Genomic DNA, 144179 nt, shown 5'->3' on the forward strand with positions numbered 1-144179 from the left:
ACTCTTTTTTAATGATGGACCGCGCAAATGAACTGTGATGAGTCAAGTCAAGTGATGTGTCAATGATGAGTCAGTTCTACAACCTAAGTGAGCTTAGGTGACAACACTTAGCTGGTCCTCCACCTGGGCTATATTACCTCACACATGGTTAAATAGAGGGAGAGACATCTACTCTCACAGACCCAGAAGCAAGAAGGAAAGTTAAATAAATAAACACATTTTTTCAACTTGACTTACAAACATTTAAATTTGAAACAAACATTAACCATGGGTAGGTATAATTCATGTATATACCTATCTGAACATACTAGCAACAAGAGCTACCACCAACACACAGGATAAATTAGACACAGGGCCAGCTTTCAAATTTGGAGCTTCATTTAGAGCTATGCATACTACTACTACTACTACTACTACTAATAATAATAATAATAATAATAATAATAATAATGCACGGCAGCCATTTTGCAGCAGAATGCATCAGAATATCAGCATGTGTGTATTAGCCAGTGATCTCATTTGTATTTTCTCCCTTTCTGTCTTTGCCCAAGTCCCTATCTTTCTGTCTCCCTCTCTTAAATTGCTGGCATAACCACTGTAGGGGAAAGCTTGAAAGGCAGCTCTGGAAATCCAAGAAAAGTAATTTAATGACAATCTAAAAACAAGCAGTACAGTCAGAGTCAAACATGCAGGACTTGACTGACGAGATGTCAGAACAGCACCACGTTTTATAGGATCTTTCAAATGCATGGAAAAATATGTCATCCAACATAATACTTTCTCATAATTGGGCCACCTTCACTTCTGTATCAGACCAGAAAACCACCAGACTTCCTCACTGGTCAATGAGAGCCATGGATCAAATACAGTGAAAATGCAGACACTAGTGTATGCAAATATTATATGAAAAACATCATACTTAAGGTTCTTAATCATTTTGCATGATACAGTAAATGGAACACCTCGTTCTTTTGTGATAAAAGTAACATTAGCGATTAGAGATGTGTCCATCCCAGAAATGCTCATTCCAGGTCACACCACCCCTCCCAGACACAATGTCTTTGTAGCATCTGCTCTCTCTTTCTCTGTGTGTATAGATTTCTTCTTGTTTACAGTTTACATCACAGGCCCATTCATCTTCAGAGCATACAAACTCACAAAAACACAGTATTGACATGGCCACTTTACAAAGGATTAATGAAGAAATAACCAGAGAACTACAACACAAAAAATATTTTTGTCAAATTTATTGGTATCTATACAAAACAAAAACCAAAAAAACAGTCCATTAATTTTCATTCTCCATGTCTCCATTGCTCTCCCCCTCCCCTTTCTCTCTCTCTCTCTCTCTCTCTCCCTCTCCCTCTCTCTCCCTCTCAGAGGAGAGTGTACCATGCAGCCCAGCATGCCTTGGGCTAGCCCTTTGTTCAGGGAAATTGCTGTCGTTTTCCATTTGCACTCTGTTTGCAGTGGTTTGATGTTACTACCTGCAGAGCATGACTGGGTTATTATGCTGAGGAGTGTCACATGCTTGCAGTGCAATAGGTTTTATTAGCATGAAAACCAGTTGTTTCTAAGAAAAAAACAATTAGTTGTTAAAATATAAAGCACATTTACTGTAATACGTACAGTACAATGTCCTATAATTTATGCATACATTTACATACATTAAGCCAGCTGTAACATGTATAAGTTATGTTTTGACATGCATACATTATATTTGTTACACTGTATGTCTATTGCATATTTTATTTTATCATACTTCATGAGAGGCATTTCACAAGACATTATGCATAAAATTGACTGATAAGCCAGTTACGACTGTATGTCCTCAAAATATGAAACACTGTCATGAAAAGTTCATTAAATTGATCTAACCTTGATAAAATGCGAATTTGAGTTTGATCACACTTGAGCATTCGTCATTAATGTCACCTCTTTCTTTGGAAAGAGAGGGGAAAATACACTTGAATAGAGTGACAGATCAAGAATATCTTTTGGAGAGGTCTGAGGTGAGGGGGGGGGGGGTGGGGCGGGGTGGATTACTGTGGCTAAACTGTGTGGTCGAACACGCTAGTATCTCAAAGCGGAGTTGCTATCACACACTCATGGTATCAAAGCGCTGATGCACAGCTGTTACGCTCAGCTGTGCAGCTGAAGGAAACCTGCAGAGCTAGGAGGAGACAGCGCAGCCCATGGGCAATGTGCTGGCATAGGTAAACAGATTATCAAGATGGATTCATTGAAATTCCTCCCGTGCAGTAGGGGGTGCCGAACCCTGGTCCTGGACGCCCAGACGGGGGGGAATATCCTGCTCCGTTTCACTGTCTGAGATTAAAGCATTTACAAATCAAATCACCAACTCAGTGCATAATTAAAAGAAAAAAAAACACTTTGCCACGGCTTTGCCATACTGTTATGTATAAACCCCCCTCCCCCACCCCCCCAAGCTCAGGAAATAAACCTCAGGCAAATGACTTACCAGCTAGATTTAGTACGAATAAAGGAGATGTGTTGACCTCTGAATCCTCTCTGCCCTAATGCTTCTGATACAGATGTAGACACTGCATGCGTGTCCAGAGAAGGTATGTCTACCCAGTACCCAGTGTGATGTATCTCTAATACTGGCAGCAGGTTGTTCCACATCTGTTTAATGTGTTTAATGTTCTTTTGAGTGGCGCCAGGGCGCACGGACAGCTCACTGAAAGGGTCTCATGTGAGGGGGGGGGGAAGACTGCTCGGAGGAAGGGCTTGCCTCGAAACGACGCTTTTGCAGTCCGTGCGGCACGATCCGCCGTGGTTGACTTATGTGCTGTAAAAAGCCCAATGACTTTCATTAGTTCATAGAGTGAAGATTACGGCTCGGTGGAGTAGCATGAATAATACATGGGTGTGTGCTGCAGTGTCGTGTGGCCTCTATGTTCGGCTGCGCTTCCTGATGTGAAAAATAGTTATTTCAACACGGTCTCGCAAGTCACTGACACACACACACACACACATACACACACACACACACGCTCACACAAAAAGTGCAGCCATGCTTTTCATATTGGCAAATAACTTTGTGAAACCCGAAAAGGACATCATTATGTGACAAATGTCGATGCGCTCAAAATGGCACACGTGGCTATTTTAGGAAGAATTTACATCATGGGTGTCCTCTGCCGGGAGCATAAAAAGACGTTTTATGGATTCAATGTGTGCTCATGTCCTGTCATGGGCATATGCAATGTATGCAAATGTCTATCTTTTTCATAAACAAACACTATCCCTTTCTCTCCCCCCCCCCCGGCTTCATCCTCCCTCTGTCTGTTCCCCTTCTATCTGCCTCTCTCTGTTCCTCTCATCCTTTCTCTCTTCCCCTTCTCTGTCACCAACTCTTCTCCCCTGTGGTCTCTTTCCCGTGTTCTTTCTCAACTTCAAATTAAATTCAAATGTGTTTCCTTTGCATGACAATAATAATTACAGTAACACTAAAGCAAGTTTTTTTAAATGAATTTTGTATTAACTCATTGTAGTGTTGTTTATAAACAATCCTACAATTCCTAAAAAGATAGCATTCATAAACATAAGGGGTGAAAAAAAAATCCCATTAATTCTCCCTCTCTGCTAAACCGCTTCCCTACTGCAGGGCCTACCCTCTCAGGCTGTCGTAGTCCAACTCATACTTAGCTGCTAGGCTAGCAGTTTTGGTTGTTTATGGTTATGTGGTAGAGATGTTTAGCAAGAGGAAAAACTGTCTCGTTATAAGGACCCAGCACTTTTGAAGGGTATGTAGTGTGAACTTTAGGAGGTGAGGAGCATTTAGGCAATCCCTGCACATCTACGTCTGCGATTGTGGTTCTGTCTGGATATTTCCTCTTCTCCAAACTCGCTAGCTCTCTCTCTCTCACCCCCCCACCCCCCAGTGTTCAGTGACTTCAAACAATCTGGAAGGGTAATGTTCAGGTGTTGAGCACCCAGCTAAACAGAATCAATCAATTCTGGTAATGCCAGGCAAGAACAACTCAGAGTGTAAACAAAGTGCTCACTTCCTGTTTGCCCCCCTAATCATGTTAAACCGACCTCCACCCTCCTCCTGTGGGCCCTAGCTCAGATATTAAAGCATATTGACTGGTACACACTAGTCCTGCTAAGGGTGATGCACCACACCACCATTTGCACTGTACATCACATGGACAGGGACAGCTACTGTATACTTTCACATACTGGGCATGTGCTCAGAATAGAATGTTAAGCACAAAGGTGTCTTATAAGAAATATTCTGGAGCTTTAACCAAAAATGGTACAAAATATTGTTTTTGCTCGGAATTGTTCCTGTAGTAGTTTATGTATTGTTGCATGTTAGTCCTTACTTTTCACAAGTAAAAGTATCAGTCAATAACTGATCTTACTCCAAATGCTTGTCTCTCTGATGACTACATGTCTTTAAGAACCTATGAGGTTGTCTTATTTCTGTGTAATCCTAATAAACTAGAATTTTAAACACAAGAACTGAAAGTTGGATTATTTCCTTCCTCTGTTTATTTCCTTATAAAGGAGGAGTGTGGTCCCTGTGTCATTGTAGCATTGTTAATATTGTCTCTGAAAAATATAGCATTTATAAATACAAGGGAAGAAAAGAATGCTAAATTATCCCTGCAGTTTCTTTCTCTGTTTAAACAGTAGCCCTGCGGCAGGATCTCTCTGCTGTCAGACTGAAGCAGGCCAACTGTGGATAGCTGCTAGGCTAGCACTTTTCTCCTCCTCTCCCACTGGGCTTTTTATGGCAGTTTTTTGGAGGGCGTTGTATTGGGATGTCCGGACCACTTTTCATTGTATTTCTTATACAGTACCAGTCAAAACTTTGCACACACCTACTCATAGAAAGGTTTTTCTTTATTTTTACTATTTCCCACATTTTAGAATAATAGCAAAGACACCAAAGTAGCCAAAAAGACTTTTTAAAATAATTTTTTTTGAAAGCAATTCATACATAGGCTCAGCTTCACTATTTGTATTTGTCTAAGAACAAATTTCACAGTGTCTTTGAATGTTTCCCATCATCTTTCCCACCATCTCAGGTGTTTTGACTGGTACTGTATTTCTCTGTATTTTGGGCAAGAAACAAAAAAGTGCACCTTTGTTTCAGTCACCTGCAGCTTACAGTTCTTTCTCTGAGCCTGAATACTGAGCTTCCTGTGTGCTTCCCACCCACACCCAACCCCCCCCCCCCCATCTGAATGATCCAGTAATGGAGAGGTATCCATGGCGGGGGTCCCGTCTCCAGCCCAACTCTTGTGAACCAAAAGCAACCAAGCTCACAGAAGGACATTTTTAAATTTGATTTCCATGGGTTATCATCTGACAGTCCATTCAGCTCTGATTCATCTGTTGTCAGTGGATCTAATGGGATTTGCCTTCTCAGCTTCACCTCTTGGGTATAAGGCAGGTTCGGCATTCATGCCCACACTCACACATGCACACATGCATACACATGCACATGCTCGCACACACACAAACACACACACACACACCTTCATCGAGAACAGACTCATTACTGTACCTGAATAGAATCCTTCAGGCCCTGCAGTGTATCACTCGGTGTGGCTGTCATAAACATTCCTACCTCACATATCATCTAGATTTCCAGATAGCTTGACAATATGGCATGATTTATCATTCTCTCTGTTTACATTGCATTTTTCTTAGAACATAACCCCTTGAAGCCTTATGTTTATGGTGATGTGGTGGAGATTTTTTTTTTTTTTTTTTCCACAAAGAAAGGAGTGCTTTATGGCAGCAAAGAAAGGGTTTTTGTTTCTTCTCTGTCCTCTTGACCCTGGGCTTTTGGCATCTTATTGTGTTGATTTTGCTCTGCAATCAATTTTTGTAATCACAACATGCAGGTGTGGGAGAGAGCGAGAGGAACAACTCGCTAATTGATTGGCAGGTATTTGCATATACAGTAGAGGAAAAATGTCAAGCCGAGCTTTTCGCTGACCTACAAGGGCTGTTGGAAAAACAAACCGATGAGGGTAATTTATCATGCGGAGGTCTTTAGTGCGGCCGCTCCGTCCGGTCCCCCGCTATTGTTAGTGTCGTCAGTCAGCTGTCACCGCGCGCCGCGTTAGCAGGTGGAGGGGAAAGGATCCGGCAGGCTGGACACAAAACGGGAGCGGGAGAGAGGAAATGTCACGGGCACGAGATGATGATTAATGGACAGAAACTGCGGCGAGTTCAACAGATTAAAAATCAAATCATACACGCCTCCGGTTGACTGAAATGCGCGATGAATCATGCTTGTTTGTATTGGCGGCGGTGGTGGCGGTGGCGGTGGCGCTGTCCTTAGCGCGCAGACGTGGATCTCCCGAACGGGGAGAAATGGGGACAGGTAGCTCTGCCCACCTGAGCTGTGACATTCTGAAGGAAGTGTAATTGCATGCAAACTGGACGTTTGTGGAAAGTAGTGTAATTAAGGGGGAGTGTGGCAATCAACAATGCTAACTGTATTCTGATAGGAGCTATTTGCAGATTCACATAGACCAAACTGAGATTTTATTTTTCTCACATCGTATTCGGTCATGGTCCTGCCTCTGCCCTTATATTTAAGTAACTGTAACAGTACATAACACAATGGAGCCAAAGAACACCTCAGGCTACATGCCGTTGCAGTGAAAACTGGTTATATATTTGACCAGCATTTAGGGTCAAACTGTGTCTGTTTTTCAGAGGTAATTGAATGGGTTTGATGGCTAATCTACAAGGCAAGGCTGGAGTTTCCAGCATGGCCTTATCTTTCCATCCCACACTTGGTTCATAGGGCCTGGGAAAGCAGCTTAGCAATACTCTGTGGGCTGTGTTTGCTCTCTGAGTAAGAGCCTTCATGGCCAGATACAGCCAAGCGTGTACATGTCCTTGTCTTACTGGACAGTGGTCAGCAGCTGGGGAGAAAACTTGCCATCATTTTTCCAGAATGGTTATTTCATAATTCTACCAACAGATGAAAAACTGGATACTGCTTACAAACAAAATATGGTGTATTGACAACAGTTATTTGACTTTATGTGTTGTGAGGCAAGTAATATAATTACCATCAAATAAGTAATGCATCACATCTGTCTCTGTTTCTCTTCCTCTCCTTATTTCAGCATTACCCTTCTGGCTTTCATTTGCCATCTTTAATGCTTGCACTTAGCAATAATCCATTCTGTGTTCTGTTCACATTACTAAATGTCAGCTGAACATGTACACAGTATGGCTGATACAGCAAAAGCATAGCACATCTGGAGTCCTTGCTAGGGTACTTGTACTGGCCTCAATGAATCTCCCATTCATTTATCCAGCAAGTTAAACACCTCCATACAATGACTCTCGGGACCACGATGCGATGTTGAGAGTGTTTTATCATATGAACGGTGTGAAACTGAAAATACAGATACATACACTGATAAGTATTGTGTACATAAATTATATTCACATACATAAATGCCAGGTAAGTATTTAGAAACTAACTGTTATTCTGTAGAAACTACTATAAAATACTGTTAAGGCATAAGGCAATATACATGCGCTCAACAGAACCCGACAGTGCTATCAAATATAACAACTCAACTAACATTACACTTATTTAGATGTACTCAAACTAAAGATGGGTGATAACAAACAAATTTACTTACAGGGAATGCCTTCTTAAGGGATAACAAGTGAGAATGGCAAAGGATTTTCCCTGGATACAAACCACATGTTCTAGCAATGCTTCTACTGCACTCACTTCCTGGGTGCTCTCACTTCCTGTCACATAGACATTTTTTAGAAAGAACCAGCGGGGGTCACCAAAACGACCAAAACAACAATTGGCAGGGCCAGAACACTCCCCGCCTGGTATCACTAAGATACCACTACTACATGTGAACTACACAGTTTAGTCAGGGGACAGAAGGAAAACCAGTTCTGAGATGGGCCGGTAGTAGATCTTTGCTGCCCCTTGTTGAACAACCTTTACCTCAGCTTTCCTTATCAGTCCATCTTTGCTGGGGACAGCTTTCACTATGACCCCGATAGGCCACTCATTCCTCCTGACTTGCTTCTCTTTAAGAAGGACAACATCACCCTCTTTGATGTTGGGGCTTTTATGTTGCCACTTCTGACGCGATTGCAGAGTGCTGAGGTATTCCTTTCGCCACCTGTTCCAGAATTCGTCAGCCAGACATTGAACACGCTTCCACTGATGTTTCAGTATCTCCCTTAGGCTGAAGTTACTATGAGGGGGAAGAGGTGCACCTGTTTTTTGGGTCAACAACATAGAGGGTGTTAGGATATGAGGATGCTCAGGGTCAGATGAGACAGGCACCAGGGGACGCGCGTTAATTATGGCTGTGATCTCTGCCATGAATGTTGTCAGGACTTCGTGTGTAAGCTGTGCTCGACCAGCCTGCAACAGCATACAATCCAATATGCGCCTCACCACCCCAATCATGCGCTCCCACACTCCGCCCATGTGGGATGAATGGGGTGGGTTGAAGACCCATGTGCATCTTTGGTCTTGCAAGTACTCCTGTACATTTTTCTGCTCTGGGGTATCCATCCCCATCTCCCTGCTTGCACCAATGAAATTGGTGCCGCAGTCTGAGTGCAGTTGTTTGGCCGAGCCTCGCAGTGCGAAAAAACGCCTTAGTGCGTTAATGAAGCTGGAGGAGCTCATTTCTTCCACAACTTCAATATGGACTGCCCTCGTACATAAGCAAGTAAACAGTGCCGCCCACCTTTTACTGTTTGCCTGCCCTCCTCTCGTGCGCCTTGTGGACACTTCCCATGGACCGAACATGTCCATACCAACATATGAGAAGGGAGGATCCATTTGGAGCCGCTCTGCTGGCAGGTCACACATCTGCTGCTCCTGTACCTTGCCTCTGAGTTTTCTGCAAGTAATACATCTATTGAGTATTTTATTTATGCACCGTTTAGCTCCGACTAGCCACAGACCACCTGCTCTGACTGCACCCTCTGTAAAGTGCCTTCCCTGATGCTGGACTTTCTCATGGTGATGCCTTACAAGCAGAGTTGCAACATTGTGACTGCCAGGGATAATGACAGGATTTGTTTCGTTCAGCTCAAGGCCTGAATGACTGATGCGTCCACCAACTCGGAGCAGGCCGCTGCTATCAATGGTGGGGTTCAGCTTCATGAGTGGACTCCGAGAGGGAAGATCATGTTTTTCCCTGATGTACCTGAATTCCTCTGAATATACTTCATGCTGTACATTGCTGATGATTAATTTCTCTGCCTTTTCTAATGAGTCATCTGAGAAGCCTTTCTTACAAATGTGCCATCCAACACAGTCTCCAGCCTCTGTTGGATGAGCAAAGCAATGAGCAATGTGGCGGAGATGAGCCACAGCTTTGACTACAGATTTCCATTTGGAAAAGCGTTCCCACCGTTTTGAACCCAAGTGATTCTCAGAGATGCGAGTGGATAAAGATTTCACCTCAGGGCGGATTTCCATGTCACTTTCTGGGTCAACAAGTTCGAATCTGTTTTGTTCTTCTGGTGTCTGCTTTTGTGGGTAATGGAGGGAGGGAGGTCCTGTAATCCATGTGGTGCTGCTGAGCTTGGAAGCACAGATGGGGCGTGAGCCGTAGTCAGCAGGGTTCTCTTCTGTTGACACATAATGCCATTGTTCAGGTGTAGTAGACTGCCTAATGCGTTGCACTCGATTATTTACATAGACATAAAAGCGTCTTGACTGGTTATGAATATAACCCAAAACCACTTTGCTGTCTGTATAGAAACTGACTGAGTCAAGTCTGAGGTCTATCTCCTCTGTAATGACTTCCGCAATCTCCACAGCCATCACTGCCGCGCACAGCTCCAGTCTGGGGACTGTGAGTTCAGGCTGAGGGGCAAGTCTTGCCTTGCCAAGGACGAAGCCTGCTTCTGTTTGCCCATCATGACCAGTGACTCTGAGGTAAGCAACAGCAGAAATGGCCTTAACAGAAGCGTCTGAAAAGACACTTAGCTCCGTGTGCAGGGCCTTTGAGGGGGGAATGGTTGTATATGTACGGGGAACATGGATATCTTTGAGATATTGCAGTGAATTTTGCCATTCTCTCCACTTCTCCCACATATTCTCAGGGAGGGTGGAGTCCCAGTCACTGGCATGTGTGGAGAGCTCTCTGAGCAATAATCGCCCCTGAAGGGTTACTGGTGCTAAGAACCCCAGTGGGTCAAAAAGACTGTTGACCATTGAGAGCACTCCCCTTCGTGTGTAGGGTCTTTCAATTTCAGGGACATGAAATGTAAAGAGGTCTGACATGATACTCCATCTTACCCCAAGGCTTCGCTGATCAGGTAGGTTGTCGACAAACAGGTCAAGATTTTGGAGATCCTTGGCTCGCTCCTCTACTGGAAATGCATCCATCACCTCTACTTTGTTGGAGGCCACTTTGTGGAGCTTGAGATTTGAGGCTGCCAACATTTTCTGCGTTCTCCTGAGAAGGTCAACTGCTTCCTCCACAGTAGAGACAGACTTTAGGGCATCATCCATGTAGAAATCCCTTTCAATGAAGTGGCGCACATCACTGCCATACTCCTTTTCTCCCTCTTGTGCGGCTCTCCTTAACCCATAGATGGCCACTGCTGGTGAGGGGCTGTTCCCAAAAACGTGCACCCTCATTCTGTAGTCAGTGACCCCTTTGCTCAGGTCATTGTTACGATGCCAAAGGAAACGTAGAACATCCCTGCAGTCTTCCCGCACCAGAAAGCAGTGAAACATCTGTTGGATGTCAGCTATGATGGCAACAGGGTTCTTCCTGAATCTTATAAGGACGCCCAACAGGCTGTTGTTCATGTCTGGCCCAGAGAGCAGCACGTCATTGAGGGAAACCCCCTCAAATTGAGCACTGGAATCAAAAACCACACGTATTTGGTTGGGCTTTTGTGGATGATACACCCCAAAAAAGGGCAAATACCAGCACTCCTTGCCTTCCTGTATTGGAGGTGCAAGCTCTGCATGGCCGCTGTCCAGTATCTTCTGCATAAATTCCATAAAATGAGCTTTCATCTCTGGACGTTTTTCAAGAGTGCGGTGTAAAGACTTAAAGCGACTCATTGCATATTCTCTGTTATTGGGCAGATGCTTCCGTGGCTTTCGAAAGGGTAGTGGAGCTACCCAGCTATTTGTGGAATCTTGGAAGAATTCATTCTCCATAGTCCTGAGGAATAAAAGGTCTTCCATTGAAGGTGCCAATTTGTTGTCATTCTTAGTTTGGCAGAAAACTGACTGGCCGAAATTATCATTGTTAACACCAGTTGAGTGGTTTTCATTGAAGGTGTGGCTTAAAGGCTGGTGCTGCTTAAAGAAGCTAAACTTCTCTTTGACAGTCAGCTGGTTCTCACATGGAGGAAAGTGACTCGGTCTGCCATTCTCAAGGACGTATGTCTTCATACTAGTGACCTCTGTGGGCCTGTGTGTGCTGCCCAGGCACACGTCACCAATTATTACCCAGCCCAGGTCCAGTTTTTGGGCGTATGCCGCATCATGGGGCCCGTTGATTTGTCTGCGGACTTTGTGCACCCTTAATATGTCTCTCCCCAACAACAGCAGTATTTCAGCATCTGTGTCTAGAGGTGGTATCTCATGAGCTATGGCTTTGAGGTGGCGGTGGCCACGTGCAGCTGCTAGAGTAGGAATTTCGTCTCTATTGTCAGGGATTGTATTGCACTCCAAAAGTGTGGGTAGAGGAAGACTCACTTCACCATCTGCAGACTCTACGATGTAGCCAATCGCTCGTCTACCAGCTGCTTTAGCTACTCCAGAGCAGGTTTTCAATGTGTATAGGTCTGTGGGACCATTTATGTCAAATATGTTAAAAAACTCTGACCGTGCTAGTGACCTATTGCTTTGGTCATCTAACATGGCGTACATCCTTCTGACTTTGCTGCGGTTGCCAGCTGGGTAAACTTTCACAAGGCATATTTTCGAGCACGATTTCCCACTAAAGCCTTCCCCACAGACCTCAGTGCATTTAGATGTAACAGCAGCATCTGATGCTTCTTCCTTCTCCCCGCCATGCTGTGTAAGGGGAGGAGAAAACTTGGTAATCCGTGGAGCTGGGCCTGGATGGAGGGCGGTTGGATGCCTGTCACTGTTGCATTCAGAACATTTGACAGTTGCTTCACAGCACCTAGCTATGTGTTTGTTTGATGCACAGCATTTAAAACAGATGTTGTGTGCCTTCAATATTCTTTTCCGCTCATCAAGGGGCATTTCTCTGAAGCCTCTGCACTTCATTAGTGAGTGTGGTTTGCGATGCACTGGGCATTGTTTATCTGGGTCATCTGCGTTGTTAGGAGAACTGGAAGAGGGGCAGATGTCCGTTTTATGTACAGAAACTGGTTTGCGGGCATTGCTGTGACTCTCAGAGAACCTGTCTCTCTTGTTTGGAGCAGCGGAGAATGAAGGGAGATTAAAGCTGGGGTCATTGCGTGCCTTGGCTTCACTACGCACAAACTCCGAAAAGAAAGAGAATGGTGGAAAGGCAACCCTATGTTCCTGCTTATAGCAGGAGCCCTGCATCATCCATTTTTCCTGAAGCCCATATGGAAGCTTCTCAACTAGTGGGTTGACACCCCTCGCAGTGTCAAGGTACGAAAGCCCTGGTAGGTATCCTTCTCGTTTTGCGGCCTCAATCTCAGTTAATAAGTCACTTAATTCTCTAAGCTTTTGGCGTTCTTTGGGCATTATTTTAGGGAAGTTCTCCAGTTTTGTGAACAGAGCACTTTCTATGGCTTCTGGTGACCCATAAATTTCCTCCAACCTCTCCCAGATGAGGTCTAACCCTACAGATGGATTTCGTACATTTACTGATCTAATGCGACGTGCATGTTCTGCAGAGTCTGTTCCTAGCCATTTGATTAACAGGTCTGTCTCTTCTCCTGCAGTAAGACCTAAACTCCCAATCACATTAAGAAATGATGATTTCCAGGATAAATAATTCTCAGGCCGGTCATCGAACCTAGTAAGCCCTGTTGACACGAGCTGGCTTCGTGCCAAATATCTTGCAAACTCAGATGAGGCTGGATCGCTGGAGTGATGGCTAGCAGCGGTCAGGTAACGGTTATGGTGACCAAAGTAGGGTGTGGAAACAGGTGGGTTCATAGCACGACGCGACTGACTGTTTAAGGGGGTACGATGGCTTTGATGCTCTGCAAGATCCTTGTTTGTAAAAACGGTAGTATCTGCAGGATGGCTAGATGGTAGTTGGCCCCCTGGTGCTGGGGGATTATCGTCCAACTCTTCAACTGCTGGTAAGTTGGGGGTTTCGGGGTGTGGCATGCAGCCAGTGTTACAATATCTGACCCTAGGTGACTGCCTGCTGTTGATGTGACTATGCTCATTCACATACTCTTCAGTACGTTGTTGCGGGCTTTGTATGGGCAGTGATTGTGCCCTGTGTTCAACCTCTGCTGCCTCTAAGTTAGCAGCTGCAGCCTCCATCACGGCTGCCTCAGCCAGAGCAGCCTCTGCCTCTCTCTCTCTCTGCAAGGCATCTAATGTGGCTTCTAGGCGGGCCTTTTCTATTTTTATTTCAATCTCCTTCTTTGAGAATGCAGCTCTCGCTTGGGCGGCTTCAGCCTTAGCGCGTGCTTTTGTTGCTGCTATACTGACGCTTGAAACAGTGGAAGACTTAGCTGAACCAGAAGACTTAGTCGAGCGGGAGGCGACAGATCTGATTTCCAACTCTGCATGTTCCATGTTTACACTTAAAGCTGTAATGGACGTGTTGCACCTGTATCAATCCTTGCGTAACTCACTGTGGTTATTGTATTGGCCTGGACACCATGCATGACAATACAGCCCGAACCTCTGGGGAATCTTGCTTGTAGGTCTCCCTTTTCACTGTACTGGCCTCAATGAATCTCCCATTCATTTATCCAGCAAGTTAAACACCTCCATACAATGACTCTCGGGACCACGATGCGATGTTGAGAGTGTTTTATCATATGAACGGTGTGAAACTGAAAATACAGATACATACACTGATAAGTATTGTGTACATAAATTATATTCACATACATAAATGCCAGGTAAGTATTTAGAAACTAACTGTTATTCTGTAGAAACTACTATAAAATACTGTTAAGGCATAAGGCAATATACATGCGCTCAACAGAACCCGACAGTGCTATCAAATATAACAACTCAACTAACATTACACTTATTTAGATGTACTCAAACTAAAGATGGGTGATAACAAACAAATTTACTTACAGGGAATGCCTTCTTAAGGGATAACAAGTGAGAATGGCAAAGGATTTTCCCTGGATACAAACCACATGTTCTAGCAATGCTTCTACTGCACTCACTTCCTGGGTGCTCTCACTTCCTGTCACATAGACATTTTTTAGAAAGAACCAGCGGGGGTCACCAAAACGACCAAAACAACAATTGGCAGGGCCAGAACAGTACTACTGGACAAAATTTTCAAAGGGGAGAAAATGTTTCCTCATATGAAGAGAGAGTAGTTTTGAAGTGTTGCTTTTAGGAGTTTAGGTGATTTTCAGCCTTCCCTCGACATCTGAGTCCACAGTTGTGATTCCCATCTAAATTTCTTGTCCATCTCCACCAGCACTCTGACTGTATCTCCGACATCTCTCTCTCTCTCTCTCTCTCTCTCTCTCTCTCTCTCTCTCTCTCTCTCTCTCTCTCTCTCTTTCCCTCCTCCTCTCAGTGTTGAGTGACTTCTTAACAATCTGGAAGGGTGACATTCAGGCGTCTGTGGTGAGCACCCGGTGTTAATCGATCAGTTTTTGCAATGCCAGGCAAGAACAACTCAGAGTAAACAAAGTGCTCACTTCCTGTTTGCCCCCCTAATCTTGTTAAACCGCCTGACTTCCCACCCTCCTCCTATGGGCTTTGCTCAGACACTAGAACATATTGACTGGCACATGCTGGCCCCGCTGAGAGTGATGCACCAGACCACCAGAACACATACCTCTGTGGCATACATCACATGGTTAGGGACAGATACACTTTCACACGCTGGACACATGCTCAGAGGAGAATGTCACACACAGAGATGTCTTATATGGAAGAAAATTCTGGAGCTTTAACCAACAATGACATAGGAAGTTGTCTCTGCTGGGAATTGTTCTTGGTTTGGTTGTCATGGAGCTGAGCCAAAAAAAGAAAACTGATATAAAGAAAACTGGTGCAAAAGATGGCACACTTTGTTTTACAAAAGATTCATAATTTGTGGGAAAAATCACTCTGAAAATTGGTACCTTTGTCATTTGTGAATCAGTTTTACCAAATGCTGGCACCTTCTCTAGTACTCAACTCTTCTCTGATCATAAGTGTCTGTGTAAGAAGTGTCTTCTCACTTTTTATGAGTAGAACTGTGTTTCAATAACTGATGCTACTCCAAACACTTGTCATTACAATGGGAAAGTGTAACCTATGAGGTTGTTTTCATTCTGTGTAATCCTGAAGACAAGCTAAAATCTAAAAGAAAAGAACTGAAAATTGGAAATAGAAAAGATTTTTTTCTTCCTTCTTCCTTTTATTCCTTTATAAAGGAGTAGTGTGGTCCTTGTGTCTGTTTAAACTTTGTGTAACTTTGTGAAGTTGACAGAAAAGACTTCTCTGGTCCCCTGAGAAGCTCATCCTTGAAGTTTGGCCAGATAGGGTTTTTTTCTGCCTTCTCCCAATTAATTTTAGTGGACCAAGCATCCTTTGGTCCTAGGCACATTATAATTATTGGTCTGATTTTTTTCCTTTTTTTCTTTCTTTTGAAAAACAGCTGTAATATCCAAACAGTTTATCAAAAATTCATTCCCATAATATTATTCCCATAATATTATTATTAATATTATTATTAATATTATTAATATTATTACCAGTGGGTATTTATTCCCATAAATACCCACTGGTAACAAGATCTTGTAGCAAAATCCAATATGATAACCAAATTTACATATCACACAACAATGTGTCCAGTGTAGCATCCTGGAACTTAAAAACACACATGCCTGTTGCACAACTCATACAACACAGAAGTTTTTCTTATTTACATGAATCCAACATATTATATACAGTACAGGCATACCTGGAATGCCATACCTACCTCTGAGAATGAAGCTCCTTTGAAGCATTGTAAGACAGGATAATATAAAACAGTATATTTGTTTGAAAAGTTTAAATCACCATAAGTAGTGAAAAGTACACGAAAACTGCGAGAAAACTCCAACCAGTAAAGAGTTTAGAAAGTTTGACTTTAAAGTCAGCAGTCCCCGCCTCACTTCTACTTTTATAACGTTTCATGAATGTTAAGGAACTTTAGCATCCAAACAGCCATCTAATGCGACTGCGAATAGCCATTCTGAGCGAAAGGATGAAATCAAATTTGGTAGCCATTTAAGCAGACATTAAAAAGCATACAATCGAGGTAAGTGAAAAGTGAAGTGGTGCATTTGTTTGAGTTAACAAATGACTTTTGAAATGATTTTCAATCAAATAGAATAGTAAAGTGTATAGTGCAGCATGTTATTGACATTAGCAGTTGGACCGGCTACTGTATTACCTCAGCAAGGTATGTGAGTGTTAATGCACTGTCAATCCTAAATTATCATAGGTAATCAATATTCAATACAAATGTATTAAACATGTGCATTTCGTGTTTGATAAATCTGAATTGCAGTGCTGTCAAACTTTACATTTAATAAGAAATATTTCCACTTCCACATATCCACGTTTTTTTTTTCTTCTTTTTTTTGGTGCTCTGTTTCCCTAATTGATTGATTTCCGGACTGACTGTGTGTGTGTGTGTGTGTGTGTGTGTTTTTATATATATACTATTTATTCATTTATAAAAGATAATTATTAAAACAAATTTTGGCTGAATTAAAAGGAATAAGACAAGTTGATTATATATGACAAACCCCTACCTCTTACAAACTTAAAAATTTCTATCAGCTAGAAATTAACAGTGGCAATATTGTTTCTGGGTCATGAAATTCAACGTGGACCATGAAAAATTTTATGGTGTTTACCCTTTGGTTGGCTGTGCGTACAGATGACAAAATAAAGTGTGATGTTTTTTGCTTTTTATCGCAGAGAGGCCTATCCTGCTGACTTGATATGCGTTGTTGTTGCATCTGTGAGGAGAATATGACTGGGCTAAAACACTGTTGAGTGTTTCATTCAGTTTTTTGTTTTGACAGAGTGTGAGAGAGTCTAAAAAAGCAAGATGTGATCAGTATCACGTTTTCCCAATCTTGATCCTGGGGACCTCCTGTGTTGGCTGGCTTTTATCCCCACTGAGTTTCTTATTAATTAGGCCAATAAAGACTATTGGAGAACCCATTTGTTTCATGGAATCCTGGTTTTCGAATGGGTTTTCAATAAACACCCTGCATTAACTCTGCGCTGGGTTCCAGAACTTTCAGGAACTCACTCCCTCATCCGGGGTTATTGCTCCTGTGAGGCCAATGCACGGAGCTAAAGCCCGTGGATCACTTTGTGTTTCTTATTAAAGTTTGTGCTAAGCATTTGCCATGTGCATCAGACACTCTTTGAGTTCACTTGCAGAGATGGAGCTGAAAGGAGCCTTCTCTGCAGTCCTCTGACTGTCAGTATGAGTAGTGCTCGGAGATTACAAATGTACAACGCATCCTCTTTTTATATCTTTTTTGTTTTACCACAGGCATCCTTTTTATTTGCTCATTCATTCATCTTCTACAATTTTTAAAAAATTCAGCACTAGGACAAGATATACACAACCGCATAGTTTTATGGTGGTGGAAAGCACCAAAATAGTCTAAAACACATAAAAAATACGTAAGGCAACATAAGAAAGGTCCTGTCAGTTGTGAAAGTGAGCGTCTTGCCTTTAACTTTGTTACAGCTCATAGCAAATATGATGGTCAAAGGGCTTTGGCAACTATATTAATATGAAATTGCACATATATACAATGTATGCGTGTCTACACTGGATGCTGACCACCACACTTTAACATCTCTATCAGACACAGAGTGAGCAGACATGCCTTCTGGATTTTCCTTGTTGATTGGAGTCAGAAATGGCTGACCTTTTCTTGTCCTCTCGCTAGCAGCAGCATGTGTGTCTACACATTCACAGCACAGTTTGAGGACATTAACCATTAACTCCACCGTAATGAAATGTGAAATTCATTCCATCATGGATGCTTGCCTGTCTTATTAGTTATTCAATTTTCATCGATGCTTTAAAGACCCATCCATTGGAGATCGATAATGACAGATTTATCAAGCTTACGTAACGGACACACATGCCAAGAAGATGGATGCAATTTCAGCTGTCATATAAAAAGATGTTTTGAACTTTCTCTCCCTGCACTCTCCTCTCTCTCTCCAAGGTCAAAGCTGTTTTTATTTCAGTTAGTCATTGTATGCCCGCACTGTCTCTCTCTTGTCAGCAACCAACTGATCATCATAATCCAAACAATTTGTTCTCTGTCAGGAAAATAAAAGAAACAAGTCACCCCTGATCCCTCAATAACAAATGAGAACTGTCACTCAGGACCATAAAAGATTACCTTGGCAAAGGTAGGTAGCACTGACCAAAACGGACATCACATTGGATAAACCAGTGGGCTTTGTTTTACATTAAAAACAAACAAAAACCATTGTAAGTCTTGTGTTGCTGCAAATGGCAGACAGTAAACACTAATATTTGCCATCATCACTGTGTTTGCATAAATTTGTTAATTTTGATGCCATACCAATTAACTCAAGCTAAATACCTGTCATATCAATTAACATAGGTTTTCTGAAACCCTGTTTGGAATTGTATGTGATTAGTAGGGAATACTCATCTTTAAGAATTTGAACCCTCCCTCCCTTTGAGGCTCATTATGAAACAGTGAAACAAGTCTAGAATGTTCTTTTTGTAAAGCTGGATTCACTAGGCAATTGATTACTTACACACAAGCAAAGATTGAAGAGGGAAAGTTGGTTTTTGAGAGTGGTCTGATATGCCTTGAGTATCAGATTTTGACAGGGTTGGCTAATGTTTCAGAACACCAATGTCAGATTGGAATTCAACACACAATGTTACAAAAATACAACATTAAAGGTCATTGAAATAGATTAACACAATCATTAAATAGTTTTGTCTATCTTGGTAGCTCCATTATTACAATGGGAATAATTTATGCGACACAAAAGGTGCACCCCGGTCCCTATCGGTTATAAAAGACTCCTTTGATTCTCTTGTGTCGTGCGGGCTTCAGAATGAATTAATCACACTGTGATATCTCCCTTGTCAATAGCGCACGTCAATTTCCACGCGCTGCAGAAAGATTAAACACGACAGCTGGTTAACACCTCGACCCTCGGAATCACAGGGGGATCCTCTGTGATCAAAGGTTACGAGTCTTTTGTGTTCAAGGTTTGTGTGGTGTTTCCTGTCCTGGGGGATAGTGGAACGTGTTTGATGAAAGCCTCCTCTTCCATCAATCCCTTAGTTCATTTCTTCCACGAACACATTTTGTGTTATTCTCTTTACCAGGGCTGGGACATTGTTTGCAGGCCTCTCCAAATTTCTCTGCGTTTTTGAGAACCAGTTCTGAAATATAGTGAAAATGTTTAGCTCTCTTTCATTTTGTATCATGTTGCTTTCTATGTGGTAAGGTGTGTGAATGCGTGCGTACATTCATGCAATTAAATATGCATGTTAAAAGATAGCCGGACAAAAGGGCATAGCAGGGCAATTACTGTGAATGACAGAAGTGCTCCTTGTTGGTCCTCCTTGGGACCGTTACTGTCATGTACTGAGTCTGCATCCAAAGCTCATTAAAAGTGCTTACACAGTCAAGCAATTATCACATGCAATCGATGATCCTTCCCACCCACATAAGGTACGGCCCTAGAAGTTCTCTCAAGAAGAAAACATTCGCCCATTCGGACAAGGACCCTGTAAAGAATGCCCAGTCGGTCGACCACATGACCCGTCTTCAGAGCCCAGGTAATTTCGGCGGCGTGAGCAACCCTGGTGAGCGCCTGTCGTTATCAGCCGAGCTCCCGTTACACGCGCTAAGGCATTTTCTCCTTCTTCAAAACGCATGCGGTGCTGTCAGGACAGACCCCCCAGGAGGACAGACTTCCTGAGAGGGCGTTCTGCCCTTCAGGAGAGCCGGAGCGTCACGCGGTGCGAATTGCATCGGTGGGACGTGTCTCGGCCGTTTTTTCCCCCCGTGCGCCCGTCTCCCCGCTCCTCCAGGAATTACGCCTATTTGTGAGAAGCTGTTAGCGCGATAATCGTTTCAGCCATCCTCCATTATCAATGTGCAAGGTGTCAGGGGATGCGGGGAGTCCTCACTTTACACCTGTTTCACAAAGCTTAATAAACCAGGGATGAACACCCCCCCGCCGTCCTCGTGCCAGGGAGAAATGGGAGGTGCTGGGTCCTTATCACTGTCAGATACATCCAGGGTGTCATTGATCAAACGTTCCTAGAAATGACACCCCTTTTGTACATCAGAGTCAAAATTTAAAGTTCTCTTGTGCAAATGTGTAGTGTGACATTTAAGATCGGTTAAAATGATAAATTTGTCACATCCAGCAGGGAATTGAACCAGCAACTTTTCAGTTACAAGCCCTGCTCTTTACCTCAACAGTGCTGTTATAGAACTAAAGTTTGCATTCATTCTGGCCACAAAAGTCGTGAAGTCTTTCAAACACTGCTGCATTTTAATGTGTTGTTGAAATCAATGATCTACTCTGATCATTATATATATATATATATATACATATAACATCTGCCTAATTTGATTTATCTTCTTTGCTTTTATTGTATAAAATTTTCATTTGCAATTGCAAAACTATTTAAATTGGGTTCATATTTAGTGTCTAACAGGCACAGTATGTTCTGCAGGATTGTATTTTTCCTTGTAAGAAAAATGCCAAGACAAGCCATCTCCATATACCAGGTAAAAATACCTTGGATGGACTTTCATCAGCTGATAAAGTGTCAGGTTATGTTTTATTTACAGCACATTCACAGACACAGCTGGGCGATGGACTGTGAGGCTCTGTAAGCAGAGCCGTGCAGATCCCGTCCCTGACTGTCACCATACATTTCAAATTTCAAAGTCAACATATTTAGCACTTTTGGGTTTGCATCGTCCCTCTGAAATGTAAAATGTCCAATACACCTAAGGGTGTGTGCGCTTCTGTATTGAATGGAAGGTGCACCAGGGCTCTTTCAGGTCAGCTAGAGCTTGTCTGAGTTGAGTGGAATGGTTTGTTCTGGAGGGTGTGGATGGGGCTTCTCTGTGTCCCTAAAGGAGTATGACTTTGGAGATGTTTGGGGTCACTCCGCAGACGAAGTGATTTTTTTTTTCTTTTTTTGAGGGTGGGACCCCTGGGGCCTAGGTGGACAGGTGCGGTGATGTTGAGGGCCTCTGCGGACACTGTGATATGGGGGGGCGGGGGTGGGGGAAGGGGGGGGGTGTGTTTCCTGTGTTTCCCCAGAGGCCCGAAGACGCCACCTGCAGATGATTAATGACCAGGCCGGCGCACTACCTGAAGGGCAGGTTATAATTCCGCTCGCCTTCCTGGACACACTCCGCAACGCCTCAGAGCAAAAGACCGAGGCGTCACGTTTGCCCTCAGAGCGCTGCTAGGGGGGGTGCGGCTCGAAATCGGACCACAATGCCGTATCGTTATCTTCGCATTCATCACGTCTTTGCCACACGTGCGCCCGCTCTCCGCAGAGTCGCTCATCGTCAACCTTGCTTCAGATTGGCACGTGAATGTGATGGATGTTGCTTCTCTGTGCAGGCTTCACTATTCCCTCAGTCTTAACAACCACAATTAAATTGGAAATGGCTTTTTGATTTTCTTAATTGCTTTTCGCAGCCACACTCACAGATCTGTGGGATGTTATTTGTATCCCGGCGCGTGTATGTGAGAAATGAGGATTGAGTCTTGCCATGAAAAAGAGATTTGTTTTACTTTTATTATTCCACATTTAGAATAAGTATGGTTACTTAATGGAATGTGAAAGAATGTAATGTTGTCAAATACAAGGTTACTGAAGCTGTTGAAACACAAATGTATTAGACATTCTCTTTTATTTGGGCCATAAATATTTAAATCGGTAACTTCAAATGTATCGTTACACTGTATCATGATGTTAGTCTTTACCATTTCAACAATATAACTTACATTTTTGTAGAACATCTAGTAGCATTCATATTTTCACTTTTATGTGTACCAAGGTGGGACATAAGTCAATATAACAGATACAACTAAAAGTGTTGCTGCTGCTTACTGTACCACATTATACACCACATGAGTTTGAAGTTTAAGGTATTTTCAGCAATATTAAATGCAATGAGTGTAGTTGCACTGGGGAGAGGTTAAAATATACAGAGCAGAACACTCTCCTGATATATTCCCCTAATGTAACAGGCAAAAAGGTTGTACAAGCATTGATTATAAATTATGTATTTGCACATATATATTCCTGTCTTTTCAGAACGGCAACATGATTACTAAAGAAAACAAAGGGGTATGGACAGCAGAGATGTAAGCTCTCAGATAATTACCGCAAGCCCATTGTTGTCACAAAAAATGTACAAAATGTAACTGAAAGTGTGAACTCCTGACACAAAGCTTTGTCAGAAATGCCAGTCACTCGGTAAAATTGAGAATTACAACAGTCAGTGACAGACAGAAAGAAACTAGCTGGCAATAAATTTGTGGGTGTGTTTAGCCCCAGCTACATGAATAACTGCTTTTCTTCTTGATTTACTGTACAAACAAAGCTTTAATTTTAAACCAATATAGTCACTACTGTGCCTAATGCCTGAAACGTGTGTCATATTTCAGCAAGAGCTCTACATCCCTTTCCCACAAGAAAAGGAGGTCCATTACACCCATGGATGCCCTCACTAAAATATATAATATTCAAATCTAACCATATGATAACGGTCTTCTACATAAACTAATTATTCCTTTATTGAGGTGTGCATGCCTGTTAATTTTCAATTGTGCCATAATGCATTTGGATCCACACTATAACACTCCAAGGTTTACTGCTTTTCCCCCATTACAGATGGATGCCCTGCACTGCAGCCAGCTCGCACAGCACCCGGTGATTCCAAAAGCCTTGTTTTCCTTGGGTTGTTTAACATGTAGATCAGCAGAGCCGGCCTTGTTGCTCCCTGCGGATGTAGAGAGCGCGAGCTCGGTGCCGCTGCGCCGGGCATCAAGTGCTAACGTTTGCCTTCCCTGAAAAGACAGCATCTTTTCTTTCTTTCTTTCTTTTTTTTTATTAAGAAAAAGAGAGCTGAGCGTTCTCCGGATTTTAGCCAGTGTGAAAGCCTGTCTCTTTGACTAGCTAAACGATTTTCCAGTTGCGAGCAAATGACCCCACGTGGGACCTTTCCTGCCCGTGGCAAAGGAAGGAGTTTGACGGCAGTGGCCTGCAAACCCCCCTACATTTCACAGCTCCCGATAGGAGAGAATAGAATCTGGTTGATGTGCTGCCATTAGCCATTCAACTTTGAAACACCGGGTCATGTTGTTATGGCATTTCACCTGCAACACCGCCCAGCCCCCACCTCTGAAAAGTATGTGCTGGTACATTCTTTTGTGAATGATGGGAATCGGTATGGAATGATGCTTCTCGTATAAGCCATTTCAATGTAAAACTTAGCACAGATACTCAACAAATAAATATAATTTATATTGCATTTTTTATAATTGCAGAAGTTTAAACATGATTGATTGACTTGTTTTGCTTAAATGTATTTTAAACTAATTTCAAACTAAATATATTAAAATTAACTCTTTTTACCTTAACAATATTTTCTGTATGAAGCAACATATTGGTCATCCTGTGAAGTGACAAATACTAGTGAATGTTGGAACATTGATAGTACATTAGCATGTTTTTTGGTATTTGTTTCTTTTTTCTAAAAGTAGTACTATTGTTTGTCTAAAACTGTAACATGTGATGAAACAGAAAACAGAAAAAATGTATTGCTTGAGCTGTGCAGTTGACCAAAAAGCAATCATTTAAATTTTGCACTTCTGCTGTTTCTGATGAACCATTATGACATCTAACTATATTTTACCATTCAAATTGAAAATACTGACAATAATGGAAATGGTGATAACAAGACTGTTCAAAGCAAAGAGGGTCAGTCACAGAAAAAAATGCTGCTCACATTTTGTGAGATGTATAATCATATTTTATCTCTGCATTAAAAAATATATGCTCCTTTTTATAAGTTGTGAATAAAAAGGAGAGCTCATAATCTATGGTCATTAAACTGTTCTCACAGCTTCTGAATGTTTGGAGATATTATAGATCAAACAAAATTAGAATAAATAAGCAAAGCATGGCTTGCAGGTCAAATTTGCCCATGCACATTTAATCCTTGATGCATATGCTAATAAGAAAATGCATGGGTAATTACAGAGGGAAGCTATCTGTAACCACAAGCTTTATATTAATTTTACTCCACAAAACAATGAAAAAGGACCATGTGAAAGGCACTTGGGGTAGCCATGTCTTAGTTACAAATGCCTGTCAACCGTGCCAGCATATGCTAAATTCTGGCTCTTTCCAACAGCAACTTCTACATAATACAGCTGATCTGTTCCAATCTGCAGAAATGTGGGGGGTGCTCAGGGCCTTATTGATAAAGAGCCTGCATCATTACACTGAGTGCCGTGGCATTTTTTCAGCATAGGTAATTCAGCCCGCATCCTCTAGGTAATGGATCACACTCATGTCATGCGAGTAGTGATAGGCTGAGGCATTGTCTTTGGTTCTGTTTCTTTTAGATTTTTTTGGTCAGATGGAAGGGATGAGACTGTCTGTCATGAAGGGTGGTCAGATGGTCAGGCTGGCTGCAAAACTGCCCAATTAGTCTCTAATTTGAAGGATGCAGCTATTTTTTTTATGCGGTGGGCATCATGTGAAAAGACCACTTCCACAATACATGAAAAGAAAATAATAATAATAGTAGTAGTAATAATAATAATAATAATACATTTGACTGATCATTTTTTTCATGTTAAACAATTACACTCTGATTGGTCAGACCTTTTCACATAAAAACTTCCATGCTGTGATCCCTTCATCTTGGTATAGCCGTGTAAAACATCCACAAAGCCTTCATTTTTTAATATCCCTTAACAGGTACAGCTCTCGGACCAATGTACCATAGAAGTCATTGAAAACTTTGATTTCACACTAGAATTATGTTTTAAGGCAGACATATTGCTCTCAGTCTTGGTTTTTGAAATTGTCTTTGTCTTAATCCACAGATCAATGTGTCTGACACATAGACATAACACCATAACATGGATTTACAGTGACCGTTTTCAGACATCTGCAATCACCAGCAAAAACAGATAGCAACATCATTGCACTGGTCTCTACTGGATCCAAAGACCTGTTGCAGGTCAGTACACTCTGTGTGAGACAATCCCTTTAACATCATCTTCTGCTTAAATGTCATACAGGCAATTAGGATAATGAAACACATTTATTATATTATTGGCATTGTTACATTGAATGTAGCAAAATAATAGACCCAGTAATGGTTTTATTTCTTAGCTTAGACTGTGTAGGTCTTTCTAGAATTTAAAGATAAAAATGCTCTCAATAAAACTGAGATTTTTTCAGTACAATTACCATCTGTCATTAGTTCACTGGTTTAGAATAAAGGAGGGTACTTTGGGAAGAGTGATTGTTGTAATCTCACAAGATCTATGCAAATAATCTTGTAAATATTGTTGCAGTTTACATTAAAAACGTACAGGAAATGTCTTTCCTCTTCAAATTACACCCACAGATAAAATGTCATTGACATTTTCAAAAGGAGATATTAAAATACGCCTTTCCAGCAGTTTGGATAAATTACAATAGATGACAAGAAACAGCTTCTCTTATTAGACCATTTAAATGTATAGAACACCCCTGGTTTCAATTCGCTCCCCGCGCAGTCGTGAATAACTCCATCAAAACCGTTCCCTCGGGGACCGTGAGACACGCAACCGCTGAGAATGTGCTCCGGAGTTCCATTGTTAAACTAATGAACAGACAAGGACAAGATTAAAACATTTCAAACACCATTTAGTCCTCGATTCGGCACAAACAGGGCTCCCCTGTGGAGCCCACTTAACGCCATGGGATCGCTCTCCAAGGTGAGGCCCTTGATCGGCGGAACATGTTGTTCATTCGCTCATCAGGACAGCGATCCATTTCCGCTGTTCACGGAACTCATTGACAAAAAGGAGACACAACAGAAGTTTGTGCCGGGAGTTTCTGAAAGTTTTTTTTTTCTGATGTTTGGAGACTAATTTTCAGTGCTCTGACTGTACTACTACTAATGATAAAAAAATAAAAACAAACCAATGAAACACACTCTACAAAATAATGGTTGCTTATGTTGCAGAGTAATTTTCACTGACCTGACTGTAGTACTATTACTAATAAAACAATAAAAATAAACCTATGAAAATACACTGTATAAAAACAAAAACTGTAAGACAATCACAATGTGATGGTTGACCTTGATCTTAGTGGTAAAATATAAGTCTATCTTAACCTTGCTCTGTATATGTGCATGAAATGTTTTTAGCTGTCCAAGTCTATAATGCTACAGTCTTTCCAGAGACATTGATCCAAACAGAAAATCTGGCATTTTCTTTTTATTGAAGAGGGTTCTCCTGCTGAGAAAATGAGTCCTGTTAGCAGTCAGGTGAAGATGGCCTCTTAAGGAATCAGTTGCTGCTTATACTCTCATACATACTACTTTCATTTATTTTAATCACATAGGTTTTTTGCCTTAGCACAAGATGGGGTTCTATTTTCATAACACATAATTGCTTCAACAAAATTTCTCTAAAAGGAGAATCGAGTCCACAGGCTTAATAATAGAAATTTGTACTATGAACAAGTGGTTTATATTTTTCAGTACCATTATGTCTGTACCCCTTTCCACACATACACACACACGCACGCACGCATGCACACACACACACACACACACACACACACGGTCTCTCTCTCTTTGGTCTCTCACTTTCTCTATAAAAGCAAATTTGTTGTTCATACATACAGCTGGGACCCAGCAATTTAGTCTGACATTTCATGGACGAGACAATAAGGCAAACTAATTGTTGTGCATTTGAGTGTGTTCTAATTGTTCCCAATTGGAATTGCAAATTACATCACACCTCTTTTAGACAGTTCAGATGCCAGGATGCTGTAGTGACAGGCGAATGACAGCATAATTTGAAACTGGTTGGCTTCAGGTTTGATACATATTGTAATCACACAGTAAATAATCAGGGGACAATAATCAGGGACCATATTTGACACTTAAGAGCCATATACATATAAAAAATCAAATTGAAATGTTAACTCCAAACAGTAATTTAATCAAATGGCCACCATTTATATTGGTAGCATTTGCTCTCCTGTGCAAAGAGCCTATTAATATATCTACACAGGGAAATATGTTGTATTATTCCCTTTAGTTTTCTGCATATCTGATGTACTGCTTGTATTCATCAATATGCATTGATTTGTTTTTAATATAAGACCATAATGCTGTTTCCAGCAAGTTAGGATGCCTGTAGAAACCATCTGTATTGCATAACCTTAATCATCAAGGAGCTTTAAAAAATTATCATAGCAATGAAAATTGACATGTCATTCCAAAATGTTTGCCTAAAATATATACTGACCTGCAAACACTGAATTATTATAAGTAATAATTAATTTTAATACAATAATTAATCATGATAATTAATTCATGAATTGGGAAGAAATGCATAATTATTTCCTGACTAACAGAATAACGTCAGATCCAACAGGCCAGCAAGCACATGGCAGTTTCCCTTAGTCTCAGTTTTCCTATTTCTTCAGAACTCCTCACTTATGCAAAAACCAAGAAGATAATTTATTCATAGCTCAGCACTTAGCAACTCTAATCCTTGGCTGATACTCTTAGGTGCACATAATTGTCTAATACTGTTAAAGTGGGATTTTCGGGCACTCCCATTATCACCCAGTGTTCAGGATAGAAAAAAAAGAAAAGGCCGAAAACAGAGCAGCAGCCAGTAGCCTCGTTTGCGGGGTCCAAATTTCTGTGATCAGCCCGGACCCAGGCTCCCCTCCTGCTTATTTCTGTTTTCAGTGTCCCTGTCTCTAATGGAAGCTGACAGAATGTAAATGTGCTTTTAAGGGAGCTGGCCAAGGTGATAATTTTTCTCATTCAGTCGATAGATGAGCTCGTGAAGCTCCCGATTTGCTGGGCTTTAGCGGTGTTCTGCAGACACAATTTCACCCATCGAGGGCATGGTTATGAACTTGAAGAAGATTTTTTTTTCCTCCCCACAGCTGTTTTTTTTGTGATGGGAGGGGTATGGAACAAAGAGGATAGAGTGCAGGATTTCTCTGAGGAAAAAAAAAAAAACGTTTTATTGCAGGTTCTGTTCAATGATAAAAAAAAAAAAAAAAGCTCCTGGCAACATGTAGAGCGATCTGTGCCGGTTTCTCTGGACTGCCCTGTCTCTGGTCTGGCTCTTCACCAAGAATTCTCCCCCCCACACACATAGAGTGCCCGTGTAAAAGCAAAGGAGCCATGAAACTATCCTAAATGGAGGATCATTACCCATAGATGTTTATGCAAAGTCCAGGGTTAGGTCTTTTTTGTGGGCACATGAGCTCTGCATCTTTAACAGCTTGGAGCAGGAAGGTTTGAGGACTAAATTAAAGTTGGGAAGGGGGGGGGGGGGGGTTCTCTGATCAAGACATTGGTAACATTTTAATAGCTTTTAGTCAATGAAGATCCGTTTTATAAACTGAGCGCTGAGTTTGCCAAAAGCGCTTTCTATTCAGAGAGACGGATGAGGTCACTGCGTTTGTTCTTGACTGCCCACGGACTACATTATTTGGAACGAGAGGCTTTGTATCGCACAGTATGCAAGCTTGCTCCAGGAGAATCATTTTAACACTCTGCTTCCCCTTAACTGACCATTAACAAAACCACATCTATAACCACACAAAAAAATTATCCACGACCCCCCACTCCCCCCCACTCCCCCCGCCCCCCAATCAGTCAGGCCATGTTTTTGATAGGTTAATTCAGATTTATTTTCTATTTGATTATGAGCTGTCCACACATTTTCCTATCCTTTAGTTTACTGAATACAAAAAACAATTACTGAAAATTCCCTAAACTACACTACCAGTGCAATGGCCACGTCTCTCTCACCCACCTTTTTAAAGAGAATACCAGTGCCTTGAGGAAAGTATTTTCCCACACACACATTATTGGCATACCATTCATAATATATAAATGTTCCTGCCAAATTACAGGTTAATTTCAAGTGTGGCTTAAACTAAAATATGTGTGATATTTGTAATGCAACATGTAGAGAGCATGTCAATAATATATTGACTTCTGTGTGCTTCCACAGTATTAATCATTCCCTGGTTGTAAGTCAAGTTCAGTCCTTTCGTTCTTTTTTTTTTTCCTTTTCAAACAATATGCATTTATTTTCAGTTCAATACATCAACAATTGTTGTTGCTGTTTTACTGTTGGAGCCCAGTAAAAGAAGGCACTCATTAAAAAGTCCTTTATTAATCTGGCAAAGTGACAGAGGAGAATTATTATGGCACGCTACCAATGTGTCTATTGTTTTGTAGTCTGACGATTTTAATCCTTTATGTGGGCATACCAAATGAATGAAGGTGCTGGCAGTGAATATACAGGGGAGAGCCATGTTTCTGTTATTGTAAGTATGCATCATTGCAGTCCTGTGTATTCTTGATGGGCTGACCTGGTAAGAGCTGGCTCTGATTCTGGCTCTGTTTTCATAGTTACAGTGGTGCACACCTTGAGTGCAGCGTGTGCCCAGTGCTGCAGACATTTTTCGGCTCCCCTAATGAGCGGCAGTAATGTATGCGGCCCGTTAGTGAGGTTTAATGGACCTTGAAGCCCAACAGAGAGACACATGCTTCCACAGGGCCCGGACTGGGAGCAGGGGCCTTGCTTAAGAAGGAGAGCCAAGAGTGAGAGGGGTAACTGGGGTGAGGAGAGCAGCGATGGAGGGTGGAGGGTCAGACCTGACGCAATGGGGCTGACAGGAGTTAGCAAAGACAACACGGACCTACACCGAGAGAACTTCAAGAGCAGCTATCTTTGGAGTGTACAGATGGGATCCACAGTTGAACAGGAGCAAAAAGGATCTTCAGACACCTTTAGCCAATGCAATACCTAGAAATCAAGACTGCTAGATATTTGTCAGGAAAAAAAATCACTTGACTACATATTTCCAAAACATATCACCCTTGTAAAATCACCAAATCTCTCGTATATATTCTTAATAAAGAAAAAACATCTCTCGTACATGTACTGTCATGTGGCATTGTAGCCTAATACTATGGGCTTGCCCCTGTCTCTTCTGTAGTGTGGACATTCTGTTAATATTCTGTTAATATTTGTAATAATAATATTTGTTGTAAGTTTCAAATTGATTTTTATTTAGTAAAGTTTGATTGTATCTGGGGCAAGGGGAAAACCCAGCAGGATGTTCAGCTAACATGCAGCAGAACTCCTCACAAATCCATGATCATTCTCCTCACGTGCAGTGGTAAAATATGATTAAAAATACTGTCAAAAGAAATAATGATATACAAATGATGCTGCTGCTGTTTAAACTGTATGCTTTCAAATGCTTTCTCCTGCATTACTGGACTGTCAGCTGCTTAAGTCATTTTTGCTTCATTTTTTTTCCCTGACCTTGACATATTATTGGACTTGCAAAAAACCCCCAAAGAGTTTTACAGGCTGAAAATATTGGCAATCGCGGTATTAGCACTACTGTGGAAAGCAGCTGGGAGAGCCATATTACGTATTGATCCCCTTCAAATCATCGCAAGTGGAGTTAATTAGATTTATATCATAAACAAAGACTTACAATATGAAATTCGTATCAACAGCCAAATGTTATCCATCAAACTAAATAATAATATCGTGTGCTATTGATGCAGTATTGGTACAGCTTAGATTTATCAGGGCATTAAACCGTCCACGTTCGCTCAGTGTTTACTGCGGACTGCAGTGCAGGGGAGGGCAGGCTGTGCTCTCCACTGTAGGAGACTTCAATAACGGAAGAGGAAAAAATAAGTCCACAAAACTGACCGCGCTTCCCTGGCCTAAAATCTGGGCTTCTGTAAGTGTGCACGCCTTGTGCTGTCCTGGGCTGGTATGGTACATGTGTGGAGACATTGATGGTAAATACATGTGAGATGTTTTTTGTGTAGTGATAATGTGCAGTAGATATTGTATGTGGGGTTGACCCTTATCTGAAGGAAGGTGAGTCTTTTTGCACTGGGAAAAAGTAAATCATAGAAGCACACAGAGATATGAACAAAGAAATTACAAGGAATGCAGCTATATCCAAGGAAAGATCTCCACTGCATGTACAGGTGATGCTGGTGCACACACGAGCACACATGTATGTGTCAGTTATGAGTATTAATCTATTAGCATATGACCCACTTTATCTCCCCCCAATGTATAAACCTGGACTACTTTTGGCCTTTTTTTTCTCTACCTGAATGTACCATAGCTCCAGGAAATGCCACGCTATATTTTTATAATCAAATTAAATAAGTAGAAGCAAGACTCCTCACACATTTACCTCAAGGGTACGAGCAGACTATTGGAATTCAGTCAGGTGGAATTAAATATTCCAAGCCTCTTGCTAATAAGCCATTAAAAAAGCACTGCTCTCTGAAGTGCATTTTTTTTTTTACCTTGCGGGTCTCGGTGGCATCACAAGAAATTCTAGCATCAACAGGACTTTATTCTTTTGCAGTCTGGTGCTGGTGAATACAGGTACTGGGCTCAGCTAAATGACAGCACAGCTGTGAGGTGGAAGGGCAGACTGGTGGGCAAAGTGATGTTGAATGTCAGTTTCCATCTACAGACACCTGGGCCTGTTCCCATCACTGTCTAAAATTAACTGGAGAATCAAGAGAAAGTCGGGGTGCAGTCTTCAGGATCTCGTCCTCCGTTTTAATGGACACACTCCTCCACAGCCCAACGAGAGACATGTGTTGTCACGGCAACCCTTTGGCACACCCACCCGGCTGTGGATTTTGACCTGTTATCTCTCTAAAAGGCTCCGCTGGGGTAGAAAAGATGTTGCACAGCACGGCCCCGAATATCACTTACTGCGGACGTCCCGTGGCGGCGTGCCCCGTGTCAGCTGTCAGCCCATCGCCCCATCTCTCATAAGCAGACGCTGTCCCCTCGTCACTTCCCAGTGTGCTGGGACCGGCAGGACGTCACAAACCCAGAGACATGTTTCCACGCCTCATCCTGTGCGCCGCTTGCGCCCGCCGTTGGCTGTTCATGCTGGACTGAATCAAGTTTTTTTTTATTCATCCTTTTTTTTTTTTACCTCCCAAAGGTTCCCCTCTGCTAGAGGCCACTGAAATCCATGTACCTTTGTTCATTTAGCAGACACTGTCATCCAGAGCGACTTACAAGAACTGCATTCAATAGGGTTAGGAACACAGCCATACAGTATAAGTACTGGATGGTTAGTGCCAATATAGTGGGAATCAGTGCCACAATAAGTACAGTCATAAAGCATACAACCATATACTACCATTGCCATTTTCAGAAACCGAGCTTGTGCTCTCATAAGCTTCTACTGCTACAAAGTTTTGATCCCACATCCACTTTAGCGCTTACTTTTCCACTGATTTACACTGGGACACTGAATCCCTGATCAGTGCAGAAGCCTTGTTCTATTCTGGAACACAGTGGCTGCTTGCCTCTGTTTTTCAGCTGTTGATAACTGATAATACAGTGTATACCGACTGCAACACAATGTCCTTTGCTCACGTCTACGATCAACCAAGAAGACGAAGTGTGTTTACTCTTTATCTTTGGTTGTCATTAACAAAGGAAATATTTTACCACTTTTTTCCTCAGCAGTTTTCCCGTACAAGTTTTTTTTCTCCAAAAATCATATATACTGAATAATACTCTAGTTAAAATGCTTAACATATCTAATTGCTTCTAAAAATATTCCTCCTTGTTGTCACTGCTCACTGTTCTTCCTTTCATGTTACATGTATTATAACTTGCGTAGTTTCTATGACATTCAGTAGAACTCTGAATTACACGCTCTGTGATGACTCCTTTGTTAAGTGAAATATTATAGACATTATAGTTCATTGTTGATTGTTTTGGAAAGCTACATGGCAAATTCCAATCCTAGAATCCTGTGCAGGATGCTCACCATTTTACCATTTTACCTGACAAGAGTAACAAGCTCTTTACTGCAGCCAGAGCTCTGCAAAGGCCTTTCCTCCAAGCTACCCCGCCTCAAGTAGGACATTTTTACGACTAACGTTTTTAAACTAGCGTTATCAAACAGACACAAACCCATTGTTCCGGCTTTGTCAGCCTCTTTAATTGTTGAGTGCTTCTTCTTGTTGGGCTATGCTGATGACAATCAGAATCAAATCCTTGAGCAAAATTCAGATCTGCTCCTTTAATGTATGAATTTACTACATGTATGTGTGTATCTACCATGTGTCTGCATTCGTCTCACAGTTTAAATGGCAATCACTTGACCAAACACCTCTGACACAAACTTCAGTAATATTTGCTGCTTCTTAAGGAAATAATTTGTTTCTTCATAACGTACATTTCAGCTTTTAACAAAAACATAAACTGAAAATACAAAAAACAGAAAGTCAGATTAGAGAAAAATCAAATGTGAGAGCCTTTAAGCCTTATAATCGTGAATGTTTTTTATGTGTACTCCTGGATTTCAGCATGTTGTAGCAAGTGATATTGTTTCATGTATTTAATTTATTCTTATGCGTTTTATTATAAAATATTGTCTTCATGGAAATTATTCTAATACTCTTTCTTCCTTCAAGGAATAACACTCTGAGGTCTGCGCTGTGCAATAAACACATACACACATATACGCGCGCACATACACACACACACACACACACACACACTCGCTCATACAAAATTCTAATTAAAGTCAAAGAAATTTCACACTACTTTACAGTACAATGGCAAACAGCTCCATGGTTCAAATACTAATGGGGTATAAAGGCTAGTTATCATTTCTTTTTTTTCCTATTTTTTTTTTACATGTAGCCAATGTTGACTGTGTTTTTAAACAAACTATTTCAATGGATAGAAAAGTATACCGGCCAATCACAGGCAAAGGAAGGAGCGGAACAGACCAGCAAGATGAGGACAGCGTTCTTCTTGTATCCACTGTTTATGACTGCCATTGTGACCACATTATTTGTGTTAAATAAGGTTTTCTACAAAGATACAACATATAAAACTGTTAAATATATAACTTTAGGCTTTTCAAAATACATTTAATGATATTTTTTCCCAAACTGATACGACTCTTTAACTATTTTCTTCTCTTCCGATGATAAATGGTTTGCTCTTTTACTGTAACCAACCATGCTTATTGCAAATTGTCCAAATATAGCTATTGGAAAATGCAAATCTGTGTATATATATATATATATATATATATATATATATATATATATATATATATAATATTCCAGATTCAAAATACAGTAATGAGTTAAGTCCAAGAAAAATGTCAGCAAAGTATTAAAGGTCCTTTCATCTTTCCTTTCATCTGGTCTCTGTATTCACTTAAAACAGGTCACTTATTCAGGTCCACAAACCTTTTCTTCCAAACAGCAGCAGTCACATGTGTGTCATCGTGTGTGTCTGTGTGTGTGTGTGTGCGCGTGTGATTATGTGTCTTTGCCAGCTGGCTGGAGACAGCTGAATTTGTAAGGTTCCCAGAATGCCATTTGTTTTTGCAACCTGGTCCATTCTGTCCACCGACAATGTTTTTGTTTTTTTTTCTTTTTTTTTTTTCTCTTTGGTCAGTAAAAACATGGAGAGAGCGTTGAATGTCTCAAATGTCAGCGGACGCTCTGATCAAGAGACAGGGAACGTAGGGTCCGTTTCACCGGGCTCGTGTCTGGTCGGAACTGCAGGTCCAGTCCACGGGGAGGCAGCAGCCCAATGTCCGTGGGGTGCGAGGACGGGGGGTGTGGTAGGTGTAGAGGTGGGAGGGTCTCCCACTCCAGCGAATCAAAATCCCAACAGCAGAATGAGGCTGGAAAGTGGAGTTCCTCCAGCAATGTAGCGTAGTTGCTGTTGCAGTCGCAGTGCTGTTAACCGCGGGCTCCCGCATTCTGGGTGAGGTGCCGTAGAGACGCAAAATCTTTGTGACAAAGGGGGGGGGGGGGGGGGGGCGCTGTCCAGTTACAATGCAGACAGACAGACGGACGGATGCGTTGAGCCGAGCGGTGGAGACGAACAATGGGAAGCGGCGGTCACGGCGGTCGCGGCGTCCGGACTGCACCTCACCACGGGGGTCTCTGTCGCTGCTGCCGTCAGGACACCTGAGGGATCGATAAGAACACAGCTCCCATCAGGGGACCGGCCGATCGATACTAACACTCAACGTGTCGCTCTGTGATAATTGCCCTTCTACATGTGCGGGTAATATGTTTTTGGTGAATGCATCCACCAATACGACAGCACAACTGTCATTTTTTCAGCAGAGCAAACAATGGTCTGGCAATGTGCTGTTTACCTGTGAAAACTCGTTTCATATAAAATTACTCGTAAAGCTCAAGGTGAATGGGTGAGGCTGTTTAAACTTGAAAGGAGAACTCCAGACAACTGTAAAACTGTGCTCTGGGATCTGTATCATCTATATCCATAGGCAACAAAGCATTACAAAATTTCTAAATAACGAAACTTCCATTATGTACAAATTATAACTTGATACCTTAACAGTACGTTTTTCCAGTTGATTTTTGATGTTTTTCCATGATCAGAGAGATGATCGCTGAAAAGAGCAACATTTTTGTGACAGAGATTATTTCTGTATCCACTCTAATAAAAAACTGACTGGTAGTAAGGCCAACATTCGTCATTGGCTTCAAGAGAGCTGGTTTCTAGTCTTACAGGAACGCTCAATAATTCAAGGAAGTACTTGAAAAAATACATCTCAAATTTAATTTTTACTCAGAATTCTCCTTTAAGTAACTGTGATTTATTGGAAATCCAATGCCTGAAATTCCAGTACACTCGATTCTAAAAAAAATACCAAATCAAAATCCAATAGCAGCTGCACAGCAGTGTCAGTGGATTTGTAAAAGTACTCAATTTGGACCAAAGATGCATGTTAGCTCACTCAAAGAATTGCATTACAGTTGCTTAGCAGGCACTCTTTTTCAGAGTGATTTACAGTTTTTTTTTTTTTTTCGCATGCTGTCCTTTTATACAGCTGGATATTTACTCAGGCAATTTGTGTTGAGTACCTTGTCGGAAGGCACAACAGCAGTGCCCCTACCAGGGAATCGAACCAGGAACCTCTGGGTCACAAGTCCGCTCCTGCCTGTTAATTTGAGGATTCCTAACTAACCTGTTAAAAGCACAGAAGCTTCCCAGAATGTATGACACTTCATTTACAATAATGAAATCTTCATAATTACCCTGAGTGCAAATTGCCGTTAAGGGGCAGCTGTCATATTGAGCACTAGCACGTGCGAAGATAGAAGCAGACGTTGAGTTAATAGCATAATAGGGCTGCTAATACAGGAATGTCTCAAGATAACCCGGGATAGCGGAGATTAAGGAGCGTGACATATTATTTCTCATATACAAATACAGTACTTCTATGTAATCAGGATCATTACATATGCTGCCGCTCTGCTATTTCATGCTCTTTATCAAGCTCGGCAGCGGGAGCGACACTGCCCTCTAGCGATTCAGTGGTAATTATATTTGAATTAACACAAAATAATGGAAAAATGACAATGCTTAGCAAGATGTCTCACTCTGATCTCCCAGGAATTAAAATGCAAATTAATTGAAGCAGTCCTTAGGCAAGCGGAGCTGGCTGCTTTAGTTCTCTCTCTTTCTGTCTCACGCTGTCTTCTTTAACGAGTTGTTTTCTACCGCGGTTCTCAACAGTCACAGCGCAGCGTATCAGTGAAACATTATTATTATTATTTTTAAATAATAATAATTAACATTAACACTGCTTTAGGATTATCCTTTGATAAAATTGTGAGATTCAAATTGCAACATATGTCTGAACCCAGGTTAATTTTAACAAACTTGCTATGATCTATCTAGTGCATGCCAAAATCAAATCACCACATTACCGATGACTAAATATTTGCTTCATTAAGATCATGGAGTCCGATATTGTACACATATTAGTGCTATCATCAGCCGTTGAGACCGAACATTTTATTGTTAGACACACTGTATTAGTTGGGAAGAGTTAATTTTCCAAGCACATTAGTTCACCAGAGCTTGAGTGACCCTGTGGCCTAGGAAATATTTATGCATGCAGGCTAGCTATATCATTAAACACACGGCTGTGTGTGAAATGACTCTCTCTGTGAATAGAATTCATTGGATGCTCTGTGCTATTTTATTTTAATGGCATACAGTTAGATAAGGGATGAGATTTATGTGCTTGATAATTTCAAATGCAAATTACTGCCGAAGCTGTTTTACTGTTGTCTGTGCTTCCTTTCCAGAAAACAAAATCTGCTATGATATGATGTATGATATGAGATCTATGATCTATGTCCATGCATTGACTCCAACCATAAAACAGGTAAATTGTGACAAAAAGTTGTGGATTAAGCAGAAGTAAATGGAATTCATTATGTGAATGTCAATTATTATCTGTGCAAAACTGAAAACTGATCACTGCATCAACAATGGGACCCATCATCAAGACTGCAAAACTGCATGAAGAGCGAGAGTCTTTTTTATTCAAGGAGAACCATAACAAACTTAAAATTATGAAGGATCCTGGAAGAATTTTCTTCCTTTTTTATTAATTAACAAACATTTAATTACTGGCCCATGGAGTCCAAGCAAACCTCATGGGCACGTACTCTATTAATCAAACATTTGGGCCCATCTCTAACTTCAATGCCACTGTTCTGTTCTTTTTAATTCAGCTTTCTGAGCACAGATGTAGCTTGTGGTCATGTTCACAAAATGCAACAAAATTACACGGCTTGCGTTCCTATAGCAACAGCCATTGATATATCTTACAAAAGAAAGTACCTCTACACAAGACAGTGGGTTACATGATTAGGCGAACATTTCATATGTCCTATGACAACTGCTTTAAAGGGTTTAATACAATACTTCTTGGTGTGCACATGCAGCTCACAGTGATTCACAAAGCACACCAAGGCCAGCATGCAAGAGGGCAGCAAGGGCAATTAAACAGGGTTGGAAATGTATGGCGGGCCCTCAAACAGCGGGCTGTGCAATTCTGCAGCATGTACTCTTGGGGGTCTATGCGCTAAGGGTGCTGAGGAACAGGGCATCTGTCTTTTGGTTGGCTGGATTCATTCCTCCCCTCAGTTCAAACAAAGATCTCTCCTGACAGTCCTGTCCCAGAACAGTTTCCCTGAATCATCAGAAGGATCTGCTCTAAATGCAGAACCTCAGCCCCTCAGCTTTATAAGACTCAAAAAACAAGTGTCATTCCCAAAGACATGTCATGGTGGGGATTTTTTTTTACCTGTTATTGTCAGAATCAGCAATGATACCAATGACAAATTCGTACTCAAAAAGTTCCAGGGTAGATTCAGAAACCCTGGGGCATATGCATGAAAAGCTACATCTGCTATATTTAGCCACCAATGTCATTATTTTCTATGGCTCCCATCACTTATATCAGAAAAATAATTACCCTGCATAAATGTGAAGAGGCGGATCTGCCAAAAAAAGATCTGGGTATTTCAGCCAAAGATATCGAGTATATAAATGGTATAGTCAGCTTTAAGTGATGCAACACTCATCACCATACCAATCTTACAATGTCAGAGAGCACAGTATTTGGTGTAGCAGCAGTGCTCTGTGAAATATGCATCAGCAATGCTAGCTATTATCTTGAGTACACACAGGAATCTCATGATTTTCTACTTCATGTATTATTGTTTTTATGTAATGTCACATAAAATCTGTAAAATCTACAACAACATATGAGTAGTATATGCACCAGATAACCAGTTGGTCTTTACTCTTCACCTGCTTATGGCTACACGTGACCATTTTATGGTAACACAGTGGCTATATCATATGCATCAATGTAATGAAATGTAATTTAGGAATGGGGGAATATTTCTTGGTGATATTGTTTTTGATGACAGGTGGTACTTTTGTGCATTTCTGTTATCTGTGTTTCCAACTGGTTTGGTATTCAGTTGTGCCTTTATGCATAGTCCCCATTATCTTTCATATTTGACAACCTGATAAGATAACATAAGATGACTTCGATTAGGTTATAAGGTCCAGGAATAGGGCAGTGAATGAAAGCAATCTGACAGTGAAGCCCAATGAATCAAAACTAAGAACATAATTGTTTCTCTTTCTCTTTGTTAATTCCACCACAAGTCATGTAAATTTGCAACTAAACACATAAATTGTTCAAAACTCCCTCGGTAAAGCATGCATGTGAAGTCGACGTGAAAGACAGTTACAGTTATTTTGTACCTTGTAGTGTTGTTAAGGCCCGCTGTGGTTTGCAGTTTGTTGTTTTTTTTCATGTCTGTTCTTGACAAGTGGTTGGTTTTCGCTCTCTGTCAGGTATGCTAGTCTCTCCTCCATGTTTGTGTGTGTTTGAATGGGACCTCCGGCACGTCAGAGGGCCTGAAATCACAGGGATGGGTTTTTCGGTTTTTTTTTTTTTTGCAGGTTTATGGTCACATCCTACAGTAAGCATGAAATGAATCACAATGAACACTGACTTTAGTGGGATAAAACAACAGTGACAACAACGCTTTCCTGGCACTACCTGACAAAACAACAGAAAACAGCGAAGTACACATTTAGAAAAAGAGGATTTGATTTAATCCCAATTGTAATAGAAGCATCGGGGGCGAAATAAATAAATAAATACACAAAGAGATATGCGAGGTCGGAACAATGAAGCATTATTTGTTTCTCTGAAGTAAAAGAAGACTGGGTGTTTTATCAGTGGTTTTTGTCTGCAGGGAATGGAAGCTGGTCTAGCCATACTGACACAGGCCTGTAAAGCTGGACTACTTGGTCTGACTGCGGTGGCCACGTTTGACCTCACTGCTGGTTAGAGGCAGCTCGGCTGATTAAATGAAACGAAATCGAGAGGCACAACATGCTTGACCAATGACAGGTCCCAGAATACAGCTGTCTTGTGACAACACAATTACCCAGCATGCAGCTGGGCACACCGACTACCCATGATAGAACAGTGAATGTGCAGAAAAAAAAGAAAGAAATAATCAGATGACACAGTATATGGCGTCTCTAATCGATCAGTTTACATGCAGGGGGAAAGATAAGCAAGGTGCAATAATGAGAAAGCAAGCCACACACATGCATGCACGCTCACAAAATGCATTGTGCATTTTTAATGTGTCCCAGTTTTTTTTTAACTCGAAATGGAACATTTTTATTGACTTTTGCAGACATGCCATTAACCCCCGTGTCTCCTGAGGAATATGGAGTAAAAGACTGGGATGTGGCAGTGATGTGAGGCCTGGGTTTGTTTGCATGGAAGAGGAGCTGTCCTCTCTGCGGCGAGCATGTTAAACCCTCGTCTGGATGTGCCCTGTTGTACCGGCTGGCCCAATGGGATCAATTAGAGAGGCGGTGTCAGCAGCAGCACCAAGCGCCAATGCCGCCCGACCGCCCGACCGCCCGTCATCTGCAGGTCTCCACACGATCTGCTCAAGCGCTTTCACGCCCCGCCCCACCCAATCAAAAGAGCTTTTTTTTACAGACCACTGAACACACGCTAGCACAAACATATACACAAATGCACACACAGAAACAAACAAACGCACACATTTATACCGAAACACAGAGAGAGACACATACACACAGATTTCGTATTGATTAAATAAGTAGTCCCAGCCAGCGCTGACACTCCTTCTTGAAATGTGTTCACATGTTAGCAATGGCTTTGGGAGAGACAATGCCCCAAGCAAGTTCAGTGTGAAAGGATAGACGCTCCCCATAAAACTTGCTGGTGCTTTTCTCTGCTCTTCCTTTATTGCACAAACAAAATCACATCAGTGTTTCAGTAAGGGTGGTTGTGCAAGATTCAGCCCTAAACTGAGAGACAGAGACCTTGATACGGCACTGGGATCACAAATTCTTTTACTCAGTCCTTCCCCCCTCATGGGTCCAAAGCACACACTCTAATGTAAAATATTACACATAAGTCATTACCTTCCCACACTCACTACCAGTGCTCAGTGTTCTGTAAAAAAGGTTCTTAATTAAAGACATAATCAAGGGAGGGAATATAGTATGTACTTTATGCATGTTATAATTAAGGTGTATTAAAAAGGAAAAAAAAAATTGTTTTGAAAAACTGTCATCCGGTGATCACCATCTTAAAACATTGACTGTAGACCTAAACTTTACATGCAGTAGGTTAAATTAATTTAGTTGGTGGATAGATGGATGGAGTTCATGAATTCAATTCAAATCAATATATACATGTACACTGAAATTCAATATTTATTATTACATAATAAATATATAAAAGATTTAAAAGTGATATTTAGCTCTGCGAGATGGTCATCAAACATAACTCTAACCTAAACCTAACCTAACCCAAACATTTGAGCACAACAGGGGCAGGAAAAAAATCCCAACACCTCCAAGGACAGCTTCCCCATCATCTGAACTCACTCACCCAAGTTCTTTCACGACTGACAGTAAAAACCTTTCCAGTACCATCAAATAAATGAAAACTACACACTTTGGAGCTCTCGGGGCTGTGTCCTGAGGCACAAGTGGGGCTTGATCATCGCTTTCTTTGTTTATATCTTTGTTGCTCAGTTCAGGTGCTGTCCACTTCATTGGGATGTGCAATAATAATAATAAAATGATTCGCTAGCTTTTCTAGCACAAATTTTGACAACACTGGACATTTGTATTGCTATTAATTCATTTAAACAGCGTGCAATCACAGAATTCTCAGTTGGATTATCTCTGTTTATGGAATCTTATGATCAGTCACAGAAGCATCCATAGCCTGTGTGTGACATATATCAGGTATGCATTGAGCAATAGTAGTATACTTAATAAACAGAAAACCAGTAAAAGGCTCTTTCAAAACAGAAGTATGCTGTTTTTACCACTTCTTTCTGTTTCTTCATTGTTAATATCCAGATAGTTATGCAATATTTTGTCATGAATCATCATATAGACGACATCATCACAAGACACGTAGATTGCATTATGCAATCATCACACAGATTACATCATCCAGTCACCCCTTAGATATCCAATCATTGGAAAGACTGCAAAATCCAAACATCACATAGATCTCCATTCATCACAGCTTCTTTCTGATTTGAGATTCCAGAATGAGCATGTATTTTTACATTTTAATGAAGGCTACTGTCAAACAGAGTGATGTTTTTTCTTTTAGTTTTTTGGCAGGAAAAGCAAATTTCCCTGAAATAGTCAACATATTAAACTGTCAGAAATATCGGCAGGAATCCCAAGGTAATTTTACCGTTCTAACTGCTGTCGTTTTATTGAACTTTCCGGGTAATATTCAGTTGCTCCCAGCAACAGCATGCAACAGAATAGCATTTTCTGTTGTTTAATCTACCAATAAACCAGTGGTGGGCACAATAAAACATGCAACACTAGCTGCTCGTGGGAAAACAAAGCAATAAGCAATTACAGAGAAATACGGTTCCAGGGATGACTGTTTAAACAAATGCAACTTTACCATCATGGGACATCAGAGATGAATGTCAATCTGTGAAGTAACAGAACCCAATACTGCCTCTTGACAGAAATGAGGTATACTAATACCAATCTCTTTTCAGGAGGAGACAGAATTACCTTTCAGCATGGATCTCTAGTCAATTGACTTGTGGAGCATAATATGCTTATGGAAATTATTACATAATTATAGAAGTGAATGCTGAAAGAGATGATGACCAACCAGCTACTAATGAACATTGAGGAGCTACTGAATATGGCAGATTCTGAAATTCTACAGGCAAACAGTGCAATGCACATAATCTACAGCTTTGTCATGACCAATTTTTCATTTCGCTGTTATTAGAGGAATCATTCTTTTCTGTAATTAAAGGAGCTCTGTGTGTAACATAAGGTAACATCTATTGCCTAAATGACATAACACCTCTGAAAAATATAAGGAAATTTGTGCATACAGGATAAGGTAACATTACATCCAAATTTCACAGAACATAGCAATGTAAATCTATGCACCCCTTGTAAAAGACATGTATGCTGTTGGAACAGCAAATGCAATGGAATGGAATCAAGGTTAATTTGTGAGGCTTTGACATTTGATAAATATTCCTGAATCAGGTACTGAAACAAGGTACAAGGACCTACACTTATCTAATATGTGAGTGCCATTATGCATTATGGTTTAAATGTATAGGCTCATTATGTGTCCGGTTAAAATGTGCAGGCTCATTGGGTTAATATCTGGCAACCTTCATTTGTTCATCTCACCAGCAGACCTCCTTGGAAGGGTGAAGTTCCAAAGGGAGGTGTTCTCTTGCACACGCCCACATTATAACTGCCTCGTTTTTTAAAAGTCAGATTAATGACGGTTGACACGGCAGCGGGTGTTTCTCAGAATATGCTAAGTGGAGTCATGAGATGCCCTCCGGGTGGTTTTTCAGCCAGATGAGAGTGACAGTAGTTACACTCTATTATGTTACATAGTTGTTCCACAAACAACACAGTTTGTCCTGTATTCTGTAATCTAGGATACAGTGCTTTAGCTTTCATGAGAAATGTTTCTCTTCCAACAGCATCCAAGTTTACCAGCCTTTGTGCAGACAGTCAGGTAGTCTTGACTTCAGATATACTTTGTTTTAATGATGCAAGATTGAGGCTCGTCTCCATGGAAACAACAACAAAAAAATCCCACAGATGACAAAGGAAACCAGCACTGTACATTGTAGGGCCCAGTAAGATACAACTGCGGGTGGTTATTTTTCAGAGTTTAGAAGATTGGAAGTCCCTGCACCACATACACCTTTAAAACAAGCCCCAATGGGAACTCTGAAGCACCTCACAAGCATTTCCTACACAAAACCTTCTGGACTTTACAAAGCAACGATTATTATTTGACTCCTTGACTGACAGGCTGCCTGCTGGCTGCATGGGCCCAAGGCTGTATGACTGATATATAGAGAGCGAAAGAATATCTGTCAGCTTGCAAGCAATGTTAGGAAAGGTAATAAATAGTCATTTTACCCCAGTTAAAAAAAGTAAACTTGATTTATTTTCATTACATATTTCATGTACAATAGATTAATGGATTGTGGTTTTTGCTGTATGAAAATGTCAGGTTACTCAGCATAAAACCAAGACAAATCGATCCAGTCAACATTACACAACGTTACACTTTAAGTTTAACTTAAATGAAAGGTTGGCACTCGGAGGTGGATGGGATGAAAAAAGCAGAGCATGGCATGCCGTGCATACTGAAATTAAATGCTTTAATTTCATTAAAGCATTTCATTTCGGTTCTGTGAAGACTGCTAAGCATGGGTTGGAGTCTGTGGTGTGTCATGCATGGCCTTTAAGATGCACCTGTTGAATTCCTATTCGGGTTCACTCAGCAAAGGTCAAAAGTCATCGCAATTCAAACTGATCGCATGTAAAGAAAGGTGTAAGCAAACAGGATTATTGTCGAAAAGTTAATTTGGGCCAGGCAGACAGGCTCTGATTAATATGCTCATGTGCCGGATGCTTCCGAGCAGATAGCTGCCAGCGAGTGATATTTGAGACAGTGTCTCCACCACTGAGGAACTGTGAGAATCCTGTCGGCGGTGTGACGCGGTGCTCCGGGGACACCGGTAGGAGGGGAACCTGTCAGACGCGGTGCTTACCGTCGTTGTCTTCACTCTGCCCCCGGGCTGCGTACAGGTCCACCCAGACTTGTTCACTAACAGGTCACAGCCTTCGTCCTCCAAACAGGGCATCATCTCGCACCACTGCTTGGTCCTCACGATGCGCGCTGCGGGGCAGAGGGACGAAGAGCGTTAGCGTCACTTGGCCGTGCAGCTGCAGGAAAAAGATTCCCCCCTCGTCTGTTATTTTAATCTGGTCCAAATCCCCCCTTTACAAAAAGTTGATCATTTTAATCCAGACAGTCACAATGAAAGTACATCCACCTCCCTTGATATTCTAAACCACAAAATCCTCCTCCATTCTGCACTGCCCTGTCAGACCTCTTACAAAAGTCACCCAGGTCTTCTGATTCTACCTGCACAATATTGTACCGGATTAGCCTCCTTTAATCCATACCTGATGCTCAAAAGTTAGTCCATGGTTTTAATCCTGAATCTGAGCTTTAAAGGGCAAGCACATGAAACGAATACATATATGCATACAAGGAAAAAAAGTCTGTTCTATGTTTCAGATCAATTTGGAAAAGCCTAAAGATAAATCAGTTGTCATTACTGATGGAAAGCACCAATAACAAGAAGACTGGCCATAATCACCAGACAGTAAAATGGCAGAAAGAAAGGGCAGTGACATCATACTCTTTGGATCAACTGCAATGATTTTGACCAGTTGTTGAGATTAGAAGTAGTTAGTGTTCAGTGGTCTAGAGGAATAAACTCAGTGTTTAAACTCCTGTGATCACTATTATACTTTACACTGGTTGTAAACCTAAGAGTGGTTATTTAACAAGTGAAATATAACTCCAGGGTTTCAAATTTCATATTAATAGCAAGGCATAACTTTTGCTTTACATAAACCATAATACTTCCTGAATTAAGCTGCTTATACATTAATGCATGCTGCAACTCTTCTGCAGATCACCATAACATTATATTAATATTGTGTTGAGCCTTTCAAAACTAGAGGTCTCTGTCTGGCTTAAAATGTAAGCATTAAACTTAAAATGTGTTTTCCTTCAACTTTGTGCTCATATTCCTTCTGGCTTGTCTGTCATTAGGGGTGTGTTACTCCATGTTATAGGAGTACTTTATTTGTTGTGTCCTGTGAAAATAGACAAAGTTTCGAGATGCCTCCATAATAATAATAATAACAATAATAATAATAATGAAGAATGTATAATTATTTTACTTTCATACTTTACAACAATTAATTTCATATAATTATTATGATTATTGTCACTAAAACTATAATATCACTATCACTATAATATCAGCAGTGGTCACAGCTCTGACTGGGAAACTAAATGAAAGAGGAACCACACAGGATGCCATAGTGAGAGTGTGAACGAATTCTGACTGATGCACCACGTGTGAGAGTGAGAACACTGATCACCTCGTGCATCACCAGCGCGCTGCTGTTGTCAGCATTCAGGCCGTTTTCCCCTTTCAACCCCGTACGGGTGAACGCCGTCACATTCTGCAGCGTGATGTTACGCCCAATGCCGGGAACGCCTGCACCCCAGCGTGGCACCGCGTGCTCGGAAAGGGACGGGACCAGGAGCCGGGTTCTTTACTTGCCCCCAAGGGCCTGAAGTGCAAATGAACCAGACCAAGGACTCTTCATAATGACATCCGCCAAGAGCCCCATATCGGAAATCTCCCTCTGAAATGGTGCATCTGCGTACAATAGAGGAGCCTTCTCATCCGAGGCAGATTGTTTTCATATCTTATCATACACAAATGTCTATTTATAAAAACTAGGGCACTCACCCACTTGCATTTGCATACCATGACACCCCAATTGGCCCTCAGAGAGAGAGAGAGGGGGGGAGAGAGGGGGAGAGAGAGAGAGAGAAGGGGGAGGGGGGGCACTTACTCCCCAGCCTCATTTTACAGAGAAAATAATAATTGGATGAAACATGGGGCACAGAGGAACAAGACTGTGCCAATGTCAGCACATCTACACTATAAAACAATTTCACACTCACAGGGCACACGAACGGAGCTCAGAGCTATTTCACAGCAGGTGTGGATTCGTTTATTGCCTTTCCTTTTAATTGCAATATTGAGTACTATGCATAAAAAAGCAGCTTCCATATATTTTCATATTTAATAAACTGTTACATGTAGAATGAGACACTTTTACAATCAGCTTGAGTGTGGTGGGAGAAATCATACCACAGTTAGGTCATAAAGACCTCAGAACTCTAAGATCCAAGAATAGAGTGGGGCTTGATATCCCTTCTTCAGCAACTGGGGATTTGACTCAATAAGGCAGAGATCAGCTATCGGAGCACAGTTAATGTTCTCTGGTATCCAATATCATATCAGCACCAATCTCTGCTTATTCATTATGATGGCGTGTCGATTTTTTGGTGGGGGGGGGGGGGGGGGGCGTTTATGAGGTCGGCGACAGTAAACTACAGCGAGGACCTGCGCTTGTTAGCTCACAGATCCCTCCTGAGCGATTGAGTTAATTGGTCGATGGCTTCGCTGAGCCAGCTGTGAGTGAGGCGGCGGCTCTCGACTTCCTCCATATTTCAGAGCGACGCCAGGTGAGCGGAGGCGCTGTTACGAAATCAGGCTCCGCTTTTAACGTAAACGTGGCCTCCCGCCCCCCCCGGGGGACCGTAATTATTCTACGGGAAGAAAAGAGAGGGCGACCCCAGGGAAGGATTCCCGCTAATGGAGAAACATAAAGCTCCGCTAAATGAGGCACGTTCCCGTTTTTGCCTTTCCGGGTGCCGCCGCTGCCTCTGTGAGCTCGCAGAGATACTAAATTATCCCCGGGACGGCTCACCCCACACTCTGATTTGGCCAGTGATACCGCCGGCAAATCAAGACCAGCGCGAGACAGCGGGGCGTGATTGATAAGTGACATTGTTAGCATAATCCGGGTTAGCTACAAGGAAGGAAGTAAATAACTAAAAATCACCTCCATCCTTCCGGGAAGAAGGAGTGCACGGCGGGATGCAAAGGCCTTCTCAATGCTGGGGCTACGGGCTGGAGAGTGAATCCTTTAAACATGCAGAAGGTCCTCGCGCGTGTTTAAAGATGAGGACTGAGTCATTTACACCGTTCAAGCGGCTCTCTGATACCCGAGACCAAATTACAATTTGCCTGAAAGAGCGGGGGATGATAACGAAAATTAAATGTTATACGACCTGCTTAATAAGGTAATACGTCCTCCTGGTGCTTTTCACGACTGGCAATGTGATTGTGATAGCCTGTTAGCCCCAATTATTAATCCAATTTACTATAAAACAAGACAAAGAGACCTGCTTACATCTCTGAGATGGGATTGAATTAAATTCTTACATTTCACATGTCTTATCAGATACGGCCCCTGGAAGTGTTATATATCACTGATACATGAGGCCTTTGGAGGTAAAATAAGCCTTTAGATAACAGTTTAATCAATTTCACACTCAATGCTGTAGTGTCCTTCATTATCCAACCGTTGCTGTCGCGGGAGCTCAATAGAGACAGAGGCAGAGGAACGGAATTCGAAAGGCAATTTCTGTTATGAAATAAAAACAACCTGGATCTAATCTACCTCCAGGAAGGTATCGGCACACGGTTCATCTTGTGAAGATAAGACAGAAATAACATCATTACACCCACGATGGGACACTATCTCTGTGAAACAGTATATCACAATCATGTCAACAGCAGGGAACCCTGGGTAATAAATTCAACTTAATGCTGTATAAAGCAGGCTCTGGCAGGACAGGGCCTGTGACGCTTATCTTCCAAGGCTGGAGGCACAGGGCCGCCATGCCTGTGGTTTGATCGTAAAATGATATTTACTGCACAAAAAACAAAAAGTGCGGGGCAACTTTGGCACAATTTAGGTGCCTAGTAGTCACTCACTTCTAGGTCATTGTCACGTTGCTCACAATTTTTTACATAATATGGATGCGCACTGAATCAATTCAGGTTGTGGCCCTTTCTTAGATGTAGTTAGTGCCCCAGTCAGGATTCAAACATATGTGAGTCTCCATGTTCAGGCCTTTGAACCTTAACTGCAGTCCTCTCTAAGGAATGTTGAGCTTTGGTGCAACTAATGTAGTACAGTTCATGACAAACAGTCAAACTTGCATATATGTATCTGGAAACTTTGGAAAATGTTACATGGTGATCAAATACATCTAACTATATTATTATTGAAAATAAGATGATTTGGTTATTGCTCATTCCAATACAGATGGCTATGCTAGCAAATATAAGTGGTGATATTTTCAGTGCTTATATTATTATTATTATTACTGTGTTTCCTAAGTGCCACTAAGTAATTAGACTGATTTCACATTCACTCGGCTAATGGCTTCATCTTGAAATCAGTGACATTAGTAAGTGTGACACACTGTAATTCACATCTGCCTCTGAGAATGTGATAAACCAGGGTACATTGAGACTGTGTCCATCTTACTTACGCCTGGATTGTAGCACAAGTAATGACAGGCCTAAAATTTTCAGAAAATGTACCCTAAATCTGCAATTAACAAGTCTATTACCCCCGCCACACCACACACACACACACACACATTCGCACGCACACACACACACACACACACACACACACTCACACACACACACACACACACACACACACACACACACACACAGCGCAGTCCTGGGTTGGTGGCAGGCATTTCGTTGCGGGCCCGCTGGACAAGTGCCCGCCCTCTGGTCTCACGCATTAACATTCTGGGCAGACCACCGCACGGTAATGACAGCTCAAAGAGCCTTTTAAGCAAATTTGGTGTGTCTTAATTTCACACCAGGGCCTCAGAGCACCCCATGGGCCACCATCCTGACCCTGTTCCACGGTTGCTACCCCCACCACTACCCAGAAGTCCAACCTTTCTTGAGAAACACTTAAAACCAGCCTTTAAAAGAACACGGGCAAAACAAGCAAACAAAAAGTTACATTAGGCCACTATGATCTGCCTCTGTTTAAATGCCCCTGCATATTTATGTCACCCTAAAAACCTGTGAACCTTTAAATGGCCTTGCTTTTTACAAAAAGTGAAATTGCTACCCAAATGGCTCTGTGCTTACTTAACTTTCATGTTCACTAATGACAAAATTTGCATGCTGACTCAACAGCTACATTCACAAGTCATTCACGTGTAAGTCATTATTTCGCAGGCACTGCCTGGTCTTCGTCCATGCTTTCAGGGGTTATGTTTTTTTTATAATGTGGTATTCTTCATTCCATGCAATGCTGCCCTTGTTGTGTCATTTGACGCCTGCCAGCTCGGCGCTGTGCTATTTATTTTGTAACACCGGTTCAGCTGTTGAAACGGGTGAAAGTCGCCCGGTTCATGGGAGAGAGTAGCAGCGAGGACGTAAGCGTTGAGCAGGATCTCAGGCGATATTCAAGAGATGCAGAGGATCTCTGACATTTCTCCCGCAGCACGCAGACGCTGTGAGCTAACAGCGGAAATGTCAACCACAACCAGCACCTTGTCCACAAGGATCATTTAACAAACATCCTGTATACCGCTGGCTTAGTAGGGCCTACACCGGACCTCCCGGCAAGCAACCACACCAGAAAAACATATTTCTATAATGCTTTACATTGCTGTTTTACCATTTTTCACTGGCATTGTTATACTGTATGTAAATGTTAATAAGTGAACTTCTGCACAATTGTTAATGAACATGAAGGATTACCTCTGTGAAAAAATATTTTTATTACAATGTAATCTCATTAGAATAATCTAATAATGAAGTAATAAATACATGTAATTTTTTGCTATTTACTGATTTTTTTCATTAGATATCCAGCTATTTTGCAGAAATTCTCATTCAGAGCGGCCTAACTAATTGGGCGTAAAACTCCATTTGAATAAACTCTAAAGAATAAGGCACCAATCCTAACTTCAATCAGAAAAAAAGCCCTCCCACGAGGAGGACGTTTTTTGCCAACACAATCATTATTTCTCCTCTCAAATCCCCTGTTTCTCTCCAGCATATGACGTACCAAAAATAATCACCATCTTTAAAAGGACGGGGATGGTTTTTTCTGGTAACAAATAGTATTTAAATCAAAAAAAAAAAAAACACAGGAACCTGTCATCTGGCCATAGCCATGTGTTAAGGCTCATTTCCTAATGAGATCCCTCTGTTCTTCGCAGCTCCAGTCTCCTGCTATTCGTCAGCGAGGGTACGGGCCCTGTTTGTTTTGCAGGAAATATTTTTTGAAATCGATACATCAAAGCGTTACGGCTCTCCCTGGATGTGGCATTGAATACAGAGCGAAACGCCCTGGAATGCTTAGCCAGAAGATTCCTTTTCCCGGGCCCACTCGACCGATCTCACGCGTCTTATAGCCTCTTTCAGTGGATGAGCTGCTAATAAATGAGCAGACAATGGTTGAATGGAGTAATCTTTAGATATAATCATTAAATACATTATTGCTTTTCTGCTTAAACCTTTTCCAGTCCATGAGCAAGACTTTATTTTGCTAAATGTCAACATCTTCCCTGTTAGAATATTCATAAGGTTGGGGGGGTGGCGTTAAGGCTGTGAACAGCGAGGGAATAAAAGATGTTTCTGCTCCAGATTTAATCTCAAAAGAAAAGAACTAAGTCTTTTGTTGTCTCACATTTTATCTGTACAACCTAAATAATGATTTTTTGACACAGGGGATAGTTTTCTTTGTAGGTCCTCTTGGGGAGCCTTCCCTTAATCAAGCTCCTCATGAGAGCAGATTTTTTTTCCAGCTTTGTCTTCATCAGTGTGTGCTTCTGATAAGTGCTCTTTTGCAATATGCTTCTAATTCTCCAATGAATGCAGTCACAGCCATCTACCTCCATACAACTGCATTCGGAGAACGGCTTTAGAAGCTCCAGCAGACGGGCACAGGGTCCACAGCAGTGCAGCTGCTGGCAGTGCCGCGGGTAGGAGGAGGTTCTGACTGTGTCCCTACCTGTGCTTGCTTTTTACAGGTAAGCGGTTAAAAGCATTCCGTTCTGAACTCCTCGGGTCTCCATTAAATGTGAGCGATGTCCCGGTCCCAGGTGTGCCCCAGTGATGTTGTTAAGACAGAGAGGCGGTGCCGGTCTCCCGGGCCCCAGCGGTCTTGACCCAGTTAAAGTAGGCGCTGACTGATGGCCGGCGCCGGTACCAGCAGACAGGCTTTATTGAGACAATAAATGAGGGGCCTCTCTCATTGCAGAGGAGCACATTATTTATATATTTAGAGTAATACTTCGCTAAGCTTTGCACACCCCATCGCTGTGTCTGTCTGGCCTTTCAGATCGAGTCTGACTTCATAGCAAGGGAGCGCACCATCCCTCTTTAGAAATGCTGAGTTTTAGAAAGAAAAGCTAGGACATTTTTTTCTTAAATAAGGTATCAAGTTCAACTGTAAACACCTGACTTATCTTTACACAAGCATTTCTTCTTTATTTCATCCCCTCCCTAACACTGATCCTTGATGGGGAATGTAATGCTTCTTGTAATGTAAATGTTCTTGTAATAGTCATTTAAAAAAAAAAAGTCACTGGCATCAGAAAAAGATTTAAGATCTAATTGAAGACATCAGAAATAACCACTAAGAGGCTTAATGTTGTCTTAATGTTGAATTAATTTTTTTCTCATGTAATATTTTTTGTAAACCTAAATAGCCCTTCTTCCAAAGAAAAAAAAAATGAAGCGCTTGCTTTGATCAGTCCTCTAACTTCAGGACAAAGTACTAGTCTCCTCCTCAAAACTCATCCAGAGCTGTTCACAGTCGAGCACATCTTGTCTTCTTTGTGAACCCATCTCTCCCTTTCTGAAAAAAAGAGGGACCAGAGGGAGGAGGCAGCAAACTGCAAGAACGAAAAGTTGATTGATAAGTCACGGAAGTGCCAGGGATTGAGCGAGCCATAAAATGTTAATCACCGTAATTGGATATGCACGGCACACAATTACCAAATTTGATAACTATCAGTTTCTTCAAAGAGTTTGCGACGCAGGGTATTTAACAAGCTGACAAACGTCTGTAGACAGTGACTGTCAGGGTGTAGCTCCTGACATTTAAAAGAATCAGCTCCGATCGATTCCAAAGGTTACAGAAATAACGCTCCCGGGTTTGCTGACACTAAATGGAGGCAGTGTGGTTATGACTGAGTCCTCCACGTATTTGATTGCTTGGCCGTGTGAAAATTGGTTGCCATCCAGATCAATGTGTGTCAGATCGGATCAGAGGTCTTTGACGACCTCTTTTTTGGGGGGAGGAACATAAGGGGTAAATATCAGAAAGGGAAGGAGATTAAACATGATCTTTCTCTAGCAAGAAAAGCCAGCAAATATTAACTCTGGATACACTTTTTCATCCTGTATTCATTGACTGTGTGTGTCGGGTCTATTTGTGACTGGAGTTTCTGTGCGCAAAGACACAGGTGACATTGCCTACACGACAAACAACCTGCCACCCCGATCCTGGATTGAGAAATGGTCTCAGGAACATCGTGTGACTCCCCCAGACGAGAACAAGACGAGGAACACACAGCAGGGCACCAGCAGCTGAGCCACAACCTCCGAATGCTTCCATAATAAGGCCCATCATGCACAATCAGAACACGCTTCCACCGGATCGCAAACAACTAATCGATAGTTCATTTGTCATTTGAGTCGAAAGGAAGCCAGTTTAGGGAATTCACTTTTCCAAACCAAATGAACCGATCAATCTCAGCCGTGCCGGGACCTGAGGGAGCCAGAGCTCCGGTCGGGCCGAGGTTGATGGCTCCAAGAGAGAGACCGGCGGTATAACTTTCTCCTCATTTCTAAAACGGTGGTTTTAAAAATACACGGAGGGGGGGAGAGTGCATAGCAGGCCCATTTTGGCTCTGATGGCACTTCGTGTTTAAATGGGGAGCAGAGTGTTCTTGTCAAAACCTGAAGCTGACTGGAGCTGGCAGGTGTATTATTCTTTGGGCTCCATTGTCCCTGGACAAATTCAAAGATATTTGAAAGACTTGGCAATCAGCTGGACTCCCGAGCAGAGGGCCAGCCCCTTTCTCTCCATTTGGCAGAAACCAAATATCACACTTCAGCAATGCAACATTCACACACCTTTCGAATGTTCAGAGCTGCAGCATCACTAAAGTTGTGATATCACAGGCTGGAGATTTAGAAAACAGTACAGCATTCACGATCCAAAGGGCAAATAAAACAACTTCAAATATGCCTTTGTTTGTTTTCTCTTTTTATGAACATATTTATTCTGACAACATGACTGAAATGAAAACCACAGTGGATGGATTATTCTAGTATGCCGGTTTAATTTTTAATAATTTTTTTTGGAGCATTAAAAGAAGGACAGCCACACAAGCAACCCAAAAACAGTGTCTGCACAGCCTGTCTAGGAAAAGGAATATCTAAGCAGATCCACTCAAAATTCATTATGTAGTCTAAGGCAAAGTGACACCGTTAGTGTGCCAGTCTGAGGGGAAGTAGCTATTTTATCACGGAGTCCGGCAGGACATCAGTTTCACCGAAATCCACAGCACAGATTTAGGCTCAATATCAACCAATCATTATTCGTCCGTCACCGTTGCCTTAGCAACAGCTCAACACTTACTACTGCAACAGGGGTCTGAGGAGCCTTCCAAAGTGCAAACATGAAACCTTATTTTCAGACTATTCGCTATACTGTACCTAAGAAAAAAACACTGCCTAGCCAGTCTGTGTTGTGAACCACTCCATCAGCTACTTCTCCTCATTCATTTAGGCTTCATTAGGTGAGTCATTACAGCCAGGTATTGGGTACTGACTGTTTCTGTCCTGTGTACTGCAGACTTCATTCTTGTTTTAAAGACTGGCTCCTCAAAGTGCATTTGGATGAGAGCTGGTCGCTTTTCTGGTACACATTGTGCTTTCTACAACTGGTACTTCAGGACAATTCGGCAGCTTAAGGGTACAGTAAAAACAACCAGGCACTGGAGATGCAGAATGCAAAAATCCTGTTTCTGTCTGGCCCTGGAGTCCAATTTTTTTTTTTCAACTATCTCAACTTCTCCTAGGCACTTCAAGGAATTATTTTTTTTCACCTATTTTTTTTTTTTTTAGAGGGGGAGGTGAAGCAAAGAAAAAAAAATCGTCAACCTTCTAAAAACAGTGCATACACTGCGATACATGAGAGGAAGAGATGCCTGCACCAAATGCCTGCAATTGTCCCTGGCCTGCCGTAAACTGCCTGTGACACATGCACAATTACTGTCATTTCCTGGTCTACATGCAATCACAAGGCACATGAGAACATGTTGATCAGCAATATTATTCCCGCGCCCTGCAAATTGGACCATTATTATTAATTATTATCATTATTATTCATGAAGGGTGTAATTCTCGTAGATGATTGAGGCTGGTCGTGGTTCTCACAGCTGGAACCCTGCTGATGTCATAATGAGCGCCATTATGGTATTTCAGGATCAGGGTGTTCTGGCCGTAACGATAGGCAGGGTCAGGCTCTGCTGAACCAGGCAGAGAGCAGAGGGACAGCTGTTGCTGGAATGGCTTGTCACTATTATTGTTACTGTTCTTCATATTTGCTCAGTATGCACCACCCCGTCCTGCGTGACACATGAAATCTCCTCTCAATCAGGTCCTGAGAGCAGCCTTTTGGGGCGAGTGCTTTACTCAAGGGACCACGTGTAAGATCTGAACCCATGACCCGCTGGGCACAGAGCTCAGGACCTCAGAGGTCATGATAACACACTGAAACAATCACTACATCGGTCTGAACCACCAGAGCAATATGGAACCAGCAAGCATCCCTAATGCATATTAATAACCAACTTAATTCACTCTTCCTCTCTGTTGAAGGAAACATCATTTGTTATACTATCAATATATATATATATAAAATGTAAATTCCCCCTCCAGACACACATTCTTGTCACCATGGTAATAAAAGGAATTTTGTCAGGCAGATGTCCCATCACACCCTCTTATGAAAATTGCCCTACATGACAACGAGAAAGGATGTGCACTTTTTGCGGGGCGTAAATGGTCCCCCAGCCCAGATGGATGGGGAGGGGGTGGAGAGGGTGCGATAATGATGCATGTCCTCCTACACTGTGGGACACTGCACAGGCATCGTTCTTTATTACCGCAATACCACACAATCCCAAGGACAACTGACGCTGTGACTCCGTAATTTTCCACAGCGCTTTGGAGAATAATTAGATTAATGGAGAAACCTTAACTGCAGTATGGCTCCCAGATACACGCACATGCCCAGATACACACATGCACACACACACACATACATGCGCACACACACACACAAACACAAACACTAGTCTCTCTGTCAAGCTCTCTCACAACTCATAGGCATGTTTCATTGGAGAGGCAAGGACACAACTCTCCTCTCTCTCTCTGAGCTATCAACAGTCCACTGATATAACAATGGGAATATATACAAATGTTACAAGAACCTGAACTACAAAATATTCTCTGTTCAGCTACAATCGTTATAATTAAAAAATTCCTGATGATGGTGCTGTAAAAAGTCAAGAGATAAAAACACCCAGAGGAAAAAAAAACAGTACTTGGAATGATACAGCATACAATATAAACCTTTCTCTCTCTCTTTCACTCTCTCTGTCAGACACATAAAAAATATAAAACAGAGCACCCAAAAGGACTACCTAATTATGCCTTTCTTCAGTTTAGTTGTCAGAGAGTGCCTGTGGATTGAATTTGCCTTGTGTAAATGCAGCTGTTGTCATATTGTTATAATGAGAGGTACGCAAACAGTCAAGAGAATTTAATTTTTTAATTTTTGAAACCAAAAAACAGCTCCAAAGGTTACCCAACACCCAACACCAAATCACCAAGTGAAGAAAAATCCCATGACCACCTCAAACCTGTGAATTTTTCAAAGCTGTAAACCAGTCTTGTTTGATAATCCCAGCCCTAATGGTTCCTGTTTCCCAACCCATTTACAGCAGTGAGACATTACCTCCTGCACCACCCACCACAAAAATGAGAGAGACACGCATGTCCTTGATTACATGCGATCAACCTCAGAATGACACCGCCACGCAGGATATACTTGAGACATTCTCAGAGGGCAGACCCCTCATCCAATTTACTGCTATCTTCCGGTATCTCCCTCAAAATGACCCGCAAACACACTTCGATAAAAAAGACAACTGGTAAAGGATGAAATACATCAACCCGTCTACAAACACATGAAGCCCTGCTATGTGGAGATGCGAACCACCTCGCAGGAAACCACTCGCTGAAATCCATTTTCGCGTAATGAGGGGGGGGGGGGGGCTTTAAATGTGGGGTGTGGATGTAAGCACAGATAAAACCCTTTCAGAGACACACTAAGAGCAGCAATCATACAGAAGAACACACTGATGGGGCTGCCAAGATTGCCTACTTCACCTGTGCTTCCATTAGACCTATGAGGAAGATGGAAATATCACGATCTGTGCTTTAGCAGAGTGATCACATGGTCCCGGATACAAATTAGTACTTCTCTCCCAGACAATGTTCTATATTTAACAAGTACGTGCTACAGCTTTCAATAGGCACTGTTCTGTCATAAGGGTTACCATTAAGGTATTAATAGTGAAACACTAAAATATCTATACACCATCAATAGAACAAAGCTTTGCTGCAGTGATCCATTTAGACGAAATACTTCTGAATTTTGAAAATGTAGTGTCAATGTTAGTTACATCATATTTAATATTTTTACTGACACAGAACATATCACAGAGAGATTCATAAAAAAATATACAATAAGTTAAGAGAACTCAACATCAGCTAAGTAAAAAAATGCAAAATCCTACGAAATGCAGCCATAGAACAGAAATAGCTTGATGTAGATCTGTGTGAAACTGCTCTGTTCCAATTAAACTATCACACATCACAATGAGAATGATGGGTTGGAGGGAAACAGAGAGAAAGGTGCAATCACACACAGACTAAACAGCACTACAAGCCCTTGGAAGAAGAAGCAGCAGATGTGTGGGGAATGCACTGGATCCAATAAGAACATGCACTAGTTCTGTTGAGAATGAACTACATTCAGTGCACACACACTGGCTCTGGTACAAACACACTACATTTTGCGTAAGCACACTGGATCTGGTGTATACATTAGATTCAAAGGAAACACACCAGATCTGGGTGATCACAGACTCAATCTAGTGCAAACATACTGAATCCAACTAGAAGATATTGGATCCAGCTGAAAGCAGGCTCCTGGGTAAGGCTGCTTCTCAAAAGAGCACCACGGGTGTCTAAGCTAATGTTCAACAATTGTTAATTCATTCATGCTTCCCCAAGCACAATGGGAAGATTCGGTGACAGATGCAGCAATACACAGCATAAGATTGATAGCCATGATGACACAGGATAGGCATGATAATGATGAATGCTTACACAAATAACAATGGTGAAATGAGGGAAGCTTTTTGAAAAATAAACTGACGACTGCACATGATGGATTCATTTGCGAATCTGAAGAGGAGAAAAGTGGTGGGAAAATGGTTTCGTGCTGAGGGCGCCGAAAGTGTATTTTCTGAGAGGAAGAGTCAGAGAGGAAACTAAATACTTTACAAAAGGAACCGTTCTTGAAATCAAATGGAGGGCAAGGCTGTAAAGAGAAGATTGTGTGCCATAACCTTAATTAATATATCTTTAAAAATACGTCCTATTCAAATGTCTTTATCTACCTGCTCAGTGTATTTTATACAAACAGGACAAAGGTACAAAGATAAAAGGAAGCATTTTAATAGGCTGTTAAGCTCTTTTTTGGAAACAAGGCTAATGTTTCACAGTGTTTTATATTTATGCTAATATCCATGTCACATGTCAGTGTACAGCCTTGCAGGCAAACACAACATCCTTTTTTTGTTACTTTTATTCTTACCTGTCAGAGCAAAAACGTTCAAACACACCTTTTGTCCACATTCTAAAAACCACTCTGAAAACAACTCCTCCGTGAAGTACCATTGCATTCAGGTCAGACACAAATCTGACATCAGCCTGCCTGCATTTACAAGAGGCTTCAGCTCCACATCCACTGTGTGGGCCTCTGGGCTGGACGCAAAGTCCGCTCCAATATTTCCTCGCTGGCATCCCTGTGTAAGGCGGAGGTAGATCATCTGCAGAGGAAAGCATCAGTGATTCACAAGCCTCAATGGCTCTGGACAGGGCAAGATAAGAATGGACAGACTAATTAATCACAGCACATTACTAAGTGTAAGTCTAAGGGCTTTCTACTCTGCTTTCTGTTTTTCTTTTCATTTTCTCTTGTATTCCCGGTTTTTAAGAAACAATCTTTTTGTAGTTTCACATCTCAATTATGCGTACATCGTATTTGAACAGTGCTGCTTTAACATGTCACGGGCACAACTAAATCAGACCCAGCAGCACGTTTGAGTGCTGTGGAGATGATGTAACACATGCTTATAACTTGGGGGGGGGGGGGGGGGCGGCTTTGATTGATGTCCCCACGGCCGTCTCTCCGACTCCTGTTTGCCTCGGAGGCCAGGCGGCTGATTTCACACGCTACCGTGAGGCCGCATTGCACACCGGTCGGCCCCGAGCATCTCCCAGCTGCTCTGAATTCAGCACCTCGGGCCGACAGCACACTACCGCATCCATCTCGACTGCCGTGGCATGCCGGGTCCCTCCCGACAGTGCTCCACGTCCCCCCCTTCCCTGGCACAGCGCTCCACGCCCCCCCCCCCCCTTTCCCTGGCACAGTGCTCCTTCAGCGCATGCTCCCTGACACGCTCTCGGACGCGAGTCGCACAGAGGGATCGGAAATCATCTGAAAATCGAACTCACGGGGACCTCCCGCGTCAATCATCGCAATGCGCACAACGGGCGTGACAGTAACATGATTTTTCACGAATTTGGACACGGGTTCAATTGACCAGGCTTTCCGGAATGGCAGCGTAGCATTTCACTGTGGAAGGTTTAAGATTTTTTTGTCTTCTTAGTGGCATCTAACTGCTATTAGTACTTTTCCCTGTATGAAATTAGTTGTACATACATATACAACAACTGCAAAGCCTGTTGAAACCTGCTGAAAACACGAACAGGTTTCCCGGTGAAACTGGATAGTCTCTAGCGCTCCACAATCAGGTTTGCTGCGGCAGCCCCTGACAGAACCCATCACTGTCAACTTTACAGACTGATAAGCTTGATGTCACTTCAAAGCAAGCCTAAAGCCCAGTACGAGTGTCATTTAGGGAGAGCCCCAGTCTACCTCTCTACCTTGCTGCAGCTCTTTCCTTTCCTTCTCACGTCAGCTCAAATTCCATCTCAGGCATACCTTAAGCTTACAGCTCCGTGGGCAACAAAGCACTCCTGTATGTAGCCACTCTATGATTGAAATGTATAACAATAGAGATTAGAATTATAGGATTCAATTTTTTTGCTACAGTATTAGTATTTTAGATTATATTTTGATTAGAAGACACTCTTATCCAGGGGAAATTACACAACCCTAAAGTTTTATGTTGTAATGCTGGATATTTACTGAGGCAATTTGGGTTAAGTACCATGCCGAAGGGTACAAGAGCAGCTGCTTATCTGGTAATCAAACAGGCAACCTTTGGGTTACCAGCCCTGTTCCTTTGCAGTATACCACACTGCTGTTTGAGGGCATAACCCTATCATTCTAAGCCCTCAAACAACAGAAACGTCTCCTATGCACTTCTGTACCTGTGTCCACTTGTAACCCTTTTTTGGCAGATGTTCTATTCCATTCCACTACCTTATTGTCATTTAGCAGACACTCATATTCCCACCTGGGGATCAATAAAGTACTATCTATCTATCTATCTAGAGTGGCTTACATCTAGTAAATGACATGAAAAGTAGCACAATCAGGACACCATTAACCACATATGAACAAGCGTCAGTTCCAAAAATAGTTTTGAGATCACAAATTCATGCCTAGATCAACATGTAAGTGTGATGTAACATATGTGATGGGCGGCATACAAATACAGGGCTATCTGGAACTGGTGCATCTGCTCACATACAAAAAAATGTATATACACACAAAAAGGGTTTCCTGTTAGGTAACAGCAGCCTATGGCGAGGCAGGACAGACAGCTCCAGTGCCTCTCTCCCCTGCTCCCCTCCTCTGTCTGTGAGTCACCTACGCTATTGCGCAAGCATTCGCCGACGGTCGGATTTTAAACAGTGTCAATAACCGATGCAGGGCTACGGTGAAAGGGAAAACAATGTATTCTACCTCTGTGTCTCTCGCACTCCTGAGGGGATATCATTTCATCCTGCAGCGGCTTCAGTGGGCCCCCCTAATCAGTCTAGAGGCTGTTCCTTTTAAGATTACCTCACAATAGCACCTTCTCTGTCTCCCTCTCCTTAATAGAAATCGATATCAGCACCCTGTCGCTTTGTTGGTGATGATGAAAGGGCCAGAGAGCATAAATTTACAGATAAGGGGAGTCTATGTTTAAGCAGTGAGAGACACGGCAGTGCCTACACTGCCGCCCCCCCCCCCCCCCCCCCCTTTTCAGAGGATGGAGTCGAGTGCTATTTTCGGGTTCTAATTCGTACCGTGGAGGAATGTTTCACTTGTTGTCTCTCTCTGCAGGTTACTTGCAGAGGTGTGCGTGGTGGCTGATCTTCCCTCGTCTGCACTAAAGCCACGCTCTTTGTGCATTTGACAGGCATCAAGAGAGCAAGCGCGCTAACAAACCTGGATCAAAATGCATTTGAACCTGAGCTCTGGAAACAACACCTATTCTCCTACCAGTACTGAAAAGAAATACGGCATATTACAGATTTTCCAGTGTTCGAGCAGCTCCCCAGGCCAGCGTGTTTGGCGCCAGGGGTATAGGTCACCTCTCTTAAGATATGACCTCGAAAAAGAGGGACGCAGGACAAGAGGGGACCAGGCCAAGGCCTGCCATATTATTGTTCCACTGCACCGAGAAGAGGCCAAGGATTAGAAATGATTGAAATCTCATTTGCTTTTTGCACTTGAGCACACTAAGCCCCACTCCACTCCGCCGCCATGCTTTCTGTGGCTAATGAGACTGAAGCGCGAAGCAGCCCGCTCCCACACGTCTGCGGCGTGACCGATGGCGCCGGTGTGCACCGGCCAAGAAGGTGGTGCCGCCTCTTTGAATGTCCTTTACGGGTGGCTCGCCCTGCTTAGTCAAAACCCTTCAGGTTGTCGCAATCCATGTGTCCGCCTGATGAAGAAGGCCGACACACGGGCACAAAATGACAAGGTGTCACAGAGACAACAAGGACTAGAGCGTCCTCACAGGCATGGTAACAAACCAGGAGTCGGGAAACAGGTCACCGTGACTGGCAATGTTCGTACTCCACAACTGCCGAGTCCTTTAAGGGAGCTTTGGGGAAAAAAGTGAGGAGTTTCCCAGGTGAGGAACAACCATATCATCCAGAGAGTTGGGACCACTGTATGTATACATGTTCTGATCAGCGCATGTAGTCTACATGGATAAAACTTCAACTGCACTGTTTTGAAACTGTTAATGCATGTGAGCAGGGAGGGCATTTTTTTCTACATCAGATACTCAGGGATGTAACTCCCAATTATGCTCAGCGCATTGAGCTGAATTGCAACCCAATAATAAAAGTCAATGGCCTGGGAATTTTGTGCCAGACAACTGCAGGTTCAACTGCACGCTTCACTCAGAGGCCTATGCAAACCGCACCACCATCACAGATGGAGATGATGAAAGCCAGCGCAATGTTCACATCCTTTACCTGAGGGTTTACACACACTTTGGGGACAACAGGATAATCTGGGACATCACAGGGGCCTTTGGAGGTGCAGAAGGCAGCCGGCAGAAGGATATCAGCCCTTATGTTTATTCAAATTAGGTGGCAGTGGGGCACAGCAGGAATCCACTCCTGCAACTAGACAACTGTGGGTTCAAATCTTGGGTGTTCCCCTTGTGCAAGGTACATAACTGGAATTATTTCAGCAATTATCCGACCATATATGCCATATGGAGACAAAACAACAGGCGGTGTTTAGGGGCTTTAGTGGAGCCCCTCATTAGTACACTTTTGGCCATCTAGTGGTCAAACAAAGGCACTGTCATGACTACGCTGGGAGCTGCTCAGTGTGTCTGAGAGAGTGAGGTCACACTAGCATTTGCAGGCCTGCTTGGTGGCAGAATCTAATCTAACCAGAGACTCCTTGGATGACAGCGCAAATGATGATGAAGGTTCGAAACCCCCCCACCCCCCCGCCCCAGACCGCGAATGAGTAGGTAGGTCTCGGCTCTTACCGTCCACACAGGCCGGCCTGGCTCTCGTTGTCCCGGCGATCTGCCCCCGTTTACACGCGCAGCGCGCCGTCTGCCGTGCGATGGTCCGCCGCGGCTGACTGCTGTCCCGGTCCAGCGTGACGATCTCGCACGTCCCCGCCGCCAGCTGACCTGGAGGGCGCAGTCGGAGAGAGAGGAGGGTGAGGTTTACGGGGGACGGCAGCACAGGTCACGCTATTCCCCAAACAAGGGATCCGAAACAAAGGCCAGCGCTTCTGAGATTCAATCAGGAGGCAAAGACTGTGAAAGCCCTTTGAAAACATACCCCCAAGTTATGTCCTGTCAGTCAAAGTCACAGGCTATGGAACGAAGCAACAAGAATAATGTCAGAGTGAGTGATGTACAACAGAAGTCAGTTCTTACTCGTGCTAGACCACAAGTGCTGCGTAACTACAACTGGTCATGCAATCAAGAAAATGTATTACTGATCAATAATAATAACAACAATAATATTGGATGCATGCACACAGCACTTTTCAAGGATCTAAAATCACTTTATGCCCTCAACTACTGCCCGCAACAACTACTAAATTGCCACAATCATCTGGACAATGCATGGCAGCCATTTTTCAACAGATCGCTTATCAATTATCAAGTAACATGGGGAGGGAAGCATTTATTTTAGCCAGTTAAACTGGACAGCAATAAGCTGCTATTTGCTGTTGTTTTTGTTTTCCACCTAATGACCGCATTCAATAATAATGTATACTTGATTGAAATAAAGAAGTAAAGACAGAAAAAAAAATGAAAGAAAGAAAGCACTGCCAGAACTACAAATACTGATCCTATAGAGTTGGCTCAATCCAGTGCTATACCAGCCAGTCTCAGCAGTTCATTTGTAAAGGTGATTATTTACAGCCTTAAATTTCATATGTTGTTTAGAAATACAGATGAACATCACAGTAAAAAGCCACAGCCATGGGTACTTAATCAAGGCACCTTTCACCTATTGACCCGGCAAGCTGCTCACAAATTAACCTGTGCATGAGGAAACAGCCCAGGGCCTTCTCTGGAGGGAGCATGCTCTAAGTGCCTGGGTTTGTAATTTGTGATCAGCGGGTGGGTCAAAGTTGTGATTTAATCTGGCCCTGAGTCACAGTATAAAGGCTGGGCAGAGTTAATTAACTGTACTGCAGGGCTGTATTCAGAGTAAATGGCATTCTGTCAGGATGGGAGTGTTAAAGAGGTGAGGTAGACTATGTGCTGTCACAGGTTTCCTAGGGTCTGAACCTGAAGAGGCCTTCACTGTGTTAATATTTACTATGGTTGAGTCCTCTCTGTATTTACGTGAAGATGCTTGGTGCTTCACCAATATCTGCCCATCAAATTTGATAGGATTACTTTGGTACACTGAGGTTGTATTCATTGCTACATTGCTACAGGACTCCTCAATCTTATGTACAGACATACAGACAGAGTGCAACAAGACAAGCTCCCACTGGCCCCCAAACCATGCGGAGCAGACCAGAACATGTTGTTTTTGTTTATTCCAGACTTTGAAATTATCCAATCAATTCCTCCGCAGTCTGCGCCTTCGATCTGTGAGCGGGGGTTCAGCGCCGTTTCCCATGGATAAACACACGCTCACGCACACAGCTGGAGGAGCAAAGCGGGCCGGCACTGGCCGGCCGTGTGTTTACTGAAACCGCTTTCAAACGGATGCAAATCCGGGGCGAGGGAGAAGGAAAGGGAGAGAGGGGGAGAGGGAGAGAGAGAGGGAGAGGACGAGGGCAAGGGAGAGGGAGAGGGAGCGGGAGAGGGCAAGAGGGAGAGGACCAGGGTGAGGGAGAGGGAGAGGGCGAGGGAGAGGGAGAGGGAGAGAGTGAGAGAGAGAGAGAGAGGGAGAGGGAGAGGGAGAGAGGGAGAGAGAGAGAGAGAGAGACAGAGAGAGAGGGAGAGGGAGAGGGAGAGGGAGAGGGGGAGAGGGAGAGAGGGAGAGAGGGAGAGGGAGAGGGAGAGGGTGAGGGCGAGGGAGAGGGAGAGAGGGAGAAAGGGAGAGAGAGAGGGAGAGGACGAGGGCGAGGGAGAAGGCGAGGGAGAGGGAGAGGGAGAGGATGAGGGCGAGGGAGAAGGCGAGGGAGAGGGCGAGGGCGAGGGAGAAGTGCAAGGCACTAGCAGTTCTGCTCCTTTCATGGCCATGGGCTGTTAGCCCTTTACTCTGTGTTTTCACTCTCCTTGTGCACCATAAACTGAAGCAGGCTGGAGAGGTGGTGTTTTTCACCGTTCTTACCTTCTCTGCTTTCCTTTCTTGTATTTTTAAAAATATTTTATTTTATTTAAACTCTTCTTCAACAATTGCACCGTGTGTCTGTGTGACCCCTGGTTGCTGTTTGCCACATGCACTACATCGGCAGAGGATTTCAGTGTGTTCAGAGCCTCTGGTACAGTGAACAATGTGTTTTGTTCGCTCCTTGTCTCTCAGGTTCTTACCCTCTCCCTGAGGATACTGCATTTGGCTCAGTACACCCCTCTGTCCATCTGTCTGCTCGAGTGGTTTGCAGTGTGAAGGAGAGCCTTCACCACCTCTTCCTTAGCCTAAATGCTAATTGTTAATTGATGTCAATCAATGTTAACTGTGGCAATCTTTTATTAATTGTGTGCACTTGTGTTAGTTTGTGGGGGAACCAGCCTATTGGATAACGAGCCACACCTTTCTGATTGAGGCCTGACTAAATACAGGTGGATGCAGAGCAGGAGAGAGGCTCACTTTGTCCCTGCGTTTCGGTTTGCATAGGCTGCTTTCCTTTGTTTTGTTGTTTGGTTTTACAACAAATTATTGTTTTTTTTTAACCTTTTGTACTTTTTTTACTCGTTTATGAGAGAAGTATCGGCCAGCTTCTCTACATGCAGTAACAAGGGTTTTTTTTTTTTTTTTTATTTTGGTTCACAGGCGTGATGGTCTGCAGTCTGTGACTGCAGTTTTTTGTGCTGGTAACCATGTTAATAGCTTATTTGAGATTGGGTATCAATCCATGACATGGTTAAGGAAGGAACCCTTCCCAGAGAACTTTTCAAAATGCTTTCTGGTTTCCGTTGTTCCTGCCATTCTTATTACAGGAACTGGACCCAGAGCAGTTCATGTTCAATTGACTACAAAATCTCTCCCCAGAAAATGAATAGTCCTCTATTCAATATATGTGGGCACAGTGTTTTATATATATATTTCTGTATCAGGCTTGTATTACAATGCAGACAGAAAGGCATATTGTGTGGTGTCATAAATCCTATTTATGCAGCCCTAGTTTTCCTGGCATCTCCTGAGGATTTTTTCCAAATATTTTGACCTTGGGAACCAAACACACCTGGATTAACGTTTTAGACACATGACCGTTCCTTTGATCAAAGGGTGGGATTTTCAACAAATGACTTGCATCATGTGACAGTCTGGTAATAACTCAGATGTTGTGCATATGTATATGTGAGAGAGAGAAGTATGTGCAGTATATATTTGTCTGTGTCAAGGCATAGTGTGTTTCCTTTAATAAAGAGGGACCGGGTTATTTACATTTTTGGTGTGATTCTCTAATAAAGCTGTCAGCTTTTTTACGTTCGAGAAACAAACAATAAAGTTCTGTCAGTGAGATAAATGTGTACGAGCTATCCAATTTGACCAAATATAACCTTCACATGCTATTTCTAAAGAGACGAGTTTTATGAATCTTGTCGGAGTATGAAGGACACCAAGTTGTATGTTTGCATTGTGTGCTATGGAGGACATACTTCTATTAATAATATGCCAGAGAGAGTGGTCAATGCTTGATTTAATATCCTTCTCCAATTTTCAGAGTCATTGTGATCTATAAGTGAAAAATACCATAAAAATCCTTTAAAGGACCAACAACCCAGGTATAGGCAATGTGTCAATCTTTACATGGGTCATTTTCAGGAAACTCCTGTGGTTTTGAGATCCTAAAAAATAGATAGTATATAGATCTCTGTTGCAAGGGAAACAAGCTCTAAATGCAAAAATATGAAATCAAAATGTGCCCTATGAAAATATCCAAAACAACTGTACTGCTTAAAAGTTAGGCTACTGTACTGCTACTGTAGTCCACCAGCTAAAGAGCAACTACCTGTAGCCTTACAGTTGCACAGTTCAATCATTTTGGCTCATCTTTATAGCTACAAATTAAACATCATAATAGCACCACCACTAAATCATCTCATTTCTTCAGAAGACGATGCACATGCTAAACTGAATCTGCTGATATAGCACTCTGCCCCATTGCCAGGATGTTGCTCCAATGTCCCCTGCTCTGAAGGCAGGGTTTCTTTATTAGCTAACTCTGTAGAGAGCTTTCAACCCAGTGACTGTTGACAGACATGATTATCCCTGCTTGCGCACCTGCATTTGACAGCTTCCATAGCAGTGTGGTGTAAAGGCTGTGATTTGTGCACACCTTGCTCAAACCTCATATCAGACTAAACAGATTAAAAAAGTATCTGGAAGTTCTGCATCTTTCAAAAGTTTTAATAATTTTTGTTCGTTTTTTTTTTTTTTTTAATCAGCACAGGTGATCAGGTACTAAATGTGAGTCATCTTGATGGCCATGAGAACAGTATATAAATAATTACAGCGTGGTCAGAATGCCTCCTCAACCAATCAGAATGCAGAAACTGAAACAACCCATTTAAAAACTCTATTAAACTGAAGAGCGTGCACAACGCTTCCACTTAATTTCAAATCTTGATCATATTCTTGATTTAAAGTTTTCCTGCTGATTAAACAGTGCTTACTGGATGCTGGGGAAACGTCAGAATAGGAGAAAAATGACTGAGCACACTATACGGCAGAGTGCTTTTCAAAATATAAACTCAGACATTGAGTACTTTGATTACCAGCTGTATTTTCTCATTATAATTAATTTGCGTCTCTGCTGCTATTGTTAGCTACTGAGACCCTGAGGTTAAGCGTTATGGTTAAGCGTCCAGCATTCTGGCAATAACCTATCTTCACCATGGACTCTCCATTACATTCTATGGGTGTTCTTCTAATGTTTCTATGTTTTAGTTTTACAATGTGGAAGTAAAAATGGAAACTTGGTATCGTAAATCCCTGTGGTTTTTCACTCTTCTGGAGTGTTGTATTTGATTCTGGCTTTGTTTTGTTTGCCTGTTTGTTTATTCCTTGTTAAAGCTAGTTAGTGGAGAGACAGACCCAGAGTCAGGTAGGGTAAGATAAGGTCATATACAGAAAAAATGAATTCTGTGAAGGATGTTTTTCATCCCATTAATGAAAGGAATACGCATTTCCATCTTTCCAAAACATTCTTTGTTTTCAGCACAACAGAGATATGAAGTTCAAGCTATGATAACTCTGGTTCAAGTTTAACACTGTATTGATTCATAACAGGGTATGCTGTCATTTTGGTGGGCTAGAGAGCAAAATGGGCAAAAAAAGTCATGGTAACAGGACTACTCCTTGTAAATTTTTATCTTGTTCCTCTAGATGGTTTGAGAGACTAAGTCATAATTAATTAGTATGTAGGAATATCCATTAACTGTTATAAATAGTCTCTTAAAAGTGTGTAACCAAAAGAAGCATGACTGTTTCTTTAAAGGTATTATTTACACTGTTCAGGTCATGGAAGTCGCTATGGCTAAAAGTGTCTGCTAAATGAAGTAATGTAATGTAATGTAATATATACTTATTTTCTCTAGTCTGTGTAATGAGTAACTATTTCAAAACTATTTCATCTTCCTTTCAAGATGATTAGAGAAATATGTTTGTTGTATCACCAAATTTACAATTCAGTCTAACAGAGGTAAATTGTACTCTTTTTAATGACTGAGGTATTCTTTAGTAATTCATTTTGTAATTGTACTGATTGTACTCTTTTCTCAGGTGGGTTTCAAAGTCTAGCCATTTCATTGAAAAAACAGCAGGTAAAATGGGCGATTAAATAGTCAACCGCAAAATTTTACCAAGGTGAATAAACCTGTCCTCTGCCAATGGGGCTGTATGAGGCACTGCAGATGGCCTGGCTAATCCAATCACCATGGCCTGGCTAATCCTGTTTCTCTGACATAAACTTCACATGATCAACTAGCCACATTGCAACTTCTTTGAGAATGTGACAACAGGAAATGATCCAGCCCAACAGACTGTTCCCATTAAAGCATTGCAAAACATTTTTTGATCATAATAGCAATGCAAAGTCACATTACTTTTCTGTATCTATAACTATCTGTAGCTATATCTACCTATCTATCTATCTATCTTTATGTCAAGATAATGGTTTCTTTTATAATATGGCTATAATAGCTTTAGTTGTATGCACACACTTTAATGACACGCGTTATATTTATCTTCCCATGACGACTTTCTAACGGTTCTGTGGATAAGTGAACCTGCCAAATGAAATGGAGATAAAATACATAATAAACTGGGAGATGCATGTTGTCTGTAGTCCTCCTGCACCAACACTCTGTGTTAAACGCATAAATGCACTCGCTGTCAGCCTGGTGATATGCAGAAGAACCTCTGCAGAGATGTCACATTTAAAAGCTTAGCTGCTTCTGAAATTATTATTTTTTTCTTTCTTGGTGTAAAGCTAGCATACTAGCACATTGTACATTCATATATACTGTATATAAACAACTACAACCATTTCATTTATTTTTTTTCCCCAATTATGTACAGCTGTCACACTTGCAGAACGGCTGAGTAAGATGTATGTCTAAGGCCAATGACAAAATGTGTTTCAACAAGGACACGAGAATGATGAATGTGCCTTGTAGTGAAACTTCATAATCGATATCATTATCGACATTTTACATTGCTTTTGTATTTTTTCTGTAAGATCTCAAAAGGTATCAGGGTAAATCTTTCATAGGATAATTTGATTTATGTCCAAATGCGACACAGAACAAAAGAAACGAGAAAATAACAGCGTGAGGCTGAGGACACGAGATTGATTTCATGTTCGCTTTGAAGGGGTTGAAATGGGGAATGTAGATCTTGAGCATATTTTCACGAATGCGCCCTACCTTAATAAGCCTCCTCAGCAGACAGCCTTTGGCACCAAAATAACAATGTGTTTTACGGCAGATAAGCCCGCTGCAATGCCTTCCTTTTAATATCACAGTATCTCCAAGTACAGGCACTCTTCCCGGAGAAATTACACAGGGATAGCACGACAGCCCCACCTTCTCGAATGCCAAGCGGAGGGGAGAGAATCTTCGGATGTGTCCTTCCCTCCAGAACTATCTGCCTCGCTTATTGTCAACACAACGGCACAATATGCAGCTGCAGGTTTCCTGAGAGATGCACAAAAGCGGTCGCCACAACTTGGTTTAATTTCAGTGGCCAAGGATCAGATTTTATTTGACATTCAACAAAGGAATTTTCTCAGAGGACCTCTGAGCATGCATTTTGTAACAGTTCCCACCAAGTATAATTTTCAAAAGAAATCTTGGGTACTACTATTATCAAAAATGAAATCTTGGGTGATATTATCAATGATGTGTTTAAGGCACAGACAGAGAGAAACACCTTACTGGAACACTTTACAGTTACAGTAGTAGAAGGGTATCTCATTACACTCTCAAATATTAGTTAAGAACTTTCTAATTGGACAGGAAATTCATAACTGAACCTAAGTATCAAAGTGTCATTGAGATCACTGAGATCATTGAAATAATCCTTGCAGGTCTCCTCTGAATCTTTGGAACCCCCCAGGTCGCATCATGTGAAACAATCCAGCATGATGTTGACATTCTGCAGTGCAGCAAGAAGACATCTGTATCGACACTTGTAGCTGGCTCCCTTATAAATAAACAGCAGTGAATTAGAATGGTTGCCATTACCATTTGTTTTTCTAAACTAGCATTGTGAATTCAGATACATTATAGTGCTTAGGGACATGGAGCTGAGATCAATTTCCGATGCAATCTAAATTAATTTGCTGCATATAAGGGAGAAGCAAGTGCTAACCTGATACTCTATATTCAAGCACTAAATTATTTAACCCTTCGACATAATGAAGGAACTATTGTAAAGGCTGGCCCCAGTTCAATGACACTCTCTTACTGTAAAAAGGACATGTTGCCTCTCAATGATTCATATGGATTCAAACCACATTTTATCACAAAACATATTTAAATCTGCATTTATAGCAGTGAGAAAATACACAGGGGTCTGCTAAAAATCTGAAAAGTTCTCTAGATGACTCTTATTGCAACTGTCTTATCATAAAAACTGAAGGTACTTTCAATCCAATGCACTTTGATCTCTTGACTTCCTTGGGTCCTATTCGCATTCACAGTGCTTCAGTGATTACTAGAAAGTTTTCAAGACGCAGTTTAATTCTGAGTATCTGTCAGTAACTTTTTAAAGCCATTACGGTGGCCAGTCTCCTATAGTTTAATAACAACATTTGCTTATTGATAAATTGCTAAATATTGTATAGCATAATGTGGTGGTGTGCCTGTATACACTATGTAGGGTAAGTAGTTGTTCTGGCTGACTGTATTGCATTGCCAAACTGGACAAGTTCTTTCATCTAATGGAAATTGACTTTATTTTTGATGTTTGACCTTGCCATCTCACTTTACCTTTATGAGAGTAAGGCTGTTTGTCTTACAAGCTTTTGCCATTTTGGATTTTTTGGCTTTGTGTAACACAGGCTTTTTATACCTTTTTCATTTATTACATAAAATGCTGGGGGAGAGGGAGGATGACCAAACCGTTCTGCTTGCAAATGTCCCCTCGCCGGAGTGAAGAGCATTTATTACCCAAGGAAGGCTGCAGACATTCCATGCCTGGGCTAGACTCATGCCGTTTGCCCCTGGTTACATCCCCTTGTGAAAGTAAAACATGTTTTTTTGCCCCCCCGGGACAGGGAAGGGGGGGCGAGGGGGCAGAGTAGGCGCTACTGTCTCCCTTGTCGCTAAATGAAGTATTGCAATTTACCCATGACCCTTGCTGCATATAAGCAATAATTGGGGCTGCCCAAAATATATTGGAAGGAGAAGTCCATGAGGCCATTCATGAGGGTTCATCAGCATGCAGCGGGCATGCTCGCTGACTGCAGTGATTGAATGCAGACTCTAACGCCCCGGCTTTAATCTCGCTCTCATTCATTCGGGCCTGCGCTTTGGCTCAGCTGTATGATAAACACACTCACATCCCCTCTCCACCTCTCCCCTCGCTTGCCTCGCCCCATACCAACCCCCCCCCCAAACTCCCCCCATCCACCTCATATTTTAAGGCTGCCCCACCTCCCACCTCCCTGCTTTATGTCACGCCCGTACAATGGACATTGAACATTATTTTACTGTGTATAAGGCTTTCCGAGAACAGATAACGCAGTGTATGTGGTTGTACTGTGCTTGAATGATAGAAATGGTATTCCTTGGTGTAACCGTAATGCCTGCCACCTGTATCTCCTTTCTCCACATCTTGAAATCCACCTCCTTCAACTCTTCAGTTTCTGTGCCCCTCAAGAGCTCACATCCTGTTGTAACTCTCTCCCCCACTCCAAAAACACATAAACATACACACACGGGCACACACACACCCTGGCAATTTCCTCGAACATCAATATTCAATAAAGAGACAACAGAACAGGGTGATATTAGCCAATACGAAGACCAGAGGAATGAAAGGAAAGGAGAAAAATGTATATATTGCCAACATGTATGGGTTATGTGCAGTTGAGTTCTTCTCAAAACAAACGCTGCATCAACTCGAAACTTGGAATTCCAATAGCAAACTCCACAAACAGGCAGAGCATATGAGGTGAACAGCTTCAGAAAATATGGCATCTGTGTGTTCCCCACACTAAACACAGCATGGGATTGGAAGATCAGTCCCCTAACAAAAATGCAGTGTAAAATAGCATATAAGAAAGAAACCAAGGCAGACCAAAAAGGAGCTGAGCCTTTTCCTCTTAGAAAAACAAAACTCAGATGACTTTGACACAAACACAGGGAAAAGTCAACTTGCTGAAGACACAACAACACACAGAACTTTTCTCTGAGAGAACATCTGCTTTGTTTGGGTATTAGTCAAGGGCCCTGGCTATGAGAGGATAAGGAGAAATAAAACACAATATTGTTTGTAAAATGGACACTAATCTAGCCAAACCCCCTTCGTATAAAGTCACTGAGTTCTCCTAAGACCCTCGGCCATGATGAATGACAGTGATGACTTTGACCAGATTAAAAAGGCTCCTCCACATGTGCGAGATGGCTAAATGACAGAACTAAATAATGAGTATGAGACAGAGCTCCGACTGATTGTTCAGCGGACCTCAGCAGAATGTGTGAGAGACAAGTGCCTCTGTGCATCGTAAACAGAGCCTGTTTGGTCCCGGACTCTAATGTGGTTTAATGGCCCTATTTTGCTTCACAATATCCGTGGCATGGTATGTCATCGTCTTGTCAAAATATGGAAATAACCTTTTAAGTTCTTTCTTTCTTTCTTTCGGATGAATAATCATACTAAAGATTTGCCACACTGACTGAGACAATCAGAGACCAACGCTGTGTGAAGCTACAGTTACAGGGCCAGTCCCTGCCAAAGGCTTTCAGCTGATAAATGTCTTCTTTTACTCTCTTGGCTGCTGCGATGGCATGAGGACAGGTTTTGGGGAGGGAGTCATAGGGGTGACTCCTGGGGGACCGTGGTGTACCACGGTGACAGTCTGTCAGCCATCGAACCCGCTTGCCAGGTCACAGCGGCCGACATCTGCGCGTGACCTCATACGCGCACCCCCGGCCAGGGCGGAAACACTGACACACTGTCCTGCTCTGCGAAAATAACACAGGCGCGACGTAGACGCACACTGCACAGCATAAACGCTAGCACAGACAGCAAATACTGCACATTACTGCACAAAAATAGCAACAATAACACGTTCAACTCACAGCACAAACACTAGCACACAAGGTACTCCATAATCCATAACTCACTCCATAACTATGATGATGATGACGACAATACCACAGCATAGGCATCAACATTTACTGCCCAGCACAGACAAACATAACAAAACAGAAATACAATAACGTACTGTAAGATCACACTGCACAGCCTTACGTGTAACCACCACAGAAGCACAGACACAAACAATAGCTACAGCAATAGTAGGATTTCCAAAGTATGTTAACAAATTTAAAAATAAATTCAGCCTTTGGAGGGTTTCCTCACATTAAATTCCACATGTACACAGTCTTGCAGGAACCCCCCCCCCATATAGTCTGCCAATCAAAAAGATTTTGGTATTACTATCTATTGATAGTAACTCTCTAGGATGACTTCAAAAGCTATCTGTAAATGAATTAAATCATTCTTTATAGATTTTGAACTCACAGTAAAGCAAATGTGTATCGGCAACACTGTACAAGAGCAAATGTATTTCTTTTCTATTAGTTATTACAATGTATTTTGGAGATGCAGTGCTGCAATTGCTGTAGGTTCTTGCAATTTTACTGGTGTTAAGACTGCCAAGATCTTTCCATGTAAACTTTAATAGTAACCAACACTGACACCCAACATAAACAGAAGGTGGGCTATCTGAGGAGCTGTCAACAATACGGGAAATAACAAGGGTAGGAAAGCCTCACATTAACTGCGGAATAACAGCATAGAAATGTTCATTTCTGAATCACAAAAGGTCTTATGCGGCCTCTTGATAATGGCTTTGTAATGTGTCTGTATCAATCTCGAGATGTCAGGGGATGCTTGCAAGCAGATGAACAGGCTTGTGAAGGGACTTGATTTCAAAGCTGTCTGGAAGGGAGTCCCCAAGGTCTGAAAAACACAGAAGCTTGAAATAATCAGTTCCTGGGAACATCTAATTTCTCTTCAAATTCTCCAAGCCATTACTTTCCAAACATGTTGTATTTTTTTTTTCTAAAGGGCATCCTCAGGAAAAAGGAGTCACATGTGAACTACCAGTTGAAAAGTGTAGCCCGTTCGATAGCGGTTGGGAGATTGCGGCTTCATGTAACCTGTAACCGGTAGAACTATCATGTGCTGTCAATCACTTATTTGAATGTTCAATTTACAATGTCGTTCCCTGTAGCAAAATCACAACGATTGGTTAAACTCAGTGAGTCATGGATGATGTATGACAGCTGCACTCATTCTTTATGAGGCTTTCATCCTCCCGTCATTACCATAAGAAAAGGTAGAAAAGCTGGAATGAGAGGAAGAGTGCATGAGAGGTCAGAGAGGTGAATGCAAGCCTTGACTTGCAACTTAGCAGAAAAAAAGCTGTTAGCTGCGTATTAGTGTAACAGAGGTTTGTATTGGCCTTACTTCAGTACACTTGTGTAGAGGTTTCTTGCAGTAATACAAGCTTCATGTATGATTGGTGATTCCTATACAGAGCTGCATAAAAGGCAAAAGGCACAACACAGAAGGCAGCCAATATGAACAAGCAGTATCTCATATCAGACACAACAAGAAGCTTAAAGAAAAAGTAAAGGCTTAAGTAAAAGTTAATTTATTAGTCTAAACCATGGACCGGATCTGATGAAAGAAGCTAAGTACCAGGTACAACAGAATCTTAAGACATCAGCTGTTGAATCAATGGCACAGCATGTGATGTCAGCAGGGAGGGCAGGAAGGTAACTCTTGCAGAGGACACACGAGAACCACAGCAGAGCCACTGTACTGTATTCTGTTCGACATAATTAACCGTACAGAGCGCACGCCAACGGTGCCGTCTATTTCAGGGCGGAGAGGCGACCTGCTGGTGGCCGTGAACGTTGCGCTCACAGAACAACGGGAGACTGCAGCTGTATCACGGTGGTGGAGAATAACATCTGTCTCAAAGGAACTCAGGGGAGGATCACTCAAGATAATGGAATATTTAAACGTATCCTCGGGCGATTGATTGCGTCCTGAGCAGAAATGAATGAATGTGAAGGAAGTATGCAGGCACCATGCAAAAGGAACTATGACTGGGTTAACCAAGGGATATCAGTATGTTAAGACACTTTATAGCAATACTTTAGTCTTACATGTATATATTGCATACCTAGCCTCAGCCTATGAATGGTATATTCATCATATATCCATCACTACTATACAATACATCTATATTGCATAAACTAATCTCTCCAGGCAATTGTGGAGGTTGATTGTATCTGTGACATCTGCCAAAATTTGTTGGGAAAGTGCTGATAAATTCGGTTTGTTGTCCATAAAGAAGAACCCCAGAGATCCTCTTGGACATTTTCTCCCACAAACGTAAGCATGACAATTCTAAAACAAGCATACGTCCTACAAAATCCTACTGCACATAATAAGTTTATGAAAACAAGTTTAGAGACGCAACATTGCAGACAGAATTACAGATGGCACACAGATTCAGGATAGCTCCAGTGATCATTAAGTGCCTAAAACAATGAACTACATTTTATGTAAAAAATTAAATATGATACATAACATTGCTGAACATGAGAGGTATGGAAATAAAGGTAATTTTGTTTAGACAGAGTGAGCTGCACCCCTCTTGGAGATAAAATAAGAATTTTACCCACGTCTGTGAAGCCAAGCTGTAGAAAGGACTCATGAACTCTGCAGAGCTGTAGAGAGCACATTCACTGACCAGGGATATACTTAGACATTTCAAAAGCCAGCAGATTGTGACAGTTATAGGCTGCTTGCTTATGTAATTATTTGTTTGTTTAATTATTTTTATGGAAATAGTTACAGTATTGCTGTGGATTTATGACACATTGAACTGTCACCCATACATATTTGTATCCATGTGGATATGCAATTCTGTGAACCAGAATTCTCACATGCTTGCTAATTGAAGCTAACAGTACAATCCCTTTGGCAGGGTTAACAATTAGTGTTCAACAGCATTTGTCCTGGGGGGGAAATGTCCTTATTTTAAAACAGAATGTTTGTAAGATAAAATGGTGCTTAATTATTATTTTTTTTTTTCTGTTTCGCAGTTTTAGTTTTGCACTAAAGGTGTAAAAGTACTGTGTGATGCACACCAGATCTTTCTGAGGATGGAACAGACCAATTAGATTGTGTGAGGGGGGGGGGGCATTGCTATTAAGACTAAACCTTTCCCTCTAACAGCAATGTCAGAAGGCTAAGCTTATAACTGGAGGTCATGGCTGCTTTATGATGCATGCTATAGGACTTCAAGATGGAGTTTTACAGTTAATTAGCTTATTTTGCAGATCTTTCCCTCAGTTGCATTTGTGGAGGTGTGACTTTCAAGTTGACAAGCCAACTTTATCTCCTAGTGTGCTGTTTTTTGGGGGGAGGGTGCTTTTTAAATGCTACTCCTTTACAGCATGTCCAATAAAACATCTCTTTCCAGCGCTGTCCTTGTGGCTTCATTAAATTCACATGCACGGATATGTGCCTTTGCTCCCCAGGGCAGTCTTGCTTGGGGAGGTGACTGACTGCGACCTCAAACTATGATCATTCTCTTTCATTGTGGGTCAATATCACATTCGTTGTGGCATCTTGAGACGCAGCTGTGAGTCCCTCCCAAAGCAGTGCTTGTGAAACCATGCCTCAAACAAACCAAAATAATAATACAGAGAGAGCTCAAGGCAGCTGTCAAACTCTACCAATGCATTTTGTATTCCAAATAGAAAAACAGCACCTTTTTCAGTTTTCGTCTTGTCTTGACAAAGATAAACTCCTTGTCAAAAGCAATTTCATTTGATTAATTCAATTACTAACATGCATCATTGATGCTCCAGGAAACATTTCAAGAGCATTTCTTTAAAAGGAAAAAAAAACATGCTATTTGACATCACTAATGATACAGGTAACTCATTGACATGAAAGACAAGCAGTCCCGTCAGATGGCTGCAAGTTTATTACCGGAACTTTCTGTGAATGATAAACTGCAGATGTTTTCCCAGCACCAAGGCTCTTATCAGCAATAGTTCCAACAGAATGAGGATCACCGATCATTCTGACAAGGCTAATTATGGAATCCTCAGTTTGTTATGTATACTCTGTTACATGTAGCTGTTTGTATGTGTAATCCCATGACAGACAACAAACGATGAGTTTGTAGAGAGGGTGTGCACAAACTGCAGGGTTCCGAATGAGTCACAGTACACCCTCTGGCCCAAAATGGAGGCATCCGATCCCTGTGATTGGTATTCCATGCGCAGGGAGCTGATGTAAGCCCAGTATTAAGAATAAGAGAGGATATACGCTTATCTGTATCCCTCGGCAACCACAACGAATCTCGCAACATTCCTATTTCCTGGGCCCTCTGCTGTCTGGGCTCATTACTGGCCGCTCGGCACCGGCTGCGTTTTTTTCTCCTCCCGCACCCCCCCTCTGTCTTCCACAGGCAGTCAGTTCTGTCTTTCTCCTCTCCTGAATCTGTCCATTCCTCTACGGTCAGCATGGCCGGTGCTCTCTCTCACCCTCATCGCAGAGCCATCATACCCTCCCCATGAGCCTAGCTCATTCTTCTCTCTCCTCTCTCTCTCTCACTCACCATGGGAGCTGTTCCTCATACTCCTTCCTGATTGGTCAATGTTGCTCCTTATTATCCAGTCCCATTTCAAGCTACTGTACATCTTCATGCCCTGATCATCTATCACCGCTTCATTTTAGCACAGAGTGACTGACACCATTGCAGTTTGGCATACTGACTATATAAACAGGTGGATATTAATATGCAAGAAATGCAGCATAAAGCACCTTACATGAGGGGTTTAACATCAATACCTGACCCCAGAATCAAACCCACAACCATCTGGTTCTAAGCACTACATCCTGCAGCAGTGCTCTCTACACATAAGGGAAAGTGCTCCGTGCATTATTTTGTACAACAGCAGTAGGGGTAGTAATGCCACCCCCAGGTAGCAAACCTGAAACCTTCTGGTTATAATCTTACTTCTTTCACCATGGCACAAGTCAGTCCAGCCTGAGACCTGAGCATGTGATGGTCTGCTGCTCCTCTTTCCCTGAATCCCTGTCAGAGGTCCCTAAGGTTGCCCAGGAGGTCACGCGGTCCTCAGGGGTCAGTCACAGGAGAGCGCTGGCCGGAATAAATTCAGCCACCTGTCATGTTCTCTCGCCTCACGCCTGACTAGCTGTAGACACCTTTTTTTCACGGGCTGCGTTGCCGCGGCCAGAGAAGCGTGTCTCTTACAGGTAGCACTTATTAAAACAGACAGAGTTCCGAGACTGGGCTTCAGCGCGCTGTACACAAATAGCCCGGTAATCATCCAGTAACACTTTATCCTTTGAGGTAATTTTGCCTGCGTCAACAAATGACTATAAAACATTGTGTCACATAGTGAATTCCACATGGCAATCTTGAATTCTCCACATGCTCATCTTCTTAACCTGCCTTTCTAATTTCCTACTGCAGGTGTCCATTTATATAGAATAGTCGATACACAATTAAAGAGTTCTGCAAGCCAAGGGTCATACAGTGTCACAGACAGAGGCAAAAAGCACCGGTACTTGAGCAACCACAGAAATCAGCTCTGGACATTGATACAGGGCCTTTTTTTAATGTGAGAGCATGACTTACTTACACTGCATTTTGTCTTCTTCAATTATCTTTCTTAAAAGCACTATCACCATAGCAACCCCCTTTTTACTGTTCCAAGAAGCAAAAGTCTAGCAGTCGTTTGTAACTCCTTCAGCACCACCGCCAGACAGGTACAAATCTGCCCGCTCTGCTTCATCCACAATCGCTGTCATGGCAGTGACAGTGATGGCATACGTGTCACGGCATATGTGTCTGTCTGTCCAGTTCATTTATCCTAAAGGTTTCGCCTCTTCATCACTGAAGTTACCAATAGTAATAGGTATGCGAGGCTTCATGAAACTCTGTACCCAGGTGTTCCCCATTTAAGCTCATTACTTCATGGATGACTGACTCTCACCCTTTCCCTCCACAGTGAGTCTTGGAGTGATGAGTTGAAAATCCATAGACTAATGAAGCCATCAGCCTAAATGGTCTTCACACCTGGGCTGACAGATTTCTGAAGCTCCACTTCCCCATCACTGGTTATGAGGTCAGGGCCTATATTCATATAATTTCTCAGCACTGGGAACAGCACTTAAGTGAAAAAAAAAAATCAGAATAATCTTGACTTTTTCTAAAATGTACCAATCTGTCTCAAAATGAGTTATAAAGGCTTTTGTCCCTTTAAACACAAAAGCTACTGAACAGTTAGGGGTGCACATGAGGGCTCTACCTAAGAATGTTCTTAAGCTTACATTTTAATTTAGTACACATGTTCATAACAGAGGTTGAGAAATACATAACCTATATAAAACAGTACCACAATGTCAACATAGGTGATCTCCAATGTGGGCTACAAAATATTGATGTTTAATACAAATTTTTAATCTTAAAGTTATAAAGTTATAATCTTTTTAGTAGCAGTAATAGTCTATAAGAAATATTGCAATATTGACTCAAGATACTGTATCAGCCAGATTTTACAATAATCATGTTCTCCAGCCATACAGCTGAATATGCACTGAGGCAACCTTAAACAAGGTACAATAACAATGCTCTATCAAGAAACTTTGGGTTCAACTTTTGGGTTAAAAACCCTGTTCCTTACCACTATGCCACATTGCTGAATCATTGTGAACTTGTAATTTAAGCTTTTGTCTCTGCAAGCATTAAGTCAGGTGTGCATAAGCAGAGACTCTATAAAGTATAATTGAAATGCACTGGTCACAAATTAATTAAAAAGATGCAATGTAAAGCATTGTCTTTACCACACCACTACTGACTGACAGACAAGTTCTCAAAGTGAGAGAAGAATGGCTGAATGTCTGCATCAATAGAGTGGGTCCTTCTGTCTCTGAATGTTATCCATTCATTCACCTGAAAGATTACGTATGTCCACCAGACAATGCTTTTTGTTCACTGTTACAGGCACGAGATGAGCCAAGTGCTTCAGACAGAGCGAAATGATCAATGACAGCCACACAATAGCATGTGCCACTGTATCTATTATTTTTTGACTAACAACACAGTACTTTTTCCAACACATGTTCAGGCAACTTGAACACATACAACACCAGTTTTGCGCCGCAGTCACAAGACCCACAAGGTGACCCACATTGGTGGCAAAGTGTGGATAGCGAGAACAGTCATTCTTACTTTCCAGGTTTATTTCCAGGACTATTCCTTTTTCCAGCAAAAACACCTTGTGCTTCTGATATTCTCTTTTGAGGTACTTAAGCTAATGAGTGTTAATTAAATTAATTTTTCTGTTATCGGGGACATCCTGTGTGACACACTTTTTACAGATTCTCCTTTAGTCCTTGTGCAATGTTGGTTTAAATGAAGATGAATCTAAATTAAGACTAATAAGAATACACAGAGGAGGTGGAAGTATGTGTTTACACAGTGACCTCAGTGCGCCGAGCCGGGCTGGTGGGTGAGAACGCAGCCTTGAGGTACACAGCTTTGGACAGACCAACTCCCCCCCCCACCCCCCTCCCTTTCAAGTTCCATTTAAGCAAAGGCACTTTGGCTCCTGCATCTTGGAAGTCTAATTCTGTGGGCATGATATTATTCCAGGTCTCATGTAGCACACAAGGAATAATTTATTGTCTGCTCAGCAGAGCAAATTTGCAAGCATGGCATATACTTCATTTCCTGTATAAATTTTGTTATTAAAATATGACCATGTTATATATTTTACATACATATATACATATACACACACACACACACACATATGGTGTGTGACAGTGGTATATCCCTTTCTCTTTCCTTCTCTCTCCATACATATATCTATAATCTGTGAATATGCTTATAGTCAGGAAACTGATGCGTACAAATATGGTAAGAGGAATCGTATCTGAATCTGAAGCCAACAAGAAGGTGTTGAAGCACTAATATTTATATGTGGGCTCACTCCACCTGCACCCAGGTGTGTGTGAGAGGTCCTGCAGGTGTCTGACAGAAGGAATGCTGGGTAATTTACTTGCTTACCTCATCAGCAGTGAATCATCAGCCTGAGTGGCTAGGTGCAGAAATGTAGTTTTTAGCTACCTGCATAAAAAGTGTAGTCATTAAAGCATGTCATTGTCCATTAGAATTACAGTCAGGCGGCGGTCTTCTTCTCTGTAGTTAGTGAAGAACCGTGAAACCTCATGTATCCGTAATTGTAAAGGTAGTTATAAATGACAATCCACAAATGAGTGCTGCAGTGAAAATTAATTGCCTTAATGGGCTGACAACCAGGTGGGCGGCGAAATGTCAGCCCACTACTGCCTGCAACCAGATCTGCAGGTACTTTCACTGACCTTGAAGAGAATAAGGAAACCTCCCCAGACATGCTCCAAACAGTATCCTCAAAACCCCTGCCACACCATTTTAAGATAACCTAGAAGGAAAAAATTGTGTCTAATTCATTAACAACTATTCTGTGCAATTTCAGATACAATTTTTTTAATTTACAAAGGTGTGCCTTTTTTTCTTTTCCTGACTGAGGTAGACCTTGCACAAAGGACAAAGAGAAAGGCAATAGAAAGACAGAGGAGACCTGCCAGAGACCTGCCACTACGCATGCACTCTGGGCATGTGATATTCCTCCTAGTAACCACGTACCTTATTAAGGGGCACCCACTGCCCAGTCCCGGCACAAATGTTGTCCCCTTTCTTATGCCGTTTCTGCCGCTGTGGCATTTGATTGGACAAATGATTACGCTGGGTTGTAAAGAGCACATTTATACAGCATGTGATTTTTTTTAGTCACGGCAGTGAAAAGACGGCAGGACCACCTTTTACTTCATTTGCATTCAGCGAAAAAGCTCAGAACCGGACAGAAACCTGGGGGAACAAATGGCGCCTTGCTGCTTTATTGTATTTCAAGCATCTCGGGCATAATAAAATCCAACCATTACAACAAATAATGAAATTATACAAGTAAATGAGGGTCGGCGTTAGAGTGTTATATTGCTTTTCCTTTTTTTTTTTCCCTCCCCCCTTCTATGGCGTTGGATGCTTATTTCCAATTGCACCCGGTCAGGATTAAATTGTAACCGGCATGCAATTTATTCAAGGATGAGAGAGTAAGAGAAAGTGACATTCACTGTTATACGATATTCATTAAATGCCATTTTCTTTTAATTCTTTCTAAATTGAAAATAAGAATAACAATCATACGACGTACGGCGCACGGACTCCAGCAATGAGAAGCACCTTGTTTTGGTTCAGACTGTGACAGAGAAATGGCAATCATTTTTAAATTGCTTTAGGCACTTGCTGATGGCTGAGGCAAAGGCCAGTGCTGTCCTGTTAGGAACATTAATATCTCTATTATTCGGCTCTACAAACAAACATACAGGCCTCCGCACAATCCACTGTAGCCCTGAGGAGATGTTTGGGTAAGCCCCTTATGTTAAAATGGAAGCTGAAATAGTTTTCCTAAGTCTCTGTATTTGTTTAACGTTATTATCATCAAACCAGCAGACATCTTGATAACGTTACCTCATTCTGCTCAGACTAGCGAGATGAAAGTGTATTTATTGACGGGAATCTATGGCTGTACTCTAAAAAGTCACCCACAGCTTACCTTTCAATCATCTTTTCACGCATATTTCAACATGAAATACGTGACATTAATATCAAAAAGCTCTCAGTAAAAATATTTGAAAGCAAAAGTAAAAAACATTTGAAGATCCTCAGAAAAGTGTTTCACGGCACGTACCAAGAGCACATGAAGCCGATGGCGCTTAAAAACATGATTTATAAATGCTTACTATGTCCGATCAAGCAATTCCCTTGGGTTTCACCCTACATTAGAATCATCCCAGAGAACCAGAACCTTACCCAGTGCGTTTTTAAAGATGAAAACTCCATAAAGGAAAAAAAAGCCCTCGCTAATAATTCGCAGATTTCAGATATTCTCTTGGGATTCTGTATATAACATGATGGGAGAGAAGAGCACAGGAGATAATCTTCATTTACCGAGGTTTGAAAAGTGCCCTTTATACCACAGTGATTGATACTTTGCCGATGCAGCAGAAGCACCTACTCACTTCCTTCTTGGGAGTGAAACGCTGATCAGAGGAGGCCGTCCTTGCATCAGCTGACAGCAGGAAAACCATGCTGCCTATCTCTAGCCCCGCCCACTCTGGGTCACGCCCGCTTCCTCTGGCCCAAGCTCGTAACTGCTGTGCTCGTGAAGTTTCTCCGAAAGTGGCACAGAAGTCTGCCACATGGCTACACCCATCTGTCTGGCAACACGTCAGGAGGTCACATGGGATTCCATTAACGCTTGTGTCCTGTGTTGTCCACCCCCTCAACAGTTGGGTGTTCATCACAAAGTGTCCTCAACATGACTACATAATCACCAACATGAGAATTATGCAAGTCTAAAGCTCCAGCTAGTCCGTAACAGCTAAGCAAAATAGTCACAGTATTAAAGTGAGTGAACGGAATAAATCACTTACTCGTTTCAATCTTCAGTGTGAACAGTTCAAAAAATATTTTTCAGCAAAGCATTTCATTATAATGACTCTTATTCTTTGACTCTTTTAACTAATCTAATTTCCCCAGTTGTGGCAATATTGCCATCGCACCTTTTGTTCCCATAATAAGGTATCATTTTAGATCTTTTTTTTTTTTAAACTGTACTTAAATGGTCCTTGACACAAGGCCTCAGTAACCAAAGCTGTTGGAGTATGGCACAAAAAAGAGATTTTCAAGCACAATAACGATTAGCCGATTTGCATTCATACACTGAAGGGTGTCATCAGTTCTGGAGTATTATCTTCATGTCTCTTATGCCTGGAGCACTACTCAAGAGCAACGTTTCCCACATCCGTCTTTCAGCGGGCTTAATGTGTCTGTGGCAGTGAATGCGCAGTGGTGGTGAATAAGTCCTCCATCTGCAAGTCGCACAACCCATTGCCTGGTAATTACCTACAGTGTCGCGGTGCACCAGCACGTTAGATGCAATTATGCTATCAGCGCAACGGATGCAAACAACCCCTCCCTAGCATGGTACTTCTCGCTGTGTAACATTACATCATTTATTTGTTTAACAAACTCCCTTACCTACACCTTATATATTATACATTTGCAAAGTTGGATATTTCTCCATTTGTGCTTTGCTCAAGCGTACAATGGCAGTGCCCTGCATGTGAATCAAACCCAAAGTCCAGGACATTAAGCACAATACCACAGGCCACTCCAGTGCTTCCTATACCTCCAAAAGTGTATCTTTTTAGACTGGCCTCTTGATCAATGTAAGTCTTGACTTGCCCACTTGTTTAGAAAGAGTGAGATCAGCAAAAAAAATCTCGACTGTCCCACTTTGATTTTGGGCCCATTTCCAGTACACCGTGCCCCGAATAGCTGTGGCAGAGTGGTCTATATGTCACTCCCATGACCCCCACCAATCCAGCAGCTTCCCAGAGCACTGAACAGACCGACTGGATTCATTTGAGGGGGATGCTTTAGAGGGGTATTTAATCTAGCCCCTTTTGTCACTTTGTTCCTAAATGTGAACAACAAAGCAAACAGGTATGAGATTTATTTTTGAACCACGCATATGATTCCACATTTCAGAGGCTACTGAAATTAAAGAATTTCACAAGAATCTAAAACTTGTAGAATTTTCTTTAAAAATGATTCTGTGAACCAAATGCCACTCCCCAGACAAAATCAGATCAGACCAGAGGTTTGAATCCTCCAGTCCCACTCACTGGGAGACTAGCACCTGTCACTTTGTTACATATAGACCTTCAAGTAAACAATGAGGATCTGAGCCAAGCATTCTGGTGATCAGTGTTTCACTGCTGCCTATAGCAGCTTGACAATTTGACATTTGGCTTACAGTATAACTATAAGCTATATCAGTATAACAATAACTTCTATTTTCGCCTTCAAAGGGCTCTGTGGTAAACACAGATCTTTGAATTCACATCTTTGAATTACTTGCACGTTGTGTTTCCTATGACCTTCACACGTCCAGGAAATGATTTTTCTGCATTCAGTGAATCATACTGATTCTGATGAAAACATCCCACATATGAATACACAAAAAGCACTGCAGACAAAGCCAACAATTAAAGAGGAAGACAGTAACAACAAAGCACTTCACTAAAATACACAAGGATATACCTTGACAAGGCGCACACGCACACACACACACACACAGTCTGTCAAAAACATATCCTTTGACACAAGGTAATGAACTGATAAAAATGGTACTTCCCAATCACTTTGAAGCAAAAATCTCACCATATTATTCTAAAGAGCTGGAAAAACCTTAAAAGTAATATGTAGCAGTATTCAACACTGAAAGAAATAGGCTGAGATCTGGAGACCTCTGCGGTGCTACTGTGTGACCTTTAAATGTTTGTGTGGGTGGCAAGTGAGGAAAGAAAGAGAGCCGTAACTCCGCAAGAAAAGACTCCCTGCATCACATGTCGTGTCCTGCAATCCTTTAGCATGTGCAATTCAAGTTGATGATAGAGGTAACATATATTTAACACACACAAGCATATCCTGGCAATGTATGGAAAAATATATTCAGATGCTTTAAGCCTTGTAACAAAGTTGTGAAATCCCCCCCTCTAAATGAAATGCGAACGAGCATGGGAGAGTGAGCGCGCCTCACAATGGGGCTTTTTCACCCGGCAGTTTTGCTTCCCTTTCACCGTGAGACGCGGAACGGACATTTTGGTGAAGAGGATTAGCCACAGGTTGACCTGTATTTTCACACAAAGCCGCAAGTGTGGAAAAGTGACACGCCACGACTACCATTCCCCCTCGTCTCAGCGCCTACCACAGCGCAGGGAACAACAGCGGCCTTCTCAATGACCACCACCCCTCCTCCCCCTCACTCCCTCTCCCATGAACAAACGTCGATTGTTCGCCCTTCCTCACGAGAACCAGCGTGAGTAATGAAGTTATGAAAATCGTGTTTTGTAGCAAGAATAGCGTTCTTTGCCTATGTGTATATGTTTATTTAAAAACAAAAGAGTAAAAAAAAGCAACACAAGTGAAAAATGCGTTACTTATTTGCCAAGTGGTTTTCCCTTCGCACATGGTCCTCCTTTGGCCTATGTTACGTTTGTTTAAAGACTGTAAATGGGAAGTTTTCTTTTATGCAAATGAATATTTAGTTTCACCGTTCATTTAATGTAATTTAGTTGTCTTTCATGAATTTAACAATTCACAAACAAAAGAATAAAACAGTAATGTCATCTCCAGATATTCTCCAGAATGTCTTTTCTTCCTCTCCCTCCCTCTCTCTTATTGCCGCAAAATCTATCTCTTGCAAAAAATATAAATAATATTACAATATTATAAATTATTTATTTGTTTGCCGTAAGGGATGTAACAAAATTCGCTCATGTAGTACAAACTAATGAAGACGTGAGAACACGTTTTAAACTACATAAACAAATAAAATGCTGCTCTTAGTCACGTTTATCCATAGTGAAAGGCTAGACTGGGTAACAGTGAAAGTAATAAAGCTGTTGCACACTTGTAGATATAATACTTAAATTACGGGATTCGCAGCGATTCGCCACTGCGTGGCTGTGGCTAGCGGTTTTGGATAGTATCCAGGGGTACGTCTGACAACTGGAAATGCGGCTAATAACAAGAAAATAATTACAGTTTGACCCCGGCGTTGCCCTTCAGCAAGACTCTAGTGCCATCTATTGAAGAATGCACTGATAATCATTTAATCTGTCACAACAGTGTGGGTTTCCTTGCTTTAATATTACGTTTTAATCTATTCTATTTAAATTTCCTCCAAACGATTAATCCCAATTAACCATTATTTGCAAACGACAAAGGCCACTGGCGACTTCTAAAACCGGTCGGGCGTGAAACGCATTTACTGGAGTAATTAAGTGTGTTACCTGTTGAGATTAATAAACTCGTTTTATTTTTCAGATGTTATCTTCTTTATCGGACAGAGGATGTGTTTATTACGGCATCGGCATTCAGTTTGGTATTTTCAGCTCTAGAATCGACAGGGGAAGTCCAAATAAAGCTCGCGACAAGTCTGTTGATTATGCACACTAGCGCAGAAGATGCAGTCCACGGCAATGTAACAGAATAAAATAAGTGCGTGTCCAAATAAAAAAAAGAGCAAAAACAACTGACAGCCTACGATACAACGGCGTAAAAGCTCACTGCAACGTCCGTACTGAAACAAAATGAATCAAATTAAGTCACAATTACCTTCTTTCAGCAAGTGTGAGTGGATCAAAAAAATAACAAAACAGCAGACTGCCGCTCCTGCGAAAGCCCACGCGACTCGGAGGATCTGCATCGTTGGGGAACTCGAACACCCGGGCAGCGCAGCCCGTGGTTCTCAGCACAGCACTGACAAATCCATTCTGTTCCAGCGCAGAGACGTCTTAACCAAAACAACAAAAACTAAAAACGGTATGCAAAAACACCCCTTCCTCTGTGCACTCAAAATTAAAAAGGGGCAACCAGCACGAACAATCCGTGAATGGGAATGACCCCGTCCATTTCAGTCGACAGAATGGGGTTTCGGTTACTTTAAAAAAATAAAAGTGAAAACTTCCTTGTAATATTAGCGCAATTCTAGCCCCGTGTTCAGGAGACTCCGTCGCATCATTCAAAGTGATGGAATTTCTCACGGCCACTTCTCAGTCACCTGCTTGCTCGGTCACCGCAGATTCCCCGTTCCCGGTATTTGAGCTGCAGGCACAGTGACTCGGCGGGCTGATCAACACTCTCTCCGATGCATATCATTCATATGTCGGGCGTAAAATAGGAGCCGGATGCGCTACCATGCCCCTTTCTGGCGATTTTCTAAAAAAAAAAAATAGTTTCGTTTCGCTATTCTCCGCATGGGTCTATCTCATTAACTACGCAATGCCTTTTTGCATGCTGCTACATCACTATGCTTTAGTTTCACCTCTCACCGCCTTGAAGGATCCTTGCCGACTTCCTTCCCAATGATTTCTTTCCCTCGAAATTCCTTTCTCTTCAGGCATCAGAGAAGTCCAGATGAAACCGCGCAAAGAGTCTTTAACCTTCTCTTCGCTAAATCTGTAGCCCCTCGTCTTCATGTACCTTGCAGGCTGCCGGTTTTCAGAATTACCACAGTAACATGAAATCAATGGTCAGCTTCTATCGGCTTAACTAGCCCTGGTGTTCCGCCTGTGCCAGCTCCTTGAGGCTTGCCCCTGTTCTTTAAAAAGCCGCAGATACAGGCGCGACTTTCACTCCGCTGTGCTGGTGACGTCATAGCTCCTCAAAATGTGTCTCTCCGGGTGGTTCGGGCTGTGGCTACTAAGAGCGAACGGATTGTAATTGTTTCATAGAATTCCTTAAAAGGAACGACTTCTGTCTCCATCACAGTCTTCTGTACATCTAAGAAAGCAGCCAAGTGTCAAATTTATGTAAGACGAAATGGCATTCTAGTATCTCTTCAATCCCCGCCAGCTACAACTCGTATACAGTATATTTTTGTTTGCTACTGAGACAGGCAACGCTACAATGGTGTCATAGCATGTGCTGTAGCTATATTTTACAGTATCTTAACTCATGAGCCGGTTAACTTAATTTTCTGCAAGCTTTAAAACTCGTCCTCCTCTATTACAGTCTCTGGTGTGGTTAATCTTATCGCACAAATAGCACACAGTAATATTTTGTTGGAGCTGTGATTCACCCGCTGTGTTGCATGTGTGCCAGTACAGGTAACCAATTACATTGCCCTTCTAATGGATATTTATAAATGTATATTAATATAATAAAAAGTTTCACTATTGGACATAATGAAGCCCAAAACCCACACTCAAAACAGATCAAACAGATACAATATGTACTGCAAGATGGCACATTTACATTGGCACAAACATATACAGTAGTTTTACATGCATACATACTTTACAGTTACATATTGAATATACTCAGACTATACATGGGTGGTTGGTCTCACAAGTGCAGTTAAAATCTCATATATGTGCTTGCAAGGCAAGACATTCTGGTACCGTGTGCTACCTTTTATTAATCAAGCAATGGATATGTCAAAAGTAGCCTTGTGCATAACAATTCTTGCATTTTTAAATTATTATTATTACTTTATTTTGGTTTTAGTTTAAAGGTAAGAAGAGTTATATTAAGGAAAAACCTGGAGAGTGTGTACAGTTATCCAAATACTCTACCTTATCTCCTTTATTTTGAACTGAGTGGCATTCTTGAGATTGTCTATGTGTTATTCATCATACCTTACACTGATGATATCTAAAAGTCTGTACACATTTTAGGTAGTTTTGAAATTTTATGAAAAAACTGAGCAAACAATCTATCGAGAAGAAACATAGCAGCTAACATCTCTGTTAACATTGTTACTGCAGAGCTATGGCAAAATTGCAACCACATTGCATCAAAAGTACAGAAACCTGATTCACAAGATGGGACAATTCTTGTGGCATAAATGTAGATGCTGAACAAGACACCTATACTGGAAACAGCCAACAGGAATAAACAATAACATTCAACAGGGGTCAGACACTTTGGTCTGTGGCAGCAACTGAAATCGAGGATGTAGTTCAGAGATACCAGTCTGTCAGAACAGACAGTGTGTTACAGTTTTTCAACAGGTAACAGAATGTTAACTCAAATGAAAATAATGCCGTAATGACAAGAGGGTAGCCATGTGCAGAGTTTGCTATACTTCATTTATCAGAAACCGTTCTATTACATATTTGATTACTGATTTGGAGTCATTAATTGGATAGTAACTTGAATCACTTACTGTCTCAAGTGTTTATCAGAAGCTGATGGACTATTACCTAAAACCTATGTGAGGACAGCTGGGAAATTGTACAAACAAATACGTAAAACTACACATGAATAAGTGAATATTACAAAACATTATTGTAAAACAAATTTTGGGGCATCTTGCAAACCCACTGGCCCTGTCAAGGCATTGCTCACTGTGCTCATAAATATTACTCCGAGGTAACTATCTCAAAATAAAGTAATAAAGCAAGTCTCCGACAGAGAGAGGTTGACTCCACAAATCCAGCAAAACCAAACAATTAAAGTTGTTTCCACCTTCCATCAGCCGCGGCTAATTTTCTATTAATTATCGGTGCGGAGGAGGTGTTTACGGTGGGAGGGCCCGTGTTTCATTCATCTGGCGTAGCCGAACCTTGCGCCGAGAACCTCTTCACACCGTGATCCATCAATCAAGGGGGCGGCAATTAACGGAGATCTGTCCAGGAAGTGTCTGTGTGGGGCAGGGGGAGGGTGCAGCTCATGTTAAATATTGCAAACCCCTGGCGCCATTAAGCAGCCCTGTTATGTTATTTATAGGGAAGGGGGAGCCCGCAAAGAGTAACATCCACACACTCTAGCACACATTGGCTTTCATTGTATTTGGCACTTCGAGGAACTGAAAGGTAGCGCCAAGGAGAAGGGAGAAGAATGCCAGTCACTAGTCTCAACTTTTCCCCTATCCATAACTGACGCAAGGACTCAAAGAAGCCCAATACAAACTGGGGCTACAAACAGTGGCAAGGCTGTCAGTTGCAGAGCATTTTTAAGAACTGCACAGAGCGTACATACGTGGAATTTAACACTCTAAGCCTCCACCACAGAAATGTGGACCGTTTACAAGCAGCTTGGTTTCTCTCCCAGCTTAAACCAATGCCGTAACATCAGAAAGTGCATCGTGATGAGTTATTTAAGAAGTTAAATCTAACCACAGTATTTTCGAGTAACATACTTTAAAAATTTCTTTCATTTCTTCCGCTACGTTTTATATTCACATCTGTGTACTCTTGGTTTTCGTATGAAGCATGTGACCTTTGAAAATATAAGACACATCCAAATCCATTATCCATTATTTAGGTCCACCACAGTTCATTGGAGCATGGAGCAAGTGCAACGCTGTTGTGCTTTGTAATTTGCTCTTCAGCGCAGGGTGCCATGTGCACACTTGAATTGGAATTGTTGTGGTGATGCAATTGCCTTTGGATTGGAATTGCGATTGGATGCTGGGGAAATGTGGGAACGGAAGAAAGTGGTTGGGTACAGTGCATGGCAGCACTGATAGGCATTTGAATCTGCTTTCACCAGTGGACATGTGTCATGGGCTTGTACAATCCCAGAGAGTTCTGTGCATTTTAGTAAAACACTTTATTCTATAGAATCATGGAAAAGCAGTATGGTGTCATGAACAGATACTCTTGTATGATTGTCATTTATGTCAAAATGTAAATATTCAGCATTCTTATCAAAACCATTACTCAGAGGTCTGTTAAGACATTTTATCTTTAGGGACACTGGGATATTCATTATGAAATACTCAAGGGTTACACTGACTTTTTTTTACACACATTTTTTTCATGAATTTCAAAAAAGAGATGCAATAAAAAGATAAAATTATTCCTCTTTTGGTCAGAAACATGCAAGGTAAACTCTCAACAGTGTGATTTGATTTGGTCTCACATGATTAAAGATTCCTTCATTTCATCCATGATTTAATGTTTCTATGGAAACAGGACATAGAGGCCCACTATGTCCTCTAGTAATAAAAAAAAACATTGAGCATTTTTATGCTGATGGTAACATTTCAGAAATGACAGAGCTTTGTGTAGTCTATGTAGCCAGCGTTACACAGTATGTATATCTTCCTACATTGAACTCCACCTTCCATGCTTAAGTGGCAGAGAAGTGGTTTCCCCTTTTCAGTACATGAAACTGAAATGATGGAGAACATTGATGTTTTGACAAGACCGCTCATGTCAAAACTACAAATGCTGAATATTTCAGGGTTTGTGTTTTTGGCCAACAGTGTCCCAGGGTAACAAAGAGTTTCTATATTGTTGGTATTGCATTCTGTGAATTGTGTACCCTGAATCTGTGTATTGCCTGGATAGCCTGTATAATCTGAAGTTCAGTTATTCATTGATTGCTTCACCTGGCTAATCTGGGGCACTGATTATACTAGTGAATATATGGATTTAAAAAATGTGTAATTACAGTAGTAATCAGATGTGTAAAGTCAACATAAATACATGTAAAGTAAATATAGTTTTGTTTTATCTTTGATTTCAGAAAGATAGCATTTTATCTGGTCTATCCAACACTAGCAGCAGAAAAAAGAAAAAAGACCACTTTCAGATTTAAAAATGTAAATAGTAATAATAATAATAATAATAATAATAATAAACATGCTAAGCAGTCAGATTTAGTGGAGATGTGGCATAAAGTACTGTAGCCAATAGAAGATACAGTTTCCTTTATTCAGAGTAGCTGAACGCACATGCAGTGGTATACCTGCTAAAAACTGTTAAAATATGTTCTGATCTGGCACATTTTCAATGCTACACATTTCAATGATTCCATTTAGCATTAAACATTATTACAAAGTTTTACAGCATTAATGCCTTGTTATGTTATTGTTTTGTATCGAAAATAAATGCTGGAAAGGTCACACATTGTCTTTTTTATTCTTCTATGTGTTTAATATATCTGTCTGTATTACACGCTTTTCTTCTGTGCAGCTAAATCTGTGAAGATATACACATGTAGATGACGCCATTGAAGTGCGTGGAGGATTTTACTGTTTGCACTCCTGAAAAGGATGCTTTTAAGAGTGCACTCAGGCCATGAAAAAAGCATGCCCCGCAATTTGTTTGTAAAAGAATGCTAATTACCACATTGTCTAGAATAAAACACTTTGTTTATCACCCAGAAGATTTGTGAAGGTGTTGAGTTCTTGCAGCAAGTAAGAACATTAAATTGTTCAAAGCTTTTGAGAGATGGCTGCTTGTTCAAGGAGAGGGATAATTTCTTATTCCACAAGGAAACAATGGCAAAATGTACAAAGAAGTGGACAGCACAAACAGGTGTATTATTCCAAGGCACAGGAAAAACAAAGCTCAGTATATTCTACGGCAGGATATGAAGAGGTTCTTCTGCATGAGATGCTGGTTAATCACCCTATTCATTCAGTACAGTTAATGATACCCAGGTGACTACGTCAAAACGGATAATGATGATAACGTGCTAAAACTGACTACTGCATATGGTCCTTGCATGCACAGATTTCAACATCATTTACAGTGCGAGGCAGTCCAACAGAAAAGTCAGTGCATCACAGAGGAAACAAGAACAAAAACGAACATGAAATCAACTCAGCCAAGAGATCCTAGCATTCAGTAGTCCGTTCTGGCCTTCAAAACATGCTTGTTGTCATGCCAGCACATTTGCAGGTTCCTTTCTTTTCATGCGTTTAAAATGAAATAAAATAAACCCATACTTATTAAAAACAGAAGCCAAGGGAACAATTGTTAGGCACCAAGTCCACATCTGAAGCCCTGGTTTTAAATAATCCTTGGGTAATTAATTTACTCAAGTTCCTGAAAGCCCACTGTGTACAGCTGATACTGACATCTCCAAAGCCATTTTCATTTGAATTCCTGTGTTGTCCTCTTATATAAGCTTATAATCATTCTTCATCTTCTTGCTAATAGTATTATTGATTATTGCAAATAATAATAATTACAATAACAAGACATTACATTATTACATTACATCTTTATTCTTTTAAGAATTATTGTAATAATTCTTAAATTATTACAATAATTTATTCACTAAAATATTTGGATAAAGTTGGATACAATTAGGATGGGAATAAATAAATTCCTGTTTTAGTCATAGCACTTTCCTAAGGCTATGTATGGCTAATTGAATAAATACATATTTCCACTCGCTCATTGCAGACCAAGGGTTGGAATCTTCGATTAATGGTTGATTTAATTTCAATGCATGATTCAGGCACGCTTTTCAGAAATATTTTTGTGATTTTCGAGGGAAACTTTTTCTTCTTGAAACAGGCTTTCAGCAACTAACAACATAGAAAGACAGAATGGAGAAAGACAAATAACTAAGTGGTTCAGTTGGTCTAGGTTTGTCATGGAATGATTAAACCTTCAGATCTAAATAGTCTTCACATAAAAGCAAACACTAGGACACTGCAAAGATATCAACATGATTAATAGGTAATATTGAAAGATCCCTTGAGGGAAAAAAAAGGAAGGAAAAATATAATTACCAGTAACTTTAAACTTTGTCTCAGTAAACTGCATTGTTTCAGGACACTGAAATTTAATGTGCTAAATCCAGGGCAAGATGAATAATTACATCAACAGATACTATCAGTGGATGCAGTTTTGTGCATTTTTTGTTTTAAGCAAAATGGCAGATTTTTCATCCTCAGTTGATTACTCTGAACCGGTACTATTTCAGCTTCAATTTACCTCACACCTGGCAATAAGGTGATGAGGATACTTGACCACGCCTGTACTTTGACCAGACAGAAACCACACCTCACCCAAGTGTAAGGCTGTGCTCAGACCACGCCCAAAACTACAGCACGTTGAGAGAGAATGCTGTCATCTGATATTGGTAATTAACATAAGCTCCTTTAGACACACCACATTACTGAGATGACCATTTAAAACATGCAGCCATACAGGTACATTTACTGCAATTCCTAGTTCTCCAATCAACACAGCCTTCCTCACAGAACAAAGAGCACTTAATGGAGACAATGACAGCACAGTGAAAATGGGGGAGTATAAGAATAGCAGACATGTAAGTGCAATGGAAAGGAACATATCAATATGCAAATCAGAGAATGCAAGGGGTAGAAAACAAGTCACTGATCAGCATGATAACACAATGCTGTGCCTCTCTGTGATAAAGACTTATGTGGGCGGCAGTGTAGCATAGTGGTTAAGGAGCAGGACTCGTAACCAAAAGGTTGCCGGTTCGATCCCCGCTGGGACACTGCTGCTGTACCCTTGGGCAAGGTACTTAACCCACAATTGCCTCAGTAAATATCCAGCTGTATAAATGGATAACATTGTAAAGAACTGTAACCTATGTAAGTCGCTTTGGATAAAAGCGTCTGCTAAATGAATAAATGTAAATGTAAATGTTATGTGTTAGTGCTATGCAGGCTTACCTTGAGTCAAGTGTACAAGCAATAATGCATGACATTGCCATTACAGTGGATAGAGAAAGCCTTGAGAACTCCAAAACTCCATAACCAATCAAATATGCACAAGACTATGCAAAATTCCCACAATCAGAAAAAAATGGATTAAGTTATATAAATTTTTAGCTGAGACGGACATTTGGCTCTAGAATGTAAAGTGTCAGGTTTTCAATATTGACAGTGTTGAAACGGAGGAGAAAAAATATTTCCAGAAAGAATATCAGAAGGTTGGCATGGCCTAGAGGGAACCTGGAGCAGTTCCATTTCAAATATAATTTATGAGTATGGTATTTATTCATGGCCCTGGTGAAATAAAAATGACATAACAGGAAAAAGCTATACTTTTATCTTAACACAAAAATATCAAGTGTGATGAAGGCATGCCTACCTATAGATCAGTCAATGCAGCAGTTTGAATGCATTCCAATATCTGACATGTTTCTGTATACAAAAAACTGGCTAAGATCTCAGTATTTGCTATCTGTATTTCACATTGATTAAATGAGGTCAATGGGTAATTCTGTGCAGACAAAGCATTTAGACAGGGCTAATACTCAACATTACTGTATGATTCTATGGCTTAATTGACTTTTTTAAAGAAAATGCTCAAATCCGTAATATCCTGCTTCATTGTTTGACACTGAAAAGCATAAAAAGGAGTGATTCACCTGCTGAGAAAACAGGGTAGCTTGATAGCATATTTAAATAATCTTGCGATGTGTAATTTTGCAGACGTATGAGACGGGGGCACGATGCTCTCGGTAACTCCATAACCACGGCTGTGTGATTGACAGCTGGTATTGCACTGGTACTCGCGTCACTCAGTTTCAATTTTTCTATAAACATGTAGCCTTCAATTTAACCTGTCAGGCTTTTACTGCAAGCGATAAGCCATCATGAGAAATGTATCTGGCAGAGGTACCCTCAGCCTTTAGCAGAAAAGTGAAGAAAAAAAATACCTGAAATTGATCTGATAACAAGGTAATCTCCACCAGCATATGTGCTACAGTTACATGTATATTGGTGGTCAAAATGGGTCACCGATGTTCAGCTAGGCCTGTGTGCCACGACCCTGACCAACCTGTTTAGCTGTTTAGCCTTTCACCTTATTTATCTCCATAGGAACACACCGGGGTGATTTTTTTTACAGAATGTGAAACTTATTCGAATTTCAATAAATAAATCGATGTTTAAATTGAGAGACCCTGTTTTGGTACATCTGCTGAAAATGAGAGCAAAGAGGAAGTTCCATCATTAAGTCTTTTTTCTGTGTCATCAAGGTCTGCAATTCTTCACCCTGGATTCTAATTATCAGATGACTGATTATTAAGGTCTGCAGCTATATGTCACCTGTGTGCTCATTCCCTGCTGTGTTTCATTATTCACCTGTTTACTGTCCCTGTCTATCGGGGGGAGACTTATTTCATGTTGCGCCAACCCTAAGCCACCTCCATGGAGATTTGCTGCACAGACGTGCATTCTTATTGGCAGGGTCCCGCAAATAGCAGCAGCATCAATGCCACATATCTGAGTCATGTCAAGCTCTAACTATCATGTCAAACTCTTAAAAAAAGGTGTTGTTTTCTCTTTTCTTCACATTCACAACCTTCCAAACTGTTATCTGAAACATCTAAGGTTGGCTTCTCCACCCACAAATCTTACGGTGGATTCTGGACCCAGGAGGTTGCACATTCAAATCCTAGGCGGGGCATTGCTGTTGTCCAGTTTAGCAAGATACCGGGGTTTTTGTAAATATATAGATCTCCTTAAAGGTGAACGTGTTGTAGGCCTGCCTGCATAAGGCTGTCTGCAGAGGAAATAAATGCACTGAATAATGTGAACAGGGTACAGCTGGGTACAGGTTCCAGACTAATGAGGCTTGTTTGCTCCACACAACATCGGCTTACTTTGTCACACAGATCCCCCCTTTCATCCGGTAATTACTGTACCTGAGGTCTATAGTGTGCCTTCTGAAATACACAGGACATTGCTACACGTCTCTCTCTTCCACAAGCAATGCTCCCAGTTACTTTGAATAGTTGTATGCTCAGTCAGATCTGTTTTTGAGATTCATATTTTAGTCTGAAATTTTTTTCTTACATTTTTTATGTACTGTTGATGTGTTTTTTAGGAAGTGTATGGCATCCTTCTGGATGAATTCTCTCATTCTAATATGCTTTAGTATCTATACCTCAGCCCATTGCAATATGGCCCACTGAATTCAAATATCAGGCGTAATTCTGTGGTTACATACATCTTCTTGGACTTCTTTTCCTCAAACATAACTGAATGTTCAAAATATCTCTACTAAATCATGCCTATGACAATTTGCCTTGACAGCTTGTTGTTCGTAATTTTTTGTGTTGTTTTCCAACAGAAAAAATGACATTCACACTAATGGCTTTAGTTGCTGGGTGCTTATGGAAATGATCCTGCCTCACTGATATCATAACTGACATCATAAAGACACATCTGTCTGGAGTTGTTCATGGTTACACATATAGCCTGCCCATTCCCTAATGAGAGAAGTGTGTGATGAACTCACTCTCGCTTGGGATCTCTCACGTCTGGATGACAGCAAATGACTATAAATGGTTTTTTACACAAACCATCATTTGTGTTGCTAAATGCATAGAATGTCAGGGTTTCCAAGGTCATCAGCATGTTTTTGCATTATGTCAGCTGTTTGCCACATACAAAACAAACCTGAACACATTCATCACTTTTCCTCAACCAGCTATATCTCTTTCCCCCATGATAGACATCGCTCTGGTCGTCCAAGGGCACGCATGCAAATTCCTCTCATCTGGGGCAGACTGAAAGGACAGACTGTGTGCATGGTGTGTCTTTAATGGCATCTTTCAGCCACTTTGCTTAACGCCATCAAATGCTTTTGACACAGGGTCCATTCAAGCCAAGGAACTGGCAGTGATAATGCTCAGAGCTGTGTTATCAAGCCACCAGGGCCTCTGATAAGTCAGACGTTTGCATTTGAAACAGAATTGAAATGGTTCGGGGGCTATGCTTAATGTCTCACAGAACGGCTTCAATTTACATATTCAGCACAGAGCCTTTCTGCCTCAAATATGCAACTGTGCATTTTTTTCATAAACTTATTGATTTACGTATTTATGAGCAGTAATGTATAAAAGGTAAACAAACCGTGGTGATGTGTAAATTGCCTTTTTAAAAGCACATTTGTATGCAGATTTGTACCTCAATCCACAGCACCCCTATCCCCGTCCCCCACCCCGCCTACCCCCACCCTCCCCACCTCGGTCGGCATGCTGGCTGGCAGGCGCTCTGCGGTGGGACAAAGTGGCAGCTCCATCTGTGCTGCAAACACAGCCGCCTGGCAGCCGCCTCCCCCCCAACTAAACCCCCCGCCCAAACCCCCTCCTCTCTCCGGAGAAGTCGTGCTTGAGGGGCCGGAAGTGATCTGTCGGATCACCCCCGTGGCTTTGTGGAGGGGCCGCTGTCGCCGAGGTGACCTCGAGGCGGATACAGAGGGCTCCTCCAGTGCGTAACTGACGCACCGCTTGGACAGGTGCGCTCGGCCGGCGGCCGCACCTCCCAGTGAAAGCCACATGCCGGTTATGTGCCATTAGTCGAGAGGAATCTCGCGTTCGCCTGAATGACGGGGAAGAGCCTCGAGGACCGAGAGGAAAGGAAAGAAATCCGTGTTCTAATCTGCGCAGTGCCACTGCCTCAGGCGTCTCCAAGCCCCTCTGATTGATGACTGGAATTATCCGAATGAAACCTACAAAGTCTTGTAATTTAAGTAAATCCGGTTTCGTGCGGGCAGTCCAGACTAATTTGCGGCTTTCACGAATAGTTACGCACATTTTTCGGGGGCTTGCCTGGATTGCGGAATTAGTGTGTTCTTAACATATCATTCCTGTGGCTCAGCATTTGGGTTACAGGTACAGGCCAAGCAACGCACAGAAACCTTACAGCGTGCCTTCAGTGTTTTTGCAGTGTTAGCATGTTGAAACGATGTCACAGCAAGGTCGTGGTTGGGTTGACACCCTCAATTGCTGTGTAGTGCGGTTCATCCTTGACTAAGTTCCATCAAACAGTAAGCGGAGCTGTAGAGAAAGGACAGAAATAGCAGACCCAACCCATGTGCCCTGACCTTCCCAGGATCATGGACACGATACAAACGTACAAGTAAAAATAAGAATGCTGCAATCTCAAGTGCATTTCTTTCCATATTCAAATTTGTCTTGAGTAAGCCTGATTGCATTCATAAATGGCCCTTCATCACTTCCAGTCAAACTCGGAGCAGTGTGTCTATGCCAAATACACCAGGTGGATGCCAAAACTACACATTGAACCGTGTGCTGATGTCACTGACAGATAAGTGTATACTGAGGGTGAATGCCAGTTTGACCTTGGCTACTGCCTGACTGTTTTATTTGGTAGGCCTGATTATGAGGGAAAAGGATGTGGCCAGCAGAACACCCTGCAACGCTTCACCCTCCAGGCCTACACAAAATGAGAAGGGCTGTGCAGCAGCGGTGACTTTGCAGCAGCCGGGAGAGTGAAGACTGGCCAGGGGCCTGGAAAGGTAATCGATGAGAAATAACTCCCGCACCAGCGCTCCTGCAAGGCCGCGAGAACCGAGCTGATGGAACAGATGACAATCAAATGGCGGGCGGAGTGACTTTGATGAAGTTTCTGTGACAGATCCGGATGTGCTGAAGGATTTGATAAGAAGTCCCGAGCCCTTCCTCCGCTCAAGCCACAGAGACCCTGTAATCAACTGCCTAGGTCTAATTTGGATTGGGCAGGGGGTATGGGTGAGTGGGGTGGGGGGGTGGGGGGGTTCAGCAGCATCTTCAGAAAGAGCTTGGACAGCTGACAGGGTACATAAAGGCTGTGCAGCCTGCACCCAGACCAGGCTGCCACATGATATTTACCCAGCGCCATCAAACATGCACTTGCCTTGGCTGCTCGGCATGCTGGGAGATCCAGCCTCTTCTTTATCAACACAATGCCAGTTGCATACTGGGAGATTGAAGCTGTCCTTTATCAGCACAGTGCCAGGTGCTTCCTGGGCCGGCCAATCAGAGATCTCACAGAGAGAGGATCGCACAACACCCCCCCCCCCCCCCCCACCACCACCACCACCCTCCCTGTTCCCTGTAAAGGAACAAACCTGCCACATCAAAGAGGTGCAGGACCACTTTGCCAGGCTTGTAATGTTCAATCTTGTCAAACTAAAATTGAATTCATCTAGTTGTCGATACACAAACAAACAAAAAAATTTAACTGATACAAAAAATACTGAGTATTACCCACACTGAAGCTAAAAACTAAGATTGCTTTTCAGCACATATCCATTTGCATTCCTGTAGTAATGCTTAAGGACAGACCAATAGCCACTTTGGTTTGCAATGCCGAGCTCTATTTCTGTTCAATTTCTGTTTCAGAACAGACAGTTGCTGGTTTCGGTGGCATTTGAAGGCACGCTGCGGAGCCCTCTTTGATCTCCAATCGGATTGGGATTTGTTAGTTGCAGCTGCCATAGTCTTTGATACGTTCCAAGTTTATAAAACAATAGTTTGCCTCAATTCCCCCAGAACAACCTTCCCAGAGGTTTTTTTTTTGTTCACATTTCAACTGTAGTGTCCCGAAATGACACAAACTAACATCCAAGCTCGACATTCTCATAATGCTCTCGCAACGTTCTTGCAACGCCGCGCATGAGTTTGAATTAGGCTTGTCATCAGCAGCTCTCTCAGACAGGGAAAACAGTTTGAAGGTTAGGCTGCGCTTTGAAGAATGGTGAGGCAAACATCACCTCATTCAGCACATTTTTGCACTGTTTTGCTAAGCAGATGTAAAAAATCAAGTGGTTCTGAAGAAAACGCCTGACTCACAAGGGTGTTCATCCCACACAGTGCTGAAAGAGAAGCGGTTCAATGCTTCAGAGGAATTTGCTGCGGCGGTTTTGATATCAAAGCTGTACACTGCCCTCAGCAAAGTAATGTGACAGTCATCAAGGTGGAGATTGACAGCCAAGACAGGAAAGTCAATCACTCGGCACAAGCAAAATCCCTCTCAACTCTTGCAGGAAAAATGAAAAGCGTTAAATACATCTGAAATACACCGAGGATCATTTCTCATCCTTCCAAAGTGAATGCATTTATTTCACCGAACAACAACCATGCAGACAGTGATGATGAGGACTTTTTTCTCTCCATTGTATACCGCATTCAAGCAATACAAAACATCAATATATAGCAGCACATAGTCCTATACAAAACATTATGCCAGAAGTATTTCTTGTAAACAGCTTTCCTTCTTATTAAACAACAGAAAATTTACTTCAGCTAACCAACAGCCAGAGACCAAGCAATTAGAAATTGAGTATCTGCTGAAATATGACAGATAATCACAGTAATAATGAACTGGTAAAACATTTTTTAGACTGCAGTAAAATCTACTGACCACTGCAAATGTCTTTGCCAAAAACACATTGAAGAATCACCACAGGGTGCCTCAATGAGGCACCAATAATAGATAGGGCATGTTATGAATTTCACTGCCCAGAGGTCAAACTTATTCAAAATTCTGCAGAGAAATTATACCTGTTTCCCATCACTATGCAAAGCACACAGAGATGCTGTCAATGGAAGCCAACCCACCCCCCACAACCACCACTGACACGCGTGCACACACACACACACACACACACGCCAAAAAAGTACAAACAGGCAGAGAACAATTCTAGAATTGGGAAAGTAAGGTTAGAATGAGCGTGAAGATAATAATTGGACAAAATGCGAATTTGCTTTCAATGCAAATGGGATCAGAGGGAATCTGCCTTTGACAGCAGGTGATTTCTGCAATGGGAGTTACAGCAGATATTTAAACTGCATGACTAGACACATTAGTCTTGAGGCACTGTGGATGCCAGAAGTCTCTGAATATAATGCGTTTAAATGTGTGTGATTTATATAGAGCTCTGGAAATCGTTTAGAATGCTGAGGAAAAGAGGATTAGAATGTGGCATTGAGTTCTGCCACGCTCAGGGGAACTGTCTGCCGTAAGGATTGGGCGTCACTGAGTTTGAATGGAGTCCCCAGGGTAATACCCTGGAGTATAGCTATAGTTCTACAGAGGGGCTAGACAATGTTGTGCGCATGTAGAATCAATGTAGTCCTATCCACAGGACACGGTGGGCAGGTCAGTGAGTAGCGCCCTCCCCTGCTGTACACATTCTCACACACACATAAATGGATGAGCATCTATGGATATACATGTGCAGACACATGCATAGACACACACACACACACACACACACACACACACACACACACACAAGGATATACACATGCACATACACTGATAGAGACAGGTTTAGAATGAAATCAATGACAGCAGAGCCCCTGCCTTCTGCACTTACTACCTACATGCTGGACTTCCAGTGGGATAAAAGCTGGGCATATCCTGCAGCAACAGGGTTTCTTTACCTCCCCCTGAGTGGGCTGTGCTCTTATCAGCTATGAGCTGTTGAAGAGTTGAAGTTGAAGAGTAAACTGGGATTGTAAACTGGGTGGAAAAAAATTAGGATTCTAAATATAAATGAATGAATGAATGAATGAGATCCTTCTGAAAGGTCAGGTTTTTCAGATGCTGTAATTTTGTTTTGAATGTAATGCAGTCTGAAAAGCACGCAAACACACAATATTGGCCGTTATGGTTACGCAACTGTTTTGAAAGCGTTCTTTAAATTGGTTCACTATGGCAGATCCCCCCAACAAGCCAAAGGAGCAATTTCTGTGCATTATGCAGGGGGTGCTAGACTCCAGTTTGGCAGTGCTCACACATTTAACTTTAACGTGATTTGGTTTAGCAGTAAAAGCTTAGAGCAGGGGGCTACAATGGCTGGCTGCACAACAACTATACACCGCTGAAGGGGAAAAAAAAATACAATTTCAGCGACACTGTGGGTCTTACACAGCAAATCCCTTGCAGAATGAAACCGTGGAGAGCTTTTTGCTCTGGATTACACCCTGTGGAGGTGATGTTTACTGCTTATGGATGGTGTACAGAAAAGGAGGCATTACGGCTCACTTTTAAAGGTCTTACCGTAGAATTGATATATATTCCAGTAATATGTCCTGCACTGCTCCCTGGTTTTCACTTTCACTTTATGAGAGCCTTGCTGTTACGGTATAAACTCACAAGGACCAAGTGGTGGCTTAAAAACTGAGCGAGAACCTGTTATTCTTTCCTTGAGTCAAGGGGGAGGTACAGCAAAAACTGCAATTCTGGAAACAGCAATTCTCAAACAATAGCTAAAAGTTGAATTTCCTACAGAGAAGGTAACTGAGCAATATATTAGCCTCACTGTCTGAAAGTATGCTATCCAATGGATCTAATAGTCATCTCAGCAAGTAGACCAACATTCTGTTTATTTGACACAGGAGTAAGCACACATTTGTGTCCAGTCTGTAAAACCATGTCAAGTGACTTGCAGTCAGCCAATCAACTCTCAACTTCTCTTGGCAAGCCTTGACTCAGCCATGCTTAGCCAATCACACAAACTCTGGGTGAAAGGATTCAGATTGGTAGGAACTTCTCAATCAACCGGCGAAAACAGGAAATCTAGACTCAATTCTACAATCCGCTTATCTACAGTACACTTATCATTGTGAGCATTTTAGAAGTCATGATAGCCAATTTTAAATCTCAAGCATCAGACGATGTGTATTATTTAAGCCAAGCGTTTCGAAATAATGTGAGTCAAGGCTGTTGTTCAGTTCATAGCTTTAGAAAATAACAGCCAGGCTGGTAAGTGGACTGTGCAAGAAAGCCAGTGATGTATAACCAGGGCCTTGCATTTAATTAAGCCAGCCTCCTCCACTTCTCTGCAAGTGTGCATAATCATTTTATACATCGTAATATCATCTGCTTAATGCGCTATTTTACCATACAGTTAAACCTGGGCGATAAATCTCATGGAGATTTCCTTTAATAGATGCAGGCTGAATAATGTGGGCATTAGATTAACGGTAGAATTTTGATGCAGTGGAAAATATACCGTACGTTTATCACACTCCAGATTCCCTATGGAACACATCTTTTCTGCTAGCGTTTGCATTCGATTTTGCTTTGTTTTTGCCTGGTCTTAAATTTATTTTCACCCATATGATCATTTCACAGGTTTTTTTTTGGTGCACCTCTTCATCTGATGCTCAAAAATACGAAAACTGTGCTGCTTGAAGGTAACTGTCACCAAGCTTCTACAGATCCAACACTGTCTATGCAGATGTGAGAAAAAAAATGTAAAACAACATCAGAAATAATTGAGTACCCCCATATTCTCCTCCTATGTCTGGCCCACCTATTCTTACCATCCCTCTCTCCCTCTCTCTGTCTCTCTCCAACCATGCACCTGCAGCCCAGCTCTGTGATGTTACTATGAAGAGCACTCATTCTGTAATACTGTACCATTCTGAAGCATGGGCTTATGGAGAGAACCGTAGTATATTTTAATCTAGTAGCCATTATGGGTTTCTACTCCACTGTCTACTTTCTTTGCCACTGTTTCCCAGGAGTGTTTTTGGACCACCATTTCCTGGGGTCTGGGAACAATTTCTCAGCTTTTCCACAACTGTCTCATGCTTTTTAGGTGTTTTGATGTGAAAAGAAAGAAAAAAACCATGTACAAACAAATTGCTTCCAGTTGATTTATTGATTGATTGATTGGTAATTGAAGCTGTAAATATGAGTCATTAATGTTGAAATTATGATCTCCAACACAAGCCAATGCCTAGCAGTGAGGTGATTTACTGTGGCGTCCTGATCAAAAAAAATTAATCGAATGAAATGGAGGTTATTATATGAACAAATGTGCACCAGTAAGCCCAGTGGAGGTGTAGCCTCTCATAGGAAGGGGTTAAGCATTGCTTATACCTCTGCGCCCAGCAAAAGTGATTCATCTTCAGTTTCTCTGGCAGAACAGAGGAGTCAGTTTACCTGTTTATGGAAATGAGGACATTCTCTGCAACAAATGACTGTTGTGAGTTTTGAAAAAGGGGAAATACTATTTCCTCTCCCCGCTGTTTATCTCCGCCAAACCTCTCTCTCATCATGTGTTGTTTTCAATTTTTCTTATCATAAACATTCACAGCACACAGGCAATGAAAATGCAATGCTCCATAGCTATACATGCAGAACCTTAAAATATTCTGTAACAATACCAGAGGATTTGGTAATTACCGTTTCGACATCTGTCCTCAGTGTAGAAGGGGATTAAATGTGAATAAAAGTGATTTTTCAGGACTACCTCCCACTGCATAACATTGATGACAACAGATGTCAAAACATTTGCTTCGAGAATTAAGTCCCATTAATATTAATGGAAATAAGATCAAACAAATAATTTTTATGTGGTGTACACATGGATGTCATGCCATGAATAATGTATATTTTGTAGGACATTAATGGCCATTGAGTATATACCAGTGGGACTCACACGGCGCACACACACACACACACACACATATACATATACATGTATATAAACATATGGCATAAATGTTTGCATATATTTGTACTGTATTTAATCACAAAACTCTTACAAGGACAAATATTTTGTACACAGAGGACTGACAGGTCATTAAGGCTGTCAACATGAGAATCGTGTTGTCTCTGGACAGGAGGATGCATCATCCAGTCAACCTCATTTCAATGTGTGAACTCTTCTCTGGTCAGGCAATTTTTTTCACAAAAACCTAAATGCCAGACACAGGAGACAGCATTGGGTATCCTTGGTTTGGAATCCCCTTTCCTGCTTCAATTTCTAAAAGGGGTTTGATCTCATCCTTTGAGGTCCACTATTTATATATATATACTGTGGTGAATATATATATATATATATTCACCACAGTAAAAACCCCTGTATGAAGTGAAGAAAAAAGGGCATGGGACATATAGCTAAATAAAATGCAATTTTCAGTTTCAAATACACTACAATTAATCCAATGCGCACTGGCAAGGTCGCATAACTATAATGACTGTAGCAGGCTATTTTCGTTGAAGACACTCTGAGACTCCGTTTGAAACCTGATCCGTCCCACAGTGTGTATTAAATATTATGTGCCTGCTTATCGATTGCATAATGAGTAGTTTTCTCCAGCTGTGAAACCTCAAAGATTTAGTAGACTTAGGAAAACTTTACGCACAATAGAGAGGCTGTCAGAACCTCAGACGAATTTCCATAATATCAAGAAGTTGCATTAATTTCTCCTGGCAAACTCATAAAGTAGGTATTAACAGGATTCTGGTTGTAGTGTTGTAATGAATATTTCAACCCTGAAGTGCCCTTCTTATAATTCACACTCTACTGTCACTGTTACAATAAAATATTTTATCGCTGCTTTGTGAAGAGAGAGAGAGAGAGAGAGAGAGAGAGAGAGAGAGAGAGAGAGAGAGAGAGAGAGAGAGAGAGAGAGAGATTTCACCTGCCAATGAAGCCTTACAAAGCCATCTCACATGTAGAAAGGTACCAGCAGCCATTACACTGCTAAAGCTGATGAAATATCATCAGGGTTCCTTCCCTGTCGTGTCTATCGTGTCTATCATGACAACATATGAGGACCTCTCTCTCTATATATATATATCTCTCACCACACTCGTCAATTACCACTCAAGGACAGCATGGACTTATGAAAATATAAGAGAGGTTGGGGAGTGGGGCGACTGGGGTTGGGGAGTGGGGTGACATGCGTGGCTTACATATGATGTACATATCCCATCTCCACAGGCAGCCAACACCCTATATCGCAAATGCATTGTCACAGAGAGATCACTGGAATTAACTTCAATACATTTTTTGCTCTTACATGCTCTCTCTTAGCCAACTGTCCTTTAGAAAGGCCTCCTGATCTCCTTTACAAAGAAAATGTCACGTAGGTTCAGTACTTTACGACCCCATGAAGCCTTATAATCAGTGAAAAATCCCAATGAACAGCCATGACCTCATCACGCAGCTTGAGACAACCTCCCATCCAGGTACATAAAGACTTGGTGACTAAGCTTGAATGCGATGAAGATGCTGGTGCCTAATTTAAATGCAGCTTGGACAGGCAGACCAGCACAACATTTGTCAGGGGCATATGCAATTTTCTGTCTGTAAACAGTGTTTTTTCGGCTGGGATGCTGGTATACAGCGTTTTGTTTGGGGCCCACCATGACCCTAGGTTGATTGCAAATGCTGTTCATATTGCTGGGACTTGCAAGACGGCAGTCACCTGTTCGTCATGGCTTCTGTGAAGCCAGGGTTTGGAATATTTGTACTATTTGGACTACTGCCGCCATGCCATCATTTTTAATAAAAAACTAAACTGAACAAACCACCACTGCAGCTCAGCAGGACGGAGCTGACCCTTGACGAGATCATTAGTGTTGGTGAGATCACCTTTTGCTACCTTGGACTAGGAGGTCTGTGTTGTGCCACTTTTTTGGGTTTGTTAGATACATCTGACACAGGTTATCTCCTTCCATAATCACTTCAGATATCCACTTCAGAGCCATATATCATCATTTTTATCTTTTTTATGTCAAGCCAGGGAAGCTAGTCATAACATTGTAATGCATATATTCATATATTCCTCGACTGAAACACAATGTAGATTCATTAATATATAGAGTACATATTTCTGCTGTTGTGTAGAGCGATTTAAAAAAAAAATGTCATAAAAAAGTGAGGTTCAAATGAACTTATGAACGTTATCTGTCCTTTTAAACAAAACCAGAACAAACAAAATTATGGAAAAAAGAAGGGTTCAGTACTTTCCTTCATTTCAAACTGATGCATAAATAGCCCCTTTTGTGTAATCCCATTTGTTCTTCAGAGAGCTAAAAGAAAACAAGTTTGCTTTTGAAATCCTCATCTTTCCTGCTGTGTGGCTGCATCTGACATCAATCAAAATTAGCATAAAACAGGCAAGTGACATACTGCTCACTTAATTTGAATCAAAAAGTAAAAAATACTGAAAACAATAATAATCCCATTTCTGGATGAATGCCAGCTGTTCGTCACCTGCTTTTGTCAGCCTTAACTGCGTGATTGGTGGTGTTTTTATCAGAAGTCATAACAGAGATCATTAATAGACTAGCCAAGATTCAAAGCAACAGAGTAAAATAAAATACCTACGGAGATGGTCACACACACTAATAAAGCTCAGTCTGGCTGTTGAGAGGGTAATGCAGCTGATGGCACGGGGCCTAAATGAAGCACTTTGGATCTCCGCTTCCTGCCCCCAAAAAATTAATGACCGGAGAATGAAAATTTACGCATTTGTATTAAATGCTGACCTTACCCAACTACAGATATGGAAGTCACATATGCATTTAATTAGTTAATGGAAAAGGTTTAAAATGTTCCATGTATCCATGTGGAAAAAAAGAGTCAAATGTGAGAATGGGGGATTCACGGGGGTTTTCTTATGGGTTGTGCAACGATGGCGCATAAATTTGATTGCTGTCAGTCCATTCACTTCCTTTAAGACTCAAACTGAGCAACAGTGTTCATCCAGCTGAGTGCAACTGCAGTGGTGACAATACCAAATGCTGCCTTACTACTTTCAGTGGGGCATTAAGTACAGATTATTCTCTTACCCCTCTGAAATGGAGGGTATGTGGGAGGTTGTGTCTACCTTGTGCTCAAAACTCCCTGTGCTTCCACTATTGATTTGTTACTACTATTTTCCTTAGCAACTCCTGCGTGTTCGCGGACACATTAGGGTAATGTAATTGTGTGAGGGAATTGTTCTGTCCCAGGTTGCTTTTTCATCAGTGACGGAGTGCATACCCCTTGCCTACATCCCATAATTTATACCCTTTAAAAACCTGCTGCGCTCACGCAATTTGTCACAGAGGTGACGGATTGTCAGCGTTAGTTTTTATTTGAATATTCATGTGTGTACTTTATGCTTCCTTTTTTATGTATTTTTTTGTTGCCTACATAAAACCTGCATGTACTGTATCTTTTATAACCACAGAATGACACCAGCTACAGCCATTAATTACGATTATAAAAGCCTGAGATCACTGCAGTGGGCTTAGGTTTGAGGTTTGGGTCAAGGATTGTCATGGTCAATACAGTTTCACTGTCATATTTTATGTTACTTTAACAAGAAATCATGATTGCTTCATAATGATGCACTTCAAATAACATTCTTTCCCTCGGCTTCTTTCAAGGTACCACACAGCTTGCAATCCAGAGAAGCACATAATAAAGGCTGTGTGAGGTTCAATGCGGGACTGATGTACATGGTGGATCATTGTGAGTCAACTTCAATACCATTCGATGCAATTACCAGCGCACAGGTCGGCATTCAGAATGCAGCTACCTCCAAGACTTCAAGACAAATGATCCTGTCTCTTTTAATTTTATACCTTTGTTTTTCCTAGTTTTTTAAATCCCCCAGCCGGTCTTGGCCCAGCTTATTTATTGTATCAAAATAGTTTATTCCCTGGACTGGAGATTGTTAGACTGAACAATTTCATCCATCTGCTTATGTCTCATTGTTTCCATTTTCTTTTCGCTACTGAATCTTGGTTCCAGACGTTTCCTGCCACAGCGCGAGGAGCTGTTTCACATCGATGTGCCCCTCTAGGAATTCAAAACACCACTGTGGTGTTTCTTCCAAGCAATTGCTTTTGAATAATAGAAAAGAGTCTGTTTATAGTCCTTCACAAGTCTTTTTAATGTTGTCTTGTCTTTCAAGTGTGGCGCCACAGGTGTGTGCGTGTGTGTGTGTGTGTGTGTGTGTGCGCGTGTGTGTGTGTGTGTGTGTGTGTGTGTGTGTGTGTGTGTGTGTGTGTGTGTGTGTGTGTGGGACTAAGTGGGACTGTGTGTGTGAGATGTTTGGGTTTGAAATGGTCCTCTGATGTTCCCCAGTCAGTCAACATAGTTCATTTGTTTTTTTTTTTTGCAAAGCAAAAGGACTTCAGTGTGAGCTGTCAATATTCATTTATTATGTATGCCTTTCACTACCTATTAATAATCATACTGAATTTATATTAATTCATGATGTGACACAAAGCTTTTAGGCAGCAATTAGTAATCAAATTCATGAGCGCCTCAAGGACTCGGCAGCCAATGACGTACACATCATTAACAAACAGCGCGTTTTTCTTTGTCTTGGGACACGTTGCATCCATTACCATGACGTGCTTCTAGCGTCCAGCACCAGGCCATGCCAGCATTTACCACCAGAGACACTGCAGAAGACAGACAATCAATCCAACAGAGGCTTCAAGAAGCACTTCTGCTCCCTTTCTAACATAGTTCAATGCTGTAGTAGTCTACATTTGAGCTTTATAACCCTGCTACGGTCACTGTGTCCAGTCCCCAGGGCCAAATAAACCAAAAGCACATACTTCTGTTTTTTTTCCTGAGTCTGTCTTTTAGTTATTTGCTTCTAAATACATCCTGCTTGACCTCGGACCTGACCCGCCCAGATAACCAAGAAGCATGCAGTCTAATGACCACGGTCACCTCCTTCTCTTTAAACTCAAGTTAATAGACGACTGGGTGCTCTTAAAATTTTAACAAAGTGCAGGCTGCCCTGTCCTTCTGGACCAAGGGCTGTAAAATGGCTGTCGGTGGAGACATTGGAGTATCATTACCGAAGCATTGAGAGAGGAAAATAAAATCTGTAGCTGGCTGGCCTGGAAAACTGGAAGGCACTGCTGTTATATAGCAGCCTTGAGCAGAGTACTCTACCTCAACAGCTCCAGCAAATGATAGCCAACAGCAAACACAACAACAATACTACCACTACTGATATCAATGTGACTGCTACTATCAGTGTTATCTTATTATGATATAATTTTTAAAGGAGTTTTCATATTATTAATGAGAATTATTTAGTAAGAAAAATTTCCTACGTGCCCCCTAAATGAACTGATTTACAATCGGTTTTTATTTTTCAACTTTAAAACCCATAATTAACTGTTTTTTTTTTTTCTTCCTTCTCCATTTTTTTCTGTTTTTGTTTTGTTTCAGAATATGTTCTGTATAATAAGGGGATACAGACCAAGGAGATTGGGGATGTTGATTACTGTGTACTGTTATCTCAGTGATGCTGAGGGGATGTTAAAATAATTCTGATAAAACACTGACAAACAAATGAAACACACGTGTTTTACATTTGGCACTTTTGGAGAATACACATGACGGTGCACGTTTCCTAAAATTTTTTTCCTAGAAAAGTCTTTGGTCATAGAGAGTTGCCACTCCTGAAGTTAGTAGAACACTCACGCATGATGCTGCTCATGGTGCTCCTCCCCTGAGCGAAAGCAACCTGGTTTACTGGACAAAAACACACATCTTGTTCACGTCTGCTCTGCTGCCCAACGTGGTTCCATACTCTTAACTTCTTTTAAAAGCTCTTCTGGATGCACTGAAGATAGAGCAAATGCCTAAAAACGTATGGGAGCATTCAACTCTAAGGAGATGATTTTTTTCTGTTTTTATTTGTTTTATTTTTTTTTTTCCAGACTTAGCTGAATCATGTTCCCAAAATGGTAATACTGTGGTAGTAACAGTGATTACCCATCTTTGGTTCATGCATTAGGGGACCTGGTTAAAAAGACCAAAGAGAAAATTTTAAGCAAACCTTTTGGACTGCTAAGGTCCTACCAGACTGCCATGAAAGCCTTGGTAATAGTCTAAAGCTAATGACATACAAGCAAACTGCCTGCCTAGTCGCCAGGTAGGAGAAGGTTGGCAGCCATAATCTGAGGGATAATGGGCAGACCTTAACATAGGGCTTCTGTTTAAACAGAGAGAAAATGAAGGAATTATTTGTTTTTATAGATGCTGTTTTTTATTTTAAATGTTATATTTCAAATTCCTTCTTCAATGAATTCCATGCTGCCCAAGTACATTATGTACAGTATGCTATTATATTGTATTTTAATGTGGGCATTGTCTGAAACATATATGAATTGGAATTGTTGATTGCTGCCTATTTGCGAGGACTCCCTCCTGAGATTTTATAAATCAATGGGAATAATTACATATATAATTCTGCTATATAATTTCCACTATGTATAACACTATATAATATATACATATTTTACTGATTCTTAGTGGTATTAGCATTAGTGTTTACATTTTATAATAATACTAATTCCACTGCAACATGTCTTTGAACATTTTGGATTTTTATTGACATGACATTTGAATTTGTGGCCTAGAGTGACACAAGTGAGTTAATCAATTACCAGTTATATTATGAGGGGAGTGTGTTGTCATTCGGTGTACTGTGGGATTTTTTCATGTACAAGGTCCTGACTGCAGAGAGTTCAAGGGAAGCAGGGCTGAATAAGTTTGTGCTGTAATTAGCCCAGTAAAGGTACAGTAAATGAGAGCAATTCATGAATGAAGCCTGGGACCAGAGGGCAGTATGTGTCACACAGAGACACTGAACCTCCACCAGCACCCGCCAAGAAGGAACTGCACCCTATGTGACCCACCACTTACCTGGTGGGGTCACCATTTGTGCAATCATGATAAAAAACAATTATGTCTAATTTTACCATTGTGACATAATTCCCTTTGTTGTGAGGTGCTGTAGGATCCCAGTCCCACAAGAGCTGCAACAGTATTATTAATGACTGGATATAGAGACTGTAGTGTTTGTGTTCTTTCGCAGCTATGCATTTCCCAAGCACATTTTAATACCGGCGCTCTCAGAAGCGTCACGCATCATGCAGGGTCAAATCAAAGGCTGTCAAAAGGTTCATTTGTCTTGCTGCCGACGCAATGCCTTGACCCAAAGAGGCAAGGTGACGCTGATCCAGGACCAGTACGAGGGAATGATTTTATAATGGAGACGGGGGTTGATGATCCATCAACAAACAGACCTGACAGTAACTCATAAGTGAGACGGGCAGTGTAGCAGGTGTGATCAAAACCATTTTTCTTCCGAGGGGAACATAAATCTTAATAAACATTGATAGGAGAGGCAAGTTCTCGCGCCCACAATAACAAGGCATCTACATTCATTAAGGGGCTCTTGGTTAATTTAAATAACGATCACATATCCTATTTGCAGTCATAACTAATTTATTGTGAATGCCTCTGAAGTCTGTTTCCATGTCATGTGGTATGTGTCCATATGTGTACATGTATGTATATTTATATATACAACAAGTTTCATATATTCCCCTTGAAAAAGTTTTCACAAATATATATGTAGTATATTGAAACTGATTTATACTCCCATTTAGTCAAGTGCTTTCACGTATTATGTGGTCAATACCTTTTTATCTTATGACACTAGCCAAAAAATTAACAGGACAAATCGTAATATTTTGAGGTTTCGATATTGTTAACTTTTGTTTCTATAGCAACATATATGACAGATAAGAGAACAATAAAGCAAAGAAACAACAGATGCATGTCAGTCCATATCCAGAGGGGGGAGCCAGTGGACAGAAGAAAAGCAAGCAATCACCATCATCTAATTCATCGTTATAATCCATTAAACAATAGGAATAATCAGCAACTATCACCCACTCATACCCTGGCAGGTAATCAGAATCATCAGTGATCTTACCCTAGCATCAAGCCATAAGGAGAGTTTTTAATCAGTCTAAACAGTTGTCCTCTCTCTCTGCTCCTCTCTGTCTCTCTCTCTCTCTCTCCCCCCTTTCCCTCTTTCTTTTTCTCTGTAAATAGAGTGGCTGTACTGAGGACATGAGATCTTAAACTCAGACACTCTGGAAGCTAATTTTAAGAGGCAGCTACCCCATGAGTCACTGAAATAAATACAGACCTCCTTTCTATTGAGCTGCTGCTCTCTCTGTACCTGCCTCTCGCCTCCCTGACCGCACAAAAAAATGAGGTGTCGAGAGATATGCGTGCCTGCGCGTGTGTGTGTGTGTATGTGTGTGCGTGTTCGATGTTGAAAGGTAACACTGTCAGATCTACTTCAATGCCATTTCGGCTGTGGATGAAATTACCCTAGCCATGATGAAGTGTGTTTTTTTTTTGTTTTTTTTTTTTGCTGTAAGTGCAGAAAAATGGTGAGCAAACCCATTATGTCTCTGCCTCTGTTATCACCCTGCTAATCAAAACACTACCTCAGATTTTCCCAAATGTCCCCTTATTATTACCTGACACATCAAAACAGAGCCTGGGCTTTCTTCTCTTACCTGAGAGAAATGTTAATTTTGAGAGTAACAGACCTTAGCTGAGGCCCTGGGTAATGACTCGAGTAAACACGACATCAGCTGTTCAGACAGACGGCGATTTGTTTGAGGGATCACAAGTGGGTTACGGCGGGCCTTCCAGATCTGTTTTCAGGAATAAGGGGGATGAGAGACAGAACCGAAACGGAGGATAAAAAAAAGCAAGAGGAGTTGGAAAAGCCAGGTATTTATTTGCTTCGGCCTGCTGACCAAAGGAAGTAGCTGGGCGCATTGATTGAACACAAACAGAAGATCAATCACCTGCAGTAGGTTACAGAGGATGAGCAAATAGATCCAGCTCTAACCAATCTGAGCAGCAGTACTGGGAGAAAGGGGAGATTGAACTTCCACCATGATCAAACATTGTCCATTAATCCCCTGCTTCAAGAATATTCATTAAAATCTCACATGTCCCTGTGATGAAATATTCTAATAATGTTTTCAAAAATGATAAACACAAAACAATCATAATCCTCTTGCACATATCATATTTACCTCAAGTCAAAGAAACTTCAGAAAGCAATTCAGTTACCTTTGCATAATATTATTTCCTTTAGCTACTGTCGCAATGTGCATGTCTTACATACTGGAGATTATCTACGAGTACACCTGAATATTGATTAACATTAAGCACCTTGGCATCAGAGCAGTTTACATCAACAGGGTGCTACCAGGGATTTGAACCAACAACCACCAGGTCACAAGTCAGACTCCTTCACGTCTGCTGTTCTCTGCTGGCCCCCTCAGCTGGTGCATGTCTGCCTCAGAGCCCCCTGCACATGTCACACAAGGCTTGCTGCTGTCATTGACCAATACGATTTTGTGGAGATGGTCAGTGTGGAAACCCTTGTGTCCCTGAGAAAGAGATCACTTCCTCTGCTGTTGTAGAGCCTGACAGCCATATGGAGAGTAGGGTAAAAAAAATGTGTTGTCCTCTCCACCAGTCCATCCTGTCCAGTTTCCAGGGTAGCTGCCCTTGAGCTGATTGCATGAATGTAACAAGAAGCCCAATCCAATTCATTAATTCTACTCTACTCTCAAAGATGAGCAAACAAATAAATCTGAACAAGTCAAGAACATCCTGAAACAAAGCAGCTATTTCTAATGTGATGTGTATATTCTAAATTCTCTGTCTGGAAGAGAAATGCCTGAAAAGCAATCTACCAGTCTCTCTCTCTCTCTCTCTCTCTCTCTCTCTCTCTCTTTCTCTCTCTCTCTCTCTCTCTCTCTCCGTGTGTGTGTGTGTCTGCACTCTTGCGTGGAGGGTGCCTTGTACGACTTACATTTTTGTAATGCTAAATCTTGGGAATTTGTGTACTGTGTTGTTTTGTGGGAATTACAGCAAGATCTGCTGCTTGAAAGGTGAGTTTGCAACAGTGCAGCTGGAGAATATTAGGGGCTGTGGCAATGTAGGTTGGGTTAAGGTGGAAATGGCGATCTTAGGTAAAATAAATGGGGGGGGGTGTGAACCACCCCCCCCCCCCCCCCCCACCCCAACACACACACACACACACACACACACACACACACACATAACCAGCCATGGGCTATGTTCATCTGAACACCAACTCTACCTAAAAAATACCAGACCCTCTACACCCTCTACATGCATGGTAGTGATGTTTAAACATATGACATACCAGGGGGACTCACTCTTTCTCATTTAAGATGAAAGCTTGGTGACTGGGCAATTGGACTGCATTCCTTTATGACTTTAAATCTCTTGAAATTTCTATTCTTAAATAGGTTTACTGACAAATTAAAGGAAAATAAAATATGACAATATTAAATAAATTCTATATAAATATCACAATAAATAAATATAGAAATATAGAAATAACACATAACTAGAATTAGATCTAGAATTTTCATTCAATTAAAAAACCTTATTCATTATATCATCCACGCTTAGCTATTGTGCTTATCTGAGATAACAAAATGAAGCATAGCTTTGATTAATAAATTGTGTGTGTGTGTGTGTGTGTGTGTGTGTGTGTGTGTGTGTGTGTGTGTGTGTGTGTGCTGAAATGACGTACTAACCTGCCCTACGTTCCGAAACAATCAGCAATTCAAACAAACAATAGAAAAGCCCAGCATATTAAGAAATCTCCTGCTCCCGCTTTTAGACCTCGAAGCAGCAACAGCAGGCGAACAAGTTGAGGGCTGTACGGGAATGCAGTGTACCTACCGCAGTAGATGATCAGCAAGCTGGTCAATAGCACCACAGCCCAGAAAGTTGAGGACATTCTCGGCCAGGAATTGGCATCCTTCCGATTTCTCAACTTTGGGGAGGAAGCCATCGGTGCCAGTTCCCCTGAACGATAAGAAATTCGTCTATTTCACCAGCCCACTCGCCCTTTGACTGAGCGCCTCTCGCCACGTGTAATCCCTAAAAAAGACATCTTGAAAATGGGTTGCACATCAGAGACATCACAGCGTTTCGGCAGCCATCGTGTAATAAAAAGGCAAATATTCTCCACTGGTCCACGGCAGAAAGTCTGTGCTGTGATACTATGCGTTCAGAATCTGCACGTAAAGACATACATGTTCATGAGACAGCTCTAGGTACGAATGTGAAAATTAGTCATTCCCAGAAAAAAATGTTTGGTAAGCAAGTTTAGAAGAATAATGTACGTAAGATTCCTTAGAGATTATTGAGGCAGATGCTGCACCGTTCTAGTTTTCCAAAGGAAAAAAAAATAGCGTTGTCAATAGCGTTTGGATGAAAGCATTTATACCGCAACCTCGCGCAACACCCCAGACGTACCTGGGGCAACTGTAGATCTGTGAATGACAGTGGCTTGTAACTCCTCAGCAGTGACAGAGAAAAAAAAATCAGCAAAGCAGTGAGGTCTTGTAAAAATCCAACCTCAAAGAATCGACATATAAGTGCCTGAGGATAACGACAGCGAGACAAAATAAGCATAAATTGTGACCTAAAGCGAAGTGAAATCCTTCCTAATGATAACAGAGAGAAAGGATTAGAGAGAGGGAGAGCGAACGACTCGGAAACGTCGCAAGGTCCGTTTTTTTTTTTTTTTTTTTCCCCTTCAACCCGTCTCCGAAACGTTTAGCCCCCGGACAGAAAGGGGGTGCTGGAAAAGCAGGAGAGACTTGTTGGGAAGTTAATCACGGCGTTTCCCACTAATCATTTTCTGTTGTGGTCCTAGTGCGGAGTAAACGCGAAGAGTCCTGTGACGCAGCGTTCTCGTATTCAACATGCAGCGAAAGTGCATGCCCACAGGTAGCAATTGTGTGTGTGTGTGTGTGTGTTTGCGCGCGCCTCAGAATACATTCGGAAAATACAATCAACACAGATGTGTATACACATACTTACACTCAGGTTTTCTCTCAGTCTGTGTCTGTGTATATTGTATGCATTTATTTTTGGCTTCGGAGTTGAGAAAAATGTTTCGTTTTATATGTAAACATTCCATAAATAAGAAACTTAGTTTGAGTTTTACTCTTTTGTTCCCATTGACACCATCTTAGTTCGTGGTAGTATCTCTGATTGTTTCCGTTAGTATGTACAGTGTTCATAAATATCACTACAGTGTGTTCGTGAAGCATGTTTTTGCTATTACATAGGTAAAAATATGATCCTGAAACCAGGCCTACTGTTTAGAAGTTTTATTTATTGCACAGCAACCTGTTTCACTTGTGAATACTCATGATCAAAGATTCTCACAGAAAACCACATGTGAAATGTGTAATGCTTTGGGTATGTGCATGGGCCTGATTCCCACATGCAGCACCACAAGAGGGGATCTTTTGTGATCTGACTGCAAAAACACATATCATTATCACCATTAAAGTTAGTCATTGAGAAATTGCATTTAATGTATGCATTGTGTTGAAGGTATATATAGTACAATTGCACCCAGTGGAGTTACTGTGCTTTTATACATCAGTCATCCATACCAATTATGGTTTAATACTGCAAACCTCAACTGGTTGTATTGCAGTGTTATAACCTCATCATGTTTATTTATCATCACTAGATAGCATTTCTTATCAACATTATGCATTTTTAAGTATCTCAGAACTAAATACATTGATGAATTAAAAATGTTACAAACCATGAAACAGTATTTTTGCATGTCAAATTGTCATATTGCTGTACCATCAATGTTCCCACATTGCAACTGGCAGAAGAAGCTAGGCTGAAATGCCATACCACAGCTTCAGAGCTACATTTTTGAAGATGGAAAGCAAGCTGTTACAAGAATAACAAAAATGTCACGAGATATGTTGTACCTTCGGTTTTATTGGAACTCCTTCAAGATACTCTGCAGCAGCAGTTTAATCAAGACTGGTTGCACAGGTTCAGATGTAACTTATGTAAGTCCAGTGAATGTTAATTTTCCATTACACCAAGTATATTTCAATAGTCAGTGATTTGGTGAGTAAGATGACCTACTGTAGATGGACCTCACATTAAAGCATTAAAGTCTAAAGGTCAGTGCAGTTTTTGTAAGTCTGAAGGAATAGAAATTGCACATTGTTGCTTGTTCACATTTTCCTTATGAAGTATGATGAAGGATCCATAATTTAGGCCCCCTGCCCCTCCCTATTCCAAATATTGTATCCTGTTACTATGACAGTGCTCCCTGTAATGTTGTAATGCACAGCTTTTCATTCATTACCAGTTCAAAGCACAGTCACATTACAACTGGCCACATTTTACAGTAACTGTGCATCACACTGACATTTAATGTCACATTTAATGATCGTATTTATATATTGCTAAGAATATAGTTCTTCTGTTGAATAAAGACAGAGGCAGAAACCCCTTCAGTGGGGAGAAATATGGGATGAAAATGCTCGTTTCAGATGGCAGTAGTGTAGGGTGGGACAGTGAATGAGAGGGCACTTTGCCAGCTGTGCATTCTGGCAGTGAGTCAGCAGGCTGGCGTACAGTCACTCAGCATTCTCTGTATTAGTCCTAACCAAGAGACAGGACACATCACACGGTGTGCATACGCTTTCTGCATACGCACTCTACCCTGAATTACATCTGCCCTACAGTTCACAAACGTAAGTGCTAATCAATTTACCTTATAATGGAGAGAGGATATATGTACATAGGCACTGTACATATTAATAATCACACACACACAAACACACATCGTTTGGATGGTAGGGTTGTGGGGGTTGAAAAAATCTTCTGTTTGGCAGTTTATTAGCTTCCCTCCCTTTCCTTTCTATTCCTGTTTTTTTTTTCCTCAGAAGCCACACTACTTTTTCCTATCGCCTTATCTGTCACAAAGAGTTACTAATGACGTAATTATCCAAGATTATGCACAACCCTCTTTTGTTTCCCTGTGCTAATGTTTTGAACCAATGGGATGTGTTGCCAGCCTCCAATCAATGTGACAAATGTCTTGAAAAGACAGATCTAACATTTATTTTCATTTTATTTGTCCATAACAAAGCTAACATTCTGATAAGACTTGGCCAAAAAGCCAGTTATTGCAGAGCTAAGACATCAGTCTGCATATTTATTGGATAAAGCTTTAGCCCTTCAGTTTAACAGTTTTGTCTAATGCATCAGCTGGGCAAGAGACTGTGCATAGCTTGTGGTAGCAGAGTAAGATGTCTCAAAATATCATGGCTCAATCAAGGACATATTTTTTACAGTTACTAAGTATTAAAATCAATTTTTTTTCTTTTTCTTAAGGTAGCCATCTGCCCCTGCTGGCCACTGTTGATTTGATTACTAGCCAGCTAAACAGCTGGGTGACTGTCCAGTGACTGTAGATAGTTGGTTTACTATTGCAGCTTGCTGGATATTGTAGTTAGAGAATGTTTACAGTTCAAATCAGAGCCGCCTTGGTAGGCTCCGAACACTCCAGCTCACTCCAGCTCAAAAGACTGTTTCCCACAAAGTAAAAGAATAATGTGGAGTAATAATAAAATGGCTATGATTGCTAGTAGCCTAGTTTGATGTATCATCCTGCCGGCTAACTGGCTTTTATCTGTTTTTATTTCATTTTTTTCGACAATGTCTTTACTGTATGTTCTGAAGTTTCTTGCTTCCCAATCTGGGTGAGGGTTAGTAAAGGTTAGCAGGAAGATGCTGTGGCACTGTAACACCCCTGCCAGCACTAGTTCTGATGGAGCGAGTCATCTGAGACCGCAGTCCATTTAAGCGGATTTCTGGGATGGTTTTGCGGACCCCCAACCCGAAAGTGTTATTAGACTGGGGGTCCTGGCAGGACAGGACAGGAGGGGTTCTGGACTAAATCCTTTGCCCCTACTGAGACCTGAGAGCTCAGCAGTAGTCTTTCACTAATGTGGTACTTGGTAGGGGACCTTTCTGGACGTGTCTGTCTTTGGTTGTCTGAGAGCTGACCTTTCTCATTTCTGCCCCCTTTGATCTGCCTAGACAGAGGACTGTCTCTTTATTAGCCCGTGGTTTTGGCTTTGAACTCCGTTTGCGGCACTTTGGGCCGTTTTTTCATTGTTTCAGATACACAGCACTTATCGTGCTGGGCGATAGTATCAATCAAGACAATGATTAAGTACTACTTACAACAGTATGTGGTTAGCAGTTCAATTTTGTGAATTAAATCTATGCGATACTTGAGAATGCATGTGTAGGCTCTGCGTGGTACAGCTCTCAGTTCCATAGTGACCTTCAGCATCGCATGCTAAGACACCTCAGATAAGAGGCGTTCGGCTCGCTGCAATACCTAGGTCTCTGCTATGGCAGACTAAACAAGCATTTATCACTGACTCCAGAGGAACATCACTCCCTGTAACAGATGCATTCCAATTAACAAGCCTCATAACACACCATCATTGCTGTAAAATACATTAGTTGATAGTTTTCATGTGGCCACATACCCCCTGTGAAGTTTTCACTGCTTTTCTGTCACCGACATGAACGGTCTTATTCAAGTTCATATTTAAGCAGTCGGATGTAGTACATGCGCATTATGTAACATCATTATTTTCAGCCCTGACAACGCGTTATTACTTAGAAATGTTACATTGGAAGCGTACTCCCAGGGCTTTGTTGAAACTGTCATAACTACCTGAGTGCCAGGCAGCGCAGGGCACCTGAGCTGAGACACGCCAAGGGTATGGACGCGCCCGGGCACACAGTCTGTAGGCTCAGATGGCTTTTATTCCCATTGTCAGTGCTCTGATAATGGAGCTAACTCTGGCACCTGCTTAGAGCTGGCAGGCAATAAGACACTTCAGTGGGCTGCACTTGCGAGCACACAGGGCCGGAAACATAAAATTGACACTGGAACACAGTGTACACGTGTGAAGGCTGAGCCCTATTGTAGCAATACAGGCATTTTTACAATTAAGACGCAACCCGACGGTGTCGTCCAATGTCATCTAAAGAATAGAGTCTGTTGCGGATGGACAATGGTATTAAATGGTTGGGGTTAATATGAACGTGTTTAGGACAGCTTTGGAAACAGCGAAGGTGCTCAAGGAGAGCCATGGTTGTGCAGTTATGATCATGTGACCCTGTTCCTGCGTGAACCATCTTGTGTCTTTTATCAATTGTAAGGTTAAACCAGTGCTTTATCAACACCTGGACTGTAGGATTAGTGCAGTCCATCAGGGACACGGTACGGCATGCTCAACATTTCAACAGAACAGCAAAGAGAAATCGCTTTCTAAACAGTGTAGACTGGCTTCCCCAAAACACAAGCTGCACTCTCTCCAACCACGCAGCAGATACTCCCTGCAAAGGGTGCTTAACCTACAGTACCAGAAAACCCAAATCTCAGACACAGCTGAGTCCTCCCCTAAGGGGCGCTGTCACACATGGCGGTGAGCACATCTAAGGTTGGTAATGAGTTTTCACCTGGCAGATAACAGTTACATACCATGCATTTACAGCCATTTGCTTTAACTGAACAAAGCAGGGCATACTGTAAATATCCTGGGAAGCAGTGACACCCTAATGGTAATGTCCCCTCAATAAGGCTGTGTCGGACTAAGATGGACGACGGGGCAATAGCTCAGCTGAGGGACAGCTGAGGCGGCATAGAGATGTGCTCAGTGAAAATGTTCCTCCCTGCGCTCACGCAAGCGGTGTGCTTTTTATAGCATGGCGAAAATCAGCCCTGTACTGTGAGAAGGTAAATGTCAATCGGCTCATCATCCCCCCCGACTCTTTTGATACAACAGACTTTTTTTTTTTTTCTTACATCATTAAAGGCACACTGACTGTTTCTCTTTTGGGAGTGCCCTTTACAGTCTGTAGCAGTGAAAGTCTTGCCTGTCATTAGAATGCCGCAGACACCACTGGCATATCATCTTAGTTCCTCATACCCTGTTGTTCTGTTCAGAAGATATGAATTTCCATACAATCAAAGTGTTAAAGTTGCTACTGACATAAGTACAGTACCAGTCAAAAGTTTGGACATACCAGATTAAGATAACAGGAAACATGCATTTAAAGACATTTTTACCTAAAGACTTATGCTTAACTGCTTGAAATTGGTTTCTTAGACAAATATGAATAATGAAGTTGGTGCCTATGTATGAATTTCCTTCCCCTAAAAAATTCATTTTAAAAAATGTTTTTTGCTGCTTTGAAGAATCTAAAATATAAAATATGTTTTGATGTGTTTAACACTTAATTGCATTTGTGTTATTTCATAATTTTGATGTCTTTACCATTATTCTAAAATGTAGAAAATAGTAGAAATAAAGAAATAAATAAATCTTTCCATGGGTAGGTGTGTTCAAACTTTTGACTTGTACAAAACTTTTGACTTTTGACTGGTATAGTGCAGGAGAGATGCCATGAACAGCTGATGCAAAGAGGAAATAGTAAGTTGGAGTTTAATAGTGATGGATTGTAAGAGCTTGTATAGTTTTTGTTAATTGTGTAAGAATTATACGAGACCTTTCCTCCTGAACCTTCATTTGGAACTTCAATAGGTGCAGTGAGTCTTGAAAGTCCTCAAAACATATCAATGGCAATGATCGGTGGATGAAATAAAGTGCATCTTCCAGTGAGCAAAAAAAAAAAAAAAAAAACAAGGTGACACTTTCACTGGATTCACCTCTGGAAATCACGTAATTTAAACAGAGATCTTCCAGGATTATGATACCATCCTGCTTCCCTGTTTGTATTTGTGTTGGGGCTTACACAAGCAGACACTCAGCAATCCTCTCTTATGAGCTTTCATATCCACTGGGATTCCTGAGGGAGTCTTACAGTTGATGATTAGCCCACTGGTTACTCTCAGGGCTAACTGTTTTGTTGAAATGTTTTTATGGATCATTAAGAGCAATTTTTATATTTCTTTTCATATTTTGAAAAGGAGGGGCAAGGTCAGTGAAGTATGTTTTATTTAAACATTCATACCGTTAAATAGCAGCAATAATCAATAAATACAAAGTCCCTTCATTTGAAGGTTATTCCTCCTCTTTAAATAGTCATCACTACAATATTACAAGTAAAGTTCATCAAAAACACGAGCTGGTGTTTTCATTATTTTTTTCTGTTTCAGAAAAACCAACACAGATTCATATAGTCAGCCTGACCTTGGGCAAGGGTGAATTGATACACTGCAAGATGTTAAGCATAAGATTAGTGCAAAGGCAGCATTTGCTCCTTGAACTTCCACAATGCCGCAAAGCACAAAAGCACAAACTTGTGTTTAATTCCAGCTGTGTGTCTGCATCACACATTCTGGGTTCTCTGAGCCAGTATAATTTGCTAACAGACACAAGGCTTTGGTTACTGAACAGTTGTACAGTTTACTAGATTAGCTAGTTTCTAAATTTCACTTGAAAAAAACTGGCAGATCCACTGCCTTTTATGATTTTTAAAATAGATTTTTACAGTGGATTTTACTCACTGCGCTCAATTTCTGCACTGTGGCAGTAAGGGACAGATGTAACTGCAAAACTGCATGTTCAGCCTAAAGTTGGTGTGCTACCATTGTACTCATTGAGCTTCAGTCAGCATCAGGCTCCATAAATGGTTAATATGTCAACCAATCTATCAATAAATAAATACATAAACAAACAAACTTGGGCCATATACCGTAGGTTGGCCTGGATAAGGGTGTATGCTAAGGAAACAAATTATGCAGTGCAATTTCATGCCTCTGTGTTTGATGACAATAGCCAAACAGGAGAGTGTTTATCATTCAATCTGTGTTCAGTCAGATTGTTCAGGGATCCAAACTGAGCAACCCACCCCTTATGAAATAATCATAATAAGCATTTCTAGGTGCTTTGTCCTGGATATTGGCATATTTAGATTGGATAAAAAGATGTTTATTATCCCATTATACCGTTGTCGGGGCCCACTCTAGCCTGGACGTGATGGAGACAGCTTCCTCTGAACAGCATTTTTATTTGGAAACTTTTAATGGGATCCAAACAATGACAATTGTCTGCAGGCGATTCGCTTTCCTGTAAATGAAGTCCCATTAATTGCATTTACAGACTTTCAAATGAAGTATGTCAAACGCTTTTGGTCGATGATTCCCAAACCAATTTGCATGGTAATGAAGGCTTTAAAGCTGGGATCTGAAACATTGTGAAGAATCTTGGCTCCTGTGAAATTGTGAATATGGCATTATGGAATCAGAGATGCTTTTCCTTTAGAGCGAGCAGGATTCTGCAGACTCATTCCGAGGTTCAGCGCACAGCGAATTCCTCTCATAAGGCTTTCTTTGCATGACACAGAAAGCATTATTGCCATGTGTCACATCACATTTTACAAGACTAATGCCCCCCGGTCAGATGTCTGCTCTGCAAATCACTGGCGTACCACTGACATAGTGCAAGCACAATAAAGTCTGTAAGAAAATGCCAAATGTTCTCTAGATCAGAGCTATCCACATGAATCATTTACAACAGGCTTTGGTTCTATATGTGTCAGATTAAAAGAATGAAGACCAAATGGACAAATCGAAAAGTGGATAGCACGTTGGGGTCCATCCATGATGGCATCTCAAAGGTGGGGTGATACAGATCCTTCTGTCCCACCAGATGATCTTTGTTTCCATCATGTTGCAAAAGAGAATTAACCAGCATTCATAGTGCCACTGCTCAGGGGTGTGGAGAAAGCGGTGTAACTTCCCTGGAAATGCAACCTCAGCAGTGAATTTCAGCAAATGGCTTTTTTTTTTACTGCTGGACTCAAACAGAGTCATGTGCTGGGAGGCAGAGAAGTTCCCATTTAAATGAAAAATGTCCCTGCTTGCGTTGTTGAAACAGTCTCTCTTATTGATGCTATCATCTTGGGCAAACAAACAATCATTCCGTGAGCTGTAATTAGAGGAAGGTCTTATCCTGTAGTTGAGGATAAAAAAAACCTATAAGAATGATGTAGGACACTGTCTCGTACTCTCCTCAGGAATGCAGCTGTCAAGACTGTCTTTGTCATTATAGAGGCCCCAAGAGAATGATATAAACCATAAATGAAAATCCATGAACAGTCAAAAACGCAATTTAAAGGACGAGCGGTATGTTGACCACCTTTTGTTGAGTTGAGATGTGTCGGTTAACAGGCCACCTTGAGGGGGAATCCATTGGCATATCAACCAAAAGAGTGAAGTCATTCCATGAGTTCTTTCTTATTATTATGGGGTCAGAGTTAAAGAGCAACTCAGAATTTTTTGTTACCAGTTCCAGTTTTGAAACTACGCCCTCATTTAAGCCATTGCTAATAATTATTCATTACTGTCGCTAATGTGCTACTTTATACTACATTTTGCTTGGAAGACGTTCTTATCTAGAGCGATTTACATGCCTTACAATTTTCAGTGTTATCTCTTCACACAGATGGATTTTTACTGAGGCAATTTGGGTTAAGTACCTTGCCCAAAGTAGCAACAGCAATGGAAAACCTGTGAATCAAAGTAGTTAAATTATTAGACCTGCCCTGTGTTCAGGCAAACCATGGAGGAGATTAAAGTACTGATCCCCCCCCATAGGCCATTCCCAGCCTCCACAGACAAATCAGGCTTGATTGGTAAATTGAATATGATTTCACTGTAGTTAGCCTGCAGGCTCTCACTGAATGACTAGATGAAATTGAAGCCTTGGGCAAACATTCAGCAGGTGGTTGATTTGCGGTGTGTAATAACATGAGCAGGTTGAATGTTGGATCGAGATTCAGTCTTTGGGAACGGGAGCGACCGCGTGTGCAGAAAACAGTTTAGATTGCTTGCAAGCATCTCCAGGACTGGTTCCGGCTCGATCAGGTCTCGACAGTTACAGGAAAAAAAATGGACCTGGCCCATGGGGATGGAGGCTGGCCTAGATAACTGGAATACAGGACCAGACTATTGGGATTAAATGCGAATAAATGATGCATTTTACCAAGATGCTAGTGGCTGAGCGTGAGCCAGGAATAGGGGACAATGAGAACATGCTTTTAAGTGTACACTGTCCTTTAATATTTCTCCTTTTCCTTTTTTATAACGAGCTTGCCAATTACAAATAAACAATGAATCATTTTTATTTAATTATTGAGTCTAGGAAAATGTGCAATGCTGTGCAGCAAACAGTTCTAAACTTAATTCAAATATACTGCAGGGTTTTAGTCAAGTTAGACAGCTTCCTACTCTACAGCCAGCATCCATTAAAAAAATGCATATTACCTAGATAAGTAATGGTTAGGTTTTGTCCAAGCATACCTTTCTAGTTAAGTGACTGTGGAATCAGGTCTCTCAGAGATTCTGATCTTTTAAAGATACAAAATATAAATCTAGGATTAACTGTCAACCAAGTAGTGATATAAAATTGTATACATCCTCTCTGGTCAATATTTGGGGTTATCCACTTCAACATACACTATCCTGAAGTGGGTGTGTTTGTATGAACATGCATTGCAATATCTTGCATTGCTACCAACTATGTATGTAACTAGAATACATTTCTGCTCTCAGGGCTTCAGTGTCAGTTGGTGCAGTAATCACATTACTCCCTGTTCTCAACAGTAGAACCCTCCCATATGTCAGTAATTACTGTATCTCAATTCATGTGCAATATGCACCCCTGTTTTAACATTGGGATGCTGTTAGTCCTATCCATAATATCTGTCAGCTATGATTTATCTGAGCATATTATATTCACAAATGCATCAAAGTGAACAGTTCTGTTTTTGTATATTTTTACATTGTTATCCTGCCAGAATTTAGCCTTCAAAAATCATCCACTGTTTACTGTGTGCTGCTAAGTGCTGTCTTCATGCTAACTCAGCACTGAGCCTGTGTGGTTTGTCTCCACTGTGGAAAAAAATGAAGAAATAATGAAATATTAAGTGTTGTGGAGTATGTTGACCGCCAGTGAATTAGTCAATTACATCTCATAGCTGTATGAAAAGACATGCATTGTTTGGGTTTCTTGCCTCTGTGGTCTTACAGCTTTCTCAAGCATTCTCTGTGTGTGTTTCTCATTATTTCTCTCTCAGGTAGTTTGTGCAAGCTGCACTGCAAACCCACACAGAACAGCTGTTTGTCACGAATGTAAATGGATGAAGTGCTCTAAAAATACCTTGTGTTTTTTTTTTTTAATGATGCACTGTATTGACTGTTTCTTTTTAATTACCTTAATGAAGAGATTTTTAATGAACGTGGATGGACTGACACATATGGAAAGTATGTTGTAAGCTGTAAACTCCTTTGTTGCACACTGTCAATCAGAGCGGCCAAGAATAACTGTTTTTCATGTCACGTCAGAAGTAATTTACAAAGTAAACACTTTCAAACAAGGCTTGTGTCTACGTTAAAAGCATACTGCAGCAAACTGAATATTTGATTATTCGTTATTTACATAGAGCGGTAATTAAAAAACATGATGCTCGATCCACTTTTTTCTCTCCAAGTCTTCTACATCAAACCTTAGCTAATGGGTTGAGACGAAACTAATTAGAGACCAACATATTTGACAATATGTATCATTTTATGAGGTGCTTGAGCATATTTATATTTATTAGACTGTTAAACAGTATAATAAAATAAATTTCTAATTTTTGTTTCAAAACAGTGAAAGTATGTTGTAAAAGGGAAAGGCTGAGGGAGCAGTCTTGATTCTAGTTCACTTTACTATTCAAAACTGAGTAGACCGTTTGGCCAGAACATGAAATCTCTCTGGGTAAGGGCACCAGGTCAGCAAAAAGTACTGTTTCTGCATGAATATTTTTTTCTTGCATCTGTTTTTCCCAAGGAAAACTATGAGCTAGGCTTACAGAATATTCCCACAGGCAGAGAAGTAATCAAATTACTCAAATCTGCATGCAGTAATTTGCTCTCAGGTGTAATTACCCTCCAAGTCAGCAGGTAGACAGAGAGGCTGGTTCTGCGTGACTGGGCAGGCACGAGTTTGCAGGTGCTTTCTGCTCAGGTGTACAGGTAATGATGGAGTCTCCCACCCCCTGTGTGAGCCTGGGTTGCCACTTTTGGGAGGAAGGGAAGGGACGGCTGCACAAGTTTTTTGAAACAGCAGCAATTATACGTATCCCTTTTGATCCATTTTTTAAGCATTCCTCTTACACAGAGTATGATGTAGGGGGAAGGAAAATAATGATGCCACAGTACATGTTTGACCTTTTTTATCATGTTATCAGATTACTGTCTGAGCGTCCAGGGTGCTGCACTGGGGGAGATCTAAGGCTGACTACCTGTGTCCTAGTGCCATGAATGGTGCGATTATCAACCAGACCACTGGAGAAAGAGGGACGGGTTCAGGGGAGATGGAGGAATATCAGCAACTCCGAGGAGGTTCGGAACGTGTCTGCCGCCTGTCTCATCCCCACTTTATCTCCATGGGTGTCAAAAGTGACTTTGGTTTTTCACCTTGCTCCTCATTCTTCGGCACAATATTCACCTCTGCCGTGTAGGTTTGCGGTTTATACTTGTACTGTACTGTACCTCTGAAGCCTGTGTGTTTTTCTGGGGGCGAATTCAATTTTCCTGGTGTCAGAGCTGTTGCAACAGCTCAAGGCTTTCATGTAATGGGATTGCATGATGCAGACAACACTCGAAAACACTCGAAAATGGCACTGTTTGAGGTCATGAAGCACATGCTTTTGTGACACGCAGCTTCAGAATCTGCTCTGAACTACACATGGCACGTGTATATGACCCGTGCCATGTTTGATCCTGTTCAACCTACAGTTATCAGACAACGTCCGCAAAATTCAAACACCAAGCGTAACATGTCCTGGATCAGACCTGAAGACCAATTTTAGTGCAAGAGTGAATACCAAGTCAAAGGCCTGCATTCAACCCAACCACAATACTCTTTGTCCTTAACTTTCAGTAAGGAATTTAAGCAAGAATGACCTTTCTTCTGTTCTCACACTCAATTTTCATGAGTTCAGTGAAGCACTGAAATTAAAAAAGAATTGTGCATGATAATGGAAGCGTGCAGGGACTTTGTTATTCAAAGTTATGGAAAAAGTGCATTGGTGTTATATTGAAACTGACCCTCTGCAGTGGATGACAGCCTGCAAAGTGTCTGGCTTGGATTTCTCCATCTCTCTCTCTCTCCCCTTTCCATGGCTGTGATGCTGTGGGCATGGTGGCCGTGGCAGCTTGTTCTTTTATGCTTGTTGTTGTTTTGTTTACATAAATTCTTTACATAATGCATTTGTGTTCACTATATGAGTAAATGCTGAACATGCTGACTGTACTCTTCCCATTTTGTTGTTTTAGTGTTTTATGTTTTAATGGATGGCTGGCGGGTGGGATCCTTGGTTTGGATCCTTATTACAGGGAGGTCTGGTCTTCTCCTCTTTTTATTTCATTTTTTTGTCATCTGCCACTTTGACTTCAAGGCATAACTAAGACTGGTAGTTATGGCTCTACATACTTTGTGTCCCCTACTGTTAATAAAACATTTGTTTTTGACTTGAGAGTTGACTTCTTTGACTGATTTTGGTTACCTTTTTGTGGCTTAGTTGCTTTACTGATTGGGCGCTCCCATGGGTATAGGAATTTATGCAACTTTGGGCCATAACACATCACTGTGTCCCACAGGTCAATGGAATTTGGACCGTTGTGTTTACTGCATAAGAAGACCAGGAACAAGCAAATTACAGATGCCCAAAATCCAAGACACCTTCCCTGACTGACTCAGTTTCAGTGGTGAAAGCAGTTTACAGTGATATGGCGGTGAGTAATTGAATGCCCGTGTTTGCGATGTTAAATAAATTGAGTTGCCGGGATTAAGCTATGGGAGGTTTTCAGACAGATAGTTGTGGAGCGCTGTCCCTCTCTCCTTCTCTCTCTCTTCCTCTCTCTCTCTCTCTGGCTCTGTGACTAAAGCCCTGCTGTTGCCTCGGCCTGCTCATGATGGATTATCCCATTACCATGACTTCCCAGGGGTGAGCTGTAATACCGCGTCTTAAGCGTGCAATCACACCACGTCAGGCTGTCTGTCTGCCCCGCCGCTGATCTCCCTCCGACTCCCGGCTCTCTCACAATGAATATGTGTGTCCACCCTCACTCGCTCGCTGCACTCCGCCTCAGGTTGCATTTCAATTTCGGGCTGGGAGCGCAGGGCAGCGGTGCGGTGTTAAGTCCACAGTGCATGCAGGGAAAGCGGTGAAACCCGAAGGAGGCCAGTGGTTTGGAATACTGGTGAGGTCACTGGCCCAAAATGCCAGAGGGGGGTGTTGCTCTGGTACCCTTGAGCCAGCCAGGAACTCTAAGGTCTTTCCAGTAAGAGTCCACCTGAATTATTTTGGTTGGCAGAGGCAAGTAGCTACTAAGCACTTTTGCCCAGGATAGAAATGTGCATAAAAACAAAGTTATGGTCTGAGGCGTGGTGGCTGATGTTGGGATCTATCCCAATTTCAATGGCAAGAAGCAGCTTGATATATATAAGTAAACCCCTGGGATGGCACACCATTCTAGTGCAGGGCTCTTGCCCCCAATCCATCTCTTTAATGCCGAGTGCCAAGCAGGGAAGCAGTGGGCAGTCATTAAAGTGTTTAGTATGAACCCAGTCAGGGTGAACTTGTTAACCAAGAATACAGTGAACAAGTAACAAGTGTGGAGTAACGATTATGAAATGGGACTGCCAATATTCAGCAGTGGGGGTGGTAAAGGACCTGGACTGAAGTCTGAAGCTTGTGAGTTTAAAACCCATGTGTGTCACTGCTGCTGTGTCCTTGAGCAAGTTTTCATCAGACATATCCATCTGTATGAATAAATAACATGATCTGTGTACAGCTGTGTATTATTGTTATCATTAGTAGTAGTGCTGGTACCATAATCAGCTAGGCCTGGAGCAACAAAGACATTCCAGAGAGTCACATTACATTGTTCCCATGCTCCTGTGATGGCAGCATAGGCAAAGCACTTCATGAAAGGCAAATATGATTTTATTTTTATGAACATAGAAAGCACATTGTTGTAATATCAAGACTGTTCTAAATGGTGTGTCATTCATTTGAGCTTTCTGAATGTGAGATCTATGTTTGAGAAACATTGGACTCCTATTTTGCCTGCAAATGTTCTTCTAAAACATAAACACCCGCACCCTATTCAAACTGAACATTGACATAAAAAGCAGGATGTACTGGTCACTGGTCATGCGTTGCAAAATGCTGCTTAAACCGTACCCAGGCCAGCAGTGATCCATAAAATTCTAAGAAGATGGAAATCACTGAAGTAATATCACACTGTTTCTGAAACACAGTAATTTGACTTAATCAGGAACACTTTGAATAAAGGTGACCTTATCCCTGGGTAAAAATATCTTAATTACTAATTAATCTGTTACTGAGCACCCCATTGTGTTCTATTACTGAATTTTAGTGTGTGCCCCAGGAATCTGCTCCTAAGTTCAACATTGTGCATTCTAGTAATGTATAACCCAGTAGTTTAGGCCTGAACTCTGAACTCATGATGTGTACCATGTATCTTTTTGGTAGAACTCCACACAACTGAGATATGTGTTCCATTTAAGTACAGAAAAACATATAGAGACAAATCTGTCAAAATCAGAGCATTCTTCTGTCTGGCCTTTTAGAGGAGACTGCCCTTGCTGTTTGGTATAAGAGCTAAGCAATGCCTGTCTGAGAGCGCTGATAGTAGATCAGGTTCCTTATCTCTCTGTCATCCTAACATCAATGCAACATTTCCACAACAAACTGGCCTTAGATCAGCATAACTGTGTGTGTGAGTGGGCAGAGGTGGTGATATTAAATTCATTACATGCAACTGAATGTAATTTAACATAATTAACCAACTTAGTTTAAACACAATAAAGAAATTGCCACCTTGTTTTTTTTTTTTTTTTTGCAGAGATATATTGTCTGTCAGCTATGAATTTTGTTTGTGAATCGTGACGCAATTGTACATCATTAATCAAAGTGTGTTGGGTTTGGTGCCAGAGCCTTCTGGCCCACAGTTCTGCATGGGAGTATAATGACCATGTAACAGGACCATCACAGAGAGCTTTACCTCTGTCTTCAATGCAATACGTAAAGGCCAGATATAGCTTGTGAGATGGCTCTGTCATCAATCTGGGAGCAGTCAATGTCTTTAGGTCTCTCCCGAAAGTCTGCTCTTAGTTGATGTTGAGAGTGTAAGAATGTGCTGCTAAGTCTCCATGGGGCTGAGTGGACTGTGAGTGGGGGCAGGTGTGGTGGCTGCAGTGTGTTGGGTGATGACTTGTAGGTTGTAGGAGCAAAAACTTGTAGAAGGAAAGGGAAACTTCATGTGTGAAACTTCATTTGTGTAGTGTGATGACCGCATTGTAGTGACACAGGTTTACGTGTGACATTGCTTAGAGAAATCTTGTATGGCTTGTATGGTTTAACACATGTCTGATGACAGGCGGAGATGCCAGATTATCAGGTGAGATCCACACTGTGAAAGTACTGAATAATGCAGGTTTTATCTGTACCTCTGGTTCACGCACCATGTCATCATTTTACTTAGCAGCATTTCCAATTTCCCGACAGCCTCCTAAGGGGGAAAACTCATATGGACTTCTCAAGATGCAGATTCCGATGCATGCATCTTTTAGATGAGCTCATTCCTTAGTGAAAGAACCTGCAGTACCATTTACTCTTAATTATGGGAACATCATGAAACTTGAGGTCTTCTTCTCACTTTTGAATTCATTCTGCTTCAAAGTCTAATATACAAGCAGAGTGGAATGATGATTGTATTTATGATGAATTGGGTTGTTCCTCCAACAGATCAATGGTAGGTAGTCACAAAGGCAGCTGCACCTCTACAATAGGGTCATGTGTGCTTGTAATTTATGGTTTGAGATGTTGTGATTTTACCTCCAGTAAAGCCTATCGACTGCCATGAAACATCCCCGCAACCCTTCACAAGCTCACTCCCTGTATGTGAGATCTCATCCCCTTCCTGCATCCACCCCCGGGGGAAATCACATCTGCAGACAAGCTGTCCAGATGGGAAAATGCTCCTCAAAACAAAATTTTTATTCTCCAGTCCTGTCCTTCACCGTCCCTCGAAGCCGTGCCCTGCCACACACACACGTGGGGGTAATTCCAGCCCCTCTCTCCTGAGACCTGACTCCCTCTCCCTCCACTCGAACGCCCCCCCCCGTTTCCAGCGAGCTGGCGCCCCCCCCCCCCCCGCCTTCCCTCCGCTCCAGCTCACAGCCTCGGCCTACCAGCATAATCTCCTTCTGCTCCTCCTGTACTCTCCAAGAGCACCGCCGCCAGCGCCCGCTTCCAGGGCACTGCCTTCACATTCGATGACGCGCTCCCGTTTTTACCCGAGATCAGCCCATGCCTAATTCATGTCTTGTGAAAACCTCAACAGCGGGACCCCTGTATTCTGCTGCATTTATTCAAATGTGAACCGAAAGAAATTGAAGCGAAACAATACGTTACTCATCCGTAGCATTTATTTTTCATGTATTCCAACAGCGGATGACACTTGAAACGTGGAGCTGGTATCTTGTTCACTTAGAGGTGGAGCGGAGTACGTGTGTGTCTGTGTCTGCATGTGCACGAGCTTGTGTTACAATGTGTGTGCATGAGTCTGTATGTAGTAGATCATAAAATGTGTATTCAAAACCTTGCCAAATTAGGGGAGGGTAGAGTCCTTCCCCAGAACAAACACACACACACACACACACGCGCACGCACACTCACACACACACACACACACACACACACAATGAGAAACATACATTCACAGGTACACATATACACATACACATGTACAAGCGCATTCTGAGCCCTGACTGGTTGCTAAACTCTGTGAGGTTTTTGGTAATGTTGAAAATCACCCACACAATCTGCAGTCCTCAATAGCTCTTTTCAAAGACTTAAAAATCTGCATTTTAAGTAGAGTGTGGTCTGCTTTTTCATGCTATTTAAGTAGTCCATAAATTAAAAATAGTAATAATAATAATCTCTGGAGAGGGCTGCCACGGCGACACAGCCATGCTTTTCCAGATACACACTGCGATTCCCGATCAGTATTTGGATCACGGACAAAGGAGAGGCTGTTTATCTAGCCTCCCAAAGTCGGACAGTGGCGCTGCTCGGCGTTTCTGATGGAAACGTAGAAATCTGTTGCTCCCCATGCCCCACTACCCCCCCCCGAGGTTGACGCTGCTTCTCCCAGACGTTCCACATGCCCCCCCCCACACTGCATTTGTGCACCGGAGGGGGGGATCACCGCTGTTTATTTGCGCCCCCATAAGCCAGAGAGGCGGAAAAAGAGAAACGGTAATCAACCGCAGGAGACCTGCTGGGGGTGACGCTTTGAGAGAAGGGAAGATGCAGAGTGCTGCATTGATCGGACTGCAAGGGGAGCCCGGGATTATGTCGCTCCAGCTGCGCGCCAAATTCAGTTTAGGCCATTAAACCCTCGAGACCTCCCATCACCACAACACTGCGCAGACAGCGCAAAAGGGCAGAAGAATCTGCTTTGGATTCAAAAACTTAAATGCACTCAGATATATGTTACTGTAATGCTGAACTATTACCTCAGCACTGTTGTGTGTTTATGACTATAAACGTGACTTGAGGCATGACTGAAAGAAACATTTCAAGATATTTACTGTCAGTTCAGGAAGACCCTGCCTCTGGGAAGATTGTATGTGCAAGCCATCATCTTCCCTCTCAAACATGTACTCCGCCCTCCATGTACAACTGGAAAACAAATATAAGAGCCAGCATTCTATTACAGCCAAACCCTCCCTCTCTCTCACACACGCACACTGACACACACACACACAAGCATGCACATACACATGTAGGGGGCTCCCAAGTGGCTCAGTGACTTAAGAAGCTTGTTCCAATCCCAGGGTAAACCCCATGGTCTTGTTTCAAGCACAGCCATGTCATCTGCTGACAATGAGCGGGAGCACTGACCTGGCACTCAGGTTGCCTGTGAGTTACTCAGGTGACATCAGGGAGATGCCCCCATCTTAAATTTGGCCTTTGCTCCCTGGTGCATTGTGGGACTTGTAGTATAAAAATAGGCACCATTGCATGTGTCTCAGAGGATTGCATTTGCCATGCCCTGTGCTCCCATTCAAGTGCAGAGATATTCATGGTGAGATGAACTTGAAGGTACAGTTGGTGTTTACAGAAGTCAGATGAAAAATGGGGAAAATATAAAAAAGCATATACATGCAGACATAAACAAATTAAATAGTGCCATGCAGATAAAATCTTCTTAAGACAGGTGGTGCAAAAAAAAAGCAGAAGGCCCCGCTTGTAGGCAGTTAGACATCGAGAGCGAAAATGAAGTCAATGCCGGGAATAATGAAGTGCTGCAGGCGCCGAAGGTAAGCTTATTACGGTGACTCTGCTCACCTTGCATTGGTTTTACTCTCCCTGGCAAGAGCAAGATCCAATTACGGCCAGCGCTGAGAGACCCAGCTGCTGCTGACCAGGAGGAAGGCTTTGTCCAGGAGACCACCGAGATCATCAAATATAACGCCCTGGCTGAGAGGGTCAGAGGTCACGAGCGCTGCCTCCTGCCCATTTTGTGGAGCGGGACAGAGGGGGAAATGGCACTTCTTAAGAGGATAAAAGGTGTCACCGCTGCCCATGATTCATTGTTAATCCTGTTAGCACCTATTTGAGTTGACCTTTCAGTTTCTGTTTACTTGCCATCACAGGCGATTTGTAGTCAGTGGGAGTGGTAAGTATATTGGAAAAAAAAATGTAGGGCGCTTCCTCAGCTGTGAAGCTGAGCTGGCCAGCATAGGTTCCAAATGCCATCATTAGATGCTTTTCTCTGCCACCTTGTAAAATTTATTCTGTGTGGCAAGATGATACAGGAGCTAGCATGTTAGCCCACATCTTTGACAGGAGTGCACTTTGATCAGCATCATACTAACCCCACAGACTGGACTTTGTAAAATGCATTGAAGGCAATGTGGACCAGAAAATCAATATAAAATACTGTTGCCAGGATACTGATCAAAACAAAGCAAAAAAGTTTATAGCTCTAGCCTTATTTCCCCAGCTAGCAATAAATACTGCCATTTTTAAGCTATAAGGCTTTCATGGGCTTATACCTGCCCATCTATGTGATCTTCAAGTCACCTACATGCCCCAGATAACTTTGTTCACTCAAGGCTGACTTTTTGGTTTTGACGTGAATAGTAAAAATCTGCATCTGGAAATACAGCCTGTGAAATATTTTTCACAGTTTATGGCCATAGCCATGTTTTTCTCTGAGCTGTCCTTGCTGTCACCTAATTGTTAGTGGGCCTGTCCCGTATTTTTAGCAGAGTCTTAATGGGGCGGGACAGTCTCATATCACCTTCATGGCCAAGGGTCCTAACCTTGCTTCTCACCTTTTTTATATGCTGCCATGCTTTATCCCTGCTGAGGCAGGAGTGTCACACTGCCCCATTACGCACTGTGCTTAATTGCCTTGCCCTCCTTTTCTGACCAGCTCTTCTCTGTCTTTCTCCCTTCTCCACCTCTCTTGCCTTCACTTTCTCCTCTCTCTCTCTCTCTCTCTCTCTCTCTCTCTCTCTCTCTCTCTCTCTCTCTCTCTCACTCTTTTTCCCTCTCTTTCTCTCATTCTCCTCTTTCAAAAAACAGATTAATGTTTCAATTTAGGGGCCCATTATGTGTTTCTATGCTATTGTGTTCTTTCTGTTGTTTTCGGGACTGGTTCTCAATCACATTTTCCTGCATTAAGCTAAAATTTTCCAAATTTTTCATCTATAGCCTTTGGTTTTCTGCTTTTACATACTTCTGTAAAACACTCATTGCATTGTGACAATGCAGTTGTAAACGTGCTATACTAGCTACAACACATTTTGATCTATTCATTGATACCGTTTTATTGATTGAGCAATTAACTGACTGACAGCTTCATGCAGGCTCAACTATATAGACATTTAAAGCATAACAAGTAGTTTAAAAAAAGCAAACAGCACCTGCCAGCAAAGATTGTGTGTCAGTGCACCACCAGAATACAGTAATTATATCTGTTGTGGTGGTATTCTACTATCATGACAGAGAAAAGTGTTGTTAACGCATTTTCTCTTTTGTGTGCATATGACAGGATTCATGAAGAAAACTGATGATGATTTGCTCTCTGTTCTATGTGGCGAGATACCAGCAGCTCACTGCAGCAGAAATGACAATAATGAAAGACTTGTTATTGGCAAGCAAACAGTGTTGTTTTTATTTGCAGTTGACTTATGCTTTTGGTATTTGACATGATTGATTACGGATTGTAAACTAAACGAACAAAAATGTTCTTCGGTCCTCTCATTGAATTGCTCCTATTTTTTTAGAGCTTGACGATCGATACACACCGACATTTCCAAGGACTCCAGTTTTGCAAATGCTACATTTTCATTTCAGCATTATAATTTTAATAGACATGGTCAAGTGCAGTTTAGCATTTCTGGATAAGGTTCATGGTACTGACTTCGCGTCTGTCTGCTGTATTTGTCAGGGAGCTGAGCTTTTCTCTAGTCTCTAGCACAAAGTTGAAATGATCAGGCTGTCTTCCATTACAAAGGAGCTAGGAGTAGACAGCGCATGAACGTAAATCCTTTGGGGCCTTGTATTCTTGTAGTGCAATGGAAATCCTGCTTGGCCCTTGGTGCAGATAAATACAGAATAAAGCAATCCATTCTCCTTGTAAATGACCAGAATACCTTATTACCACTCCTATATATACAGATTCCGGTATATGAAGTCGGATGTTTATATAAATTGAAGGAATTTGTTATAAGACTTTGTCATTTATAATTACAGACATTGGGTGTTGTGATCAGATATAACTTCCACAGGCTACGTGTACATACTCTCCTGTTTCCAGAGGATAATTAAATCAGATAGCTGAATGTCACATATGGAACCAAATATTTAACATGGATATGTTAATAAAGATTTCAGAGTATAAAATGTTAAAATGACAAGCAATATTTACAGTATTAGTATTCTTAGCCTAACATCAGCTCCCCCTCATTACAGGACCATTAATTAATTAATTACTAAAGACAGGGGGGAATTTATACACACAGGTAGACAAACAGTACAGAACAAAGTCAGCTCTGCTAGAGCAATTCAAGTGATTCATACAGACAGTCACACACTCACAAACTCTCAGGCACACACATCAGAGCGCTGAGGTGACCCCCCTCGGGACCATCGTGAGACCTTGTACTGAGCTGTAAAGGACTCCCTGGAGACGCCAGGGAAATCGCTATTCTTTCTCTCCTGGGTGCTAGTGTAGCACGACCATTTATTTCCTCAGAGTGAACACACTCTGACAGAGGTTGTATCTCAATTGCATGTTGTACCGTATTAAATTAATTATGTTTATATGCATATACACATGGATTTACCGATTGGTGTAAATTTGGAAGACTGAAACTGATAGTGGCAGTGTGACTGTCACGTCCCCTTCTCCTGTGCACCACTCAAAGTGCACACAGATGTTTTCTGCCTGCTTTTTAATTAAAGGGAATTGGTCATGAGTATAAACCTGTATAGTTCTGTAAAACAATCCTTGACACTCACTGTGCAGGGGGTATTTGTTTGAGGGAATTCGGGTGTAATGGCTAGTGTCATAAGGTTGGCAAGTCTTGGAAAGAAAACATCATTTAAAAAAATCTTTTAAAATTAATTATATTTCTTTATGATAAAGATAAAATTTATATCATCATTAACTGGGTCACTGTCAACAGCATGAGTTTAGCATTTATTAGAGATCAGGTCAATATCAAGCTCATTGTGGTGGTGACAGTTATTTCACATTATAAAAAAACATATCTTACCGTATCTGACACCACCATACACTGTGTCATAATTGCAGTTAACCCACTGCAATAATCACAGTGAAAAAAGTGCATGTATAGAGATGGACAATGGGAAATTCTTATTTAAATCATTATTTTTAATACAGTAATGTCTGGTCAAATATTATCTTTTCTTCATGACATAAACAATTCCTTGTTTCAGAGAATGGTACTGAGAACTGACAGAAAAGTTCAAAGAACAGCACATTTAAAATGGTTTGGGCTATTTTTTCTATAGAGTACAGTATGCTCTGACAGCTTGCTCCACTTCTGGGCCTATTGTGATGATGAATGGGAAAATGGAGGGCTTTTGATGGCCGTACAAATATTTTGAAAGCAGTTATTGGCATATCTCCTCACTTACAAGGACTGCGCTGCTAACAACTTCAAAATGTAATATTTGATTTGATTATGTGGAATAAATAAGAGCTGGCTTGGGCTGAAACCACCACTTCAGGGTAATGGTTTAGAACGTTTGTGGATCGACGTCAAAGTGAAGCTATGCTCTCAGTCAAGGAAAATGATTAAAAGCAGCTGTTTTTTTTTGTGTGATCCGCAGAGGAAAAAAATAAACGAGTTGTCTGGGTGGTCACAGGATTTTGCCAGTGGCCTCATTTAGAAAACTGTGTCCTCTGTTCACTTGCTTCCCCCAGGTAATTAAAAACTCGGAACCTATTTATTTCCTGAACCATTGACAGAGCGACCAGTGAAGTTTTTTCTTTTTTTTTTGTTCACAATGAAGAGGAAGGCGAAAGGGAGGAGTAAAGGGAAGGGTGATCAGCTACAGAGGCTGGTATGGGATGCAATGTCCAGCTTAATCTAAATTCCTGATCGCCAAGGCAGTTTTTTTCCATTTATTCCTAAGCACCGGTGGAAATTGCTTACCTGCACGACACAGCAAGACTTGAAATAAAAGGCCGTCTCATAGTTGCAGCTCTGAAAAAAAAGTAATTACATGTTTCCCTCAACCAGTTCAATTAGGCTGGAGGAAAGGAATTGTATTTGGTCAATGCATTCTTTGAATTACCTCTTTGGTCCTCTCTCCACTTTCAGAGAGGTTTGTTACACTTATAATGTGAGGACATGAGTATAGCAATGAAATAAAGTAATAAGAAAGTTCTGAAGTAATGAATATCATAATTAAGGGACTTCATAAAGACCTCTGTGTTCTGGTGATGTAGGAGTGAGGTAGCCAGAATGCTATTACCAGTGTGGATACCACATGCTGTCAATCAATTGCTCCTACAGATCAGTCAAAAGACTATAACACATGATAATTCCATCCAATCTGGGGGTTCATGAAGCCTTGCTCTCCCATCCTTAATGTATTTTGTATTCTAATATTCTCTTATTTTCTTATTAATGACCTTATTCGTTTTAATCATTTTGGTATGGACAGCAAAGTCTTTTGATACGCTCATACTAATCAGTGATTGACAGCACATGGTCGCTCTGCCCACTAATGGGGTTCTGAAGCCTCACTCATATTCACCTTTACTGTTACTGGCAACTGAAAGTCACAGGTAATGGAGTGAGAGCAGGTTTAAAGGTGTGAAGTTTAAATATTTACACGTCACCACAGCCGCGGCTTTTAGATGTCAAGTGTCTTGGATGAATACATATTTGCTGACTAAATATAAACATTTGATTGATTTGCCATCCCCCCCCCCCCTTCCTTTCTGTAAATGTTCTCACAAGGTTTGCAATCATTCCTTTGCATGAACAATTGTTTTTTTTTTGGTTTTTAAGCTTTCACAGAAATGTTTAGGATTACAAATTACATTGCAATGTTACAGCAGAATACCTGTAGCATCCTGAAAGAAGAAAGCAGAAAGTGTGGCAAAGATGTTTTTAAACACCATTTTAATCACAGGGCATTATGTATCTTAATGTAACCGCCTTTGTTGATTTAATATTTTAATTCAAGTTGTTGGCATTTACATATGAACAGCCAGATGGAGCTTAATCTCATCACCAGGAATAACTGTCATTTGTTATTTTAGAGGTGAGTTTGCCATCATGTTGAACAGAACGTAATGTGCTCCTCTGTAATTGAAATTAAAGATCTATTAATGAGCACTGTGCTTTAGATCCCTTTAGACTGTATTGCATTATTTATGATTATGTCTTTATCCAGGGCAACTTCCACAGCCAACGTTTTCATTAACATCCGGTTTTGTGTATTTGATATTTACTGTTGCGACTCAGTTAGAGTAACCAGCAGCAGTGCATTCACTTGGGTTTTGAACCCGAAACCTCCTGGTTATAAATCAAGTGTGCCACCCTCCGTGGCGGTGGAGCAGTTAAGAGTGCGCTAATACTCTACATGTTTGTGGACACACTAACACACAAAATACAGGGGAGGAGGGATAAAAAGAATTATTTAAGCGTGCCATGTTCTCGAAATCTGTAAACATCACTGAGGAGAAGTGCCACAGCATCAGGTCATTAAAAATACATGGTCCTTAACTTAGGCTGTTTGTGCACGCTCCCGCTCCACGTGTTCTCGATGTGCACAGTCTCTATCCCGGGAGCAAAGTCTCCCGCGGCTTTCAGGGGATTCTCAACAGCACCAGGGGGCCGGGTTAAAAGCTGCGTGCATGTACTACAGTCGTGTATGCGTGCGTGTGAGTGTGAGTGCGTACATGTGTTGTATATATTTATGTGTGTATGCTGTGTGTTAGTCTACCGGGTGTGTGCAGTGCTTGCGTATGTGTAACATAAAGCCATTTTATGTACAACTTACCAATTACTCTGCATGGCCTTGGAATGGGTGTGAAACTAGTAGAGTCTGTGGGAGGGAATTGAATGAGATGAAGACGAAGAGCATCTAAACATGCATAGGTTACGCATTGATCCATGCAGTATTCCTGCACATGCGTAGGCTACATATTGATGTATCTGGCATTCCTGCACATGCATGGGTTACACACTGATCTGTCTGGTCCCGATCAAAATGAGACACCGGCGCGGAGTGTGTGTGTTTTTTTTAACACAGTGTATGCAGATGGCTTCATCAAGTCAACTCGCTAATTAATTAAAAATGGTGAAACAGAGTTTCACAGCTTCAATTATCGAGCTGTCGTTGTGAGACAGGGCACCGCTTTTCAAAGTTTTTGAAGCGTGGAGCCTCCTGACATTTTGAGAAAAAAAAATAAAAAAAAGAGCCGTGTTAAATCTGCCTGAGGTTGTTTGAAGTGCGGAAGCCATATAAATCTGTAATGCTGCCAATGTTAACCAAAAGAATGACAATGAATCTTCTGAATTATGCATCTGCGTAGAAGATGCACTTATCCAGTGCAACTTCCACAGCTTGCATTTTGCATTCTATTATTTGATACAGGTGGACATTTGCTGAAATGTAAATGTAAATGTACTGAAATGAAATTGCAAAAACTG

The 144179-nt window shown here is 41.6% G+C and overlaps 1 protein-coding gene across 3 annotated transcripts; it reads right to left on the reverse strand.

The window, feature by feature from the left end:
- Positions 1 to 35336: 35336 nt before the first annotated feature.
- LOC118770060 (chemokine-like protein TAFA-5) lies at positions 35337 to 118092 on the reverse strand. 3 transcript variants are annotated; one of them, XR_005004534.1, is made up of 5 exons: positions 117736 to 118092; positions 63318 to 63467; positions 45025 to 45152; positions 39632 to 39787; positions 35337 to 35490 (listed from the first exon to the last, which is right to left on the reverse strand). XR_005004534.1 is itself a non-coding variant. In XM_036517461.1 (4 exons), the coding sequence occupies exons 1-4, from the start codon at positions 117845 to 117847 to the stop codon at positions 35482 to 35484; spliced, it is 399 nt and encodes a 132-aa protein (XP_036373354.1). In that variant the 5' UTR covers positions 117848 to 118092; the 3' UTR covers positions 35337 to 35481. The 3 variants fall into 3 exon arrangements, 1 of the variants encoding a protein (XP_036373354.1); XR_005004535.1 differs by lacking the exon at positions 117736 to 118092 and adding an exon at positions 88508 to 88787; XM_036517461.1 differs by lacking the exon at positions 39632 to 39787.
- Positions 118093 to 144179: the final 26087 nt, after the last annotated feature.

This window comes from Megalops cyprinoides, chromosome 23 (genome assembly GCF_013368585.1).
Source record: "Megalops cyprinoides isolate fMegCyp1 chromosome 23, fMegCyp1.pri, whole genome shotgun sequence".
In the NCBI taxonomy this organism is placed as follows: domain Eukaryota; kingdom Metazoa; phylum Chordata; class Actinopteri; order Elopiformes; family Megalopidae; genus Megalops; species Megalops cyprinoides.

Coding starts and splice junctions, on each gene's coding strand:
- LOC118770060 (XM_036517461.1), bottom strand. CDS start 117,847: ATGGCTTCCTCCCCAAAGTTGAGAAATCGGAAGGATGCCAATTCCTGG. Junction 63,468..117,735: donor CTTGCTGATCATCTACTGCG/GTAGGTACACTG, acceptor TGCGCCCTCCAG/GTCAGCTGGCGGCGGGGACG. Junction 45,153..63,317: donor CAGGCCGGCCTGTGTGGACG/GTAAGAGCCGAG, acceptor TCTGCCCCGCAG/CGCGCATCGTGAGGACCAAG.